General features: G+C 37.0%; 1 protein-coding gene across 4 annotated transcripts; it reads right to left on the bottom strand.

Moving 5' to 3' along the window:
• Window positions 1–11,127: 11,127 nt before the first annotated feature.
• On the bottom strand, window positions 11,128–97,787 carry ACVR1C (activin A receptor type 1C). Of its 4 annotated transcripts, none has more exons than XM_043894638.1 (9): window positions 97,480–97,787; window positions 68,768–68,998; window positions 45,218–45,457; window positions 39,511–39,741; window positions 36,766–36,933; window positions 35,298–35,454; window positions 33,309–33,433; window positions 28,837–28,967; window positions 11,128–18,473 (listed from the first exon to the last, which is right to left on the bottom strand). In XM_043894638.1, exons 1-9 carry the CDS (start codon window positions 97,550–97,552, stop codon window positions 18,348–18,350), a joined length of 1,482 nt encoding a protein of 493 aa, XP_043750573.1. In that variant the 5' UTR covers window positions 97,553–97,787; the 3' UTR covers window positions 11,128–18,347. The 4 variants fall into 4 exon arrangements, with proteins under 4 accessions (XP_043750573.1, XP_043750574.1, XP_043750575.1 ...); XM_043894639.1 differs by lacking the exon at window positions 97,480–97,787 and adding an exon at window positions 93,971–94,562; XM_043894640.1 differs by lacking the exon at window positions 36,766–36,933 and having other exon boundaries at window positions 97,480–97,703.
• Window positions 97,788–126,626: the final 28,839 nt, after the last annotated feature.

Genomic DNA, 126,626 nt, shown 5'->3' with positions numbered 1-126,626 from the left:
CTGTAGCCTATCAGGATCCTCAGTCCATGGGATTTTCCAGGCAAGAATACTGGAGTGGGTTGCCATTTCCTTCTCCAACTTAAACAAAATGAAAACTCAAAATAACAAATCCTAAAGGAATGTAACGAAATGGAAAACTTTACATTGACTAGAAATGAAGCCAGAAATTTAGATGAAGGCTGATCAGTACTGTTTAGGACAACATTTTTTTCTTATATCTTTACTAAATTATAAAGAATTTTAAGTTTTGTTTTATGTATTTTGGGGATTATGAATTAATAAAAATATGTATGATACAATACAAGCTGTATCTACTCTTATTCCTTTTCTTCATCTCCCTCATTGACCTGAGCTGTAAAAAAGTCTCTCTTGCATATTTCCTAAAGAATGAACCAAATACCTGTTCCTAAAACCTTCTAGTTATACATTTAATTCTCGGTAATTTCTACCTCATGACCTCTGCAGGACAGCACAGCACAGAGTAGTTCGTGCTTTACGCTCAAACAAAATGGAGTGAAGTCACCCTTCCAGAGTTATAAGAACAAGGAAAAAATCCCTTTCTCCCACCCCCTCCCTCTCTAATAGAATTCAAATAATTGAATATTTGAATATTTTTTAAGAAAACAAAGTTTGGCTGATCCAGACAGTAAATACACAAGCAAGCAGTGGAATAAAATGAGAGCTACATCAAGCACTTCACGGTGGTCGATAAATGGTATCTTCCTCCACCAACCAACTCCACCCACTATGAGAGGAGAGCGAGAGGTAGAAGAGAAACTGCTGTAATTCTAAAATAAAGTTCATTCGTGTTCTTGCTGGCAACCTCAGTTCTCTCCTCAGGCAACAAATTCATTTCTCTTGGGCCCTCTTGGGATATAGAGTGTTTTACCAAAGGAGTGCAGAGAGGTTATAAAGTAACATTCAGGAGTATTTTCTGCTTATTGTGGGAGGAAAGAGAGAGCAGGCAAAGACCTCTGGGAACAATCTTCTCTCTCCCACTAATTCTACCAGTTAGAGATTCATAGTGGTTAATGAGCTGTTCTTTTAAAGTGCAAAGTTCTTATACGGTTAAGCCTCACTTGCACCTGAATGTCATCAAACAAATATTCTATTTTAGCTAAAATTCAAGGCAGAAAAGCTTATGGTAGAGGAAGGAGACATGAAGAAACCCTTCTTTATGAGGATTAGGGGTAGTGGCAGACTTCTGATAGCTAAAGACTCAAAGAGCAACGAGTATCTGAAACTAAGGGAAGAAATGGCAGGATCTCTAAAGTGAAAGGGGCAATGGGAAGTTCAGTGTTGACATTTTGATCAAAGGTCAAAGAGCAATGGATGTGTGCCACTCATATTCCAGCAGGACTTTCAGATGACTACAGTAATATAGACAGATAATAATAGTTTCTCTAATTTTTATACAAAAAAATATATAATTCTTACAACAATTTTATGACAGGTATTATATCATCATTTCCTCATTGAGAAAACTTGCACACAGACATGATATAGCGTGCTCAAGTTTTACACTAAAACTCATTAATGTAAGGACAGAATTTGACTATCCTTTTTTTTTTTTCTTACAAAATGTACCTTGTCTTCAGGGAAGGCCTCTGCATTTGGCAGACTATAAATCTCATGTTCCTTCTGCTGGCCTCAGTCTTCTCAGTCTAGAGCTTCATGGACTTGTCTAGTTCAACTCAATGCCTATCTGGTCAACCTATGCCCTTTTAAAGAAGGGTGTCAAAGAGTGGAAAGAATTCAAACTGTGGATTAACTCTGGGACTGCATCTCAGCTCTGCCATTTATGTGTTATGTGCTGTCAGCGTAGCTCTTTGTCTGTAAAATCCATGATCATTCCTCTTAGAGTATTCTTGGTGGTTATTTGAGTTATCTATTGCTGCATAACAAAACACATCACAATTTAGTGGTTTAAAAAACTGATATTTATTGGGCCTTCTCATGTGGCTCAGTGGTAAAGAATCTGCCTGCAATGCAGAAAATGAGGGTTCAATCTCTAGGTCAAGAAGATGGCCTGGAAGAAATGACAACCCACTCTAGTATTCTTGCCTGGAAAACCCCATGGACAGGGGAACCTGGCAGACTACAGTCCATGGGGTTGCAAAGAGTCAGAAGTGACTGAGCACACATTTTGCTAATAATTCTGCGATCTGATCAAAGTCTGGTAGGGACAGGTCATATCTTCTCTACTTAGCATCAGCAGGGGCAACTTGAAGACTAGGGCAAGCATCATGTAAAGCAGGGTTCTCCAACCTTCAGGATCTAATGATGATCTGAGTTGGAGCTGATGTAATCATAATAGTAGAAATAAAGTGCAAAATAAATGTACTTGAATTACATTTACAATTCAACTGAATTACAAAACTTTCCTTTCAGTCCATGTAAAGATTGACTTCGATGAAACTAGTTCCTAGTGCCAAAAAGATTGGGGACTACTGATGTAAATGCTTAGTTACTCACAAGTCTGGCTACCAATTCTGGCTGTAGTCTGATCCCTTCACTGGTGCTGTCAGTCAGAACATCTACATCTCCCTATAGCTTGGGCTTCCTTGCAGAATGGGGTTCCAGAATTATTCAATCCAAAAGAAAGAGCTGTTAGGTGGAGGTTCTATTTCTTTTTATGCTCTAGTCTCAGAAGCCACATAACACCACTTTTTATAGAATGCTATTCTTTGAGGTAGCCACTAAGGTTTGCCAGGTTTTAGGGAATGGGACATATATTCCATTAATGGAGGGGGGTGTGACAATGTTCTGGAAGATCACTGGGAACCAAAAGTAGTGTAGAGGCTGCTCTTGGAAACTAAAATCTGTTAGGATTAACTTTCAGTCATACCAATTCATATCTCTTCCACAAGCAAAATGAACTCACTCTTCCCAAGACCTCTCTTCCAAGCTCATCAGGCTTAGACTTGAGGTTTGGGATCTTGTCATCTAAATCTGATGAAGTTCTTTGGGTGTGACTCCTTGGGTAAGCACCACGAGTACCATTTCTCTTGATTTGCAGATCTGTGAACTGTAGAAATGATTCATCTATTCCACATATACCTGAGATACAATAATGTATTAGATGGGAGAAAACCATTAAATGTATTCATATTAAAAAAATGTAAAACACAGCAGTCACTGGTTCATAACAGTTCTTAAATACAGCCAGATACATGTTATTACCAGTTCCCTGATTAGTGCTCAGTTCTACTACCAGAAATTCTCCATGAGTCTTTGCTTTTGGGGCTCTTTCCAACCACTAACATATGTTTTCTATTCTATAAAATGTAGGTTACCTTCGTAGTTTTGTGTGTTTTTAGTCTGCTTTCTGTCCACAGATTTTAAGGGGTCCAAAGTGCAAAAGGGTAAGTCACTCAGTCATGTCAGACTCTTTGCAACCCCATGGTCTCTAGCCCTCTAGGATTCTCTGCCCATGGGGTTTTCCAGGCAAGAATATTGGAGTGGGTAGCCTTCCTTTCTCCAGGGGATCTTCCTGACCCGGGGATGGAACATGAATATCCCACATTGCAGGCAGATTCTTTATCATCTTAATATATCTTTCAAAGTTATACTATCTCTATCTTTCTCAGTAGAAGGAGATAAAATTCCTTTAAACACTTTGTGGGTTTCTTATGAATCAATTTACAATTCACCCCATTAGACAATAGAAATATGTCCAGATCTCACTGGGATAAACTTTTTTCTGACTTCAGGTCTCCTTAAGGCCATTTCCTTTAAGATTCTTAGAAAGCTTATTATTTTTATAGAATGAATCTGTAAGGCACCTAGCGAGATCCCTAGAGGGCCTTCGTCTGTTTGAAATGGTCTATAAGGTACTATCTAAAAACTTCATGAGGCTTTAACAAAAGATTTTATATTTAGACCACATTTTCCTGACAGCACCCTGGATTTGATCTCTGCTCAGAAGCCACATCTTAATTTTAGAATCATTTGCCATCTGGAGAGGCTGGGAATGAGAAACAGTTTTCTTTTCCAACCCAGCAAGTCCTAGAGAATTTATATATAACATTTCTTTCTTTAGCTCATCTTTCTTCCTTGCATTTTACTACAGGAAGCTAAAAGCAGACAAGAGGCAAATCACATTCAACCCTCTTTCAGCAATTCTTCTTAGCTAGAAAATAGGTGTATTTCTTATTTTCCACCTTATTGCAGGAGACATTGTTGCTAAACTTTCTTTTACTATGTAACAAGATTACCTTTTCCTCCAGCTTCCGATATTTTCCTCTTTCCTTTAAATTTTCACCAAAAGTTGTTTTAAGGTCCGTAAAGCTTTCTCATTTCCTCTATCCCTTTCAGATCTAACACTATCCTAAAGATGCTTCCCATTTCTGCCTGCTTCCAAGTCCTAGAGCCACTTCCTTATATGTTTGGTCTAGTTGTGGCTGAATGTTGCTTCCTGAGACCAAAATGTGTTCCAGCTGTTTACTCCTGCCTATAAAACCACCTTAAAACTCAATGACCTAAAAGAATGACATTTATCTTGCTCAGAAATCTTCAATTAGAGGAAAACTCTGTTCGACTCAGCCTTAGCAGGGGCAGCTTAAAAGCTGATGACTGAATTCCTATTTTGTCTCTGCTCCATGATGTTTGGGATGTCAGCAGGTGAATGATTTCTAGGCTGGGGACTGGACGTGAAGACTTGTTAACTCAAAATTGATATTGGCTGTTGGCTGAAATCTTTTGGGGCTGTTGGACAGAACAACTACACGTAATCTTTCCATGTGTTCTGAGCTTTCCTACAACAGGTGGCTGGATTGCAAGAGTTAACATTTTGAGAGAAATAGTGAGCCAGAAGAAGTTGTATTACCTTCTATGATTTACCCTTAGAAGTCGTGGATGTCACCTGTGTTGCATTCTTCTCATTTAAATAGTCACACAGGCCTTGTAAGTTCAAGTGGAAGAGAAATGGTTTCCCCAGAAAGGACAGTGGCAAAGTTCTGGAACAGTATGTGAAACCAAAATATATTATTGTCATTTTTGGAAAATATGCTCTGCCTCAAAAGGGAAAAATGAAATAATTTACATTTTAAAACATATGTCAGTTCACTGTCTCAAGTAAAACAAATTCCTCTTCTATCTTCACCCAAAATACAACCAAAATAACATGGGGTATATTCATGGTCTTTAAAGACACCTTGGATTGAAGGTACAATCTTATGAGTGTATATGTGTGTATAATTTTTTTATGTGGGAAGAACACATCACATTCTTAAAATATCATTGACAAGAATCTATTACTAAGAACTGTTGCTATGATCTATATTACAGAGTGGGCGTCCCTGTTAGCTTAGATGGTAAAGAATCTGCCTGCAATGCAGGAGAGCTGGGTTCGACCCCTGGGTTGGAAAGATCCCCTGGAGAAGGGAATGGCAACCCACTCTAGTATGCTTGTTGGGAGAATTCCGTGGGCAGAGGAGCCTGGTGGGCTACAGTCCATGGGGTTGCAAAGAGCCAGACATGATTGAGAGCGACTAACCACCACATATTATAGAGTACAATGTTTTAAAACTGTATTTCCTATTCCAGTAATAGGACCTATTTCCAGTAATGCAGAAGGTCAGTTTTACAGATGTTTCCCTCAGAAAAATTAACAGAAGGAAAAAGGAGCATCATTATAGAAAGTTATATTTCCTATCATTTTTATAATCTAATTGGTATGTATTAGATGGTCTTAAGCAAACACATATTGTCTCTTTGCTCCATTCTGCCCTTAAATAAACTCTCTCAACTGAAACCACAATCAATTTGCAGTAATTCAGCATTCCTGTTTCTTTAGCTGCTGCTGCTAAGTCGCTTCAGTAGTGTCCAACTCTGTGCGACCCCATAGAGAGAGTGGGCATCAAAGGGGGTATATTATGATAGTACTGAAAGCCATCAGGGACTGTGTCAACCTGCCCCTAGAGTTGTTCTCAAATTTCAATAACAAGCTCTAGTTTCATAAATCTAGCCTCAAAAGATGTTAAGTCACATTCATGTGGGTCACAACTCAAAAGTGACCAAGCCATGTGAAGAAGGAAGTAATAAAGCAAAATTCTTTCCCCTTCTAAGCCAATCCTCACCACTATAATTCCCATTATCTACTGCTTCTTGAGTCACTAGAGTGGGAAATGGAAGAACACATAATCAGACAGGAAAAGAAGAAAAAGTGGTAGTAAGAATGAGGAATGTAAGTATTCCATTAGGAGGTGTGTCAGGCACTTGCCTCTCCAATCTCCAGTTCCAGACAAGAAAAACTTGTTATCATCAGAAATAAGATAGAACTGTCAAAAGTATATATTATTACTTATATTCATTTAGAATATGAATCAATGGTTTTGTTTCTAGTGTTCTATAAAAATTGCAAATTGATAGGGATCTAGAGCTAAATATCCAAGTAACATAATCATGCTAGAAAATATTATTTTCAAGTTACTTCTACACTGACATTGAACATTGCAGAGACAATTTTGAAAATACTTACAAGTAGTCTGTACCTCAGAAGTCAGTACTCACCAGCCCCCACCATCTGTCTATACTAACTCCTCAATATGAACAAATGACTGTGGTCTTTCTCTCTCTCATTGCCTGGTCCTACCTCCTTTAATGAATTGGACCTGTCCAAAATTTTGTTGCAGTTACTCTACCTGATTCAGTTTCAAAAGACCTAGTCCATTGAATAGACGAACTTATTGATAAGTAATTAGGAAAATACATATAATACATTAAAAACTTAAAAGTAAAAATAGATCCTTCTGCTTTCATCCATGACAGACTATCTGGTGCAGTAATTGGTTCTCTGCCATCGAACAACATGAATGATTCCCAAATATATTATGCTAAGCAAATGAAGTCAAATACCAAAAAAAGGACATTTTAACATTTGAGTCGTTAGTAACTGTAGCACATCAGAGCGGATACATCAGGAAGCAACTAAAAATCAGGACTGCATCTTAGAAGAGAAGTTTGGACTATAAGCATGTAGGTTTGTTAAAGACAAAAGAGCAGATGAGATCACGAAAAGAGAATTTTTAGGTTGCAAAGAGCCAAAGCCAGAATATTAGCATTTAAGGAATACACGGAGAAAGGAAACTATGTGAAGAATGCTGAGAAAGAGAAAAAGAGGTAGGAAAAGAAGAACCAGGAGAAGAGATCTTTCAGAAAATAAGGAAAAGTATCTGGGAGAGGACATTCTGTGTCAAAGACCCGAGAAGGACTAAGAAAGAGAAGGGTAATGTGGTTTTTGCACTAGGCTATGGACGGTCATTCCTGAGCATAGAGAAGGTAATTTTATAGTGATGAGAACAAAAGTTCTATTACAGTGGATTGAGGAGTGGATGAGAGGGGGAGATGGGGACAGAGAATATATCCCACTTCTGTAAAAGTTTGTTTCAGAAAGTGAAGAAGAAATCAAGAAATAGCCAAGTCTATGTATCTCTATGAATATTTCTATGAATGTAATCTTCCTACCTGATTGTAAATTTAGGCTATTTTAATAAGCACTTTTCAGCAAATGGATTCTCAGTAAGAGGTTCAGGATATCACCCATGCATATCTGATAAAGGAAAACGGGCTTAGAGAAAAGCATATCTTATGAACTATACTTCACATATAGAAAATCACATTTTATGAACCATAGTTCACATGTTATATGAAAGCAAAGATCCAGATCGTGGTATAGAATTGAAATGAAAGCCTTGTTTTTGTTCTGTGCAGAAAACTAGGCTGCACTTCCTCGTTCTGGTTCACTGGTATCTCATGCGATTGTGTCACCTTGTATTTCTCCTTTTGAAAAGAAAAGGCAAGCTCAGCAGTTCTTTTTCCCTAAACTGCTTCAGTAACCAGCCGTTGCCACATTAAAAGCTTTAGCTGGAAGATTATAAAAATAGTCTAATGCTTCCTAGCAGGTAACTACTTGCGAACCAATTCTCTTTTCAGGGACGTAGTGAAGTTAAATCAAATGGCCTAGGAAAGACAGCCTATGAGAGAGAAGAGAGAGCTGGTAGACATTTAAATGGCAAAAGTGCATTGTGTTTGGAATGTTTTGTGTAAATGTTAAACAGAACCCACATTTTAACCACCTGCTTCTTGTTTGGAAGGGTTCAAATGAACAATTTCAAGCACAACTGAGTAACACTCAAAAGAAAATCAAGTGTAATTTCCTAAGTTGCTGAAGCAAGGGTTCTTCTATGAAATCACCACTAGTATTTCTAAACTGAATTTGATTATATTTGAAATTTACTACACACAGTTTGGTGGCACCTGGAAACTTCTTCATGCAGAGATAAAATTATAAGAAAGACTTTTTTAAATGATTGTTTCTGTGTGTGTGTGTTTTAAAATATCTTGGATCATATTTAAGATAAAACCAAATTATAAAAGATGCAATCTTTAATAATTTTTAATTTTTCTCTTTCTTGTGAAAAAAAAATTGTTTTTAAGACATATTAAAAAGTAAGGGGAAAAGTACCATATGAAAACACCTACATGACACCAACCATACAGCTTGTCTTAAAATTCTTTACCTGTCTGCTGTCTCTCAATTTTGGCGGGGGCGGGGGGGTGGGGGCGGGTGGGGGGGGGAGGAATGCTGACGGTAGAATTTTCAGGTTTCTTAGATAAATCTACTAAGATAACTCTTTTAATACCTTTGTTAAATACCAACTTCACATTGTCATTGCTGCTTTAAAACCTTCAGCCTCCCTCAAAGACAGAACCAAGTTTAAATGCTATAATCTGAATCCCATCAGACCCTCAATTCTAATTCTATAGTTATTCACCAACTACCAAGGACTTCTCGGTCTATTGTACAAATCTTTCCTATCTTACAGCACCAACTCATTAATTTTCATGATGCTTTCAACTTAACTCATACTTCATTTCCATATCTTTATTATCATTTAATATATGTACCCATACTCAGCCTTAATAATTTTCTTCCTATGACATCTCTGTATTACTAACTTCTAAGGTTGGATAGCAATTCATGTACATGATTTGTCCTACTAAATAGATTCTCTTCTTAAGTACAGGAGCTTACTGTTTCCTTAGCACCACCTACAGTGACTGTTAAGATACTATGCATTTAACAACAATATTTGACAAAGATTTGTTGACTAATATATGCTGCTGCTGCTGCTAAGTCACTTCAGTCGTGTCCGACTCTATGCGACCCCATAGATCGCAATCCACCAGGCTCCTCCGTCCCTGGGATTCTCCGGGCAAGAACACTGGAGTGGGTTGCCATTTCCTTCTCTGACTAATAAATGAGAGGAAAATAATTTAACTTATTTTAGAAGTGACTGTAATTACAACTTTGTTAGATATAGCGTTAGCAAAAATTAGAGAAAAATGCTTCTCACCAAATAATTTTGAAGAAACTATTCAAATAAAAGTTTTAACAATGCTCCTTAACTGAATGTACACTCATTTCCTCTAAAAGTCATAAGGCTTCTCTTTAAAATCTCACTTCTAGAACAACCCATAAAACAGCCTGGATTTAATCATTCTCTGATGTTCAGGAATCCATCCTAAGAGAAAAAAGGTAACTCTTCAATTTTAAGTTCATCCATTAGGTAAATTATTTCATCAGCTTATTCAACTTTTAAACACATTAGTGTAAAAACAATCTAATGCTGGGGGAAGAAGGGGGTGGGACAAATTGAGGAATAGCATTGACACATACGCACTACAATGAGTAATAGCACGGGGAGCTCAGCTCGATGTTCTGTGATGACCGATAAGGGTGGGATGGAAGGGTGGAACAGAGGTTCAAAAGAAAGAATATATGTATACTTACGCTGATTCACGTTTATGTACAGCAGAAACTACCACATTGTAAAGTAATTACATTCCAATGAAAAATAAATAAAAATCAAGTTAAAAAGTTATTACAAAATTAGAACTGAAGATAAAACACAACCACTAGTGCTACTGAAATTAAACCACTAGTTTTATTTATTGTGTAGGTTTCACATAGATTGGTGTAAAATATTTTGTCTTTCTCCTCAAATTCAAGAAGTTAATGATGAAGCTTGATTTAATGATTATTGAACAAGAATATTTGGCTTGTGAATCTGGTTAGTACTCACTTAATGCAAGATAATGAGGACACAACAAAACTGCCCCCCAAATGGAAAAAAAAATGAAGAAGCTACACCAAAAACAAAACCAATGCAGAGTTCTGTTTCTCTATGCTAAGTCCTAGAAAAATCTTTGTAGGGTTAAAACTATAAACCAACCTAATTTTCTCCTAATGTCAGTCTGGAATAGCCACTATGAATTTGGCTAAACTATTCTTGATTGGGTTTTATAAGAGACATTTGTTGGGGAGTAGGGGAGGGATGTTAATGCATTCCATACAGTATTTCTGACTGTGCAAAATAATATGTTAGTTTCTTAGTGATTAAAAATTACATCTTCAAATTTGACTGAAATTATCCTTAATTCTAGTGCTCAAGTACTTACTCATCATGATTCTATATACTACAGGATACATGGTATAATATAATGTCAGTTAACACACAATGCCATAAAGAAAATAAAACAGACTGAGTGGATAGTGAATGACAAACAGCACTGCTCTAGAAGAGGTGGCCAAAAAAAAGGCCTGTTTGCTGTGACAGTTTTCAAACAGAAACTTAAGCCACATAGATATCTAGAGAGGGAACATTACAGGCAGAGGAAACAAAGCAAATCCCTTGGACAGGTATGTGCAGGGCAGGTTCAAGGAGCAGCAAGCTGGAGAACAACTAGGGGTGGAGGTAATGGGATATGGGAAATAAAGGCAGGGAAGTTTTCAGGGTTCGTGTCCCTAAGGCATTTGTAGACCTCTTGAGTATTTTAGGCTTTTAAGTGTGAAGGAAGCTATCTTAGGCTTGAGGACAGGCCAGTAGTCTTTCAATAAACACTCAAATATTTTTCCTGTTACTCAACAGGAAAAATAAAACAAAGACTATAGTCCTAAGTCTCATGTAGAAAAATAGCTGTTAAAAAAGCAAATGTCTCTTCCAGGAAGGAAGGAAAGAAAATTCCAGTGCCCAAGGAGCCAGCATTTAAATTTCCAAAGCCCCCTTCATAAACTGCATGCAAATATAAATACGATTTTAAAATGATAGAACAATTGTACGGAAACTGGAATATGACAGCTTTTATTTAAAATAGAGCTCTATATGCTTCACAGAAACAAGTGCAAGGAGTGCTTAAGTTATTATCTTTGCCACTTACAAAACAATACATTTTTGGAAAATGCATACATAAAAATATAACATTTAGGCAAATATCTATTTACATCTGGAGACAGCTGAAAGCTAATTGCATAAACTATTGTTATGCAATAATATTTTTAAAAGCTTTAAAATAAATACTTTGATGATTTGCTGTTGGTTAAGTTAAACATTTTGGTATGAAGGCTATCACTGAGTTCTTACTAAACACTAAAATACTCTTATTTTTAAACAAAACAAGTATACATGTATTACTATAAAATGCATATTTCCACAGATTAGAAATTGATGAAACTTTCAAATATCATTCATTTCACTTTGGAATTTGGAATTCTCTTCAGCTTCAGTGATTCAACTGCAACTACTAAAATCTCCATCTGGATATTTTTCATGTAATTTATTGTCTAATGCTCATTTTAAAACCTATTTTATTTCTTTATACTTCATATATACATTCATTTGTGCCTGTCTGTTGAAAGGTAATATCTTTTTACATTCTTAAGAATTTCAGCTAGTTTATAATAAGCCTTTACAACAGCGATTCTTTTCACAGTAGTTCAAGAGTTCAAGGCATGTTTTGCAATGTCAAAAAGCAATGGTTTTGACATTTGTAATATGTTCTTAGGTATAAGAAAAGTCACACTACCAAAAGAAAAGTATAATTAGTATTAGTACTTTGAAAGTCAATCCAAAATTCCTTTTTTTGAGATCTGAATCTAATTTTCTGTTTTTAGGACAACTTAAAACCTGAAACACAGATTAAGTTTGAATAATTTTCTCCAGCATAGGATGAGAAGAGTATAAGAACTTAACACTAATCACTGTGGAAATGAACTAGAGTTTAATGTTTCATCTAAATTAATCTTACTTTATATAAGAGAAAAAATTATTGGATTTTTAAAAATATTTAGCTGCTTATATTTAGCCTATTGGAAGAAATGGAGATATAGGTAAGTCACACTCTAATCCTGCACTAGTTAGAATTTAGGCAAGTAATTCCCTTTTTAAAGGCAAAATGAATGAATAGGTTTGGGCATGGAATAAAAACTCAGTGGAGATATAAAAATCAGGGTCCCTGTGTCTTGCTGCCTATTTTCTGGGTTGAAAAATTAAGTCAAAAGGATAAACATGCAATCTCTTTTGCTCTCTTGGGGATGTAGCATGAAAATTTAAAGTATTATTTTTTCCAGGTTCTCTGTTCAATTTACAGATGTAAGAAACCATTTTGAAATTTTGGTTTTCATTTTGTGAAGATGTATAAGCAGGCCCATTTCTGAAAATATATAAGCTAATACGGTATGTTTCTGCAAAATATAAAAATATTTATGAGTTGAAGAGCCAATTGCAGGTTGGAGTTCAACTCCTACCTACCCCTCAAATAAGACGATTCATGCAAAGTATATGCCCAGCTGGATTTTGCAGACACTCAATGTGGGCCTAATTTCCTTAATGCAATCAGATTCTTAGTGGCTATGCTAATACTCAGGTTGCTCTACTCTGGGTAAAAATCTATTAGTTAAAACAATTAGATATGGAGAGAAAAACTTCTTGTAAAATAACACTGACCAATGATAAGAAAATATAATCATATTTTTAAATATTAAAATCTAGGATGAGATAGAGCTCATACTCTCCCAATTGTATTAATCTATGACTGAATTAAAAAGTATCTTGGAAGTTATATTAAGAGGGATTTTTCAATGGGGATTACTACTTAATTTCAAAATAATATTATATTCCAAACCATATGGCATAATGGCTTAATTTTAAGAGATGGTCAAAGCAAAACAAAGCAATAGTATGAAGTATAGCAGAAAGAAATTTAGCAATCACATCATGGGACATATATTTCACATTCTCTGTCCACACCACCATCTCTTAAGTGGAATTTATCATTAAGGCAAAAGTAGACATTTCTTGCATATTAACTAAAAGCTAAAATTTAACTAGACTGCTAGTCTTTTTAAAATTTAAAAGAAAGTCTTCTCTGCCATTAACAAATACATTCTTCACAATGCCAAATGAAAAATTGCCAGAGAAGGCCTGAGATGAAAGTTCTCATATTTGGATATGGGAAATTAAAGTCTTGTTAGGAGGTTTAGTGTGTAGCGATCTGGACAGGAGCTAGAATACTAAATGAACAGTGATTGGAATTGATGAAATCCAGCAAAGATATTTTTTTAATGCACTGAAAGAATGAGGATGAGCTAATGAGAAACTAAGAAAAGAAAGAAGATAATGTGCTACTAGACATGGTCCCACATTTAACAAATCATTTTTCACTCCTGCTCCAATGTATGCAGAGAAAAAACAATCACTATAGAAAGGAGACAAGAAGAGCCATGAAGCATCTCCTATCACTACTTGCAAGAAGAAATTCTATATTCTCACAATTCCTAAATTTTACTCAGCACTCCAGTGGCTACCTACCTAGCTTGACAACTATTTTACATTTCTTCCTTAGCCTACTTTGGTTTTTCTCACTAATCTCATCATAAGTGAGCAAATTGTTTTAGCAGAAATCAAGAGAAGTAAGATTTGATCATTTCCATGTTCATTAGTTTACGTTCAAGGTAGGTGCAGATGGATGCTAATTATTTTTTAGTTAGTAAATGTTGGATATGGCAGGGCACTGTGGTAGGTATCACCACTGGGTTCTCATATTAGTTCTGCTAATAACTAGCAGTTGTTTAATCTCTGATCTTTGTTTTCTTCATCTACAAAATATGGGAATTGAATTATAAAATCTCTTATATTCTTTGCAATTCCCAAATACTGGGTTTCAATTTTGTCTGACACCTCTAAAATAATTTAGACCACTAAGGGATTCTCCCTTCATTAGAAGGCTAAATAGTAGCATGATTAAGTTACATAGTAACTAGTCTTTTTTTTTAATTAGGGAGTAAAGATAATTTGGGGAGACAGTGAGGGAGAATATTTTAAAAGGAGGTGAAAAATAATGAAATAAAAAAGAAAAGCTAGAGGGAGAAAAGAAAGTCAAATAACTAAAAATCTGCATTAAAACACTGAAAATTTTCTATACTACAGAAATTCTATTTAACATTGCAATGAAATTTTTGTATTCCAAATGACATTTTTTTCTGTCTAGAAGTTAACTCTCAGGAACAAAGGAATTACTGTCTTTACTAAATAACACATCAAGTCCATGTAGTAGCTTGTGGAGGGAATTAACACAAAATATTATCAAATATAGAAGTAGTATGTTTCACTAAAGAAAAAATATTTATAAACTCTTTGAAAACCACAATGACACCATCTTAAGATACTAATTCTTAAACACTTCCAAATAACTTAAAATGCTGCAGTTGTAAATTCATCTAAAAGAACAATTATTGAAAACATCAACTGACATTAACTTCACTCATTTGCTATTGTTTCCTTCTTGATTTCCTTATGGGAAATAAAATATCCATACTTTAAATTTATTTAAATTAATTATATTTCCAAATTTATTTTAAATAATTAACCAGAAACTATTCCCTGCTAAGTGTTTTCAAGTTGAACTTTGCATAATGGCAAACGTGGATTTCCTGCCTTCAGATGATTTGCTAGTAGTTTCCCTGGAGCTCTAGTGCCAGTGCGTGTGGGTCGCTCAGTCATGTCCGACTCTGCAACCCCATGGACTGTAGCCCACCAGGCTCCTCTGTCCATGGACTTCTCCAGTACTTTTGCATAAATTCTAAGATAGCCCTGAGTTTTCTCTGCCCCAGTAAGTCAAATGGTGGCAAAATTCCAGGATAGTAGAAGTAGTTTTGTTTTATTTAATAATCCTACTAAGGTCAAAGTATTACAAATAATAAGTGTTTACGGGACATCTAACCTAGTGAATCTATTGTAGATTGCCATTTTAAAATCAAAGCTGATTTTGAAGTCTTCAGACACTAGAATCAGGTTACTATTTTCATATAATCATGGAAATTTAAAATGCAAAGTTAATTGAAAGTATAAAGATGAGAAGCAAGTGCTATACCTAAAATAGTGCCCGACACAGTCATGTTTCACTTAACTTTCAAGTCAGAATATGAATTAAGAATTCTAGATGTGACATGCCAAATATTTTAGACAGAATAAAGCACACAACAGAAACTGTACCAATTACATCCTTAAATGCTTAACTTATAAGGCAACAAGTTCATGCTGAAATATTGACAACAAATGATGTTTCCCTTAGTTTAAGGAAGTGATGCTGCATATAAATTCCATCACCACTTTATACAGTACTGAAATTTCATAAATAGCATTTTCCCAAGCTTCACATTACACCCAAAGCCAAAATATTTGAAAGGAGAAAAGAACACTGACACTCTGAGTCTAAGAAGAATATTTTTTTGCTTATAACAAAATTCAAAAGAAATAAATATTACACAGTAAGACTCTATCAAAAAGAAGTAATATAAAGTTTAACAGCATAGGTTATATACAATAAATTTGTCTAATGCTCTAAGCTATATCCTATTTTGTAAGCATTTCCTATTTATAATCATTCTGAGAGTTAAGGTCCTTATCATTTTTGTTAACCTACCCCTTTTCTTTAAAAATATGTTTTGGAAATTGAAATATAAGACTATTCAGTTAGGAGGTACAGTTAACCAACACAAAAACAAGAAAAATATCTCAAAATGTACAGATTTCTCTAGAGTGAAAGTTGAATCAATAAAATTATGGAATTATGGACACTTTCAAATAGAATATAAAACATAATGTCAAGGAAAATGGGGATTTTAAATCATCTCTTAAAATTAAGTAAGTATATTCACCCAACATACATGAATAAAAGAGAAAATATTATTCTTGTTTGAAAGTAACACAATCATAGTACATAAATAATTTCATTCTCATATATGCAGAAACAATCTATGAGAAATTAAAGTAACAAGTACAAGCAAGATTACCCCTTCACATAAGCTCTTTTTAGAATCCCTTCCCATATGTACTTTTAAAAATTGATTACATAATTTAGATTGTCTGGAATAACTAAATAAAGATACTTTCTAAATGCGCTGCAAATTGGGATTTGTTTTTGAAAACCACCATCACACAGAATTTGAGACACCCTAATTTGTATCGTATTTATTTGCCAATTTACTTCCCCCAAACACCCACACCCCTGTTCCTATTCCCAAATTAGACTTCAAAATCCCTGAGAACAGAACCTATCCATCTTTTAATTTCCTTATTGGACCCAAAGTTGTGGCAAGGAAGATATTCTTTAATGAATGGATAACTGCATGAATGAGAGTGAAAGTATATGCAAACCAGAGCTGTCAGATTCTTGCCTTTGATATCTCATCCTAGTCAAATGAAGATGGGCTCAGTAACATATTTTCATAGTAGAATGAAGTGTAATTACTAGACTGTGCTCTACATAGGTGTATCCTTTAGAACACTGTTACCCAAGCCATGCTTTGTAGAAACTAAAATGTAGGCTAATAAAAGGTTTCCCCTGTTTTACATAAAAAGAGTGCCATTGGTCAAATAATTTGGGAAATCCAGTTTAAAGAAATTCAAGTAACATTTTTTACTGCTAGACTCCACAAAGCACATAATATGCTAATATGCAGTATCACTTTCTAAGGTCTATCAAAGAATACTTTTGGTCTTTGATCATCTCAGAAGAGCATTCTAAGGAACAGAGTTTAGGAAACAATGTTTTAGAAGAATAAAAACACTCTGAACAATGTTTTAGAAGATTTAACATTGCACCATGTTAAATCTTCCTTTGCCAAAGCAGAATTATAGATTTGAAAAAAATATTTAATGTTCCATGTACTATTCAGAATGTTTCACTTCTGTCTCTACAGGAAGTAGAAGCAAAATTATCATGAGCATTCTTCCACACTCATTGCTCATTTTGAAAGGACAAGAGAATATCCTTTATAGTTACTGATAATCCTTAGTTGGGTTTGGTTATTACACTTCATTTAAGAGTTTTCTTAATTTTTCCTCAAAATATCTCCTAGTAACCTCTTCCTCTCTTGTCCTCTTTCTAAATGTATATGTACAAAGGTGGTAGGGACCTCTGAAATGCCTTAAAAACATCTCTGACAATGGATTTTTATGACTGATTAATCTCTGGAAGTATTCAGAAAACATTAAAACTATTTAACAAATAGGTTGACTATGGAATTTCCATGAGGAAAATGTCAGTGGATATTGTCCTGAGAGTTCATCCAGGTCCATTACGATTCTGCAAAATAATTTGCCTTCTGTTTGACTAAACCACAAATATCATGAAAGATGTTGTTTCTCCACAGGGAGAAGAAATGCTATAGGAATTAAAGGAAAAGTAGGAAGCTAGCTAAACCTACCATGTGGATTATCACAAGATTTGGATCTAACGCCGGCTCTATCACTAGCTGTGTCACTTTGGGACATTTCTCAATGATTCAAAATGTCAGGGCTCTCATGTGAAAATAAGAGAAAGTAACAATCTCAGTGACTTTCAGATTGTTTGTCTCAGGGGCTGCTGTGGTTGTGCATTATGAAGAGTAGGAGGACAGGGAAGGAGAAACCAAGTAAGTGATCTGATCTCACTTCCATCTTCCGATCAAGCAGTTCTAGTTTTACGTATTTTGTATCCTAAACTTCAGAGCACTGTTTAATTTTTTAAAGGCCCTATTCATTTTTTTAAAAAAATAGAGAAAAACATAGATTATATAATTAACGTTTTGTTTAGATATAATATGTTCCAGTTCACATTTTTAATGAAAAGTTTTCATCTTGGGGGAAAAAAAAAATGGGCTTTTATATCTTTTTCTATTCATTCATGTGATCCTGATTCAAGTAAAATAAAACCTTAATAACTTTTATTACTTTATATAGCTTATTTTACACATTTGTAATATGTTCCTTAAATAAAAAGATGAGCTGATGTGTTGCTTTTCAAAATAAAATTAAAGACAACATGGGGAGTAGATGACATCAACTCCAGCCCACACTTACTTTAGTTATTTTTTCATGGTGCCTTTGGGCACTTAAATACTGCGCTGCATTATCTTTGAGGTAGAACAAAACAAGGACGAAACAAAGGCAAAAAATTCACATAAAAAGGGAAAATGAGAAAGAGAGTTGTGAGATTATTTCTTTTTAACATGATTTTCATCATCAGGCTTTGCAGTCTTCTTTGACACAAAGTTGAGATATAGTCTTCTTAATCCGAAGAGCAGTTAGTCGTGCTGCCCCATTGGCATACCAACATTCGCGCATTATTCTCCCCATGACTCGGAGTGCCTTAAGAGAAAAAAAAATCAAAATCTTTAGCACAAACAATAGTACAAGAGAAGAAAAATCACAAACACAGGAATTGATGCTAAGCTCTGATATAAAAATAGTAAGTTTAAATCAACAGGAGAAGGAAATCAGGGTCAAATCACCTCAAAAATCCTGTCCAGGGTGTCTCCCCTCAGACAGACACCAGGGTGTCTCTGTTCAAAAGCAGACTGGGTCATCTCCACTCAGACAGAGATCAGAGTCTCCTCTGAGACAAGGATCACGTGGTAACCAGAAGAGAGGACCAGTCTTCTCTCAAACAAGATTCAAGGTACCTCCCCTTAGAAAAATATTAGAGCATCTCCTCTCAGACAGAAACCAGGGTGATTTCTTTCAGAAAAAAGACCAGGGCAACTCCCTTCAGAAAGGCATCAGAGTGTCTCCCCTCAGAAAAGAACTAGGGCTTCCCTGCTGGTCTAGTGGTTAAGAAGCTGCCTGCTAATGCAGGAGTCATGGGTTTGATCCCTGGTCCGGGAAGATCCCAGATGCTGGAGGAACTAAGCCTGGGTACCACACTACTGAGCCTGCTCTAGAGCCCTCAAGCTGCAACGACTGAAGCCTGTGACCTACAGCTGGTGCTCTGCAACAAGAGAAGATGTCACCACAATGAGAAGCCCACGTACTGCAACAAAGAGTAGCCCCTGCTCATGGCAACTAGAGAAAGCCCAAGCACAGCAATGAAGACCCCGTGCTGACAATAATAAACAAATAAATCTGAAACAAAACAAAAACCAGAAACTAGAGCATTTCCCCAGAGACAGAGACCAGGGTCCTCCTCTCATAAAAAGATCAGAGTGTCTCCCCTTGACAGAGACCAGAGGGATTTCATTTAGAAAAAGACCAGAGCTCTACCTTCAGACAGAGACCAAAGTGTCTCCCCTCAGACAAGGACCATGGCTTCTCCTTTCAGGCAGAGACCAGGACAACTTTTCTCAGAAAAAGACCAGGGTGTCCCTCCTCAGAAAGGCACCAGAGCATTTTTCCATACAGACAGCAAGGTGTCCATTCTCAGGGATCAGGGAGTCTCCTCTCAGACAAGGAAAAAGGCAGCTATCCTCAAACAGAGAGCAGGACGTCTCCCCTCTGAAATGAACCAGGGCATGTGACCTTGAACAGAGACGGGCATCTGCTCTCAGAGGGACCAGAGCATCTCCTCACCAAAAGAGATCAAGGTAACTCACAAAAAGACTAGGGCATTTCCCCTCCAAGAAAAAGGTTTCTCCCCTCAGACAGAGACCTGTGTGTCCCCTCTCAGAAAGGGACCAGAGTGTCTGCCCTCAGATAAGGACCAGGGCATCTCCCCTCAGAAAGGGGCCCCAGCAACTTCTCTCACAGACTAGGGCTTTCCCTTCAGACAGAGACCAGAGCATCTCCCCCTAGATAAGGACCATGGCATCCCAGACAGAGAATGACCAGGAAAATTTCTTTCAGAGAAAGTTCAAGATGCTTCCCCTCAGCCAGAGACCTGCGTGCCCCCCTCAGCCAGTGTTCAGGGTGTCTCCCCTGTGACAGAGATCAGGGTGTCTCTTCTCAGAAAGGGACCAGGGTGTCTCCTCTCAGAAAGGGACTAGAGTGTCTCCCCTCAGACAGACACCAGGGAGACTTCTATCATATAAAGACTGGGGCTCTCCCCTAGACAGAGGGAGGGCCTCTCTTCAGACAGAGACCTGGGGGTCTCCCCTATGACAGAGACCAGGTCATGTCCCCTCAGAAAGAGACCTGTCATCCTTCCTCAGACAGTATCCACAGTGTCTCCCCTGTGACAAGAACCGTGTGACTTCTCTCAGAAAAAGACCAGGGTATCTCCTCTCATAAAGGGGCCAGGAGGTCTGCTCTGCACTCAGGCAGAGTGCATGGCCCATTGCTTGCTAGATGGTTTGCAGCTATCATCTGTGGACCTTGAAGGTAGCTATAGGAGATGATAGGGAGCCTTTGCTCAATGGCATTTTGGTTTATGGAATTACACTATTATATTTAAGGGCATGTTTGATTAGCATAAGGTGAAATGAAGATCAGTTTCATTTGTTTAATCTTTTCTGTAGAGATTAGTGTTTATTTGGCTTCCACATACTATGTTAAACATAATTTTAGGAAAGAGAATATGGTCACCTTATACTACATCCTTTTAGAGTAAGTGAAATCAATTGAATATTCTTTATCTTCTTGAGAATATCAATAATCATTGAAATGCAATTAGTTAATATTTTCATGCATTTTATGAAAATTTTCCTCTTCCTTCAAGGTGCATAAAAATAATATGCTTTCAATTAAGAAATTATATACATTATATATAAAATAGCTAACAATTTCTACCCTTGGACTTTCAGAGCATATAAGCTTTCTTTAAAACCTTTGTAGTGAAATTAATACCATGACCTGACAGCCCCACCCATCAACAGAAAATTGAATTAAAGATTTACTGAGCATGGCCCTGCCCATCAGAACAAGACCCAGTTTCCCCCTCAGTCAGTCTCTGTCATCAGGAAGCTTCCATAAGCCTCTTATCCTTCTCCATCAGAGGGCAGACAGACAGAAAACCACAGTCACAGAAAACTAACCAATCTGATCACATGGACCACAGTCTTGTCTAACTCAATGAAACTATGAGCCATGCCATGTAGGGTCATGGGGGAGAGTTCTGACAAAACGTGGTCCACTGGAGAAGGGAATGGCAAACCACTTCAGTATTCTTGCTTTGAGAATCCCATAAACAGTATGAAAAGGCAAAAAGATAGGACATTGAAAGATGAACTCCACAGGTCAGTAGGTGCCCAAAATGCTACTGAAAATCAGAGGGGAAATAACTCCAGAAATAATGAAAAGACAGAAGCAAAGCAAAAATAACACCCATTTGTGGGTGTGACTGGTGATGGAAATAAAGTCTGGTGCTGTAAAAAGCAATATTGCATAGGAACCTGGAATGTTAGGCCCATGAATCAAGGCAAATTGGAAATGGTCATGCAGGGGATGGCAAGAGTGAACATCGACATTTTAGGAATCAGCGAACTAAAATGGACTGGAGTGGGTGAATTTAACTCAGTTGACCATTATACCTACTCCTACTACTGTGGGCAAGAATCCCTTAGAAAAAATAGAGTAGCCATCATAGTCAAAAAAGAGTCCGAAAGGCAGGACCTAGATGCAATCTCAAAAATGACAGAATGATCTCTGTTTGTTTCCAAGGCAAACCTTCAATATCACAGTAATCCAAGTCTATGCTCCGACCAGTAATGCTGAAGAAGCTGAAGTTGAACGGTTCTAGGTAGACCTACAAGACCTTCTAAAACTAATACCCAAAAAACATATCCTTTTCATTATAGGGGACTGGAAAGCAAAGGTAGGAAGTCAAGAGATACCTGGAGTAACAGGCAAATTTGGCGTATAGAATGAAGCAGGGCAAAGGTTAACAGAGTTTTGCCAAGAGAACACACTGGTCATAGCAAACACCCTCTTCCAGCAACACAAGAGAAGATTCTACACATGGACATCACCAGATGGTTAATACCGAAATCAGATTGATTATAACTTTGCAGCCAAAGATGGAGAAGCTCTATACAGTCAGCAAAAACAAGATCAGGAGCTGACTGTGGCTTAGATCATTAATCCCTTATTGCAAAATTCAGACTTAAATTGAAGAAAGTAGGAAAAACCACTAGACCATTCAGGTATGACCTAAATCTGTTGCTGCTGTTAAGTCACGTGGGTCATGTCCAACTCTGTGAGACCCATAGACGGCAGCCCATCAGGCTCCCATCCCTGGGATTCTCCAGGCAAGAATACTGGAGTGGGTTGCCATTTCCGTCTCCAGTGCATGAAAGTGAAAAGTGAAAGTGAAGTCGCTCAGTTGTGTCTGACTCTTCATGACCCCATGGACTGTAGCCTACCAGGATCCTCTGTCCATGGGATTTCCCAGGCAAGAGTACTGGAGTGGGTTGCCATTGCCTTCTCCATGACCTAAATCTAATCCCTTATGATTATACAGTGGAAGTGACAAAGAGATTCAAGGGATTAGATCTGATAGACAGAGTGCCTGAAGAACTATGGACAGAGGTTCCTGACATGGGTGCAGGAGGCAGGGATCAAGACCCATCCCCAAGAAAAAGAAATGCAAAAAGGCAAAATGGCTGTCTGAGGAGGCCTTAAAAATAGCTGTGTAAATAAGAAAAGTAAAAGGCAAAGGATAAAAGGGAAGATATACGTATTTGAATGAAGAATTCCAAAGAATAGCAAGGAGAGATAAGAAAGCCTTCCTCAGTGATCAATGCAAAGAAATAGAGGAAAACTATAGAATGGGAAAGACTAGAGATCTCTTCAAGTAAATTACAGATACCAAGGAAACATTTCGTGCAAAGGTGGGTACAATAAAGGGCAGAAATTGTATGGACCTAACAGGAGCATAGTTTGGGTAAACTCTGGGAATTGGTGATGGACAGGGAGGCCTGGCATGATGTGGTTCATGGGGTCGCAGAGTCAGACACAACTGAGCGACTGAACTGAACAGAAGCAGAAGACATTAAAAAGCGATGGCAAGAATACACAGAAGAACTACACAAAAAAGACCTTCATAACCCAGATAACAATGGTGAGATCACTCACCTAGAGCCAGACATCCTGGAATGTGAAGTCAAGTGGGCCTTAGGAAGCATTGCTAGGAACAAAGCTAATGGAGGTGATGGAATTCCAGTTGAGTCATTTCAAATCTTAAAAGATGATGCTGTGAAAGTGCTGCACTCAATATGCCAGCAAATTTGGAAAACTCAGCAGTGGCCACAGGACTGGAAAACGTCAGTTTTCATTCCAATCCCAAAGAAAGGCAATGTCAAAGAATGCTCAAACAACTGCACTGCACAATTGTACTCATCTCACACGCTAGCAAAGTAATGCTCAAAATGCTCCAAGCCAGGCTTCAACAGTATGTTAACTGTGAACTTTCAGATGTTCAAGCTGGATTTAGAAAAGGGAGAGGAACCAGAGGACAAATTGCCAACATGCATTGGATCATTGAAAAAGCAAGAGAGTTGCAGAAAATCATCTACATCTGCTTAATTGACAATGCTAAAGCCTTTGACTATGTGGATCACAACAAACTGTGGAAAATTCTTCAAGAGATGGGAATACCAGACCACCTGACCTGCCTCTTGATAAATAGGTACTCAGGTCAGGTGGTCTGGTATTCAGAATCTGTATACAGAAATCTGTATGTAACACTTAGAACTGGACATGGAACAACAGACTGGTTCCAATAGGATAAGGAGTACGTCAAGGCTGTATATTATCACCCTGCTTATTTAACTCATATGCAGAGTACATTATGAGAAATGCTGGGCTGGAGGAAGCACAAGCTTGGATCAAGATTTCCAGGAGAAATATCAGTAACCTCAGATATGTAGATAACATCATCCTTATGGCAGAAAGTGAAGAAGAACTAAAGAGTCTCTTGATGAAAGCGAAAGAAGAGAGTGAAAAAGTTGGCTTAAAACTCAACATTCAGAAAACTAAGATCATGGCATCCAGTCCCATCACTTCATGGCAAATAGATAGGGAAACAATGGAAACAGTGATAGACTTTAATTTGGGGGGGCTCCAAAATCACTGCAGATGGTGACTGCAGCCATGAAATTAAAAGACAATTGCTCCTTGGAAGGAAAATTATGACCAACCTAGACAGCATACTAAAAAGCAGAGACATTACTTCGCCAACAAAGGTCCATCTAGTCAAAGCTATTCCTTTTCCAGTAGTCATATATGGATGTGAGAGTTAGACCATAAAGAAACCTGAGCACCAAAGAATTGATGCTTTTGAACTGTGGTATTGGAGAAGACTTTTGAAAGTCCCTTGGACTGCAAGGAGATCCAACCAGTCCATTGTAAAGGAAATCAGTCCTGAATATTCATTGGAAGGACTGATGTTGAAGCTGAAACTCCAATACTTGGCCACCTGATGTGAAGAACCGACTCATTGGAGAAGACCCTGATGCTGGGAAAGACTGAAAGTGGGAGGAGAAGGGAACAAAGAGGATGAGATGGTTGGAAGGCATCACCAACTCAATGGACATGAGTTTGAGTAAACTCCGGGAGTTGGTGATAGACAGGGAGGCCTGATGTGCTGCAGTCCATGGGGTCGCAAAGAGTCAAACAGACTGAGCGATTGAACTGAACAGTGAAATTAAGATATTTTTTAAAATTTTGTAAAAACACAGATATTAACACTATAGAGGATATACATTTTCCTTTAAATGAAAATTAAAAATTAATTTAATTATGGGAATATGACAGAATAACTATTGTACAAAATATTCTAAGAAAGGACATGAAGGACAAAAATGGATATGGGATGGGCTGGAAATTCCCTGTGTTGATCTTGATGGTAAGTATACATGTATACTTTTTTTTTTAAGTCATCAAGCTGTACACTAAAATTTATGCATTTTATTATATGCAAATTATACCACAATAAAATAATGATAAAAATCAGTATAAGTGAACTGGTAAATAAATAGGATAAATAACAGAGGGGAAAACAATGAGAAGGCATGAATCCAGAGTGGTAAAAGAAATCACTGTAGCAAGGAGCTGCTCTGGGGGCATCTTTGGATCTTATAGTCTAGAATTTCAGAACTGACGGACTACATGAGAAAGACAGGAAACATAGTCTAAAGCACACAAAAAAATGTCAGATGAAGATGTTTACAAATTCTAGACTGTAAGGATGAATTGGCCTTAGAAGGAACTTTGTAAAGAAAATTGCCTAGATCTTGACTCTTGGGAAAGAAGAAAAATCAAACCTTAGCCTTATGATGTTGCAGTAAACCTGAGTTCATAACGAAAATTCACAAGCAGACGAGGAAACAAACCATCTTTAACAAGAGGCAGTTAAAACAAAAAAATAGGAAAATCAAACCTATCAAAACACTAGATGTTAGAGTTAAATGATATGAAAAATAAAATAAGTAAAAAGCAAAGAGAAAAGTCTAAACATTAGCATAAAAAAGTGTATTTATAAAAGAAAAAGTACTTTTCATGTCAGTAAAACTTGACATGAAAAATATAACTATTATAATAAAAAACCTAAATGGATGAGTTAAATGACAGACTGTGCTGTGCTGTGCTAAGTCGCTTCATTTGTATCTGACTCTTCGTGACCGTATGGACTGCAGCCCACCAGGCTCCTCTATCCACGAGATTCTCCAGGTAAGAATATTGGAGTGGGTTGCCATGCCTTTCTCCAGGGGACCTTCCCAACCCAGGGATGGTAGAATTCGCATCTTTTGCAGCTCCCTCTTTGGCAGGTGGGTTCTTCACTACTAGTGCCACCTGGGAAGCCCAAATGGCAGATTAGACACATGTAAATATAGAATTGGTGAACTAGAAGATAAATATGAGAGACTATTCATAAATACAGGAATATGAACAGTAGGAAAGAATAAGAGACAAGCAAAGTAAAATGAAAGGTCTAACATGCATACAGTGAGTTCTGTAAAAATGGGCAATAAAAAATGCAAAGATGAACTATTTGAAGAGATAATGGCTCAGAATTTTCCACAACTGAGGATAGTCACAAATCTTAAGAATCAGAAAGTCCAAAACATCCAGACAAAATTGATCAAGAGATATCCATACCAAATACATCATAGAGAAACTCAGAATGCAAAAGACATAAAGAAGTTCTTAAAGAGGTCTGGAAGAAAAGATAAATTAACTAAAAATAATCTAAAATTAGCTGACTTCTCAACAACAATAATGGAAGTCAGAAGCTAGTGGAATAACATCTTTAAAGTACTTAGAGAAAATAACTGCAAACCTAAATCCTAATGCCCAGATAAACTATTTGTTCAGAATTGAGGACAAAATAAAGATGTTTTCAGACACCCAAACACTGAAAGAACTTACAACTTTTAGATCCTCACTAAAAAGCAATTCAAATAAAATACATTTAAAAGATGCACATGAAGAAATCAGAAAATTACCTTAAAATGAAGCTCTGAGAGCCAAGAAGGAATGTTGAACAAAGAAAATGATAAACATATTCATAACTCCAGAAAAAAAAACGATGATGGTATAAAAATCTCACAAACATCTAATATGTGGGATTAATACAAAACAAAAGAGAACTAAAATATTGGGCAAAAATGAACAAATTCATTGCATAAAATGTAGAAAATTCATTGTATAAAAATGACATTGTTAGGCTTATTCTAGGAATGCATGATTGGTTTAACAGTGGAAAATCCACAAATGCAATCTATCACAATAAAACCCTAAAGCAGAAATGACATAGCACCTCAGAGATAGTAAGAAAGCTTTTATCAAACCAAAGTCAGTTTTTATGAGCAAAACCCACAGCAAATATGACATTCAAAGGTGAGACATGCAAGTTTTTAAGGAGCAAAACTATCGTCCCTTTCAGGCAACATTATACTGGAAGTCCTAGAAACTGTAATAACAAAGCTATGAGGATTGGTTCTAGAACTCTCATTATTTGGAGGTAATGATCATCTATGTGGACACTCCAAAAGAATCTACAGTTTTATACCCTAAAGAAATAATTTGTATAGACATATACACTTCCCTGGTGGCTCAGACGGTAAAGCGTCTCCCTACAATAAGGGAGACCCGGGTTCGATCCCTGGGTGGGGAAGATCCTCTGGAGAAGGCAATGGCAACCCACTCCAGTACTCTTGCCTGGAAGATCCCATGGGAGAAGCCTGGTAGGCTACAGTCCATGGGGTGGCAAAGAGTTGGGCACGACTGAGCGACTTCACTTCACTTCACTTCACATACACACAGAGCAGCATTGTTCTAAAAGAAGCTAAAAATCACACATATGACAATCAACAGCTATATCCATACAATAGAATACTATACAGATATGCAAATAAACCAATAATAGCTGTACTATATATGGTAAAGTTAAAAAAAAAAAACTAACAAGAATATCCATAGTATCAATAATACATTTCACAAATAAACAAAAGTTAGCCATAGATATATAGCTAAATTCTAAAGAAAAGAAAAGTAATAATAAAATGATTAGTTACAATAGCAGCCTCTCAGAGGGATGAAGAATGTTCAAAGGTATTAGAAGTGTTCTATTTTTTAAACTTGGAATTCTAATATTATCCTTTAAATTTATATATGTGTTAATATTCTTTCATTTATGCATGAAATGGTTAATGTTAGAAAAAGTTTTAATTTCAATTTTGTTATAAATGCCTCAAATTCTGCTTCTAAAATAAGTATATTTTACCTATATAGAATACTTTACCTGTATTCTAAACAAAATGGAAATATCAGGACATAAATCTTGCCTTGAATAGAAAATGAGTTGAGTGAAACATGAAGGAGAGGAAAAATGAGGGGAAAAATAACTGTTTAAGACATGACACATGACAGAGACAAAACTAAAAGATGTCACCTAAAAAAACACCTCAAGCATTATACTTAAACATGGCAGAAGATAAACAGTCATAATTGGGATAGGGAGATTAAAGCATTAAAATAGTTTTGGAATTTGTTAGATGCTTTATAGTCTTTCCCCTACCTTCCCTTCTACTTTCTGTGGGAGTTAGAAAAGTCTTTCTCTTCACATAGGCAAAACAAGCATTGCAATATGTCTGCTCTATGATGGTTACTACGTGTGTGGTTCAGAATAAGGAGATAAACAACAATGATCCCTGCCACGGAGAAGTTTTCTGATGAAAGAAAGCCATACATTAGGGATTAAGAATAACTTGTTGAATATAAGGATGACTAAAATTGTAATAATCGTGTAGCACAAACATTGACTACCCTCTGAATATGCCTGTGTTTCTGACATCCCCAGTCCCCCTCAGATGGGACTGTGTAACTGGTTCTGGTCTATGAACCACGAGTGGAAGTGCTGTGTGTCACTTGGGGCAAAGCATTAGAGAGCTGGTGTCTGACCGTCTAGCTTCTCCCTTCCCCTGACCTATGCCTCTGGAACTATGTGTTGAAATAGCAGCATCCCAAGTCAAAGTCACCTGGATTACTGAGTCGCCAAATATAGCACAGATGCTGATGAAAGTTGTCTAACCTGTAAGGGACTTGGCATAGCAAGAAATAAAGTCTTATGTAAAGTCACTGGGATGTCAAGGTAGTTCCTGTCACATAATTTAGCATTATGATACCAACAGCTAAAGGGAATAAAATCCTTCTGAAGCTTATACAAACACATATACCCACGTATGTGAAATGAATTGGAGGCCTAAATTAAGAGAAAGGAACTACATGGTGTCTGAAAATCCTCTCTGATACTTGCCTCAAACTTATAGTGGGAAAGATATAAATAAGAACATAGCCTTACTTCACAGCTTTGCCACTGGTTTGGAATACTTGGTCGTAACTTCTGGTCACAAACAACCTTCCTCATTTCTTCTACTGAGGGATCTGAAGGCACCACGTCATAATAAGGCAACTGGTACTCCTCAACAATTCCTACAAAAAATTTACATAATAAATTCCCTGGTGTGAATAAAAAACAAAGATGTTTATTTGAAAATAATACCAATTAAGTTTTCTAGGCACAAGTGGCATGCTGGAAAACTGGAAAATCAGGTTTATTCAAATTATGTATCACTGTAATACCAAACCTACAAGATGAAAGCTCTCAGTTGAGTAGTTATATGTTTATAAAATTATTATGAAAATTTATATAATTTTGATTATCATTTATATGATATAAAACAAAAATATATAATTATTATATAAAATATACTGTTTTATATTATATATTACATTTAATTTTATATAAAAACATTATTACATTTATAGAACTTTTAATAATTATAAAAATACTGGTCACAGCAAACACCCTCTTTCAACAACACAAGAGAAGACTCTACACATGGACATCACCAGATGGTCAACACTGAAATCAGATTGATTATACTCTTTGCAGCCAAAGATGGAGAAGCTCTATACAGTCAGCAAAAACAAGACCAGGAGCTGACTGTGGCTCAGATCGTGAACTTCTTATTGCCAAATTCAGACTGAAATTGAAGAAAGCAGGGAAAACCACTAGACCATTCAGGTATGACCTAAATCAAATCCCTTATGACTATACAGTGGAAGTGAGAAATAGATTTAAGGGACGAGATCTCAAAGACAGAGTGCCTGATGAACTATGGACGGAGGTTTGTGATATTGTACAGGAGATAGGAATCAAGATCGTCCCCAAGAAAAAGAAATGCAAAAAAGCAAAATGGCTGTCTGAGGAGGCCTTAAAAATAGCTGTGAAAAGAAAAGATGCGAAAAGCAAAGGAGAAAAGGCAAGATATACCCATTTGAATGCAGAGTTCCAAAGAATAGCAAGGAGAGATAAGAAAGCCTTCCTCAGTGATCAATGCAAAGAAATAGAGGAAATCAATACAATGGGAAGGACTAGAGATCTCCTCAAGAAAATTAGAGATATCAAGGGAACATTTCATACAATGATGGGCTCAATAAAGGACAGAAACTGTATGGACCTAACAGAAGCAGAAGATATTAAGAAGAGGAGGCAAGAATACACAGAAGAACTGTACAAAAAAGATCTTCACGACCCAGGCAATCACGATGGTGTGATCACTCACCTAGAGCCAGACATCTTGGAATGTGAAGTCAAGTGAGCCTTAGGAAGTATTACTACAAACAAAGCTAGTGGAGGTGATGGAATTCCAGTTGAGCTATTTCAAATTCTAAAAGATGATGCTGTGAAAGTGCTGCACTCAATATGTCAGCAAATTTGGAAATCTCAGCAGTCATCACAGGACTGGAAAAGGTTAGTTTTCATTCCAATCCCAAAGAAAGGCAATGCCAAAGAATGCTAAACTACCACACAATTGCACTCATCTCACACACTAGTAAAGTAATGCTCAAAATTCTCCAAGCCAGGCTTCAGCAATATGTGAACCATGAACTTCCAGATGTTCAAGCTGGTTTTAGAAAAGGCAGAGGAACCAGAGAACAAATTGCCAACATTCGCTGGATCATTGAAACAGCAAGAGAGTTCCAGAAAACCATCTATTTCTGCTTTATTGACTATGCCAAAGCCTTTGACTGTGTGGATCACAATAAACTGTGGAAAATTCTGAAAGAGATGGGAATACCAGACCACTTGACCTGCCTCTTGAGAAACCAGTATGCAGGTCAGGAAGCAACAGTTAGAACTGGACATGGAACAGCAGACTGGTTCCAAATAGGAAAAGGAATATGTCAAGGCTGTATATTGTCACTGTGCTTATTTAACTTATATGCAGAGTACATCATGAGAAACACTGGGCTGGAGGAAGCACAAGCTGGAATCAAGACTGCCGGGAGAAATATCAATAACCTCAGATATGCAGATGACACCACCCTTATGGCAGAAAGTGAAGAAGAACTAAAGAGTCTCTTGATGAAAGTGAAAGAGGAGCGTGACAAAGTTGGCTTAAAGCTCAACATTCAGAAAACTAAGATCATGACATCCAGTCCCATCACTTCATGGCAAATAGATGGGGAAACAGTGGCTGACTTTACTTTTCTGGGCTCCAAAATTACTGCAGATGGTGATTGCAGCCATGAAATCAAAAGATGCTTACTCCTTGAAAGAGAAGCTATGTTCAACCTAGACAGAATTTTAAAAACCAGAGACATTGCTTTATAAACAAAAGTCCATCTGGTCAAAGCTGTGGTTTTTCCAGTAGTCATGTATGGATGTGAGAGTTGGACTATAAAGACAGCTGAGTGCAGCAGAATTCATGCTTTTGAACTGTGGCACTGAAGAAGACTCCTGAGAGTCCCTTGGGTTGCAAGGAGATCCAATCAGTCCATCCTAAAGGAGATCAGTTCTGGGTGTTCATTGGAAGGACTGATGTTGAAGCTGAAACTCCAATATTTTGGCCACCTAATGTGAAGAGCTAACTCATTTGAAAAGACCCTGATGTTGGGAAAGATTGAAGGCAGGAGAAGGAGTCAACAGAGGATGAGATGGTTAGATGGCATCACCAACTCAATGGACATGAGATTGGGTAGACTTCAGGAGTTGGTGATGGACAGGGAGGCCTGGCGTGCTCCGATTCATGGGGTCGCAGAGTCGGACACAAATGAGCGACTGAATTGAACCGATAAAATTACATAAATTTGGATTTCCACAAAATGCCATCGTGCAATTCAAAAGTAATACATAATTGCAAAATTTACAGCAGAGCCTCATTGATCTGTGAATGATGTATATTTCTCCATGAATAAAGTATGTTTATCCTTTTCAAAACAAAATGGCTTTCTTCTTTTTGAAAATTGTTAGGTAACCTTTCAAAGGTGAGTTTTTTACATTTGGATTTTAGAAGTGTTACACCTGAAAATGTTTCAGAGAAATGGCCAAAAGTATTTGAAGATGATCTTAATTATCAAAATGATACTTAAATTTAAGAATTTTCTTACAAAATCAGTCTAATTAACTATCAATTTTTTAAAAATTTAAGTATCTAAGAAGTGCCATAATTTAGAAAGTGAAATTCAAATCATGTTACTAAATTAGTATATCAACTATGGAAGAAATTTTAAAGATAAAAATCTAAAAAAAATCTAGGCAAATATCAGTACAAAATTTGAAAAAATAATAACAAATATGTTTGAATCTTGCTATTTACTGAGTATCTTTCTAAGCCCTTTACATGTTTTAACTAATTATTCCTCAAAACCAGTGACTAAAGAAAATACCAGATTATCCTGTGTTTACAGAATCAGGAAACTGAGTCACAAAGTGTGGTGAATTTGTTCAAGGTTATGTCACTACTGAGTGGCAGATCTGGAACTCAGTCCCAAGTTTGGGGATTCCAGTGTCCATGTTCTGTTTCTGCACCACTCTATTGCTTCCATAAATAGTTTCATCTTCCTGAATATTTTACTATCTAACCTAGGAATAAAAGGGGAAAAGCATGTTTTCTCATTCAAATATAATTTTAACCTTGTAAGCTTTTCATTTTTTATTGAATAAGATTGATGTAAGGCAAAATGACATCAATACAAAATGCAATAACTGACCATGGTTTAATCTTGACAGTTATTGTTTACAGAGTAGGCCCTGTACTAAAAGCTTTACATGAGTTAATTGAATTAGTCCATTAAATCCTTAAAACCCAAGAGGTCAGTTTTATTATCTTCATTTTACAGACAAGTGAAGTGAGACCACATACCTCACCTATAGTCAGATATTCAGAAAGTTGCTAAACCAAAGCTTAGGCCTAACTCTGTCTCACTTGAAACTGAAAACTCTAAATCATTTTCTATCAGGATTTAACTTTTCTCCACTGATGCAACAATTTCCTCAGCCTGTGTTTACAGGGTTTCATCCTCCCAAATTCTTCCTCTCATTAATCTCTAAACTGCTGGGAGCAGAATCAGGAAGTTAGTCTTTGCTCACCTCTGCCCTCCACTTTAATTCTCACATATTCATCATCACCGGAAAGAAAAGAACAAGAAAAGCCTGAGAACCAGAACACTTGAATTTAAATCCTGTAGCCTTGGCAAGGCATTTAGCTTCTTTGGGTTTCATTTTTGATAAAAAATAGGAAAACAGCTTAAACAAAAAAAAGTTCAAGGGCTTTGCAAAATATTATTATGGAAACCAGCATTATCAGGAGAACTAAGCAGTAATTACAACTTAAAATCTCCATTCTGTTCAAGATGCTCCATTTTTACCACTGGAAAGATATCAACAAAAGATAACCTTTTAAATGTTTAGAAATAATTTGATATAGTGCATTGGATTCAAGCACCAAGGAAAGGCAGACACAAAGAGTATTTCCAAAATCTTACCTCCAACTGAACACCTCCGGGCTATTTCCCAGTAAACCAGACCAACAGAATAGATGTCAGCTCGTTTGAAGGACTCGAAGATATTCACATTTATTGTATCATCAAGCATTTCAGGGGCCATATACCTTCAAAAACATGCATATTTCAGATTCCGTCTATGATTTTATAGCAGTATGGTAAAACACAATCTTAATTCATCCTGATATATAAGTTAAGGCAGTTTACATCAAATTTACAGGGGGATCTGAGCCACTATAATAGAATAGAGTTAAATAATACAGTTATCAAAAGATAAGTTTAAAAACTTTAAAAATAGAACCAGAGGTCATCCTAGTGTTAAAGCATGTGGGTCAGGAGCCAAATACTTGGAAAGCACCCAACAGAAAAGATGGAACTCAAGTTTCACCAGCAGTTTGTAGCCAAGAAAGCTCTTTGAGGGCAAGGAGTATATTTTATTCATCATTGTGGGCCTGGTACACAGTGCTCAGAATTATTCCACAAATACTTGCTCTGAATAAACAACTTTATTATATTGGCTTGGCCAATGAACTTTTTGGCCAACTGAATACACTGGCTTCAAAACATATATTCATATTGCTTATTGGCACCAAGATAATTCAGGCTGCTTGAATAGAATTAAATCAAATTCTACAATCCATGGGACCTGACTGAGCCAAGCTGTCCTAGGGAGATTTCGAGGATTTCTCAGAATAGTGACGTGAGGACACAACACTCTTCCCAGTCTTTTAAGTTTTAGATTCTCTGAAGGAATCCAGTATCCAAGTCTTCCCTGAAGTACAGGTTAAAGCTTGCTTTTTAAAGGGAAAAGAGAAGGGCTTAGGGCTTAGGGCTTAGGGTTTAGGGCTTAGGGCTTGCCCAGTCGGAATAAAACATCCTGAAGTGTTTCTGGGGCCCACTAAAGTCTCCCACGAAACCAAGTGAAGGACTCAGCCTGGAATCTCAAATATGGCTTGGACACTAACTATACCAGCTTAGAAATTCTCTACTCTCAAGGGCCTTAACAACTCCAGGAAAGTGTTTTGGTTGTTTCTGATTTCAAGGTCAATAAACCTGGAATTATGCCAAATAGCACAGATCCTTAAATTCAAATGAAAGGAAATGGAAGTATGCTGGCCATATGGCTACAGTCTGGCTATAATAGGAAAACACCAGAAATTCCATTACTAATGGGCCTGTCTTGACATATGTGTGGTATGCTTTATTTATATTATGTTTGTTCTTAACTTTCAGAGATTCTGTTCCTTGAAAGTGGGAACTGTGTCCAAACTCATAGTATCTTAATACACATCAACTTGGGAGACTTCCGGATAAGTACAACCATAGGATAAGTATAACCATATATTATATAATATTTTTAAGTATTGAAAGGATATAATAGCACATATATACATTCACTGTAAGAGTCCCTTACTTATCTGTATATTGATTCTATATCAATTGTTTAGAGTCGGAATATACACAACTAGCCTTGAATTTCAGATCATTTATAAAATATAGAGGCTTTGAAAAAGCTATACATTGCTGATGGTTTTGTTTTTTTTTCTCTCTGTAAGAAAATGTATTCTCAGATGTGACAAACTAAAAGTAATATACCACCATCAATTCCATCATTCCTCTGTACTGATTCCCCACCCAAATAGCTACTTTCTGTAAGATTCAATGCCAAACTCTCCTTGCTTTATAACCATTGTGCCACTGATTTCTCAGTGAACCAGAGAAGAATTCTTGCTTTCTTAGGCCTAATGATGTTGGATATGCTGCCGTCCTCTCTAAACACATATCCCAGGCATTCATGTTTATGGGGCAGTCATAAGTCTTTGGAGTAAGAAATGGCAACCTATTCCAGTGTTCTTGCCTGGAAAATGCCATGGACAAAGGAGCCTAGTGGGCTACAGTGCGTGGGGTAGCAAAGAATCAAACACGACTTAGCAACTAAACAACATATGCTACCAAAGTATGTTATCTTACCTTTTGGTTCCTACTTTAGGGTTCTGAGGTATGTCAATAGTGTTCAGTATTGAATCATGCTTCACAGCCAACCCCAAGTCTGCTATGGCACAAGTTTCACATTTTTTCACTAAGATATTCTTTGATTTTATATCTCGATGAGCAATAGCAGGTTTACCTATGAAGCATAAGATAAATGTATGCACTTTTTCCATTACTGAAGATTGAATCTCTCCAAGAGGATTCATTTTGAAAGACTTGGTTCAGATGTTACCTTCTAAGAAAGGTCTTTCCTGACCCCTAATCAACATCCCAATTCACCATCATCAGACTACCCCCATTTTGCCTTCTTCATAGCTTTTACCGCTATCTGAGTTATCTTATTTATTTGTAGGCATTATTTGTCATTCCCAAGTAGACTGTAGGCTACATAAGACAGTGGTTAAGTCTTACTCATCACCATCCCTCCTTGCTTAGAATACTAGGTGACATTTAGTAACCACTAATAAATATTTGTTGAATAAGTAGGGAAAGTATTAGCATTGTTACATCCACATAAGAACATAGCAAATATTCTCCTAAAAAACAAGTTTCAAACGTTTATTATCCTAGACCAGAAGTCCTCAAATTTGGTCCAAAGATCCCTGGGGGCCCTTGAAGCTCTTTTCCAATGACATATCTGTGTGATGTCACCTTTTCTTTACACACTTTAACCAATAACAACATACTGGGGCAGACTAAATGAAGAACAGGTGTGAAAATCCAGACATTAAGGAGATTTGCAAATGTGTAAAACAAAACCATTATTTTAGCTAGATTGGGTTTTATACTATAAAAATTATGTTTTTAAAACTGTTATTTATTTTCATATTTAATTATTAATTATTATACTTTAAGTAAATTAATAAATATTTTAAAATCTATTTTCGTTTCTAATATAGTAAATATTAACAGATATAACCCACATCCACAAACTTTTGGGTCCTCAATAATTTTTAAGCATTTAAAGGGATCAAGAATCCAAATCTGAGAAGTACTACAGTGACAAGACCAACTTTCTAGAGCCAATTCTCTATTAACTCAATAAATAGACAAGACAGTGTGTATTATTTGGCTTTCAAGTACATGATATAGAAGTATTTTTAAGATCACCTTACCCTTTCCAATTTTTTAAAAACAGTTCAATTATTTGTAACTTCTGAGAATGGAGCATTTGCTACCAAAGCAAGATCTCTCAGATACATATGCTAAACAGTGACAATAGAGCCACTAGGAATAAAAATATTATTATGGCTAGTATACAAAATGATGAGTATGTAGGTAAGAGTTGGCTATATCATGCCAAAACCTTCAGCTTTATAAAGTACTTTTAGTGTTTCTTTACATTTGAAAACTTTTTCTAATAAACTAAAACCCAGCTGAACACTAAAATACAACTTAGTGCTTCTATCCTCATATTCAAGGAGAAAAAAAATTAGAAAATACATACCTTGTGTACCAACAATCTCCATATGAAGGTGGGCCAGACCACTAGCTATTGATAGTGCCAGCCTGATCATTCCAGCCACTGTCACTGTGTTTCTATTCAAATAGTCATATAAGGAACCCTGTTCATGATATTCAGAGACAAGCCAAAGCTGAGTCCAAGTTCCATTATCTAACAGAAAAATTATTTTGTTGCTGTAAGTTTATGTTAAGAAAGAAGACAAAAGCTTTTAACAAATGTCAGCATTTAAAGTACATCTGTATCGTTAACAAAGCAAAGTTAATTCCGCCAATGATAATACAGTCCGAGTTAGTAGAATGAAAATTTTCAGTGAATTCCTATTGATAGAGCAGAACCTATTACATGTACCCACCATCACCATAGGAAACTGTAAGGCAGTGATTCCAACAACTGAACTACTCCTTTCTTATTCCCTCTATATCAATACCTGCTGGTAATAGCAACCACATTATAGGAGAAACTACTGAGAGATGCATTTAGGCTCAGCATTGTGTTATAAATTATTCTTGAGCTTTTAAGAAAGATTGTACCAATAGGAAACAGAAATACAGCAAATTTACACAAAGTATTATTACTATCATAAAAGCTCTACTATTCCAACCATGTTCATCTTATTCAGCTTTCAAAATAGGAAGTTTACAATTCCTTTCAAAGCTTATATTAGTACCAATCACAATTACTAGGCCTTTTCAAATAATTTGCCTTATTTAACCAAAAGCTAATCCAGTTTATAAAAGATTTTTAGCAGAAGAGAAATTAGCCTAAAAATTATCTACATGTTAGAGTCCCTAGACTTCGCTTTAGCTTTCAGAATAAAATGCCTACAATAGCCCTGGGAAGTCCTGACCAGTTTTATTCTCAGTGAAAGGAAACTATAATTAATGAACATTTGGTAAGGAATTTTTCCACCTAGTGCTTTACATACAAGAGCTCCTATTTACCCAAATATTTCATTTCCAAATCCAGGTAGTGATAAAATTTCTGAAGAATTCAAAGATCAACATAACATGATAAATTCTGCTAATAAAGAAACAGCCTACATATATTAATAAAACTAATCCTTACTCACACCTCTCTCCCTGCTCAACAGCAGCGGTTATCTTTGCCCTCTCGTATCAATGTCTTAGTCAGACAGTTGACTAAAAGTGAAATTGTAAATGTTGCAAAAGACATAGAAATGCATGAAGATGAAAGTGATGTTAGAGACCATTTGGGATCAAAGCCACAGACAAGGAGGCCATCAACAAAGGTAAACCAGTTAAACTGAATAAGAAACAATCAAGGGTTATCTTTCCTGTGCACATTATTTTATAATCCAATAAATGTAATGATTAAATTAGGTCCATCAGGATAAACCACATAACTACAGTCATTACTACTTTCATAACATTGCAAATTAAGCTAATTAGTAGATAGATTCGCTCAATGTTATACAGAAAAAGTATAAGTTCTTAACAACTTAATCAGAAATGCTTCCTTTTCAATAGTATAGTTAAGAATTTGGAAAGAATCTTCTTTTTTAAGCTCAGTTTCTCCCTGGCTTTACTTGGTTTTACTCACTTTCTCCCTGGCAAATCAGAAAAGACAAGGCATCAACAAATGTAACTATGGGCAAAATGTATAACAACAATAAGATTCTCTTTGGCTATCTAATTAATCACAAATACTTTCATGACCAAGCTTATATTAAATAGAAGTAACCATAGATTTTTAAATTTCATAGGTAATGGTAGGTTTCTAATAGCCACAGATAATTTGGTTTTTTAGAAAAAGGTTACAATCAATACCTTTCCAAGGTTCTTAATGAGTATTACTGATTCAAATAATAAAATAATTGACTGGATCAAGTTTTGCTCACTTTTGTTCTCTGTTTCTCTTTAAGGCAACTATTTCATAGCCAAATGAGTAAAAGCTATGCAAAAAGAAGAAAGACAGCATAGGTAATACACAGGCTTTATATTCAGTCCCTGATTACTGGGCATGTGACTACTGAATTATATACCAAAAAAGTGATGATCTGTCTTGTTCCACAAATCTCAGAATGTTGTGTTATTTGGGGTTGTTAATGTTAAACCTCAAGATATAAACCATACCCAAAGTACATTAATTTCACTAAAATTACCTTGCTTGCTACCATTCTAATAATGTTCATAGAAAACTTGAGTCCTGGAGTTGAATTGTGATGTGCAGAGGAAAGTATAGTCCTAACAAAGATGAATAGTCAGCCATCGTTCACTGGTATTTTTGTATCAATTATCAAAATATTGAAACATTTCTGTCCTGTTTAATTAACAGCTGCTATTCAAAACCTCCAATGATAATCCTTTGCCCTAGACACCAAAGGCAACTCTGGAACCCTCAAGATGCCTCCGGATCTTTTTATGACTCAGCAACTAAAGGGATAAAACCTAGCCTGGCAGGGTTCTCCCAGAACTCTGTTACAGTTGAAGTTTCTGTTCTGATTGGTTAGTTCCTGTGCCATACCAGTCATCAAATATTTTAAATATCAAACTGGCTATAGTGTCATCATGACTATATATCACTCATCTGCCCTGCTTTCTTGTACATTTATTGCACATTTACTTGTGGACAAGAGGAAAGCATCTTCTTTTCTCAAAAATGAGATCAGACTTTCATGGAGATTTTATTAAAACAAAGAGATTATTTATTCTCCTTTGATAATAAACATAAAATTTTATTTGCTGAACTCAATTAGGTTGAAAATACCTTTGTTGTCAGCAGCAATGAAACCAAGGATGTTTTCATGTCTCAGCATAACTGTCTGATAAATTTCTGCCTCTCGAAACCACGATCTTTCATCTCTGGAGGAGAATATTTTCACAGCCACATCTTCTCCACACCATCTTCCATGCCAGACCTCACCAAATCTACCTTTTCCTACTATTTCCTGAAGTACAATCGTCCTTGCAATTGTTCTTTGAACCAACAGAGGTAGACCTAACCAAAGAAAACATGAAATTGATTATTAAAAACAAGTAATTGCCGGAAAACAATTGTCATGATGACCATTATTTTCACATAAAAGGCAAACATTTAAGCACTTTAATAATTTTACTGATTTTGAAGAAATAAGCACCAAGATACCAAACTTAAATGTCAAAGCATGCTCAAAAAACACTATAGGTTCTTTCTATGAATTTCTCTATTCATATTCACAAATAAAAATTTCATGAACATAGGCTGCCATGGCAGATATCTAAGTTTCCAAAATTATTGGAAATTTCTTTGATTTGCACATTAAAAGCAGTCAGTTTACTAAATATACAAAGGTTAAGAACTATATGCTATTATAAGCCTCTTAAATAAAATATATGGTTCCTAGTACAACTGAGAATGCAGAATTATTTATAAATTATTTTTAAAAAACAAATTAAAATTGGAAAATGAAGAATCGGATTCAATAATGAAGTGAAGCAATCATGTTACATTGAAAGCAAGGTACAGTCATGGAACATATCAAATGGATATTTTCTGTGGAATAAAAGAAAGTCAAAGAAAATATATTCTGAGTGTATTAAAATGTTTAGATTCTTTTGAACCAATAGCTTTATACCTCTAGAATTCTAAAGATGTAACATAAAATGCAGAAGAATTTGTCAAAATATTTAATATATTATTACTTAGAGAAAAAGTAGGGGAAAATGTCTGATAATAGAAAAAATTTTAAATACAGTGCAGAGATTAAGACCACAGATAAGAAAGATGGGTTTCAATTTTAGCTGAACCAATGGTAATCATGAACAAGTTATTGAACTTCTCTAAGCTTCAGCTTCCGTGCCTGCAAAACTGCAATAATATTACCTCTCTCAAAGGAACACTGTGAGAATTCATCAGCATGTTAAGCACCCAGCATGGTATTTGGCATATTACATGCTCCATAATGGCTTGCCCTTAATATTAAGTCTAAGGAGGGGTTGTTGTTTAGTCACTAAGTCACACCCAAGTCTTTTGTGACCCCATGGACTATAGCTCACCAGGCTTCTCTGTCCAGGCAAGAATACTGTTTCTCAGGCAAGAATACTGGAGTGGATTGCCATTTCCTTCTCCAGGGGATCTTCCTGACTCAGAGATCAAACCTGCATCTCCTGCATTAGCAGGCAGATTCTTTACCGCTGAGCTACCAGTGAAGTCCAAGGAAGGATTACTTAGAGCCAAAAATAATGATGTTGTTTATAGAGATATTTCTTAATGACATAGGAAAATACTTTTGCTATAATAAAAACAATACTTTGTTAAATGAAAAAAATACTTTTGCTAAAGAAAAGCAGCAAATTTTATCCATCTAAATAAGTGTATCTAGCTATTCAAAATATGTCTAGGAAAAAAACTAAAAAGAATATATGCTAGATGCTATGATGGGTATTTCTATTTAGTGGGAATTGGGTGAAAAATTGTGAAATTCTTCTTTCTAATGTTGTACATTTTCTTGATTTCCACAACATTCCACAGATATTTATTACTTTTGTAATTAGAAAATAGCTTGAAGAGATCACAGTATAATTTATTCAGAAGAGTGATGTTTAGTGATCACTGTACTCTGATGTCTGGGAAACTCTGATAGCATCAATCCTGTAAGCTCCTGTAGGCTTCACCTCTACTCCTGAAATGAGCCACAATTTGTTCAAATGTTCTCTTCTTCATGGGAACCACCCACTATGACTAAATAAGCACAGACTATAAGTCTGCTATTATAGGTCTCAACAATTAGTCACAAAGCCCCACAGCCAGAAATTTCTTGAGATCACCTGGTTCAATGTTATCATTTTAGAGATGAGAAAATTGGGCCTGCAGGGTAATAAAAAACTTGCCCAGGAATAACTGGAAGACAGACCTACAACTAAAACACTGGCTTTCAATCCAAATTCTTGCTCTCTCACCATCTCAATGGATACGACTACAGTCCTTGCCTGTTGGAAACATTTTTAGCAGCAAACTTTCCAGGCTATTTTTGTAAGCTATAGTCAGTTTTACTACCTGACACATAATGAAAGTTGTACGAACAATTATTAAGCCAAATTACAATTTCAATATCTCTCCTCCCTCCCCTCATTTTGCATGCACAAATTCAAAAAAGCATAACCATGACCAATCACTACCTATGAAAACACAACAATGACAACCGGCTAGAAAACTACATAAGTCAATATTTTCAAATTGCAAACTTATTAGGCACATGATCAATACTGCAAACCAGGGACAAAGTAGGATATCATCTAAAGTAATCAGCATAGCAATTAAGTTGAGAGAGTAAAATTCAATGAAAGTTGCTTCAGGATCTTTGAAAGCAACCACCAAAAATAATCTGAGTAACTATTACACTCTTAGAGATTTCCTTTGCAGACACAGGGACTTTGGTTTTCCCTGTAAATCGAAGATCCCCTGGAGGAGGGCATGGCAACCCACTCCAGTATTCACACCTAGAGAATCCCAAGGACAGAGAAGCCTGATGGGCTACAGTCCATGGGGTCCAAAGAGTCGGACATAACTGAAGAGACTTAGCATGCAGCACGTAGAAACTGAGGCCTCTCTGGTAGAAACATCATCATTTATCAGGAGTGTGACATCACAACAGAAACCAGCAACCTACCCAGCCCCTTTGAAGCCACCTGAGACACCATCATCTCTCAGAGACAGTCCAGTCAAACATCAGTCGGTTCTCCTCTCTTGTAGGCATTGTATTGCTTTGAAATTTGTCCCTGACCAGGTTGGGATATGCTTCACAATTTTCATCTCTCAACACCTCACAAAGTTGCTTCTTGTTTAAAGTCACCGGCCAGGGAAGAGAAGCAGAGGGGAAGGAAAATGCCCAATTCCCCTCCGATCGGTGAGCTTTTGTGACAGAAGCCTTGCTACACATGGACATATTCTTCCTGGTGATCCAAGGCAATATAGCCATCCATTCCTGTTATCCAGTGGTTACCGCCAAACATATGCCACTTGCTTTGGAGAAAAATGCCTGGAATGCTTTTAGGTTGATCATTAAAAAAATCATCCATGTTTGGGTACATTTACAGCTTTCTTTTAAGAAGGAACTTAGAATAATCTAAAGAGAGGGTCCAGCAATTAGTTAAGTCTAGATTTAGGTTTCAAGATGAACAAAAATACCAAAAAACTTAATTTCTGATTTTATGCCCTGGCTCATGAATATTTTCTTAAACTAAATATTCAGCTTCCAGTTATAAAGTCTCCATTACTTTTATTAGAAAGGGAAATCCTTGATGATCTTAAACATACTCAAGAAGTAGTTCCAGGGTTTCCCTGTTGGCTCACTGGCAAAGGATCTGCCTGCCAATGCAAGAGACACAGGTTCAATTCCTGTGTGGGAAGATCCCACTTGCTGAAGAGAAACTAAGTATATGAGCCACAACTATTGAGCCTATGCTCTAGAGCCCAGAAGCTGCAACTACTGAACCTACATGTTGCAACTACATGTGCACCCTAGAGGCTGCGCTCTGCCAGAAGAGAAGCTACTGCAATGAGGAGCCCACATCACAACTAGAGAAAAGCCCTCACAGCAACAAAGACCCACTACAGCCAAATATAGGAAAATAAACAAATTATTTTTAAAAACAGGAGTACCTCCAAAACATATATTTCTGCTTTACATCTTCATATGAACTGAAATGTTTTGGTGGGGATGAAATAGATGGTTATTTAATCACTTAAACATTTCAGAAATTATGCAAGATTTCAAGGAAGTTGGCACAAATCAGAGCTTTCTGAGCCTAGAACATCACCAAGGCTCAAGAAATTAAGGCCCAGTGGCCCCCAGAATATAATACTCAAGGAAGAAAGAGTATTAAATCCTAATAGATTTTACTTTTTTAAAAAAAAGGGCCATCTTTCTATCCAACAATGTAATTTGGACTTCAGTTTTACAAGTTTCGCAGTTTGGAGATATTCTTTTCAATATTCCTCCTTTGAAAACATGCCTCCTGATTTGTGCAGTGGTGTAAACACTGAGGCTTTGGTCAGTCAGCAAGCGATCATGCCCCCAGAGGCAGGAAACTACTTGGGCTTTCTGGATGATGTAATTAGGTCTCTTTTCTGATAAATACTTCTGAGTCCAAAGCTGCTATGTGCTAAATATGGTTGCCCGTGCAGAAGCCACCCACTCCTCTATCATCTGCCCTTGTTAATTGTGCCTGCCTGGATGCTCCTAAAGGCCATGGGCAAGGGAGGTCTTCAACATCTGTTTGGGGTAATCATCCTTAATGATCTTTCCAAAGCAGGAATGACCGAAATGGTTCATTCACTGAGGCTCACCCTAGTTCATGTTTCTGCAGCTCCGTGTGCTGAAATATACACGATAGCTGGGAGTCCTCTGCCATCTTAGGGAGTTTGTAATTACTGGGGAGAAGCTGCTCTGTCCCCGGAAACCCAAAAAGCCCTCAGATGCTTTGTGCTACGAGAAAGGCTCGTCTAAGCCATAACACAGCCTGGTGTTTTGAACTGCTTCATCAGGGGTTCTGAAGTTCCATTAAAGAGGGAAAGAGTTATCATGTAACCACAGCAGCTGCAGCAGCCAACACCGGAAGGCTGTACCCTTCCCTTTTGTCTTCTGTTTCTAAGCTTTAAGAACATAGTCTTGATTTGAATTTCAGGTCAGCTCCCTACTAACGTCACACACACACACACACACACACACACACACATACCCCAGGGGCTGACTACAGATTCCAAAGACCTTCATAATCATAAGCAAAGAACACTACTTTGCATAACTAATATCTTTTCCCCAGAATTCAATGCTTAAGCCCTGTTACACTTTTGTGCCCCTGAAACATGACCAAGACAGCAACAACTATTATTACTAGCCAGAATGTGGCAGAGAGCTGAGAAAAGAAACTCCTGGCTTCAGAAATAAATTCTGAAGGCATGTGAAAATGAGAATCTGAATACCTAAAGGCACAAAAAGCAATTGAGAAGATTTAATTCTTTAGGCCAGGACAGTTTTCACTCTTCATCAAATCCTAAAAGAAGTTTCTATGCCAGAATTTACCATGTACCATATCAAATATTTTAAACAATGCAATTAATAATATTTGGGCCCCTTTTTTGTTAAAAAGCGAGGTACCTAGAAGACTCAGTCATAGAGCCAGAAAGTACATAGGTAGATGGCAGAGGCTGGCGGGTAGGGGGAGAAATGGGCGAGGGGATGGAGAGTTAGCATTTAATGGAGACACAGCTTCAGCTCAGGAAGATGAAAAATTCAGAAGATGAAAGATAGTGAGAGTCGCACAACAATGTGAATGTCGTTAGCGTCACTGAACTCTACACTTAAATATAGTTAAAATAGTGTGTTTTATATTATGTGACTTTTACCACAATAAAAAAAAATTTCAGAAAAAAAATGGGATTTATTTTTAAATAAGAGTTTTTCTTACGGAAAAAATGAACAACAGGCACATACCAGAGCCAGATCCAGAGGCAGTCACATCGTAAATCAGATCTTTTAGAGTTTTCCCAGCATTTACCAGATTGCATTCAGAGAGGGGCTCCTCCACGTTCGATCTCTTTTTCTTTCTGTAGGTGCACTGTCGACCTTGGCATGCCCATACAGTCAGCACTGAAGCCATGGACAGGAGGAAAACTGGCACAGTAATAACAATGGTCAGCTCCATGGGGCCAAGCTTTGGGGCATTTGGTGATGCTTTAATTAAGAAAAGAAAGAACATGACCATAAGTCAATCCATGTTAAGTATTTTAGAACTGGAAATGCAGTCACCAAAAATTCACATCTATAATGGGCAGCTACACAATATTCACTCATGCTAGCTGCTAAAGACTTTCTGTGGTAAAAAGCGAAGGCGGGGAAAGAGAGTTGAGGTTAGGATGCAACTGAGGTTAGGTTCCGCCAAGTGACAGTGGGAGACAGAAGCAGGATCATGGAAAGCACTAGCTCCTGGGATCCTTTTTAAAGCCTCCAGACCATTTAACATTTTATGACTATTTTCTCCCCACTTTTCAGTCATCCCTTCTTAAGGCATGTTCATTCCTTTTTGCCACAGATAATCACTGAGCTCTTACAACACGTTGCCACTATTCCAGGTGCCGAGATAGAGCAGCGAGTGAGGGAGCCCAGATGCTTGCTCTGTGGTGCTTGATGGTCTCACATACCCACGGACGGAAGTGTGATACAAAAGCAAAAGATCATAAGTTGAAGAAAATAAAGTTGAGCAAAGAGACAGACTGATGGTGGGATGATACTTGTAGACAGACTGGTCACGGAAGGCCACTCCGGGGAGGTATCAGGGAGCAATAAGGGAAGTAGCTCCAGGAAGCCCGTTCTCAGCAGAAGGAAATCAAACGTAACAAGGGGCCCTGAGGCAGAGACCTACTGGGCATGTTCAGGAACAATCTTCGCCTGGAGCGCAGTAAACTAGGAGAAAGGTGAAAGGAAATGGGGTCAGTGAGGCCAAAGAGAGAAGGATCATGTGGGCTCTTGCAGGCTAAAAGGACTCTGAATTTTATTCCAAGTAGAAGCTGTCGCAGGGTTTTGAACAGACAAAAGATAGTATCTAACTTATATTCTGCGTGGCTGCTATATGAACAGACGCCAGGGGCATGAAAGTAAAAGCTAAGAAATCAATTACAATGTGTCTGGTATTTTCAGTGTAAGCATTTTTGCCGCAAATATTTTTGCTGAATAACTATTTGGCCATAAGGCAATTTTGCTGTAAAAGATAAAATCAAAAATAAAAGAGTGACATTAAAAAAGGAAACAATGAGGGACTTCCCTGGTCATCCAGTGGTTAAAACTCCGTGCTTCCAATGTATGACTGCTGCTGCTGCTAAGTCGACCCCAGAGATGGCAGCCCACCAGGCTCCCCCGTCCCTGGGATTCTCCAGGCAAGAACACTGGAGTGGGCTGCCATTTCCTTCTCCAATGCATGCAAGTGAAAAGTGAAAGTGAAGACGCTCAGTCGTGTCCGACTCTTAGCGACCCCATGGACTGCAGCCCACCAGGCTCCTCTGTCCATGGGATTGTCCAGGCAAGAGCACTGGAGTGGGGTGCCACTGCCTTCTCCTCCAATGTATGGAGCACGGGTTTAATCCCTGGCTGGAGAACTAAGATCCCATATGCTGTTTGGCATGGCCAAAAAATAAATAAATAAACATTTTAAAAAAAAAAGGAAACAATGAAATGTGAAAATGAATAACAAAATTTTAAATATTTTATAGTGAATATGAAATACTTGAATATATTTTTAAATGTGTAAAGATTCATGGTGATACTGCATAAATAACTAATTTTATTTAGTGAGTTGTACCTAAGAACTTGTCTTCCAAGTCTTTTGTTCATAGTATCATATATATATATATACACACACACACACACACACAGAGGCTTGTTAATTCATCTCCTCGTTTAGTGTAACACCTTTTTGATAAAATGTAATCCTTCCTTAAGAGAGGTACCAGGGCTTCCCTGATAGTCCAATGGTTGAGTCTGCCTTGCAATGCAAGGAACACCGGTTCAGTCCCTGATCCAGGAAGATCCCACATTCGCGGAGCAACTAAGCCCCTGTGCCACAACTACTGAGCCAGCCCTCTAGAGCCTGGAAACCACAACTACTGATCCCATGTGCTGCAACTACTGAAGCCCGCGCACCCTAGAGCCTGAACTCTGCAACAAGAGAAACCACCACAATGGGAAGCCCATGCCCCACAACTAGAGAATTGCCCCTGCTCGTGGCAACTAAGAGAAAGCCCATATGCAGCAACAAAGACCCACTACAGCCAAAAAATAATAAGAAATTTAGAAAAGAAGAAAAACGTATCAGTTTCCAAATACTCAGGTGTATATTTGTAACTGAGTTCATATTGCTTTGTGAAAGCCTCTATGCTGTTGTTTGTTCTCAGCAAACTGTCACATGTTGATAGATATGTCACATGTTATTAGTCCATGTCCACTGACAGACATTCCAAAGTGGCATGGAAAATGTGGGTTCAACTCTGCACCTTCAAGTTACAGAAGGATTTGAAAACCAACGTTATCATTTTCTAGTATCATATACAGTTTGGCCTTACCTTCTCTTATTTCACATGTCAGTAATTGCTATCATCCAATATTTTAAGATCACCAACATCTACTCATCATTCTATAGATCATTATGACAGCTAACATTCATGTAATATAAAAATGGGGGCACTCCATCAATGGAGAAATGAAACCAAACTATCAAACCAAAGTATCAACCAGTTATTTCATCTTCTACAGCAAAATTGCCTTAAGGCCAATTAGTTATACGACAAAAACTATTTGCTGCAAAAATGTTTGCTGTAAAGATGCTTACCTGGAAAATACAAACAGCTCAATTAGAAACCTGATGCAATAATTGAGGCAGGAGATGATGGTTTTGGCTGACAACTCCATCTAAAATAGTATCTCCTCATTTCTTGTTTATTCTCTACACCTTTTTCCTGTTTTACTTAACTTCCTGAATCTTATCACTACCTGGAATATCATATATTTATTTACTTATTATCCCATTCCTTCCAAAGCACATACGCTAGTTCTTCATGAGAGGAAGAACTAAGTCATTTCTCAGACTTCCTTCTCTGCAATGACAATCCAAGAGAGCTTATTATATTAAATGTACTTGAATTTCACTTACAACATGTTAATCAGAATATGAGAACATAATTTGAAAATAAATATTATTTAATTCTAAAGGAAAAATAATCAAATTCCTCAAAAATGTGTTCACAGAAGTTTCACTATAATCCTATAAATAGTATTCTATCTACTATTAACAAATAAAAAATTTAAAACTGTTAAGTGAGCTTTGGAAACATATTTCATGCTCTTCTATTTACTTTGCCAGGTGAATTTTGGCAGATCAGACTGTTCTGAGTGTCACAGGGTTCCTCTGAAATCATTAGAAGTTGTACAGGTGCATAGAAGGACAGCTTGGCCTACAGTGTTCTTAGGACAAGGTGCTAAAAGAGTTCTCAGACTTGACTTTGATTAAGAAACCATCAACCATGGAAGCTGCAACTTCAAAAGTTTGCTGTTATGAAAAAGTTTTATTGTCCACTTCAAAATAGTCTTTCGAATCTACATTTCAAGTTGCATCCATATTTTTACATCCTCACAAAAGTATTCCAAGAATTCTAAGAAAGCCACAGAATGCACTTAATAATTTTCAATTTACATAAACATGTACTGACACACGGAGAAGGCAATGGCACCCCACTCCAGTACTGTTGCCTGGACAATCCCATGGACGGAGGAGCCTGGTGGGCTGCAGTCCATGGGGTCTCGAAGAGTCGGACATGGCTGAGCAACTTCACTTTCTCTTTTCACTTTTATGCATTGGAGAAGGAAATGGCAGCCCACTCCAGTGTTCTTGCCTGGAGAATCCCAGGGATGGGATCGCACAGAGTCGGACACGACTGAAGTGAATTAGCAGCAGCAGTACTGATACATGATTTTAAAAAGTAAAATTCCACTATTGGATACATTTATATGGATAAATTTTATTTTGATACGTGTTACTAGGAACTATCAATATAAACATTATAGTTAAAAAGCTTATTGATTGCTTTCATGTTAGTAAAGCTCTATTAAGCAGAGCTCAGATCATCACTATAGCAACCAATAAAGAGGCGAAAGGTCAGCAAGCCTGAAAACAGCACAATATCTATAAAAGTGCTCTTCTCTGGTGATGGTTACTGCACTCAGGGGTGTTTATTACAGATGGGCAATGTTTCTACTTTTGTAAACAAATTTACAGATATGAGTTAGTAAGAAAAAAAGATGACTCAGCTAGAAAAAGGCTAGCAACACCATCCAGAAAGCTCCCTAAGCACTGAGCAATTTTTAAGGCAAACATTTGTAAAACTATCTTCTAAACCAAATGCTGATTGTAATCTCTACAAGGGACAAATGAAGAAAACTGTAGTCTACACCCAATGAGTCATGATAGAAAAAGACAGTAGTGCAGTTAAGAATACATTTTAGTAAGTTATCTTGGATGAGCCTATTAATTTTTCTAGCAGGTTTTACAGTCTTGATCATAGGAGAACTCCTATTTGACAATTTCTAATTTCTCAGACCACGTCAACTGAGATGATTTCTCCACGGAATAAACAGCTCCATGGTGGGGTATACATTAATCCCAAAAGTGAGTTCTAGGAGTGCTGCATTGCTAATTCTAGTTATTTCACTCCCTAGTAAATTAAATAGAAGATGGGAGAATAGAGACAGGTACTAGCCCAGATGGATGAGTGCTTAGCTTACAAAAGTCTCCGCTATGTAAGTTCTGCAATACATTAAACCAAGACAGAGCAGGGGAAGGAAGTACAAATAGGGCAGGAAGAAGGGCATGTATGAGGTGTGAGATTCTGCACAGCTCGAGGGAATCATGCGGAAGTCAAAAGATTGTAAGAAGGTGCATTCGTGCGTGCGCAGTCAATTCAATCATGTCCAACTCTTTGTGACCCTGTGGACTGTGGCCCTCCAGGCTCCTCTGTCCATGGGATTCTCCAGGTAAGAATACTGGAGTACCTACTCCATGCCATGCCCTCCTTCAGGGGATTTTCCTGGACACCAGGAATCAAACTGGTGTCTCCGATGTCCCTTGCATTGCAGGCAGATTCTTTGCCCACTAAGCCACCTAGGAAGCCCCTGTAAGAAGGTAAGTAATACCAAAAATGGAGAAGGAAATGGTAACTGACCCCAGTATTCTCATCTGGAAAACTCCATGGACAGAGGAGCCAGCAGGCTACAGTCCACGGGGTTGCAAAGAGTCGAATATGACTTAGCAACTAAAGAACAACAACAAAGACCAAGGGGAAAAAAATAAAGAAGAGGAAAAAAGAAGAAAGGAAGGAAGGAGGGAGGGAGGAAGGAAAGAGGAAAGAAAGGAGAAATTTTTCAATCTTTGTGAATTTACAACTTTCCCTAGAGGAAAAAAGAGTGAAAACTGGTGATGGTGAATGCAGAGGTGGTTACCAATGCTAAAATAAAGTTCAGAACCAGTTTAGATACCTCAGCTTCTCCCAGGACAGTTTTCATGACCTCCTCGCCATTTCCTATTTCTGGCTTTAGGGAAACAAACTCCTCAAGATTAAAAGAAAAAGATGACAAAATGTGAGGATGGTCCCCATGTTTCCTCCCCTGCTGACGTTTTCTGTTTGTTTATTAAAAATATGAAAAATTATTGATGTGTATGAGATTTATGTGACCTTCACATCAATTAATTTGCATTTCCTTAGTACATTCTATGAGGAGGAGACGCCTTAGAACTAGGCAGAGATGTGGACTTGATCAATTGCTTCAAATAACTCGTATTGACCATGGGCACAAAAGTCTGTAGTATATTTATGTTCAACTTAAAGGTATATTTCTTCATTGTATGTGAATGACATTCAACTGAATAGAAACTAAGATACTACAATGGAGAGATGTATAGAAAATGAACATATATCTTTCTGGCTTACTTCACTCTGTATAAGGGGCTCCAGTTTCATCCATCTCATTAGGACTGGTTCAAATGAATTCTTTTTAACGGCTGAGTAATATTCCATGGTGTATATGTACCACAGCTTCCTTATCCATTCATCTGCTGATGGGCATCTAGGTTGCTTCCATGTCCTGGCTATTATAAACAGTGCTGCAATGAACATTGGGGTGCATGTGTCTCTTTCAGATCTGGTTTCCTCAGTGTGTATGCCCAGAAGTGGGATTGCTGGGTCATATGGCAGTTCTATTTCCAGTTTTTTAAGAAATCTCCACACTGTTCTCCATAGCGGCTGTACTAGCTTGCATTCCCACCAACAGTGTAAGAGGGTTCCCTTTTCTCCACACCCTCTCCAGCATTTATTGCTTGTAGACTTTTGGATAGCAGCCATCCTGACTGGCGTGTAATGGTACCTCATTGTGGTTTTGATTTGCATTTCTCTAATAATGAGTGATGTTGAGCATCTTTTCATGTGTTTGTTAGCCATCTGTATGTCTTCTTTGGAGAATATACTATCTATGGTGAAACAGATCCCCAGCCCAGGTGGGATGCATGAGACAAGTGCTCGGGCCTGGTGCACTGGGAAGACCCAGAGGAATCGGGTGGAGAGGGAGGTGGGAGGGGGGATCGGGATGGGGAATACGTGTAAATCTATGGCTGATTCATATCAATGTATGACAAAACCCACTGAAATGTTGTGAAGTAATTAGCCTCCAACTAATAAAAAATTAAAAAAAAAGAAAAGAAAAGAAAATGAACATATAGTGACTGAAGAGATGTGTACAGACTGGACAGCTGTCTAAAAACACATTCGTGCAAAGAAAACAGAGGCCTTCATCCAGACAACGTGAATTTTTATGAACCATTTCAAGGTTAGTGCTTCCTTCCCAAAAGTTGCTATAGCAAGCAGCTACATAAATTTAAAAGGGTCCAAAACATCCCTAAAGAAACCACAGAGTAATTTATCATTAAAACTGCTCCCCTTCCTTTCATTAAATTTTTCCTCAAGTGAAAAGATGCTATTATTGCAAGGTTGAATCCATGAATGTATTAATATAAATATCAAACCTTCAACTGCCTCCTTACTACCACCAACTCCCCCACAAAAGAGAAGCATTTCTTTCTCCAAGCTTGTGGCTTTGAATAGTTCTCAGAATAAATAACCAAAAAGACAGTGTTGCTGGGGATGCCTTCTGATGGGTCTGTTTCTATCCTGGCACCAGAAGAAATGCCACCAGGAACATATAAATGACATGGTGATGTACTGTCCGTCTATCTACCTTATAAACTTCTATGACCTCTGACTTCAATTAAAGAGCTTTTTGTTTACTTCACACATTTCTGGGGGGGAAAGTGTGGAAATAATTGCAGCTGAAACAGAAAAAAGAAATACATTACCTTTAAGATATTAAAAGCTACCTTGTTAATTAGCTCAACAGCAATCATTTCTTTGGTCAAAAACAGAATGACATGTTAAGAAATGAGAAATCTCTCAAATCTTCATGATTAACCTACTTTACCTGCCATTGCAATGTTACTTTAATATGGGTAGCATTATTTCAAACATTTGCTTGATTGTAATGAAAGTACATATCTAATCTAGTTGCTTTACTACATGGGTTCAAAACCTGGAACCAAAAGGATGGGTGTGTTCTGTATAATAATCCTCTGAGAACAACTCTGGGGTTGGAGGCAGGAAGTTGGGCAGACTCCACATCTTTGTGTAGTTTAAAATCTATTAAGGATACATGACCCATCTAGGGTGCAATTCCAAAACAACTTTGTTGTTGTTCAGTCACCAAGTTGTGTCCGACTTTTCGTGACCCTATGGACTGCAGCAGGGCAGGCCAGGTTTGCAGGCAAAAGTATGGAGAAAACTTTATAGGAGCAAGGGATATGGGAGATAAAAAGATCATAATGAAGAGTTCCTTTCAAGATGAATCAGTCTAATATAAAGAATATGTAACTAAACTTATATGTGTGAAGTACACACATGGGAAGTAGAATGGGTTGAAGGAATTACATCACAAACACTAGTTTTATTTGTATGACACGTCAATGTAATTCTTTACTCCCGATTACAGGGACCCTCCACCACCACCATCACTTACCAAAGCTTGTCCTAGCCTCCTACTTCTTCACAGTGACCCTTATAAATGTTATCAGGAAAACTCCAGTTAGAAGTTAATTTGGTTATCCCTCCAAAATATGCTCCACTATAGGGGGCATTATATGGTCCCTCTTCTTCACAGAGAGAATAATCATGTCAAACAGGTTGTTTCTGATAAATGTGAACCTCAAGCAGGTGAACAATGGCAGAATATTTTCTGCTCTAGAGATTCAACCGAACTCTGACAGTGACAGAAATAATAAGAGAATTATTTCTGCCTTTTGACCAAATCAGATGAGGTATCGACGGGCGTTCCACCGTTCGGTGCTCAATCTGTAAATGGCTATCTGCATACACGTTCTACATGTATGGTCTGATTTCATGAGGGTGGAACAGACAGGGAACTCCACACATTAAAATATTTCCTGGCTAATTCTCCTTGTCCTCCTGGTTTCTGGGAGGAACACTGAGAAGCTTCAAATCTTCTTTTGTCCACCAGCACCTGAATTTAAGAATAATAATTACTTTATATTTTAAGGAAATAGGAATATTAGATTGAAGAATATAATCTTTGGCATAAGGGGTAGGAAGAACTTTGACTCAAGCAGAGTTGAGACTCAAACAATGTAGAATTTAAATTGGTTTTTCACAGTTTTTCTTCATTTCAGGGCATGTACAAGGGTTAGTTTCTTAATCTGTCATCAAAACACATATTCTTTTATTTATTCATTTTATATTAGAATATATTTGATTTACAAAGTTTTGTTAGTTTCAGGTGTAGAGAAAAGTAATTCAGTTATATATTCATATATCCATCCTTTTTTCAGATTATTTTTCTATTATAGGTTATCACAGAGTATTGAGTAGAGCTCCCTGTGTTATATAGTAGGTCCTTATTGATTATCTATTTTATATATAGCAGTGTATTTATATATATATATATATATATATAAAATAGTGTATTTTCTACTATTCTATTCTATTCTAGTCAAAGCTATGGTTTTTCCAGTAGTCATGTATGGATGTGAGAGACTATAAAGAAAGTTGGGCTATAAAGAAAGCTGAGTGTAGAAGAATTGATGCTGTTGAACTGTGGTGTTGCAGAAGACTCTTGAGGATCCCTTGGACTGCAAGCAGATCAGTCAACCCTAAAGGAAACAAGTCTTGAATATTCATTGGAAGGACTGATGCTGAAGCTGAAACTCCAATACTTTGGCCACCTGATGCAAAGAACTGACTCAATGGAAAAGACCCTGATGCTGGGAAAGATTGAAGGCAGGAGGAGATGGGGATGACAGAGGATGAGATGGTTGGATGGCATCACTGACTCGATGGACATGAGTTTGGGCAAGCTCTGGGAGTTGGTGATGGACAGGGAAGCCTGGCATGCTGCAGTCCATGGAGTCTCAAAGAGTCGGACACAACTGAGCGACTGAACTTAACTGAGTGTTCTTAAATGAGGCTTCCCTGGTGGCTCAGGCGGTAAAGAACCTGTCTGCAATGAATGAGACTGAGTTTGATCCCTGGGTCAGGAAGATCCCCTGTAGAAGGAAATGGCCACCCACTCCAGTGTTCTTGCCTGGAGAATTCCATGGACAGAGGAACCTGGCAGGCGTTCATGGGGTCATAAAGAGTCAGACACAACTGGGCAACTAACACTTTCACTTTTACTTTCATTTTCATTCTTCAATGATACATTTCTATAAAGAAATTAGATAGTAATTACTCAAGGAATATGTTTTTTTTTTCTTTTAAAAGTCAATCTTTTCCTTAAGAAAAAATGAAATTTCCTTGGAAACAGCACCCAATCTCATAGCAGACAGCATTGTTCAGAGAAAGCACTTAAAATATTGATGGTGAAGGAAAAGTTACACTTCTCTGTCTTAAAGTTCCAGCTAATATAATTACTCCTACAGATAACACGAGGGCAGGAGGAGAAGGGGACGACAGATGATGAGATGGTTAGATGGCATCACCGACTCAATGGACATGAGTTTGGGTAAACTCCGGGAGTTGGTGATGGACCGGAAGGCCTGGCGTGCTGCGGTTCATGGGGTCACAAAGAGCCGGACACGACTGAGCGACTGAACTGAACTGAACAGATAACACATTCACACAGAGCAGCTTGTTCACTTGAAAGGGCTGACATTGAGATAATGATATTTTAAGTCAGTTCAATGTCTGTATATTATAATGACCTCCAAAAGCATTTGAATAAACAGGTAATAGTATTTACATGATTGAGAAGAGTATGGCTTATATAGTGTAAAATCCTCAATTTAGGATTGCTTATAAATTTCACTTTCAATTTCCTATTATATCCCTATGAAGAAAATTTCATAATTAAAATCAGTGTACTTGTTCCTTGAGACAAGAAATGCTTCCTATATTAATCTCTTAGAGCAAAAGTTTGACTTTTGTATGCTTACATTTCACATGCTTTCCAAAATGCAAAAATTATAGCATCTTTCAGTTTATGGGGAAAAAAATATGCCTGTCTGGCACACCTGTCAGGTGTGGGTGAGTCCTCAGAGAATGAGCTACAAATGGATTTGTTGATGTGATGGCAGAACAATTCCACAAGGGGTCCCATGAGTATTTCTCAGCATGCCCTGTCACCTTACACTGCCTAGAGCTATGAATTTATGTTTAAAATAGAAAACCATAAAAGTTAAGAGACATCAATGGGTTTCTTTAAAGGAATTAAGATAAGGAGACTTTTCAACTCCCCAAAGAATAATACTTGGTATCTGAGTCTGCAAAATTTTATAATTATAACATGCTTTAAACTTATTAATTTTTGATAAATTCAATTCTAATGTTTTGGCACTTTATCTTCCTTTAAACGTAATCCTTCAGTTTGGTTTCAATAAGTCTAATTTAGACATGCACCTAATCAATATGCATTGTTCATCCACCCTAGGTTATATAAATAACAAATTGTTCTTTTTTCTTTACACAACTGAGAATAGGAAGGTGAAAACTGTACTGAGGTTAAGAAAGTACCCACATTTTACAGTTATGCACAAATTTTCTGTATTGAAACTAATTATTTAAATTAGTCAAAAATACAATAGTATTAAAATAGTGTACTGAAATCCAAAAGGAAAAATCAGAAATTCTTATTACATTTACCCTTTAAAGCACTGTATGTTTTGGTAGCAAAATAGGAACAAAGACACTCAGAACTTGAATGCTTTGCTGAATAGTCTATTTCCATATGAAGTTTGGTAATTAGTGCACGCATAAACTAAATAGCAAGTCTTATAAAAATTAACCCTATAAATAACAGGTTTCTCTAGCCCAGGTTTCCTGACCTTATCCTGGATGAATTTTCATGACAGTTTTAGTGTGCTCTTGATGCCATTTGACATCACCACTATTTCTCTGAGCATCTTTCTGATGTCACCTACAGTCACCAAAAATCATTTCTGCTACAAATCACAATGCAACACAGCTATGAAAGAAACAAGCAACAAAATATGATTCCTTCATGTAGGAAAAGACATGTTTTAATAACAAGAAAAGAAAATCAGACATAAAATTGTGTTAAACAGAATAACTCGACTATATTAAAATAGAAAATATACTAAACTACTGAAAGTAGGAACTCTGAAAGTGAATGTTGCTCAGTCTCCTCTGACTCTTTGTAACCCCATGGACTGTAGCCCTCCAGGCTCCTCTGTCCATGGGGATTCTCCAGGCAAGAATACTGGAGTGGATTGCCATGCCCTCCTCCAGGGAATCTTCCCAACCCTGGGATCGAACCAATGTCTCCCTCATTGCTGGCAGATTCTTTACCATCTGAGCCACCAGCGAAGCCCAAGGTTACCAGAATATAAGCTCAGTAAGTACTGAATGAGTGAATGAATTAACAAGGAAAGCTCATGCCCAAAAAGGAAGTCAGTCACTTCTGTTTCAGCCATCTGATACCAAGAGGGAGACTTCAAGGATGCCAGATCTTCTGATTTTTAGTCTATGGAATTTTCTAGGCCAGAATACTGGAGTGGGTAACCTCCCCCTTCTCCAGGGGATCTTCCCAACCAGGGATCGTACCCAGGTCTCATGCATTGTGGGCAGATTCTTTACCAGCTGAGCCACAAGGAAAGCCCAAGAATACTGGAGTGGGTAGCTTATCCCTTCTCCAGCAGATCTTCCTGAACCAGGAATTGAACCAGGGTCTCCTGCATTGCAGGTGGATTCTTTACCAACTGAGCTATCAGGGAAGCCCCAAGATAAGCCAGATATCTATATTTTTATATTACGACTCAATGTTTAACATTGTAAAGAAATTCACTTTTTTCCTAGAAATTATATACATCAAATGAAAGCTGTCTTTTCAGATACAACCCATAAGTAGGTAGAACTCTGGATGACTTGTTTTGCTGTTTCTATATTCATTAAAACTGGGTTTAGCTAGTAACGACAGAGGAAGCTATGCAGAAATTTCCTTTTCTCTTTCATGTAAAAGAAATTTGAAGATAGGCAGTTCAATGTTTGGGCCCCCCTGGTGGCTCATCAGTAAACCAACCCACCTGCAAGGCAGGAGACACAGGTTCAATTCCTGGGTGGGAAGATCCCCTGGAGAAGGAAATGGCTACCCACTCCAGTATTCTTGCCTGGAGAATGCCATGGACTGGGGAGCATGGCAGGCTACAGTTCTTGGGGTCACAAAAGAGTCAGACATGACTTAGAGACTAAACAACAAGAGTCCAGTGTTAGCAGGTTGGCTCCATGAAGTTTTGGTCATGCTCCTATTATCTCCCCTATTTCCATCCCTGTGGTGTAGTCATTATCCTCATGGTACAAGCAAGCTGCTATATTTCACCCTTTATCTTCAGGCAACATGATGGCATAATAAGGTGCTAGTTGTGTTTTAAATGAGTCTTTTCAGAAGTTCTAAAACACTGCCAGAACTTAGTCATATGGCCACACTTACCATTAAGACTAGCTCAAAATACTGTCAGTTAGGTAGACAGCCACACACCCATCTAAGTCTAGGTTCTGCTACTAAATGGGTATTGGAGGAAACTAGATGTCTTTGAAACATAGCCTTTGTAAACTTTGAGCCGTTAGATTTTTTCCATTAAAAAAGAACACATGTGCAGCAAAACAGACAGCATAAAAATTTATAAGGAAAGAACTGAATAATGTCCTTAGCCTGGTAGCTCTCCAATATCAACTCCACATGTTAAGAAAATGTGTAAGTTTTGTAAATTCACCCATTGTCAAAAGTTACTTTGAAACTTGATGTTTTGCTCTTCTTTTGTTGTAAAATATAATAAATACACAGAAAAGTGCATATAATATATACATACAGCATATAATTATAAATCCCCATACATCTCTGACCCCCGTATCCCTTCCCTGTTTCCCACTCAAGAGATAACTCACATGATCAGATCCTTTCCCATCCCCCAGGGTATCATCCTGATTTGGGGAATAATCATTTCTCTGTCCTTGTACTGTTTTTCCCAGAATCCCTTTTCCTATATTGTTCCAGGTTAAAGTTGGGATATTTGCATGTGTTGCGCTTTGCTTAGTTGCTCAGTCCTGTCTGACTCTTTGAGACCCCATGGACTATAGCACACCAGCCTCCTCTGTCTGTGGGGATTCTCCAGCAAGAATACTGGTGTGGGTTGCCATGCCATCCCCCAGGGAATCTTCCCAACCCAGGGATCGAACCCAGGTCTCCCACATTGCAGGTGGATTCTTTACTGTTTGAGACACCAGGGAAGCCTGGGATATTTGCGTACAATGTTCATAGATGAGAATGACTTGCTATTTCTTTTTTCATACTGTCTTTTTGGGTTTTGATATCAAAGTTATGCACAGAATGGGTTAAGGAGTGTTTCCTATTTGTGCATGGTTTGGAGGAGTTTGTGTAATAATTACACAATTATCTATTCCTGGAAATTTAGTAGAATTTTGTGGTAGAACCTCTTGGGCTTTGAAATGTTCCTTACAGATATGTCATAAGACAATTATAATTTATGTTATAATTTTCTAAAAGTTAGGTTGTTCATAAATCATGTTGTTTCAGCCTCATGTAGTCTTACCGCTTTTTTCTAAATCTATTCTATTACCAAGACAATGGTATATTAAAATCTCCTTCTGAGATCATGAACTTCTCTATTTTTCCTTATACATCTGTAAATATTTTCTCTATTTCTGAGACCATATTCTTAAGTACACAGAAATTTTAATTTATTAAGAATCCCTTGTAACTTGAAACTTTAATCATTAAAAAGTGATCTTTTTTAACTCTAGTAATATTTTTTGCATTGAAGTTAATTTTATCTTCGACTAATAGAAATGTCAACATTTTTATGTAATATATGCATTGTATATTAAAGCACATATATCACATATATGTATATCAAAGCACATATCAACTTTCTTATACTTTCCTCTAATTATCATCCTCTCTTCCATATTTTCCATTATATATTCTCTATATTACTACATACAAAATAGTTTCTTCTGACCCATATTTCAGGTCCCTAATTCTCTCTTCAGTTGTTGTTATACCAATTGTTGTTAAACCTATACATTAAGTTTCTAATTTTTGTTACTGTATTTTTAATTTTAAAAAGTTTTCTTCTTTTATTGTTCAAATCTACTAGTCCATTTTTTTTTTTACAATTTCCTATTCTCTAAGAAATGTTTTAAATTTTCCTTTTGCTTCTTTAAACGTAGAATAGGTGCTCTATAATCATTGTCTGATAGCTCCTACATATGAAACCTTGTGCTCTGTTACGCTGGCTCATGCTCATGTCATTTTGAAACCCTGTGAGCTCGGAGTGCTGGTTCTTCATTATGTACTTCTCATGTCCTTGCAAAAGTGTTTGTGTGTGTCTCTCTGAGACCTAATATTAAAGTACCTTTCTCCAGAGAGTCTGAACTTTCTTCTGGCAGGCCACTGGAGACACTATTAATCTGGGTCTTTTTTTTTTTTTTTTTTTTTTAAGTTTTTCTTCTGGAGAGTATCACTCGAGGAATGGAAACTCAGGTGTAAAATCTATGTGATGGCTAGGCTATGTCCACACCTTCCCAAGAATAAGGTTTGGGGTTTGTTTTAAAGTTGTTGTTTATCTTTGTTTTTCTTTTCCCCCTGTTCTGCTTACTAATAAATCCAAGCCTCCTCCCTGGGGTTAGAAGGAGATGAATTTACATCCATTCTAAACTGGCAGTAAGGAAAGAGAGAGACCTTTGATATTTCTGCTAAACATGGCAGTTTCTATTAGACGACCCAAATTGAGCCAACCAGGCTTTTTCACTTTTCTCTGAATCTTGAGATTGCTAGTAGCAAAACCCAACATTTCCCTTGCTAGAAAAAGCAGATATGCAGGAGGAAAAAATGTTCCAAATAAGAGTTATCAGAAAGTTAGATAATGATACGTTAAGCAACAATGATGTTCACTGATTCTCATGAAAAGAAAACTGAAAGAAGGCTGTTGACATTGTTGAGTCTGTATGTTAACAAATCAAAGAAAGAACCTATTTCCAGATTTCTTATCATGTTGAGGCTGTGAACTCCTTCATTGGTTAAGATATTATCTAAGTATTTGAAACTTTTAGTTGAAAACATCCTCCTTTAACTTTTACCAATCCAATGAGTGGGAAAAAATGGTATGTTACTTCAGTTTGCATCTCCCCAACATTTATTTTTTCAGTACTTGATCATCTTTTCAGTACTTGACCACTTTGAATATTTTCTTCTATAAAATTTCTGTAAAATGTGTTTTTTGCCCATTTTTTTTCATTTAGCTCTCTCTTTCCTCCCTCTTTTCACTCTTTCTCTTGCCATGCACGTGGATACACACACAAACACACACACACAGAGGCTCATTATTTTTCAAATAGTTACCTTTTTTTCTAGTCATATATAATACAAATATTTCTATCCCATATTTCATTTATCTTTGGTTTCACTTATGTTGTCTTTTATTATTCATTTTTATTTTAGTTCCCATGTAGTCAATTATGTCTTTTCCTTTTATAACAGTTGGATTTCCTGTCTTATTTAAAACAGCTTCCATACTGTAAAGTCATAAAAATCTTTTTTTTCCTAAATTTTCCTCTGACATTTAAATTGTTTTATGTTTCACAATTAGATATTTAATCAAGCTGTAATTTATTTTTGTATATGGTATGACACTGTGGTACAGCCCTGTCTTCTTCCAGATGGATAGATAATTACGCCAGCATCATTTCAAAAATAAACCACCATGGAATTTCCACTTCTGCCAAGTTACACTTTAGATGTCCACAGAAGCCCTTCTTAGTACATCATACACAAAAATGCTGAATAAAATACAAATGAAAACCTTTTTTCTATTATATGATTAACCTGGTAGGGAAATAAATTCATTACTCAGCAACCAAAAATAAAATTCAGATCCAAAGAGATATCTGAACACTAGGATGGCCATTTACCCTGGAGGCATCTGCCAATCCTTGGTAGTAAAGTGCTTGGCTTATCAGACTATATCACAAGATCAGGAGATAAAACATGGTTCCTGAAATCACAAAAGGTCAGATCAGAGATCCTAGTATAAATCAGTCAAATATGAACGGTATTACATTGAAAATAAAACAAAATAGAAAATGTTCTGCAGAGAGGCCCTGGGTCTATATTCATCTATTTGTTTGTCTCAATCTTCACTTTCAGTAGAGCAGGGAAAAAAAAAGCTCCTCACCATAAGTGTGCATCTATATAGGCATACTTAGAGCCAGAATTCATGCTATATGTTGGCAAAAAAAAAAAAAAAAAACTAATCAAAATACTGAATAGATTTCAGTTGGTAGCACCTCCAGATACCTGGCAGAAGCTAATATAAATTTCCTCTGGAGGAATATATTTAAAAATAGGCCTCAAAAGTTTCCTCCAGATATGATTCTCAAAATATGAGCTCACAATCAAAAAATTACAAAACACACAAGGAAAGTGGCCAACCAAGAATAGAAATCAGCAGATTCAAATTCATAGAAGCTGTAATTATTAAAATGATCAGAGACTCCAATATTAGAAAATATAGGGAAAAGAGTTTAAGAAGCTTGAAGAATAAAAACAAAAGGCCCAACTTAAACTAAATCAGTGAAGAAACTGTGAAATTTATTAGAGAGCTCACAGACAGAACCCATTATAGAGACACACACCCAAAATATCTCTTGGAACTTTTACAAAAAAATGGAACTTTTTCACTTATTATTTGTTTTTTCACCCTATAAACAACCTCCCTCCCCCATCCTCCACCCAAAAAGTACATGTTTGGGTATGTCCTTTTTTTTTATTGAAAGGGAAATATTCTTTAAGAGTTAAGAATACATCATTTACTTTTGAAGCTGAATTTTTCCTGCCAAAGTGAATTCTCTCTTAATTTCAAAAGAAGTTGTGAATGGACAATCTGCATGAGTTACAGTGAAAGAAATTTAATAAAGCCTGAGAAGTACTAAATCTAAAGTCACTGGAGTCAGGGCAAGACAAGCAGCATCTGGAAAGGTGGGTAGATATTTCTGGAGTTTAAGAGTTATTTTTATCTGGTCTAAAAATAAACAGTAATGAGAAATTAGGTTACACTACATAAAATATGTTTCTCTTGCTTAATTGATTTGCATTGCCTGTATTTAATTGTAATTTTTAAATATATTTGGTATGCTGCCTAATGAAAATAATAACATATTTGTTATTAGTAGAGACATGAACTCCAAGCATTAGTCAAAACACAACTGTTTTTGGAAATGGTTGTTGGCTTTCAAGTTTACATAAGAAAAAAACCCTCTAAATATTTGTGATAATAGTTGAACTTGAAGGTCACTCCGGTGACATCAAATATATCTAACAGAATAAGCTCCAGGGAAACAAGCAATTTTTTCTAATGTTATATGTCTACCAAACTATAAAATTACTTCTATCAAAAAACTTAACTCCTAAAGATTAAACCCGCATGCAATGTCAAACAAAGAAGTACTTTTTTAAGGGCAAGTGATTGAATTTTATGTGATCTAAATCACATCTTGGTTATAATGATCCAAATTAATTTGACTTTAATCCAATTTAGTATTAAAAATGAATGTGTAAGGTCTTAAAGGCCATTTAAGAAAAAAAACATTGTAAATTAAAATAGTAACTAGATTCTTAATACCAACAGATTGTTGAACTAGTAAATTAAAATAACAAATGTCCTCACTGCATTTAAAATTACTACATTTTAAATATCAACTAAGCAGTGTTTCTTAAACTGTAAACATGTAAACAACTTGTGGGATATGATTAGAATTTTTACTTAATGAAAGTTCATGGAGTACTTTGCACATTTTACAAGTAAGAATATTTTGTAAAATTCTTATTTCAGATATGTGTGCATATGGGGGAAATTATACAAAATGTGTTTCTGTGTGTCACAATGGAAACCTGTACGAAAGCTACTAGTCTAAGAAGAATTAGAATCAAACACTTAAAAGGATTTTAGGAGGGCAAGAGTTTGTGGCTACAGATTTCCAGGTGCTGAGTTATAAGGACACCATCAGGAAGAGGAAATGGGGAGAAAAAAGTCACAAGATGTATTCAGGGTAGGAATTTTGTCACAAAGAAATATAGCAAGAGCTCAATCATCATAAGCAGGACTCAAGGACAGAAAAGAGACAGCTGAAACATGACAAGAGTAGTCACTATGTCTACACCAAGTCAGCTATCCAGAAATGGCCCCACAGTCTGGGGTGATGGCTGAAAGAGCCAAGAGGCAAGGACCCACTTGGTTTTCAGCTGCAACTGAAAAGAGAAGTCCCAGATTTTCTTCAACCTGTTCTGGTCACCTCTCAACGTTTTCTTCTACTATTTTACTCATGAATGTGATGCAGTGTATTAAGTACTGTAGAAATGTCACACTATCTGCTTTTCAGAGCACGTTTATATATTTCATATATATGTGATCACATTTGAAATTGATAAATCCTCTTTAGGCAAAGCAGGGGATATCAACCACACTTACTGATGACACAAAAGCAGCAAAGTTACTGGCGCTGGCTGTGTCCCTGCTCAGTCTGAGCGTTCCCAACTCCTCTCCAACACTGCTGTTCCAAACACAGCTAATAACCATTCAGCACTACCTCACAGAGAGAACAATCCAATCCAAGAGGACTGCACATGCAGTCCTACTCATCTGAATGTCAATTTACCATACCAAGTCACTAAAAGAAACAAATTCTTAGTTTATGAAAAGAAATTTGATATCATTAAATGTCACAAAGCACTTCTTTGTAGACAAATTAATTACTAGCATGCATACCTTCCCAGTTATAAGTAGTCTTTGAAAATTAATCAAGGTAATCCATATCAGTAAAGAAGTCATGTTATAATCTCAATAAATCCATGAAAATACTTGAAAATATTAATATTCACCCATGATTTTTAAAAAGACTTTCCCCAAACTAGGAATAAAAGCAAATTTCCTCAGTTGATAGCAATTGTCTACCAAAAAACAAAAACAAAAAAACCTTTCATACTTGATGGTAAAAGAGTGAGGGCATTCCTCCTAGAACCAGGAAAAAGACAAGGATATTTACTTTAACCACTCTTACTCATCATCATATTGGTGATCCTAGCCAAGGCAAAAAAAAAGCAAGAAAAGAAATAAAATGCATAGAGATCAGAAAGGATTGGCTGTACTCACAGACAAAATTATTCTGTATGTAGAAAATGTCAAAGAATTTTTTTAAAAGCTACTAGAATATGTTATTCTCATAAGTGTATAGGATATAAGGTCAATATATAAAATTAATTTTATTTTCATATACTGGTAGTTAACATTTAGAAATTGAGATGTCAAAAATACCATTTATGATAGCATCTAAAAGCATGCAATATCTAGAGAAGAATCCAAGCAAAATATGTATAAGATGTGTTTTCTAATAACTACAAACTCTAAGAGTAACTGAAGTAAAACTAAATAAATGGAAAAACATACTATGTTCATGGATCAAAAAAGTTAATATCGTTACCTGACTATTTTCTCCAACTAATCCATACTCAACTCAATCTAATAAAAATTTCAGCATTGTATTTTTATGAAAGTTTTCAAAATGATTCTAAAATTTATTTTTTCCACTTTTTCTTTTTTTTGGCTGTGCAACGGTATGCCAGAGTTCCCTGACCAGGGATCGATCCTGTGCACTCAGCAGTGGGAGTGTAGTCTTGACCACTGGACTTCCAGGGAAGTACCAATTCTAAAATGGAAATGCAAATAACTTAGGCTAGCAAATCAACTTGAAAATGAACAAAGTTGAGAGGGTCATATTATCTGATTTTAATACTTCCTATAAAGCTATAATAATCAAGAAAGTTTCATAGTGGCATAACTATAGACATTTGGAGGCCAGAAATATACCCATATACATATGGTCACTTTATTTTCAATCAAAAGATCAAAGAAATTGAAAGGATGGATTTTGCAATAAATGATGCTGAGAACAACTTCAAATACACATGGAAAAAATAAATATTCCACCTGACCTCACAAAATAAAAAAAAATTACATTTAAACTAAACATAGACTTAAATGTAAAAGCTGAAATGTTAAAATTCCTAGAAGAAGCCATAAAAGAAAATATTTATGACCTTTGGATAGATAAACATTTCTTAGGATATGAAATATATGAACTATTAATAATTTTTAAAAAATAAAATGCATTTCATCAAATTTTGATCTTCTACTCTCCAAAAGACACCTTCAAGGAAACAAAATGTCAAAATCCATAGAATGTGAGAAAATCATCATAATACACTTATCAGATAAAGGACTTGTATTCAGAATATATAAAGAACTCTTAAAGTCATCCATAAGAAGATAAATGAATTCTAATATGCAAAAGATTTGACACTTTATAACGAAAGAAACATAAATGTCTAATATGCACAAGAAAAAAAAATAATTTAACATGATTAACCATTAAGGCAATGCAAATGAAAACCACAATGAAATACCACTACACAATCACTTGAATGTCCACAATTAAAAAGACTGATTATACTAAGTGCTGGGAAAATATGGACCAACTGGAACTATCAGACATTTCTACTGGGGATATAAAGTGGTACAAGCAATTTGAAAACTATTTGAGAGATTAGATTTAAAAATTAAACATACAGTTATCATATGATCCTTCAATTCTACCCTTAGATATTTTCTCAAGAGAAGGTGACATATATCCAAAGACTTGTACTCAGTTATTCAGCAGCTTTGTTAACAACAGCCCCAAAATCGAAACAACCTGAATACCCATTGTGGATGGGTGTTTAAAAAGAACAAAGCAAAACCTACAAAGGGATATTACCCAACAGTTAAAAGGTAACAAGCTGCATGAATAAATCTCAAAAACAGGATGAATGAAAGAAGCCAAGTGCAAAATAATCTCCTCCATAGGACTCCTCTGATGTGAAACTCCAGGAAAAATAAATCTAATCTACAGGGATTAGAAAATCAGTTTCCTGGCTTTGGTGAAATTGGAGACTGACCGGGAACATTTTGAGGTAATAGAAATGTTGTGGCAGTTACATAAATGTATGTGTCAAAACACATCGAACCATACACTTAAGATGTGTGCATTTCATTATATCTAATTATACCTCAATAAAATTGCTTGTTTGTTGCATCTTTTTTCTAAGAAAGGCTGGTTACCAACTGGACTTGAAGGTAGAATACAGGCATCTGGGTAGTTAGGCAGAACTTAGAGCTGAACTGGGAAGGATTCACATCCTGACTGCACTCACTACCTTTAATTTGCCCAATTGCATGTGAAATATTTTGTCTTCCTAGACATTTTGTTGCACAGTGTTATCTTGTACCCCTACTGACTGGCAGAACATGTTCTTACGGATAATTATTTCTTGAGAAGACACATTAAAGAGGTCATTGCCACAGACTAATATGGAGACTTTCCTTCCCCTCAGTCTTTTTGATCTTGGTCATGGGAAGAACAGCATCAAATATAGGGGATCTTCATGTCTCTGGTCTACCAAAACCAGGGAAGAAAGTATAAGGAAAATAAATCCTGGTATCACAATAGGTATCAGATGACTACCAAACCAAGGAAGTCTATGGAATCTGAGACAGAATAATTGTGGTGTAAAATCTAAGATTCCTAGTAGCTTTCAAGGATGAAATATTCCAAGTATGACTTCTGAGGTTGTAACATATAGGATAATGCTTTAGAATAATGTTTCCCAAAGAATGAGACAAGTATCAAAGGTGGTATATGAAATGCTTTTATTGAAGTGGTAAACCAATATGATACTAAATAACATTAAATCACACAAGATTTTCTTCTCTGGTTCTCTTAGTTTTTCTGATTATGTATCAAAGTGTCTCATTTCATGTCAGTATGTTTTTAACATGACTATCTTCTCTTAAAAAGAAAATGTAAAATAGCTACCAGAAATACAGTCAGTACATGTGTTTGTTTATTTACTTATCTTCTATTTATGCCAAATAAACTTGTTTTTTGCATAAAGTAAATGTTCTCCAGTAAAAAAAAAAATAAAAGGAGCAGTTAATTTATTAATAATAATAATAATAAGTTAAAAATACTATAGTAGAATATGGTGATATATGAATATCTGAGACTGGATAACAGTACTTTCAAATGTTCATTTGTGAAGAAGAATATCTATCTTTGTATAGATACTAACATATTAAAGAAAATTTACTATCAAGACATTTTCATGTTATAAATTAGTTTTTAATTTGAATTCCTTACCTCTTTAATAGTCCCCCAAATTTCAGATTCCAGAAAAAAGGCCAGATTAACATTTTTGTATCTTATAAATTAGGATGAAACTCCACGAAATTGTGGGAAAGGCAGCAATATATTCACACAATAATAGAGGGTCAAATTCTACTCTGTTTTTCTGCTAACAAGTGCTCTCACTTGAGTGTGGGCAGACAAAGAAGATATGCAGAAGGCACCCATGAAAAAAAGATTCTGTTTCCATGAAAGTTGGCAATCTACTATTTTTAGTTTTGCTCTTTTTTCTCTTCTTTTTTCTTGGTATACATTTAAATTTCTTTCCTTTAAAAGGATGCATAAAAGTTTATGTTTTATTCTAGGTTCATTAATCACTTCAAAAAATACAATTCATGTGGACAGATTTCTTCAAAATTGTTATGCTGTTGTCAGTGTTTCAACAGTCTTGTACAATTTTTAAAAAATCAACCTCAGCTAGGCTCTAGAGAATTTTAGCAAAAAAAAAAAAAAAAAAATAGAAAGAACTGTAAAACAGATTTTCTTATTTAAAGAAACATAAGACAGTTTGATTTCTATCATGCTTATAATTTCCCAAGAGTAAAATGAAATTTGGAATGAACAAAGATAAACCTTTTACCTGTTGGAAGGTGCAGTGTTATGTTGTTGCAAAAATCTGTGAAGCAGCATTCCGTTTTGGTAACATTGTTGGAACTATGACAGAAGACTTGTGCATTTAATTCGGGGAGAGAGACACAGGACTGGATCACCTGTTCCCTTCCATTGGTTAACATAACAGAAGCCCAGCATGCGCCTTCTGTTTGGCAGGTAAAGTTTGAAGAGTCACACAAAAGACAAACGCACTTCAAACCTGGAAAAGATAAGGCAAGACGCTTTAAGATGCGAAAGTTATCATGCAAAGAAATTCAGTCTTAATGAAAACTGAGACAGTTTAATAGCACTGGATAAAACATACGTGCTAAAGCTGGTCCTCTCTCTCAGTCATGTGTTTTATCAAAAGCGTTGCCCAGTCATCACTTATTGTTGCTTATATTTTTACAAGCAATCTTTTCAGTTGACACTACATTTTTAAACAATTTTCTCATCCTTGGTGTAAATCCCTCCTTTTTAAACTCAACCAGCTCATTCCTAAATCAATGGTTCCTATGAAATGCTAGGATACAGTAACACAGCAACCTAGAAGTGCAGTCCAGCATCATTTGTAGAACATTTAAGCATTGTTTAAGGAGCTCACTATCCAAACAATCCAGTGTATTCTGTTCATTTACAATTTCTCCTTTAAAGTCAATGTGCTAAAAACACAAAGCTAACCGCAGATAGTCACAGCTTTAAAAAATTGTGAGACTTTACATTTATATTCTATGATATTTTAACAGTATTGTATTGTCACAGGACTTTTAAGGCATTGATGAGCCATTATATGTCCCCCTTTTCACTAAAGAATACATCTTAGAATGAGACTCATTTGAATATAGACCATGACCTTCAGGCGAGTTTCTTTAATGAACACATCTATTCAATAGAGCAAACACACATCAATTGTAGAATGCAATAAATCTACATCAATAAAAATTAGACTTTGTTAATCTGTTCCCTTCACAAGTTTCCACAACATTCCCCACTTAATAAACACACACACACACCCCACATAAACTCACATGATCAAAGTGGTAGAGTACTTCTGTTCTGATATAAAATGTCTATTATCATGAAAAATCCAGTGGTTGTGAGTAACTTATTCAAATTTCATTTGAATTACTTTAAAATAGAACAGTGCTGAATAAGCCTTTGTATCATTACTTAATGAAGATTTTGTTAAATCACAACACCCCCCTGCAATATAGTTTTTCTATCCAACCATTTTTACTCAAATTAGTCTTGAAATTGCTAATTACTCAAACTGGAGCTGATTTTATACCTGTAAAATATGTGATATATTAATGGCTATTTTTATACTCAACTTCAAATGTCAATGTAAGCAATACAGATAATATTTCTATATAATTGCATGTGTAAGAAAGAAAAACCACATATTGATCAATAGAAATTCTCTCTTCTTTTGATAATTTTTCTTGACCAGTAAAATACTATCTCTATAACCATTTTTATTATTACATACTAAGGGACTTAAAATCATGAAATAAAATACCATTTTGTTATCAACACTGGATCAAGTATAACAGCTTACTCTTCTATTTATACCACTGGTTATCAATATAAATAAATATAATCTTCTGTTGATATTTATGTGCTATGGTAGAACCTTATAATGTAGACTGATTGGGATTCAGTAGAACTAGATATATAAAATGTAGATGATTTGAAAATGTTTTAAGTCACTCTTCCTGCATAAAACAGAGCTCATATAATAAAGATCCATCTACCCAGGGATCTTCTGACAGTAGAATCTCTCTCTCTAGCATCTTCTGATTCAAATTTGACAGAGGCCTTCATATTTGGCTATTGCTTGCCTCCTCTGTGCCTCCATTTCCTTATATGAAAGATAAGGGATTCCTCCTCATGGTGCTGTTATGGAAAATAAAATAATCTATGTGAAGCCCTTAGAATAATGCCTAATACCTAGAAAGCACTATGTAAGTTAACAACTACTAATTACTATGCAATTAGTGATGATGTCTCATTTTACTGGAGGAGTTAGAGCTAGTTGTTCTATGAAACAATCAAAATACATTTGTAATTCATATAGGAATGAGTGAATGAACTAGGTACACAGACCATTGGAAAAACGTCACAAAGAAATGCATCTCCTTTCATACTGCCGAGTGAGTTGAACGTTCTCATTCTTTTAATGGCCCAGACTAGATCCCAGATGATGACACAGCAGGATGATCTGGTGATGGTATAGATAAAGAATTCAGGAAAAGTTGAAGGTTCCAGTCATAGCTCTATCACGCCCTTGCTGATTGACTTTGAAGAAGGTCTTTAACCTTACAGGGTTTCAGTGGCTTCCTCTGAAAATGGGAAATGAACCAGGGGAGGGGCAGTAGGTCCAGAAATCCTGAAGTTTCACTGAGTATTATTTATCTCACGATTCTATTAAATTACAACTTATGGAAATTTACAATCACAAAATATGGAAAATTCTTTCAAAGTTAAAAAAACCTTCCCTACTGTGGTTATTCTTCAGTCTCATATTTTAAGCGTTTGAAGTTGGGAAGAATAAATCTCCCAACACATAGTCTCAAACCATTTGTTACTACAAATGGTGGTAACATCAGGGTCTCCTTGAATTTTTTATTTCCAGGAGAAGTATAACCTGGAAATCAAGACACGTAACTTAGGGATATGGGTCCACTGAGTGAACACAACCAGAAGGTACTCAGCAGCTAAACATATGCTAGTCTCATGCATGCTCATCATTGCGTATAATTCCCAGTGCAACCATAGGAATTAGTTGTCACTCTCTCCATTTTACAGATAATGAAATGAGGCTCAAAAAGATCAAGTGACTGAATTTATGTGGCAGTTATTAGGCTACTTAAACAATGTTGTTTCTATCCTACCAAAGCTGATATTATTTTAAAAACAAGATGAGTACAAAAACCATCTTCCCACATCACCAGTTTCTATCGATGGTAAATAAAATATAACTTCTTATAACATTTATATTTTATATATAAGAAATAATATTTTACTTTTAGAATAAAATATAATTCTAATATAGCAAAAACAAATTAAAATTACTTAACAATGGACAGTTGAGATTTTGATCTTTATATTCAAATAATCTTTTTAAGCAAATTCTACCTACTTTTTGAGAGACAGGTGGTCAGATATCCTGTGCCATACATCTAGTATAAATAACCTTACCTTTCAGTTGGTTTAAGTGTTTTAAGTGTAAGCTTCTAAGTATACCTAATCTAATACTTTCTCTTGGAAGCATCACTAGCTCCTTATAGAAATGATTATGTAATAGTTCTTATCAAGGAATAATGTAGATACTCACTGAATGTTTAATAGGCTATAAAAATATCCTCAGTTTAAAGTAAAAGGTACCAATCAGAAGAATAATACAGACCGAAGTGATACAGTTAAGTCATAGTAACTGACATGCTTACTTTAAATCCTGCACAATGGAAAACATTGACAAAATTGAGAACTTATTGATGATAATGGCTTCAAACAATTGCTAAATGTCTTCATTTACTCCAAGTCAATTAGCTCTACTATATGTCACTCACAGAGAACAAACAGCAAACTAAAAAGAACCTAAGATGTGTATCTAATACACAATCTACAACATAGTTAATCTTGCACATAGTGAATAAGTGGGAAATAAAAAATGCAAGACTCAACATAGAATTCTAGTGTTACCAGTTAAAACATAGGTTGCCATTAGAGACAACACACATTCATATTTTGTTTTTTAAAAAATTGACGTTAATTGAGTCAATTGCACTAGAATATTCTACGACAGGATAATCTGTTAGCAGATAACAGGTCAGACTTAACATTTCTTTATTTTATACTTTCTCATTATACTGTACTTGAGTCATACGGAAAGTGATAGCAAATGAAGTTGAAGAAGAAGGTAATTACCCGTAATAAGGAGGCCTATTAGACTTTTCCCCACAAGGAAGATTGCACTTTTCTTGTGTCTCCTCCCACCCTTTTAATTATCCTCTTCTTCCCCCTTTTTGCCAATTAGTCTATAAAAGCCAAGACATCTGTTACCCACAAGACATCTGTTACCCACATGAAACCAAAGGATGTGAACATTCCTAATCAACCAGAAAATAAATGTTCATCCATATTTACACGTGAGGGCAAGCATACCCTGGCGTCTGGAAATGCAAAAACCATCAGATTACATAAAAGAACCAAGTGTATCACTTGTATTTGTGTGCTATTCTTACTAATAATATTCGGTGGGGAAATATTAGTTGTTTTGAAATAGATACTATTTTCAATAAACTGATTTCCTACATTTGGTGGCTATATGCTAACACATCTATTGGCCAGTGCCTTACCTAAATTTTTGATACATGCCCTTTCTTCTTTTCCAGAAATTAGTTGATTCAATGTCCCTAATTTGTGAGTTTGATATTAAACAAAATATTTTTTTAATTTAGAAAACTGTCTCAAGTTTGACCTGATGCCATTCATCATTTGCAAGCTTCTAAGTTAACAAAAGATTAATTTAAGCTCATCAGTGTGCTGAATATGAAAAGTATAGCAACAAGAAAGTAGCCAGGACAACCAGAACTGCTGTCTGCAAAATAAAGCTAGACAGGGTCAAAGGAAACCAGGCAGGGATCTGTCTTCCTTTTTCATTTCTTTTCAAATTTTAATTTTCTTGTCATGTGGTCATTTCAAAGTATTTGCTTTTCTTAATGGCAAGAAAGAATAGAGAAAGAAAGTAGCTTTAATAAAATATTAGTTTAGTTCAGTACTAAGTCACTTCAGTCATGTCCAATTATGTGCAACCCCATGGACTATAGCCCGCAAGGCTCCTCTGTCCATGAAACTCTCCAGGCAAGAATACTGGAGTGGGTTGCCATGTCCTCCTCCAGGGGATCTTCCCAACCCAGGGATCGAACCCACGTCTCTTATGTCTACTGCTTTGGCAGGCGGGTTCTTTACCACTAGTGCCATCTGAGAAGTCCCAAATGCAAACTTTTTGGCCAAATGACCTTTCAGCCAAAATTCAACTTCTAGAATTCTATTTGCCCAGATATATCCAAAGAAATTCAGAACTCCTAAACTATTGTATACCAAACACAAAGGAATATTATTCCTTTGTGCAAGTGGCTATTGTGTTCTCTGTTTAAGAAGGTCTCACTCTCCTAACTGAGAAGGAATGGAACTACCCTAACAGGAGAGATTCTACCCAGGACAACTGCTTTCACCTCCAGTTGCAGGGTTCAATTTAAGAAGAGTCCAGTACATCTTGAATTCTAGTACTTGCCACTCAGAATATCCTTAGCCCAAAATCAGCACTAAATGAAACCTGAGGTTTCAGCCCACCTCTACCATAAACCACCTAACTCTTCAGACAAATTTTTCAACCTCTCCACATCCTAGACTCCTCATCTGAAATATCATAAGGTCAGGAAGTAGATTAGAAGATTTTTAGGTGGCTCAGACTAAAGAATCCACCAGCAATGCAAGAATCCTGGGTTCAATCCCTGGATCAGGAAGATCCCATGGAGGAAGGCATGGCAACCCACTCCAGTATTCTTGCCTGGAGCATTCCATAGACAGAGGAACCTGGAGGGCTCCCTACAGTCCATGTGGTCGCAAAGTCAGACACCTCTAAGCAACTAACACACACAGAGACGCCTCCAGATTTACAGCCCTCTGTTACTCTGAGCTCGTTCTCAACTTAAGTAACTTTAGGGTTACCATATCCATGACAGACAGAGAGCTGTCTGTCAGAAACATGAGCACCCGGTGAAGGACAGGTTTGCATTCCCATATTCACACACTGATATTTCAGTGGGTGAGCTGATCCTACCAGTTTATAATCCAACAAAACTTCTCCAGTCAATATTAAAGGTTATTTTGCCCTATATTTATCATATGAGAATCCATTGTTTTTTCCAATGTCAACATGATATTTGGGAGAAGTAGAGGAAAGTTCAAAGCCTTTCTGAATTGGTGTAGACATCAAGACTCGATTAATCTCTAAAATCACAATATATACACAATTACAACTTTAGACTTTGACTATAAGTGGCTGGATGGCATCACCAACTCGATGGACAAGAGTCTGAGTAAACTCCGGGAGTTGGTGATGGACAGGGTGGCCTGGCATACTGCGATTCATGGGGTCGCAAAGAGTTGGACACAACTGAGCGACTGAACTGAAATGAACTGATAATCATGTAATGAAGAAAAGGACCGACTCTATCTGGGGTCTCCCATAGCAAAGCATGTCAAAGAAAAGGTTATTCCTAATCACAGGACACGTTTCTTCTGCTGACATCCCATATAATTCTGACTTAAGTTAAGAAGCTCTTTTTTTACTTTGGCAGCCTAAGTGGCTCTTTATCAAATTTTTATTTCAAGTCCTAAGATCTGTACTGTGTTCTTAGGAGAAGAGTAACTCTCAATGGATTTCAATTACAATCCAATTACATTGAATAAAACAAAACCTACAATTGTTATTATAACCTAATAGGCTAGAAAGTCTGAATTCTTCCAAATCTTTGAACGTCATTTCTTATAACTAAGCCTCCTAGACCCACTTGTCTCCATTTTATAGCTCTAAATAACAAGTTTCTTTCCCACATCATGACCTTGCCACTATGGAGTCAAAGTTCCTCCAAAAAATTTTAAGCAGAACTATCATGTGTGCGTGCTCTGTGCTAAGTCACTTCAGTTGTGTCTGACTCTTTGCAACCTGATAGACTATCGCCCACCAGGCTCCTCTGTCCATGGGATTCTCCAGGCAAGAATACTGGAGTGGATTGCCATGCCCTCCTCCAGGGTGTCTTCCTGATCTAGGGATGGAACCTGTGTCTCATTATGTCTCCTGCACTGGCAAGCAGGTTCTTTACCCCTAGAGCCACCTGGGAAGCCCAGAACTATCATATGATTAAGCAATTCCACTTCTGCATATTTACCCAAAGAAAACAAAAATACAAACATGAAAAGATATGTGTACCCCGTGTTCACTACAATGTTATTTACAATTGCCAAAATAGGGAAAGAACCTAAGTGTCCATAAACAGATGAATGGATAAAGAAAATACAGTATACACACACAATCACACACTCTCACACACATTGAAATATTATTCAGCCATAATAAGAAATGAAGTCTTGCCATTTGTGACAAGGATGGACCTTAAACATTATGCTAAGTGAAAAAGGCAGACAGAGAAAGACAAATATATGATTTCATCTATATGTAGAACCTGAAAAAAAAGTTTTATTATAATATATGGTGATAAATGTAAACTAGATTTTTCTAAAGGGATATTGTATTAGGGTTTTCCAGAGATACAGAACCAGTAGAACATATATACACACACACATGTATACATATATCCATAGATATAAACATCTATATCTACAAACAGAGAGAGAGATTTAGTTTAAGAAACTGGCTCACTAGATTATGGAGGCTGACAATTCCAAATGTTCAGGTTAGGCCAGCAGGAAGGAGACCCAGGGAAGAGTGGATGTTGCACCTCAAGTCTGAAGATGGTTTGAAGGCGTAATTCTTTCTTCTGGAGACCTCAGTTTGTTTTCCTCATAGGCCTTTAACTGATTTGATGAGGCCCACCCAGTAAAGGAGAAGAATCTGCTTTACTCAGAGACTATTGATTTAAATGTTAATCTAATCCTAAAAATAACTTTACAGCAACATCCAGACTGGTGGTTGACCAAAAATCTGGGTACCATGGTCTAGTCTAGTTGAATCGTAAAATTAACCATCACAAATATTTACTATGTATCAAACACCATGGTAACAAAGGAGGTAGGGAGAAGAGCAAAAAGGCCATTCTCTAAATGAATGACAGTGTTAAAGGACATTACTACAGTGTGCTAAATGAAGCCAGAGGTGGTATACAGTATATTAGGACACAGCGGCTGAATGTTACTTAATTCAGCAGGGGAGGGGGCAGGATAGATAGGGGAGGCTTCTTTGAGATGAGTCTTGAGGAGCACAATTATTCTTCACCATCCCCAGTCTCCCCAAGACCCCCATCGCCATCACCCCACCCCCATTCCCCCCACACACCCCCACCCCCGCCATTCAGAGTACCAGTCCCACCCCACCCTCTCAGCAGTCCTCAAATTAGCTTCCAGTCAGTCCCACCAGCCTGGGGAAACCACGGGCAGTCCTCACCCACTGGACAGTGGGGAAATAGCTCTTCTTGTGGGGTGAAATACATGGACACTAACTTGCCTCCACTTTACCAATACGTTCCTGTAACACCCACTCCGCAGATGGAACTCCATTCCCAGTCCAAGCATCTTGGCGTCCCGAGCACCACGCTCCCAGGGCCCTCTGGACTGTACTACTATCTGGGAAAGATGGGCCACCTTCCCCAGAGTAGCAGTTTGGGGGTCGGAGCCCTCCCCCAGCGCAGGGCCCGGGAACTTCCACCTCCTGTTCGCCTGGGGGGTTTGCAGGTCCTCCCCGGGGTCGCCAGGACCCGAAGGATGGTCAGCCGGGCCTTGGCGTGAGTGAATTCCGGACTGTGTCCGCTCAGCCTGGCTTCTCCCCCTGCCTGCCCAGAGAGTCTCAGTCCAGAGATGCCTTCCCGGGGATCCCGGGTGCCACCTGGCGGCAGCAGAGAGAAGACGCCGGCTACTTTTTACAGGAACCATTCCGAAGAGCGTTTCTCAAGCCTCGTTAATCTGCCACCCTTCGTTTTCTGTTATTTGACATTTGAAATAGAAAGTACGGGCGTCTCAGGTGACGCTAGTGGTAAGGAAAGTGAAAGTCGCTCAGTCGTGTCCGACTCTTTGCAACCCCATGGACTGGTCCATGGAATTCTCTAGACCAGAATACTGGAGTTGGGTTGCCGTTTCCTTCTCCAGGGGATCTTCCCAACCCAGGGATCGAACCCAGATCTACCGCATTGCAGGCGGGTTCTTTACCAGCTGAGCCACAAGGGGTAAGGAACCCGCCTGCAATGCAGGAGATGCGGGTTCTGAGGAGGAAGTGGCAACCCATTCCAGTCTCCTTGCCTGGAGAAGACCGTGGACAGAGGAGCCCAGCGGGCTACAGTCCAAGGGTTCGCAGCGTGGAGCACGACGGAGGGCCGAACACACAGACACATAGGGAGTACAGCTTGTCTAGAAACAAATCAAGGCCGTGGTGACTTGAATGTGCTTCTCCGTTGGAAAAGTGGCCTTCTGCTCTCCAATTCCCTTGACTGTCACACCCCTAGCCCAGGGGAAGGGCTTTGAAAGCTGCTGCTTGCTAGATCAGAAGTATTAAAAGAAATCTCTTGCTTGCCCCCACAAGATCCCAGCTATCCAAATACTGCTAGCAAAGTTTTTCCAAATTGTAAGAAAAGAAAAATTGATAATTAAGCCTTCAAGTCTTATTGGCATATTCAGTAAGATCCCACTGAGCAGTTATGTTGATGTTCATATAAAATCATACTTGACAATACCGATTACTAGATTTGGGGGTATCACCGCCTATAAAATCTCAAAAATAATTCTAGGATTTAATCAAAGATTGAACTAATTGCTTTCCCCAGGGAGAACATTGAAAAAAAAAAAAAAGCAATCTCTATTACCATCATTTTCAAAAAGAAAAGGAATACCAACCAAGTAAGTAAGGATATAAATCACAGATCTAAGGACAGGGCTTAAAAGATCAAGGATATCTTTTAAATTTTTCAACTGTTGAAAAACAATTGCTATTATCATGTCACATTTCTTTGTCTTTCTCTGATACAAACTGTTAATCTGGGGGTGGACTGTGCATCAAAAAGTGGAACTCAGAGTGTTCAACCTGTTCCTGCACTGTTTTGTTGATGATTAATGGCCACAATCCACACAGGAATTTTCTCTTAAATGGAAGAGGCAACCATCCATAGTGCTGTTTTTATTCAGTATGAAATGTTCCAAAAAAAAAAAACTGAATAAAGCTGAATAATAAAAGCCATGCATCCCAAGCTACAAAGAAAGCTAATAGTAGGAGACCAGTGTTTTGACTGTTTTCTTTGCTCAGAAAACAGATTGCTGGGCCTTCTGGGCTCAACTCAATGAGCTCACCCTAGGCAAATGCTCATCTACCAGTGATTCACTGTGTAAATGCTTCCACCATTATAGGGGCACAGATATTAGTACTGTATTTGATCAGTCTGCACTTTTAAGTCTATTTTATTGGACAATGGTATTTTTTGAATTATTACAGACCTGTGTTCAATATACTGCTTCTCAAATCTATGATGAAGTCTTGATCAGAACACATCACATAATTTTAATATTGTTTCCATGAGAATATTACCAATTATAACCAACTCCTGAAGAATATGATTTCCAGCAACATCTTGTAGTGATAAGCACAGATTGCTATTCTGTTACATGGAGAAATGAACCTATGTAAAGAAAAGAATAGCCCAGGAGTCCTGATTCAGCCCAGTGTATTTAGGAAATGGGGTGTTAATCCTAGCTCTAGTAACATTAACTTTGAGGCTTCTATGACCTCAACTGTTCCACCCAAGAAAAAATGGTGGCTCAGACGGTAAAGAATCTGCCTGCAATGCAGGAGAATCAGGTTCGATCCCTAGGTCAGGAATATCCCTTGGAGAACAGAATGGCTACCCATTCCAGTATTCTTGCCTAGAGAATTCCATCGCCAGAGGAGCCTGCTGGGCTCCAGTCCATGAGAGTCACAAAAAATGAGACAAGACTAAGCAACTAATACACACACACACACACACACACACACTGTCCTTCTCAGTTCTAAAGTTCTATGACTTTATGGTGAATGCATTGATGGCCACCAGGCAGTATGAGACAGAACAATGTCAATGAATGCATATCCAGGGAACAAAGAAGTTATATTAGAATCTTAGTTCTCAAAGAAACCTATTCAGAAGAATGTTACATTATTCTGATAAAGTCTGAATTGTGTAATCAGAGTTTATACTTTGGAATTCCACTGAGTCATAGAAGCCTAGTTTTGTGTTTTCAATCTCACTGAAGTTGAGAAGATAGAAATCATGTAGGAGAGGATCACAGGGAATTTGGTGATGAAAGGAAAACAGAAGACATATTTCATCTATTTGTGAAAAATAGAATAAAACACAGAAAGTTGACACAAATGTAAAGTTTTAAAAGCTAAAGAAGCTCTAGTTTATTTAAAGGAGGCAATTAAAAATAATCAATCAAGAAAAGAGTAACTAATAATCACCAGTCAAACTACAGGACTAAAAGAATATACAGATAGAAAAAGAGACAAAACAGCCTCACATTTGGAATGCAAGTAGCAAATAAAATTGAAAAGTTAGTCTTCAGAGTTCTCAAGGGCTCACTTGTCAGAAATTTTTATCACAATCCACATTTCTTCATTTCTATGATCAGATATGGTAAAGAATAGATAATTCTCAATCTAGAAATAAAAGGAAACTATACAAAGTAAGAAGCTGCTCTAACTAAAAATAGAGTGACAAGTGAAGAGTTGAAAGGGGAAAAGGAGGGCAAGTGATTTAAAAGGAAGTTTTCTCTAGGGCTGATCCCAACTTTTCCACACTGACCCCAAAACTCAAAAGTTTATTTAGCTTGGATACTATGAAGAAAACTTACACTGTAGAAGCAGAAAAGGGGCAGCATGATCTGATCCTCTATTTTAAAAAGTTGAGTAGGAGTGGAAGCTGATGAATGGGAGATGAAATTTTTAAATTCATGATTTTTAAAACATATGTAATTCTCAGACTTTGCAGGATTATCACAGCTGCTATAAAAGGTGGGTTACAAGGCTTTCCCTGGAATTATGTTTTCTTTCTGGGCTTTCCTAGTGGCTCAGAGGGTAAAGAATCTGCCTGCAATACAGGAGACCTGGGGTCAATTCCTAGGTCAGGAAGATTCCCTGGAGAAGGGAATGGCAACCCACTCCAGTATTCTTGCCTGGAGAGTCCCATGGACAGAGGAGCCTGGCGGGCTACAGTCCATGGGGTCACAGAGTCAGACATGACTGAGCGACTAACATTTTTTTTTATCAAAGCATTATTAAACAAAATAACTCCTTGCTTTTTTTCCAGCTATGCAAATATATTTCAAGACATAAAAGTGAAGAACTACAAGAAATTAGAGGACCTTGGAAGGCTCAACTCATATTAAGCCAAAAAGCAGAGAAAGTCTAAGACAGGTTGTCCTGAGTTTTGCTGCTATTGTCACAATAAGCCAGTACAAAACAAAACAAAACAGAAAACTATAGCAAAAGAATAAAAACAACCCTTATCTTTGTGGCTCTCTTCATTTGAATTTAACATTGTGGGAATTCAGCAAGGTGTAGGGAGAGGATCCTCCGCCTCAGAAGACTCCACATCTGTATTTGAAATCCTGAGTCACTCGCCTGGCCAGCTGTGTAGCCTAGGAAGTCTCTCCACCTCTCTAAACATGACTATGCACTGGGGAAACAGGGACCATAATTCTAATCTCACAAGGTTTGGTGATTAAGAAAGCTGTTTTATATAAGACATGTGACACACAGATGTTAAAAACCTAAAAATTAAGTTCCTGCTATTATAAGTTATTGACTATTAGCTGTTCCGAGATCATCATTCAAAGCCCAAAACTCACTCCTTGACTATAACTGTGACTATTTAACTCTTTATGGCTTTGATTAACGTTTTCTTTGGTAGTGAAACTGCAGCACTAACATGATAAAATCAGCAGCTTCAACTCCAAATAGACTTTCTTTGTCTTAAAAACAAAAACAAAAAATTTTGGCATCTAGGCATGATCAAAGAGTAGAAGGATCTAGAATCTTAATTCTCATATTGATTGTTATACTAAAATTTTTCTAAAATTTTATATAAAATTATACTAACTATAACTATAATTATAATACTATAATTAACTATACTAAAACTTTTCACAAAAATGATTCTACTATCAAGTAGAATCAATGACTTCTTCAGTTTGACAAAATATATTTGAAAAGCCATTAAAAAGAATTCATCTGAATCAGTTCTAATGAGATGGATGAAACTGGAGCCCATTATACAGAGTGAAGTAAGCCAGAAAGATAAACAGCAATACAGTATACTAACGCATATATATGGAATTGAAAAAGATGGTAACAATAACCCTATACGCAAAACAGAAAAAGAGACACAGATGTACAGAACAGACTTTTAGACTCTGTGGGAGAAGGCGAGGGTGGGATGTTCAGAAAGAACAGCATTGAAACAAGTATACTATCAAAGGTGAAACAGATCACCAGCCCAGGTTGGATGCATGAGACAAGTGCTCAGGGCTGGTGCACTGGGAAGACCCAGAGGGATGGGATGGGGAGGGAGGCGGGAGGGGGGAACAGGATGGGGAACACATGTAAATCCATGGCTGATTCATGTCAATGTATGGCAAAAACCACTACAATATTGTAAAGTAATTAGCCTCCAACTAATAAAAATAAATGGAAAAAATAAATAAATAAAATAGAAAAAAAAAGACAAGTATGTCGGTAGAGAAATGAAGTAGATGAACAGAGAAAGAAAAACTGTCAATAAACATAAAAAGATTTGATCTCATTAATAATCAAAACAGAAAATTAATACAACAAAGATATAATTTTTATTCAATATTATTTTGTAAGTTATAACACCCAGAAATGACAAGAGGGGATCAATTAAATTTCATCTTTATACACAGATGGAGTTTCATTTACAAACTTTAGGGAGTACAATTTGACATATTTGCCTCAAGAGTCCTAAAAAGGTTTATCATCTTTGCAGTTGTATTCCCACTTCCTCTATATGAAATAATCAGAAAAACAAAATTTTATTTAACATTTCTACTGCAAAAAAAATAAAATAAAATTTCTACTGCAGAATTATTATTCACAAAAGTAAAAAATGGAAATAACCTACATATCTCCAAATCAAAATGTTTAAATAAATTTTGATAATACATATGATGGCATAATATTCTGTATTTAATAATATTCAACTAGAGCACCGTGCTCAGTCATTTCAGTTGAGTCCACCTCTTTGCAACCGCATAGACTGTATCCCACCAGGCTCTTCTATCCGTGGGATTTTTCAGGCAAGAACACAGGAGTGGGTCGTCATGCCCTCCTCCAGGGGACCTTCCCGACCCAGGGATCAAACCCAAGTCTCCTGCGGTTCCTGCTTTGCAGGCAGATTCTTGTCCACTGAGCCACAGCGGAAGCCCATTTAATTAGAGTGGCTCACTACTCTATCAAATGAAAAGTAGAATCATAAAATCAAATGAAAAGTAGACTCATAAAACATATAGGATATGATCTTAATTTACATACATATGCATAGAAATAAGGATTAGGAGGAAATATATCAAAACATTAATAGTGCTTATCTCTGAGGTATCAAACTAAATGATGATTTTCACATTTTTCAACACTTTTTCCGAATCTCCTATAATGAACACATATTAATGCTGCAATCAGAAACAACAAGATTTTAACATCACTTTTCCCTCTGTTAAAGTACTTAGCTCATCGACAGTCACTGAGGATATCATAGGGATATCTTCAGCCAACTCTTCTGCATGTGCCTTTAAAAAAACACTGATGGTAGAGTCTGGTGTTCACCCACATGTGCACTACCATGTTACCCCATTGCTTATAGCAACTCTACTTTTGAGTTCAAAAATTTTAATTTCTGCCCTGAAAGTAGGCTAGCATATTTGAAAATAAGGCATTCCCTGAAAATTCAGATATATGAGTATCACATAATGACCCCTGCTCTACACTGGAAGCTTACCTGATCTCGAGGACGTAAACCAACAAACTAGCCTAGCTTGATGATCTTTCTACAACATTTCCTCTCATCTTTTGTCTTAGAAGAGGGTCAAAATCAGCATGGTGACTTTCCCCGAGTGTGTAGAAGACAATCAAGAAAATGCTGACTGCCCACTGGGTGCATGACACTGTATTAAGCAAGGGGTACCTCTAACCTGACTCAGCAAAATAAGGTTTGTTAATGCATTAATGGCTCTTTGTATAGACTGCAGCTGTAAGCAAAATTCTCCATAAGCAAGCTTAATGCTATAGTAAACAAACAAAAAGAGCCCAAGCAGCCCATAAGTGCTCTCTTGAAGATGACAAATGACCTTTCAAGTTGAACCAAATACGTTAACCTAAAAGAGCAGGTAAGCAATACCATTTTTACAATGGACTTTATCTGTGTATGGATAATGACCCTCAGTTGCAATTGCCTAAGAGAAGAAAAAAATCCCTACTCCATGCTAATGAATGAGACATAGACTTATTTATCCTAATTTGATTTCATTTCTCTCTATGCCATTTTACAGACTGAAGATGATATACACAAAAACATTTTAATATGTACAGAAACCCCTTTCTTATATAACAGAAGTTAACAAAAGTAAATCAATTATTTGTAATCAATTTTTTTTTGTTTTGTGTTATAAATGCAAGTGGTTAAAATTTTTTTAAAAAAGTAGGTTAGGAAAAATTGAAATGAAAAGGATCTGTCCAGTCTCACATTCCAGAGGCACCTACTCAATTATTTTTGTATTAGGGTATTATCTTATCTTAGGGCATTAATCTAAAAATACAGTGCTGTTCTTGATTAACCAATTTGAATAGCTATCTGCTGACTTTACATGCCCTCCAATTTGAGAAGTAGGTCAAGTTTATTGAGATATAATTTACATACTGTAACATTCCTCCTTTTTAGTATACAGATTTTAGTTTTGACAACTTCAGCTCAGTCATGCCTCCCCCAAATTTCCTCTTACACCTTTTAGAAAACTTCTCCTTCCACCCCAACCCATGGCAAATGATGTTTTCTGTTCTTATACATTTGCCTTCTCTAGAATGTTGAATAAATGTAGCTTTTTGGTTCTGGCTTCTGCCATTCAACTTTAGGCATCTAAGATTCATTCATGTTGTTGCATACAACAAGTCATTCAATGAGGATGAACCTAGAGATTATAATACTAAGTGAAGTAAGTCAAGCAAAGACAAATATCATATAATATCATTTATAAGTAGAATCTAAAAAAAGATACAAATGAATTGTTTACAAAACAGAAATAGAACATTTTTAAAATTTTTAATTAAAGAAAGTTCATTGAATGAAGGTTCAACAATTTGTTGATTCATTCACAAGTTAAAGGACATATTCCCCCAGTTTTTGCTGATTAGGAACAACTCTGTAAGAAATATTAATATACAGATTTTTATATGAAATAAGTTTCATCTCTCTTCTCTAAATATCTAGGAGTGAGATTACCACATTTTATAAAAAGTGTATTTTAAATTTATAGAAAGTTACCAGTGTTTTTCAAAGTAGCATTTTATATTCCTAACAGTAGTATTTAAGAGTTCCAGGTACTTAGCAGTCCTGCCAGCACTTGGTATTGTCATCTTGCTATTTGTTTGTTCATTGTTTTGTTTTTTAGCCATTGAAAGAGGTATGTGGTGGCATGTCATTGTGGTTATAATAAGCATTTCCTCATTTTTCTGGTGTGCTTATTTCTATTCAGGTATCTTCCTGTTCAGGTCTTTTGCTCACTTCTTGCTGGGTTCTTTGTTTCCTTGTTATTGAGTCCTGAGAATCCTTCATGTATTCTGAATTAAGTGTTTTACAAAATATGTGTCTTGCAAATATTGTCTCCCGGCTTTCAGCTTGTTTTTTCATTCTCTTATTAGCACCTTTGAAGGAATAGAAGTTTTAAATTTTGATAAAGTCCTATTTATCAATATTTTCTTTTATGGATCATGTTTTTGGTGCTTGCATCTAAGAAATGCTGCCTAACCCAAGAGTAGAAGCTTTTCTTCTAAGTTTTTATAGTTTTAGATTTTATTTTTACACTCATGACCCATTCTGACTTAACAATTATAACCATGCCAGGCATGTTTTGAGGTTCTTTTCTGACTCTCTCTTTTTTTTTTTTTTTTTTTGCCTATTTTTCCAGCAACATGTGTTGAAAAGAATGTCCTTTCTCTATTGAATTGCCTTTACACCTTTGTAAAAAAATCAATTGATCATTAATGTGTGGACCTATTTCTGGTTTCTCTATTCTATTCCATTAATCAATGTTCCTCTCTTCTTTTGCCAACAACACACTATCTTAATTACTCCAGATTTATAAGCCTTGGATCAGGCACTTGAAGATTTCACTTTTCTTCTTCTTTTTCCAAATTGATTTGGTTTTCATTTCCCTTTACATGTAATTCCTACCTGCCAATGCAGGAGAGATAAGAGATGCAGGTTCAATCCCTGGGCCTGGAAGATCCCCTGGAAGAGGGCATGGCAACCCACACCAGTATTCTTGCCTGGAGAACCCCATGGACAGAGGAGCCTGGCATGCTAGTCTATAGCGTCACCAAGAGTCAGACACGACTGAAGTGACTTAGCACATAATTTTTTAAAGCTTGGTGAATTCTGCAAAAATCCCTGCTTGGATTTTTATTGTGATTACATTGAGTCTATAGACCTATTTGAAAATAACTCACATATTAGCAACACAGAAACTTCAGTTCAGAGAATATAGTATATCATTCCATTTATTTAGGTCTTTGAATTCTTTCAACTGTGTTTCATGTTTTCCAAAATAGAGATTTTCCACATATTGTGTTAGATTGACACCTAAGTATTACATGAATTTTTTGATGCCACTGTACATGGTTCCTTTCTCCAATTTTTAAATTTCCATTGCTATTATATAAAGATACAATTGATTTTTTTATATTAAGTGTATCATGCAACCTTGAACTTCAACAAGAACTTATTGGTGCTAAAACTTTTTTTGGAGATTCTTTAATATTTTCTATCTATAAAATCAAATTATCTGTGAATAGACAAATTTGCATGTATTCCTATGTAATCCATATGCTTTATATACATTTTTCTTATCTTAATGCATTGGCTAGGACTTTCCATTTGATACTGATTAGAAGTAGTAAGAACAGACATCTTTGCCTTGTCCTCACTCTTAGTGAGAAGCATCCAGTCTTTCACAGATAAGTACAATGTTAGCTATAAGTTTTCTGAAAAAGCTCTTTCTCATGTTAAGAAGTTCACTTCCATTCTTAGTTTGGTGAGAGTTTGTATTACAGATGTTGAGTATTGTCATTTGGTTTTTGTGAACCTATTGATATTGCCATATTTTTTCTTTACTGAAATGGGGAATTGTAATATTAGATTTCCTAACATTGAAAAGTCTTGCATACCCAGGACAAACCCTGCTTGATCATCATGTATTACCCTGTTATTATATTGCTGAATTCAACTTGATATTTTGTTGAAGATTTTTGCGTCTCTATGAGAGATATGGGTCTGTAAGCTTTTCAGATGAAAAACAATTTGGTTTTATTGATTTTCTTTGTTTTATTTTTCCTTCAATCATTTTCTATTCTTATCACTATTTCATTCCTCTACCTACTTTGAACTTAATTTATTCCTTTTTAGTCTATCTTTTTAAGTTGGTACCTTAGATCAAAAGTTGACAGACTTTTTCTTAAAGGGTCTGCTGCTATTACTGCTAAGTCACTTCAGTCGTGTCCAACCCTGCGCGACCCAATAGACGGCAGCCCACCAGGCTCCTCTGTCCACAGGATTCTCTAGGCAAGAATACTGGAGTGGATTGCCATTTCCTTCTCCACTTAAAGGTTCAGATAGTACATATTTTAGTTTCATGGGCCCTACAGTCTCTGTTGCAGCTACTTAATTCTGCCATTGTAGTATAAAAGCAAGCATAGACGATACATAAATAGGTGTTGCTGTGTTTCAATAAAACTTTATTTACAAGTTGGACAGCCAGTGGGTCATAGTCTGCTGACCCTTTCTTAAGTCATCACTTAAGACGTTTCTTTTTTTCTGCTATAAGCATTTATAGCTCTAAACTTCCTTCCCAGCAACTGCTTCAGCTCATCCATAAATTGTGCTATACTGTGTTTTTGTTTTCATTGAGTTTAGAATATTTTCTATATTTTGTGATGTTCTGGGACCTGTGGGCTATTTAGATATGTGTTGATTAAATTCCAAATATTTTGGGAATTTCCAGATTGTTTTGTTACTGACTTCTAATTTAAATCATTGGGGATGAAAGGGCATCATCTGCATGATTTTAGTTATTTTTAATTTCATTTTTATTTATTTCAAAGTCTAATGTGCATCTGACCTGCGGAATGTACCATGTGCACTTGAAAACAACATGTATTCCATTGTCAGGTGAAGTGTTCTATAAATGTTATTCAGGTAAGTTGCTTAATGTTGTTATTCAAATCATCTTTATCTTCACTGATTTTCTGTCTTCTTGTTTTATCAACCACTGAGAGAGGATTGTTAATACTTTCAATTTATATTTGAATTGGGCTATTCTTCTTTTTAGTTTTTGAAATTTTTGCTGCATATATTTGAAAAGTTTGTTAATGGGTACATGCACATTAAGATTATTATGTCCTCTTAATGTATATTTATTATTAGGAAATCTCTTGCTTTATCCCTGGTAATACTTATTATTATGACATGTCTTTCTTTATCACTGGTGATATTCTTTGCTATAAAATCTACTCTCTCAATATTAATACAGATATCCCAGCTATGCTTAATATTTGTATTGTTTATCTCTCTTTTCATTTGGTTACTATTAATATAGTAACCATTCAGTTTTTTGGTGCTGAATGTCTGCATATTAGAGATTTCCCATCTTCATATTCTTAACTTTATGTGTACATATGTACACCTGCAAACATACATGCATGCATGTGAAGTCACTTCAGTCATGACCAACTCTTTGTTACCCTATGGTAACAGCCAAGCTCCTCTGTCCATGGGATTCTCCAAGCAAGAATACTGGAATGGGTTCCTGCAGGAGGCCATGGCCTCCTGCAGGGGATCTTCCTGACCCAGGGATCAAACCCACATCTCTTAGGTCCCCTGCATTGGTGAGTGGGTTCTTTACCACTAGCACCACCTGGGAAGCCCACATACATACCTGCTGCTGCTGCTGTTGCTAAGTCGCTTCAGTGGTGTCTGATTCTGTGCAACCCCATAGACGGCAGCCCACCAGGCTCCTCTGTCCCTGGGATTCTCCAGGCAAGAGCACTGCAGTGGGTTGCCATTTCCTTCTCCAATGCATGCATGCATGCTAAGTCACTTCAGTCGTGTCCAACTCTTTGCAATCCTGTGGACAGCAGCCCATCAGGCTCCTTAGTCCACAAGATTCTCTAGGCTAGAATACTGGAGTAGGTTGCCATTTCCTTCTCCGACATACATACCTATGTGTGTATAAATGGTTTTCTTGAAGAGAACATATGGTTGGGTATTGTTTTACATCTAGTCTTCCATACTTATCTTTTAACTGGAGTGTTTAGAGCATATACACTTAATGTATGTATCAATGTGGTTATGTTTAAATGTTATCTTTTTATTTTTATATCTCTCCTTTTTTCCTCAATTTTTGCCTTCATTTGGTTTAATTGACTGTTAGTAATCTATATTATTTCTAATATTAGTTTATAAGCTACATCTCTGCTTCCTTTTTAGTTATTACTACAAGATTAAAATATGCACCTTTAAATTATCATAGTTTAATCTAAGAACCTTATTATCATATTCTTCTATTTCTCTCTTCTTGTCTTTTGTGCTATTAACCTCATGTTTTACATGTTTGAAAGAAATCAATAAAATTAATAAATCTCCAGCTAGACTGATCAAGGTAAAAAGAAAGAAAATTCAAATGCTCAATGTCAAGAATAAAAGAAGGGATAGCACTACAAATACTATAGGTATTAAAAAGTAATAAGGAAATACTATGAAAATCTTTATGATAATGATAATATCCAAAGGAGAGTTCAAGTCCAGCTGTTTTAACAAAGTCAACTTTCTTCTACATGCAAAAAAGCAACACTTTTTAACATAATAGAGCTAATATTTATAGAGAACAGCTATAGGAGAGAAAGATTTTAAAAGGGAGAGAAGTTCATTCAACTATGCATTTATTACTCTTTAAGGAATCTTCTGCTAATCATATAATTATTTCTTATTCAGTATTTCAAATTTAGAGTGTATGGGCTATTTCCTGGAAATACACATTTCCAGGAATTTGGAATTTGAGTGGAATTTGAGTGCCAATGCAGGAGATGCGGGTTCGATCCCTGGGTCAGGAAGATCTCCTAGAGGAATGGCAACCCACTCTAGTATTTTTGCCTGGAAAATCCCATGGACGGAGGAGCCCGATGGGGTACAGTCCCTGGGTTCACACAGAGCTGGACATGACTGAGTGACTAACACACACGCAGTCTTTCTATGGTTTTAGAGAGGTAAAGCTTCACAATGCAGATCTTTACCCTTGAAGAGCAATAAAGAAAATAGAAAGGGGAAAAAAAACACACATTTCTAGAGGATCAGGCCAGGAAAATGTCATGGGATGAAGCTATGAGATGTGATGAATTAATATTCTTTAATATACTTTGGCTCTGTTTTAAAACAATCTGGTTCCTGAAAACTGTTAATATGGATTACCGCCCTCTGAGTTAACATCTCTAAACTAAGCATGCATTTATGAAACTAGACATTTTGCATTAAAATGATCATTGTCCAGATCCTAATGGATTAGATTTTTTTTCTAATCTGGTTTTTGACCAGAGTATTAATTCAATCATGACACTGAATGAAAAATGTACAGGGAGCTTAATCAACATACAGAGATGTGGCATCTATCTTTGTCATTTTACCCTAGCATGAGACAAAAATGATAAAACAAATTAGAAGAAAATATATGTGTTTTACTTGCAAAATTAGAGCAACTAATCATTTTCTCCATGTGAAAAGTTTAATGAAAAAGTAGATTGATCTAAATTGGGATGCTTAAGTCACTGACACATTTAAATTGTTTTAAAAAAATAATAAGCCAAGCTCTTGAGTCATACTGAATGATTCACCCATGAATTCTTGAGGGGATTAATTTAAAACAATTCCAAAGAAACAGTATCTTCGCATACCTACTCTAAATAAGAAGAAGAAAACAATGGAAGAGGGAAATTATTCTAGAGGAGAAAAAGGGAAGCATCAGGACAGAACAGAACCTTGTTGGTCAATCAGAGCAGGTGAATTCAAGAGCCACGTGATAAGGCAAAAGAGTGAAAAATAATGGAGGGTTGGCTTCTGTGGAAATAAAAGTCTTCCTCGTCTCTTTCACACTCCTACTCACCTCCTCTGTGTTACTTTTTGCTAGATTCCTAAATGCAAAGGAGTAGTGATCATTATTGTTCAGGTTCCAGGGAACCAAAAGGCCCACATGCTTCAAGGATCCAGTTTTCAAAGAACATGAAAGGCACAGGGCTCTTGGTCACGGCCCTGTCTCCTACTTCTTTGCACAGCAAGAATGGGAAGGGCAGCATCCACTTCATCATAGAACACAACCAGCCACCCTTCTCCACAGACTCTGCCTTTCTCCTACTTAGCAGTCAACCCTGAGATTATGGCCTGGAACTGTCAGAGCTGCCATGAAGGCTGGAGCACCATGAGCTACTGAAGATAGAGGGCCCCCACTTTGTCACTCCGGCTTCATCCAAGAATTGCAAGACCTTTTGATGATATCGTAGTGTCAGGATCTAGGATTCTGACTTATCACAAACCCCCTTTCTTTATCCTAGGTTATTTAACTTTTTAAAGTTTAGAAAAAGGGAGGATATTAGAGTTCTACCAAACAATTTGAGGCCAAAGTACCAGGTGACAAAGAAAGTTACTCTGATTTATTTTCCCTTTGTTTTCTACATGTCCCCCTTAGTAACTCCCCTTAGACTGGAGGAGACCCACAGCTGAACCGAGACAGTATTCAGGTATTCCTAAGTCTGTTAGCAAAAGTGGAATTTATTTTTATTATTACTATTAAAACTACTTTTTAACAGCTTTGTTGAAATAAAATAATATTCCATACAATTTGCCAATCTAAAGTATATAATTTGATGGCTTTAGTATATTCATATACTTGTGCATTCATCTGGAATTTCTATATCACTTATGAACATATTCCAATATTATCCCAATTTCTTAAACAACATAAAGATAAACCTTGAGATTTTTTCCTATTAGCTGTGAAATTTTTTTAATATGAAGTCATAAGTAATCGGAGAAGGCAATGGCAACCCACTCCAGTCCTTTTGCCTGGACAATCCCATGGATGCAGGAGCCTGGTGGGCTGCAGTCCATGGGGTCGCTAAGAGTCGGGCAGGACTGAGCGAATTCACTTTCACTTTTCACTTTCATGCATAGGAGAAGGAAATGGCAACTCACTCCAGTGTTCTTGCCTGGAGAATCCCACAGACAGAGGAGCTTAGTGGGCTGCCCTCTATGGGGTCGCACAGAGTTGGACATGACTGAAGTGACTTAGCAGCAGAAGCAGCAGAAGCAATCAAAAAATCCAAAAAAAAGCCACACAGATATAAATGTTAAAGAATGATAGATAATACACACTCTATTCTTAAACCTTTTCCTTTTTCTCCTGTTTAGTTCTGTTTTCTATTTATATTTGAAAATTAATCCTGTTGTTTGATTATTTATTAAAATAAACTATTTATATACATACGAACATATCTGTTTGAGCTAATTAATGGTTCATGCCCACAGTTGATCATTTATAGGATACTTTTCCCCTACATATTTCAAAATGAAGCCAACACTAATTATTTGGTAGCAGGTCAAGACTTAGCTAGAACAGGAACTACACAGCCTCTGGATGACATTTATGTATCCCTGACCCTCTCCTGAAGGACTTGAAATCACTCTCTTAGGAATATGTTCTGGAACCTCAAACTGTGTCAGGTTATTAAGTCGTATGTGACTCTATTCATTCTCCTCTCTCCTTAACTTTTTCTTGTTTACAATAAGAGATGCAGGTTCTGCCAAGAAAAATACAACAAGCTTGATCTCAGCTACTGCCTAGAGTTCTTTCAAAAGGAGAATACAGTTGGCCTCCTTATCCATAGGTTCCACATTTGTGGATGCAACCAACCACCTCCAGAAAGTTCCAAAAAGCAAAAACCAAATTTGCCATGTGTTGGTGGGCTTCTTAGATGGCGCTAATGGTAAAGAACCTGCTTACCAATGCAGGAGACATGAGACGCAGGTTCAGTCCCTGAGTTGGGAAGATCCCCTGGAGGAGGACATGGCAACCCACTCCAGTATTCTTTCCTGGAAAATCCCCATGAATAGAGAAGCCTGGCAGGCTACAGCCCATAGAGTTGCTAAGAGATGGACAGGACTAAAGCAATTCAGCATGCAAGCACAGCAACTCTTTACATAGTTTTTACATTGTACTTACAACTATTTACACAGTGTTTACATTGTATTAGTTCATATAACTAATCTAGAGATGATTTAAAGTATATGGGAGGATGTACATAGATTATATGCAAATACTACAGAGTTGTATGTAAGGGACTTGAACATCCTCAAATCTCTGTATCCCAGGGTAGAACCAGTCCCCCTGTACTCTAAAAATGGATTTGAAAGTAACAATCACATTAAAAAAAAAAAAAAAACATAACCTTGGGAAAACCCAACTGCTTTCACATAATAATAATCATTCACAGACTCTAGAGAGTACTTCTTTTTCACACATCCTTTCATGTTAAGGTACTCCTTCCTGTAAGTTAGTAAAGTCTGGGTATCCCTCACTGTTGACTAAGCCATGGAGACATCCAGTTCAAAGGCTTGGAAGTCACCTATTCAGAGATACATATGGAGATGGCAGCAGAACAAGAACAGAAGTTTTAAGAGACAAGGACAGGAAAACAGGTTCATTTTCTAATGCAAAAGCTTGGAATTCATATAGTTGAAGCAGTTCATCTCACTACAATACTTTTTTTTTAGTGTTAGATTGTCAGATAAAAGTACAGAATGCCGAGCTAAATTGATATTAGACAGCAATTAATTTTTAATATATGTATGTCCCATGTTATATTTGCAACATACTAAAAAATTATTTGTTGTTTATCTGAAATTCAGTTCAACTGGACATGCTATGATTTGCTAAGCATATGACTATTTAATGTGGCTTTTAAAATTATCTGTAAATGCCTTTGGCTCTAGATTTTTAAGCTTCAGGTTAGTCTTACCCACAAAACTCCAGACTCAATACAACCAACTGCTCACTTGACACCTCCACTCAGTGCTTAACAGACATTTAAAGCTCAACATACCCAACACCAAGCTCCAACTCTCTGCCTCCATGCCTCAGTCCTCCTCAGACTGCTCCTGCAGTTAGCCTCACCCCTCTTAACGATCTCTTCTATTACTTAGGTCAAAACTGGGTGTTATCCTTTGCTCCTCTCATACTCTCACACCTCAAATACTTCGTTTTTGCATCCTCGTAGTAAAACGGAGGAATTCTCAATGGGTGCAGGCAGTAGAGACGATGAACAAATATGCCCCCAAGTACTCCCGCAGAGTTGCTTCTAGTCCAAAGAAGTCTCTTTTTCAGAAGCACAGAGCCTCTTGCTACATTTGTGTCAGTCAACCAATAAATGACTGTCCTTAAAGAAAGGCAAAGGTGACATCTTTTGCATGATAAACTCAGTCAGTCCAAAGCTTTCACTTTCAGCGCAGCTTAAAATGTAGAGTAGGAACTGCTAACTGCTGTTAAGTGGGAAAACAAGACAAAACTTATTACCTGAAAGCCCCACTCCCACTCGAGTTATTAAATGAAAGTTATCTTTTCACTTTTAGAGTAACAGCGCCTAGACTTCTAGAGGCCCAATAATCCTTTCCAACTAGAAGACAAAGGACTTTCATAAAATAAGTAGAGGATATACAATGTGTAAATCTGTATAACACCCAAGTCCAGCTTCAAATTTGAGAACTCCAGGACATTTTCTGACAATTTTTTGTTTAGTACACATGATAAATGTTGTGAGGGCATGTCAGGTCTTCCTTATCAAACACCAAGGAACACAGAAACTAGATAATTAGAGCAACTCAGAGCAACCTAATTTTTTTAGCCAGTCCAGACCAATAAACATTTTCTCTAAGTTTCTACCAGATCAGCAGTTACCCTCTGAGATTCTCAACAAGGAGCAATGATTTCTACTCTGCTGTCAAGGCTTAACATGCCTAAGGTGCTAGAGATGCTGGAGGAGAACAGCCAAAGCAAAAAGGGTTTATTGGTTCATCAATATTTTCAGATATTTCAGGTCCTAGGCCTGGTGCTCAGCAGAGTCAAATTGGAAAGTGGTGTTTTCTGTCATGCAATTTTGCTATGTCACTGTGTCAATAGCAACTTTTCATATAACATGTCAATCACTGCATGTATGTTTTCAAAAGATGGTAAATGTAATTAACAATGCAGTTTGTAAGTGACTAGGTCAAAACGAATGAAGGTAACTACATGAGAAAAACAATTTAAAAGATGAAATAAATTACCTTGAATCCCCTATCAAATAATCAAAGATTTTTATAAATACAAGAATCAAAAATGCAATGCACAATCTACATTTTTTCTGTGGGACACAAAGAGAAGTAAAGCTTCTTAAAGAGATTAGAAAATGATTTCATTCCACATAGAAAAGTTCACTGTAAAAGTTCGATTTTGATAAGTACTTTTCTACTATATTGCCACATTATCTCCATATCAGGCATTTTCCATAGCCTTTGCCCAATAGCTCAGTTGGTAAAGAATCCGCAATTCAGGAGACCCCAGTTCAATTCCTGGGTTGGGAAGATCCCCTGGAGAAGGGATAGGCTACCCACTCCAGTATTCTTGAGCTTTCTTGGTGGCTCAGCTGGTAAAGAATCTGCCTGCAATGTGGGAGACCTGGGTTCAATCCCTGGATTGGGAAGATCCCCTGGAATAAGGGAACAGCTACCCACTTTCTTGCCCAGAGAATTCCATGGACTGTTTAGTCCATGGGGTTACAATGAGTTGGACACGACTAAGCAAGCAACTTTCACTTCTTTTTTTCAAATTTTCAGGAAATAAGCAAATTTGAAGGGACGATCTAATTTTCTTTGTTTTTTGCACATTTTAACTTCAAAAGTTTCCATGCCTTTTTGAGAACATAGCAGGGCATATTTTCCTATGTTGCTATGCCTAGTGTTTCTAAACACTGAAACTTTCTAAAGATTTTGTCACATAATAAAATAAACCTTTCAAGCTAGATTAAAAAATAATTGCATCTACTGTTTAAATGTCTGCAACAAAACTATTAGTTCCCTGAAACAAAAAAGGGTGTACAGATAGCCTTCAGAGGCAACTTCAGAGGTGCCCAGTCAGAACTGTGATCTCCAGCAGACTGTGTATGCATGTGTGTAAGTGTGTAAATTCAATTAAATCATCAAGAGCACTTCGAATACTCCAAGTTAGTGGAGTTTCTGCCCATTTCTTATAAAGACTTTCCATAGCCATTTTTCTTCCCATTGATGAATTTACTGACTCTGAACACAAATGTTTCCCTTTATCACATCATCTTCCTGCTAAGTCTCTGGGTAACCGCTCTCCTAAAAGGCTGGCCTTTTCAAAGATAACTGAAATGTTTTAATCCTCATATTGCATCAACTGATCACTTCCAACAATTAAATTCTCATTTAAATACAACTTTCGGTAAGTCTCTCAGACCATCTGAAACGCTGACTCTGCATGTGACAGCAATCATACTATTCAAAACATTCTCCCCAATATGTCGCTAAGAGGAAAACTGCCCGCCCTGTAGTATAGCTATTAATGTCAAACAGATTGTCATCTAAGAAAATAAAAATGCCTCAAAATCATCTTTGGACAAAGTACAGCCCAACGGAAAAACACCGTAGTTTTTATGTGCAAATAACTTAAATGTCTTTTTGGAATGTTTAAAGAATGAGTTAGCAAGGAATCTGCTCCTGGTCCTTCTCCATAACCCAGAATAACGTTATAATGAAACGAGTTTTAGAGTTAAAGGGTTTTTCCTCATAGCACACTATAATTTTACTAAAAGATGCATTTGCCCCAGTTCTAGTAAACATTATAAAGAAATGTTTAATTTCTAGCTTGGGCCGAGGGTTCTATTTAGCCTATCAAAGCACAGACCTGTTATAAACGCTGGGATTCTTGCCAGAACATTTTTCCCCTGCAACTCTTAGTAAAGATCATACCTCGAAAGCACTGTGCCTTGCAAACCACGCAGATGTAAGCTCCCACTCCCACCTACGGAGCTTGGCACCAGCGGCTTTTGAGGTAACCCTCATCTCTTAAAACTCAGACTGAATTGCCACCACCACTGCCTACCCTCCCACCACCGTCTCCTCATCCTTGCTCAGCTCTCCGGAGCTCAGCACGGAGCGTCCCTAAAGCCCCAGCAGAGTGAACTCAGGGTGTCACCCAACTGCCAGCTCTGAGCACACCCACAAACACTCTCCTACTCCCTCCGCTGCAAACTGCCCCCCAATCTGTCACTCAGCTCCCCTCAGCTCCCCCCTAACACCATACCCCCACGTCCCTGTAGCTTTTTCCCTCCTCCTAGTGGCTTCATCCACGACACACCTGTCTTCCCTGCTAGCAGACGTCAGGTGCCCACGCTGCGCCCTGTCCCACGCCCCTCTCAATCCAACTGGCGCTACCCACCCCTCCCCGAGGAAGGTCATTTCGCTCGGAGCACATTCTTCCCCCATCCCTCGCCCACCCGCAAACAGCCCCCGACTTCCACCCTCGCGGGCTCGGAGAAAAGAAAGCCTGTGGTACCTGCCGAGAGTGCGGCGGCGGCGGCGAGCAGCAGAAGAGCCTGGCGGAGCGCGGCGCGGAGCGCTCGGGTCATGGCCACAGGGCGCCGCGCCCGGGCTGCGAGGCCCGGGAGAGGAGCGGCCGGGGCAGCGCGGGCCGCTTTGAAGTTCCCGGGGCGCGGAAAGGAAGCGCAGCCCGGCACCCTTTTGAAGTGTGCGGTTGGCTCTATTCAGCGCCGGCGTCCCCCTCCCCGGCCTCCCCCATCCCCCGCCCCCCGCGGCTGGCTGTGCGCGGGGCTCCAGCCACTGGCCCCGCAGCGGGGCTGGCAGGGGCGGGGGTGGGGGGCGACAGAGCCCGCCCCTGCCGCGCCTCCGCCCCTGGGCTCTCCGGCTGCTGCCGGGGGCCTGGCGCTGCCCAGCAGGCGGGCAAAGGCGGCTCGTGGGAGAGGCGGTGAGATCGCCCAGAGGCGGGGCGGGGATGGGTAGGGAGCGGAATAAGAAAGATGGTGGGGTGGCGCGGAGTCCCCAAGACGGGGTACGCTGAGAAGCGGGTCGGGACAGGAGGGAAAGCTCTACTGAGACTTTCGGAAAACTTAAACCCTGCAGCAGCTGCTTCCTGGTGGCTCCGCTCTGTAGTCTCCTACTGTCGATCCACGCGTCCAGGTCTCTTGACACTCACTTATCGTCAGCGCCCTCAAGGTTTTCCAACGTGAGTGAACCCTGAAACACCCAGGCTCCACACTCTGCCACGTCCTGGCTGTGCGCGCCTCTGTGGAAGGGCGCCCTCTGTGTCCAACTCTGGAAATAATCAGTTGCCCCCCCTGCCTGGGTTCCCTGTAGAAATTTCTTCTCTGATCTGGTGCCTTCAAGCAACCCTTCCCTCTAGCAACCCATCCTTCTATGAATGGCGACCGAAGGCAGACTACCTGCGCCAGCCTATGTGGTCGTCCGCAGTGCGTAACCCAGGTTTGGAAGGAAGTAGAGGACCAGTCCTACGGAAGATATTTTAGCAACTGCAGTTTTAGTAATTGAAACACTGAGGGGGCAGAGTGGAATCAGACACAGGGTTTAAGGAGAGGTGAAGAATTATATAAAGTAATATTTTAGAAACTTGTTTTAGTATTGTTTAAATCCCTGGGGCTTATCAAATGAGTGTGTTTCCCATGTGGATTGTGTTTGCAAGTATAAGGGCAGTCTTACCAACTAATAATTAGCCTAAATTCAATTCACATATTTAGCCTGTATATTAAAGTAAGATTTTTTTCAAATTTTTATTGGATTATAGTTGATTTATAATGTTATGTTAGTTTCAGGTGTACAACAAAGTAAATCAATTATATATATATATATATACACACACATATATCCACTGTTTGAAACTTTTTTCCCATATAGGCCTTAAGAGACTATTGAGTAGCATTCCTTGTGCTATATAGTAGGTCCTTCTTGTTGTTATTCAGTCGCTCAGTCGTGTCTGACTCTTTGCGACCCCATGGACTGCAGCACTGCCAGGCTTCCCTGTCCATCACCAACTCCTGGAACATGCTCAAATTTACGTCCATCAAGTCCGTGATGCCATCCAACCATCTCATCCTCTGTCATCCCCTTCTCTTCCTTCCTTCAATCGTTCCGAGTATCAGGCTCTTTTCTAACAAGTTGGCTCTTTGCATCAGGTGGCCAAGGTATTAGAGATTCAGCTTCAGCATCAATCCTTATTAGTTATCTCTTTTATGTATAGTAGTGTATATATGTCAGACTGAATGGAATTATTTTAAACTGAAAAACACAGAAAGCCAAGAATCCAGTACTGGTATTATTGCTGCTGTTAGGTGGCTCTTTGAAGAATGGTTGTCATATAGATTAATTGCTTTAGAGTAAGAGATATTACTTGCTTCTTCATCTAGTTTAGCACTAAATAATGCATGTTCTTTCTGAAGTCTGTGAAAGACTTCATAGATGAAGTCTTCATAGATGAAGGTGAAATGATGTATACAACTGACTTAATCGAAGAAACCACAGTATTGGGGATGGGATGTTTGTCAGATTTGCATGATAATGACAGTCTTGAGGATCTTACAGAGCCCAAACACCACCACCACTTTGCATGAATCAAAACATCCATAAGCATAAAATGACTTTGTTCTCCTTTCACTCTGGATCCAAGTAAACAAATTTTTTAAAAAAATGGAGATGTGGGACAAGCCTGAGCCCTTCCAGACACCCACAAAACAGATGCTTTTTTGAGAGAAGACAAGAAAATGCTAGGACACATTATATTTTGACTGACTTGGCTTGCTCGTTATTTGTTAAGTATACCCTAGATTGGAATCTACCATTGGATCATGAGACTTGGAGCCTAAAGATTGGGGCCTGTTTCCTCAAAAGTAAATGGAACTTCTTTCCTCCCTATTTCTCAGAACTACAAGATTAATAAGGGTAGTGAATGTGAACATACTGTCAAACCTTAAGGCATTACAGTAATGTCAGATCTTTACCTTGCATATATTTAGTCTCGTAAATACAGTAAGAAATGTCCCTGCAAGTTGGAAAGCTCTCATCTTCTAAGAAAACAAGGTTAGTATCCTAAGAAGTCTGATACTGAATAACATCAATATTCTAAACAAACTCATCATTTTCCTCTTAGCCTAATGGTGCATTGTCCACTGTGGTATCTGCCAGCCACATGTGAATAGTGAGCACTTGAACAAGTGCTGTAAGTATAAAATGCATGCTGGATTTCAAAGACTTGCTATTAAATAAGAATATAAAATGTATCAGTAATAATTTTTATATTATTTACATTTTGAAATGATAAAATTTTTGCTACATTGGGTTAAATAAAATATATTACTAAAATTAATTTCACCTATTGCTTATTACTTTTTAATATAGCTATTAGAAAATTTTAAATTACATATGTGACTCACATTCTGTCTCTATTGGACAGTGCTGGTCTAATGAATCCTCTTCAAATGGCAAAAGATCATCATATTTGTTTTGACTTAAGCACAGTATACAAAAGCCGAGACTCATTAGATACCTTGCCAGTCAACATGTGGCCAGCCAATGAAGGAAGCAGGAACTCTTGAGTTCTTGGTGCAAACTTCTATGATACAGAAAAAAAAAAATTAATATTTCAAAATCTAAGTACCTTAGTTTACAGGATTATTTTACACTACATCTTCAAATCCCATTGTCCTCTGTCCTAAGTGCATATTCTTCTTCCAACATTAGTACTATGGCAGATTTTAAGTAAAGTGTTAACCACTCTCCAAATATTGAATTCCAGTGACTGGCAAAGTAAATATTTAGTCAACTGTAAAAATATCAGGCAACTGTAAATATTTTTTATATGCTTTAAGAGAAGAGTTTCATGCTTATAATGTGTCACAGTTTTTACTTAAAAGAATATACTTTATCTGTATATGCACATAAACACACCTATGGAAATTAATCCCGTTTTAATGTAGTATCTTTTAAAATGAGCTATTATTCAAAGAGTATTATTAAGAAAATACTCTTTGGAGTGACTCTTGCTATTTAATATAAGCAGCACAAATGCGTTGTTCAAGATGTGATATAACATAGTACATCTTTCACATTTTTGTATGTAACAGAAAAAAATTTACATGGGAGACTCTTTTTTAATTTCATTGGAAAAAAATTTACATGCAAATATGTTTCTCAAGATTTAACCTTCTCCACACCCTTAATCATCTATTTGTACATATTCATTACCATAGCAACATTATATCATGACTCCTGGATTCTCATCATCGAAGGAAAACAAAAACAACAAATAATTGAGAAGTTCATAACCCGTCAGCAAAACAGACTTTGGGTGAGTAAATCTTATATAACCAATGGAAGCAAGTATAACTTGTAAAGATTTGATACATTTGCAGAATAACGTTCCGAATCAATAAGGCAAGTAAATGTGTAATAACAGAACTTTGAAAATGACTACTGGTTGAATGTAGTTGTTTAGGTTTCTTTTTTATCATACAGGTTTCTTTCATTATTATCCTTTCCAGAATCATGAATGCCATGCATCTTAATTTCTCATTTCATCTTGGAACATGAACTTGTCATTGAACAAGCATATGGTGAGGAGGCTTGCTATGATAATTTGTTATATACTGTCAAGGTCTAATCTTTTCTCATTTTTACTGCATTTTTCCTTCCCTAAACTCACATTCTCTCTAAAAAAGTGCATGAGACACTCGTCTCCACTCATCTCATCTCTTGATCCCAAAAATCTTTCCATTGGGGAATCCTGATTTCATTTCAGTTCTTCTTCTTCTCCTTCATCTGTTGTTGATTCTATTCCGTGAAAATAGTCATGTGTTTTAGGACCTTTGTTGAAATTCTACAATATGTACCTTCCAAGTGTATACCTCATGAGATAGCTCGGGTCTCATAAAAAAGAAAAATAATGACTCCCCTCTGTGGACATGGATAATAGGGGAATATCAAACAGTTTCTTAGCTCAACTGCCACTAATAAAAGCTTAAAGTCTTTTTTAAGATTCACGCTATGTGTTTTCATCACCTTCCCAAATGGCTGTACCCCTTCATTGATTTTCACATGCTTTTAATACTATTAATAAATAAGGTCTTTCCACAAACTCAAACTTTGTTTTCTCTTCTGCTGACTAATGTCAATGTGCTGAGATGATTAGCTGCATTCAATACAGGCTCTATCTGTAAAAGGCAGGTCAGAGATTCAGTTCCAAGTAAGCAAGCCACCACTATTTGTATCATTTCCTTAGAGTGGGCCTATAATTATACTCTACCAGAGTGAGGTCACAAGGAAATAGGAGAGTTAGATGACTCAGTACAAATCTACCCTTTCCTAAGTAAATGACTCAAAGAGGACAGATATTTTTAACCCCAGACAAATAACCTGTTTTTTCCCCCTTATCACTTTCCTGTATCATCTTTTATATTCAATTAATCAGCAGTTTCTATGGATTCTAACTTTTATAAAAAATCTCTCATATTTTTTTTCACTTCTTTCCATCTCACTGCGACCATCTGACCTCAGATAATCATCTCCTTTAGCTTGCAATGTCAAAAATGCCTCCTCACTGGTTTGCCTTCCTTGAGGTTCACTCCTCTGCAATCTATTCTCGTGGACCCATCAGTTAGAGGGATCTTTTTATAGCACAAATGTGATCATATAACTGGGCTTCCCTAGTAGCTCAGTTGGTAAAGAATCTGCGATCATGTAACTGAGCGCTACCTAAGACATATTGCTAGTTCTAATGCTGGTAGTTCTGACATTGGCAGCAGAACTTAACTTGGCACATAACGAGCACTGAATAAATACTTATTGAAAGAATAAGTAAATGACATTTAAGACCCTCAACCGTATTGCCCCAAACCTGCTTTTCCAAGTGTATGTCCATTTTTCTCCCTGCTCCCTACACACTAGCACTGTATTTGTTAAATGAATGACTTAGCTCAATGACAGCAGTGTTTTCATAGCTAAAAATCTGCCCCTTGGTATTCACATTGCAAAACCAGAGACTGTAGCTTGGGTAAGTACCAATAATAAGAATGAATACTAAAACTGAGCAAGTAAACCTTAAAAGGGACCAAAGAATGTTCACTGCCTGACTTGGAGGCAGAGTCATTCCAGTAAAAGAAATTTGAGCTCTATATCAGGCAAGGTTTTAGTTGCAAATAAACCTACCTTAATAAGTTTAAGCAGCTCATAACTTCTCTAGAAAAGCCCATGAACTAAGCTTGGAAGTTATACAGACAGGGATAGTATGCCAGCCCTGCTATCCTACTGGCCTTTGAGGTGCTCTGCCTTGAGTCCCAATGGACACAGACAGTGTGTCTGGCACCATCAACACCCTGAGGCTGGACAGAGGGTGATTCTGCTAGGATCACTCCTGCTGCTACATCTGAACACTAACTGTGGTTTTCCTCACTCTAACTGTAGCTTCAAGGAAGGCTTGGGAACCAAGCATCCAGTTTTTATAGTGAGGGATAAGGATGCATAAGGTAGAGAATTCCCTCCAAATAAGATGAATGTTCAGAGGTAGTCCAAAAGGAATGGCGAGCTGGGAATCAGAAGCCTGGGTTTCTAATCACACTTCCAGAATTCAGACAAGTTATTAAATCTTTGCAAAGTTAGAACCAGAAATTAATGTTTCAGACCTTATGTAAACCCTCTTTGGCCACAACTTTACCACATTTTATATTCTTCATCTATAAAATGGGGAAATATATCTCCAAGGTTTATTTTGTGAATGGAATACTTTAGATTATTATGCAAATATGTGTTAATAGTTCTATTGTCACAAACTGGGAATAATATTTTCCCAAGCAAAAAATCTTTCATAATGAAATAAAAATTATGTAAAAGTCTTTTTGAATTTTTTAAAAAGTTGGACAAATACAAGCAATAGAATTTTAATCACTTATGTGAGAAGGAAATAAATACTTAAATATAATTAAAATTACAAGGATTTAATATTGTTGGCGGTGAAATTCTTTAGAAAATACTGGATGTTTGCTTTCCTTTTATTGTTATGATAATAAAGTTTATGTACAAATATTGGTCGCCATGCTTCCAAATGAAAGGGCCCACATATGATTGTGTTTGTTCCTTTCTATTTGTCTGTTTATCTGTCTGGCAGGGCCTTGCTTCTCCATGTTTTTCAAAACAAAATGTAAAACATAAAATGCACAAGATAAAAAAGATTGCAAATGACAAAAGTCCTAAAAATAGTTATCAAAATATTCGCTTTCTCTCCCCTAAAAGTAGGATTCTTATTCCTAAACTCAAAAGTCAGGGGTTCTTCTAAAACCTAAAAGGACAAGAAACCAAAAAGAACAATGATAGAAAGCATTACTGCCCAAAGCTCCAGAGGAACAAATTTGAGAGTGATGTGAAGGATGTTGAGAGATACCCCCCAGATTTCAAACTCAGTTACTTCCTATTGTATTATCTGTGATGCAAAGCTTTTACTATCCAGATGCCAAGTGGGGTACTTGTCTTATGATTGGGGCCCCACATGTGTTCTGCTCTTAGAAGTTCATAATGTCATTATCAAACCACTCATTTCCTTCGAGGTGACTCCTACATTAGGATTATCAACTATATAGTAAATCATGACATGTTGGAAGATGGGTACATTATTTTCTTGGTATGCCCCTTCTCCTTATCTATTGTAAGAGATGTAACATATGCTGATACTTCTATTTATGGATTCTCTGGGGATCAAATACTTAAGAAACTGTTGTGGTTGAAGAAAAATCACCCAGTACTTGATCCATCACTGAAAACCAAGTTGGCTTATTATCACTTCCCACTCTTGCAAAAGGACTCATATCCAGTTGAAAGTAAATTAGCCTCACTTCAAGAAAAGAGGCCAAGTAAGCCCAGCTTGTCTTTGATATTTCTATCCTCTCTTATTCCCTACCCTTTTGGCCCCTGTCCTCTACGAAGGGCTCCTAATCTCCTACCCATTCTTCCCATTCAAACAAGAAAGGTTCTGAAATTGTACTGTTATTGGTCAATAAATTATATTTCAGAATGAACAAAATTCTATCAGTCTAGTACAATAGCTCAATATTCGTATATTGTGCCTTCATGGGTATTTTTTTTTAAGAAATAAACTTTTTTTTCTTACATGACTTTCAGAAAACAGCAATGATTATGGGGAAAATCTGAGGACTTATGGAGAAACTTACTAGAAAAAGACTCTAAAGATATCCTTCAATTAAAAAATAAATTAATTAAAATAAATAAACAAAATTTAAAAATAAATAAAGAGTCCAGAATCTTGCTCAATAACTCAAGTCTAATACCTTCTGAGGTTTCAATATAGAGAATATTGTCCTGTGGTGAAGAGGTAGATGGATAAACAACTTAATAAACAACTCTGCTACCACCACATGGGCCCAGAGAATGGGGACATGGGGACCTAAATAGAAGAACATGTTCACCTGTAATAAACCAGCTTAATGTGGAACACGACTGTTCTCTAAATTCCTAGTACTAGAGTTGATCCAGGGATGCAAGAGAGAATCAAACTCCACTTTAAGCTCTGATATAATAAAAAAGGGAAACCAAACCAGAAAGGAGGATACAGCCAGGCAACATAGTTAATAAAACATTGGTTATTCATGTTTTATCTCCTGCTCTCCTGGAGAGCCACTTCCCACCCCAGCTCCAGATTGATTTCCCTGTGGCCTGTCCCACAGAGCCCACCTTATTTAAGGGGAGGCTGACTCCAGAGAGCAACAGACATTCCCTCTTTCTAAAGCCTTTCTAAAGCCCACCTTCTAAATGTTCCTTCTTTTCTGAGAATGCTCTTCTTCACCACATCATCAACTCCAGGACTGTCCAACTCTTTAAAGTGAGTTGGATACAGCTACACAGATGAGGCCTTACCGATTCACAGAAGAACCATATCAGAATGCAAAGCACCAAAAGAGACACACACTTAGATGCACACACACACACACACACATACAGAGTAGTAAGGGACCCAATTTAGTACAGCAACAGACGTATCTGTGGATGACTGATAGGTCTGAAATCAAAAGCATCAAATATGAGTTTTGCTGAAGAGGGTGGCCTTCCCATTCATTACCCTGAAGCAGCGATCTCTTAAGAGACCAAGCCCAGAGGGAGGCAATGACGTGCACAACCAGTTGTCATCTGTTTCTTCAAGGTCTGGGAAGACATATTAGCAAGTTTTTATGTCCTTAAAGTGAAAGTAGCTCGTGTCCGACTCTTCGCGACCCCATGGACTATACAGTCATGGAATTCTCCAGGCCAGAATACTGGAATAGGTAGCCTTTGCCTTCTCCAGGGGATCTTCCCAACCCACGGATCGAACCCAGGTCTCCCACATTGCAGGCAGATTCTTTACCAGCTGAGCCACAAGGGAAGATAAACAGAATAGAGAACAGGATTTTTCATACTCTCGTAAATCTCAAAGGTCAAAGTATCTGATAGCACATGGCATGGAAACAGATGGAAAATTTGCTATGTTTTATCATGACTTAATTAAGATGGCTCCCAGAAAGCTGTAAACTTTCACTTTAGTTTTAAGTTTTATGGGAAATTAATACATCTTCAGTGTGCATATCAAAGCACTACTTCTAAGAGCCTTTCTTCATTCCATAAATGGAGTGACCATAATGTGATGCAAATGGTTTCTTGACACTTGAGTCAAATAGACCGAGATCCCAGTGTCTTTTTTTTTTAACAAAAGTCTAAATAAGTTGACATAATTGTTCATAAATATTTATTGAATGCATACAACATAAAAGATATTATCCATAGTAAGAAGATAAATTTGGTCCTATTATTTCCAAAATATGAACTTACTTTGCTGAGACCTTTGAATTATTGCCATCTCTGTCATTTGATAACCCTGTAACAATGGTCAACTTATCCTTGGGGTCTCCATTCCTGTCTCAGAATTCTCACTGGCAGTTGTGAGAATTACTCTAGAATTAATATCACTTGATGATCTAAAGCCCTTCTACACTATAAGCATTCAGTTACATGGAAATGCCCATCCTCTTCTTTCTTAGTTTTTACTATAAATTTTGTTTAAATTTGACTTATTTGCAAAGGAAATAGAAATAGCAATATTAAAGTTTAATAATTTCTGAAAGGTAAAAATCATATAACTATTTAGAGTGGCTTTTTGCCCTAACTTACACAGGTGGTTCATCAATTCTTTCTTAATTCACCCAATACCTATTTTATGCAAAGCACTGTTTCAGACACTGGTATATAGTGTGGAAAAAAAAAAAAAAGAAATGTCAACTACTTCTTTGAAATTTATGTCAAACAAAAGGAAAAAAATCTTAAAAACTAGTTACATAACTAATTAAAGTGTGATAAGTATTAGAAAGGGCAAATATAGGGTACTATAAAAATTACAATGGGGTGAATCTGTCAGAAGTAGCAAGGAAAGTTTCTGTTAGGAAGTGAGTTTCTGTTAGGAAGTGTGTCTTGAAACTAGAATAGAAATTAGTCAGAGGTTGAGTGCTTGCTTGTATGCATGTGCATGTATGTTTATGTACATGTGTATGAAAGACTGAAAGCAAGTAGGCACTTGGTTTTAGAGAAATATGAGTGCTGGAGTTGAGTCTGAAGAAGTATTCAGATCACGTGGGTACCTTTTAGCCACATTAAGGATTTGTATCCTGATTTTTTAAAGTAATAGGAAGTCACTGAAATTTTTCAATAAAGGGAATGACATGATCAGACTGAAATGTTAAACTATCACTCCAGCTTCTAATGTGGAGAATGGGCTGTGCCTAGGCAAGAGTGAAATCTAGGTCACTAGCTGGGAGGATTTCTCAGTCATTTAGATGAAAAAAGACTTTTGGCAGAAACCAATTTTGGCAGAGGAAATAGAAAAAAGAGCAGTTTGTTGAAAGAGGAGGGGGAGACAGGAAAGGGAAGAATGATTCAAAGTATCCATTGGGGCTCTGATGCCTGCCCTGGGTGGACCATTCCACTCAGAGAGGAAACACCGAGGAGAGTCAGGTTGGGATTAGCATATACACACTACTATATATAAAACAGATCGCCAACAAGAATCTACTATATAGCACAGGGACTATACTCAATATTTTGTAATAACCTATAAGGAAAAAGAATCTGAAAAAGCATATATATATGTATGATTCAATTATATATATATAATAAAGTGATTCAATTATATATATATATATATATATATATATATATATATCTCACTTTGAGTGCTGGAGATGAGTCTGAAAAAGTATTCAGATCACGTGGGTCTTTGTCTTCCACCTGAAATTAACACAATATTGTAAATCAACTATACTTCAGAAAAAAACAGTCAGGTTGGAAGTATATGAATTCCATTTCAGATACTGAGTTCAAAATGATGAGACATTCATTAGAGCTGTGGAGCTGGTAGTGATATATGTAAGTATAGGGTTTATAAGACTGATCTTGGCAAGAAGCAAAAATTTGAGAGTTCTCTTGATATACAGGAAGTAATTAAAACCAAGGCTATGGATAAGATTTTCTATATACATTTTTTTTCAGACATTCACTAAAGCTGTCTTATGGTTTTTCCTGACTTTTTACAGTCTCCCAGTAGAGTTCCTAATTGGTCCAATCTGATTTAAAATGTTTTCAAGAATCATGTTTTATGGTACCAACATTTAGACTCTTAACCAATTACTTATTGTAACTCATTAAGAAAATCCAAAGTTCTTTCCTGATAAAATGTTCACTCTATGCATAAATACCAGCATACTAGCTAACTCCTATGCTGATATGTTGATCTTTTGATTGGCTAGACTTCACCTTCAGATACTCAAGTATACATAGCTGGGAGAGAACTTTGCCCTTTCAAATCTGGGTTTAAACCATATGGTTTTTGTTAGAGTCACAACACAAAATAGCTACAGTACAGCTGCTTCTCAGAAAATCCAATCATGAATGAAAGAAATCCATGTTGCCTGAGAAAATATTTGTGGGGTAGGAGGGAAGCAAGATACAGTCCTCTAAGTTAATCAGTAAGAAAAACATTTGTCATTGAAGGCTTTTATATTATTTTAATCGACTATATTGCCCTAACTGGGGATCATTTCCTTGACATGATCTTTGAGGGTTAAGAAATTAAGAAACAAATATTTTCAAGGTCTTAAAGCTCTGCCTTTCTTTAAACTTTCTGGTTTCTTTAGGGCTTCCCTGGTGGCTCAGAGTGTAAAGCGTCTGCCTGCAATGTGGGAGACCTGGGTTCAATCCCTGGGTCAGGAAGATCCCCTGGAGAAGGAAATGGCAACCCACTACAGCATTCTTGCCTGGAAAATCCCATGGACAGAGGAGCCTGGTAGGCTACAGTGCACAGGGTCACAAAGAGTTGGGCACGACTAAGCAACTTCACTTTCTTCTTACTTTTCTTTAAGCCTGAAGTGACAGAAAAGAAAGGAGGAAAAGTTAAATTTTAAATTTATAGTCCTCTGTGTTCTATAAAGAATTTGAGATGCTTTAGAAGAATTTATGGAATTTAGACACTGCTTTCTGAAAGAGGACTTGTGTTCATCTTACTTGCTACAAATAATACATCCTTCCTTCTCCCCACCCCCAAAAAATTCATGGAATGAAACATAAATATTTGTTTATACATACACACACACACACACAAAAAAAAAAAGGAAAAATACACAAAGCAGATGAGTATGACTAGGGTGAGGTAAGATGTAAGTATATAGGCCAAAGATCCCTCCAGAGGTACTAGAGTTGGATTGTAGGTATGAGCCTGACATTTTGGCTTTTGGGTAAAGGGATGCATCATTATTTTCTTTGTGATACATAAGGAAGGTAAATTCTCTCTTCTAAAAGTAATTTATTCCTTGGAGTTTTGTTTAGAAGACATTGAAAGATATATTTTAAAATATTCTAAAGTAAATGCATTAGTAGTAGTAGATTTTATACAGCTATTTCTGGCAGTATTCTTCAAGACTAGGACATTGTTCCAAAAACAACTCAGTGACAGCAATTCTATGAGGTGACAGAAGTAGAGGGAAGATGGTCCATGTGGCTATGTGATGGCCTAACTCAATCCACAGCTAAAATCTGACAGATACAGATGACTGACTCTTTACTATCTCAGATGAGGTATCCTAAGGGAATCTGCTTAAAGCTAAGGATCTCCAGAAAAACACACATTGCATGCACAAACACATACAATGTAGCATATAAATTCAGAAGGTTCACTAATCTTTTAGTCTTTTAGAATCCAGGTTATAATATCAGGGATCTTAAGTGCCTATAAAAAAATTCTATAAAAAGTTAGAGGTACTATGAAGGAGTACTTGAGATTATATGCACTGCCATCAGACATATCTCAGTTTGATTCCAGGTTCTGCCACTTGCTGGCTGTAGAGCTTCAAGCAAGCTATTTAAGTTACATTAACCTCAGTTTTCTGATCTATAAAATGGGGTCCATGATAATCTTTAATTCATAGCGTCAAGTTGAAGATTAAATGAAGTAATGCATACAAAGGGCTTGGCACCATGTCTGTACCATGGTAAGGTCTTAATTAATAGTAGCTATTAGTTATTAATAGGGCTTCCCCAGTGGCTCAGTTGGTAAAGAATCTGCCTGCAATGCAGGAGACTCAGGTTCGATCCCTGGGTGGGGAAGATCCACTGGCGAAGGAAATAAGAGTTTAATTAATAACTGAAACTATTACTGCTAGTTACATTGTTTCTATTTCCCTAGATGACCAAGAACATTAGAGAATTGGTAATCAATCCAAACTATGCTTATATGTAAATGTAAATTGTTTCTCTAGGAAGGGTATATGTAAGCTTTTGTCAAATTTTCAGTGGGGTCCACAAGTGAAAAATATAAAGACCATGGCAAAAAGGCAAACACAAGTTGACTCTGTTCTCTATGAAAGCACTGATCCACAGCCACAGTTCCCCACTCAAAATTTTGAGAGGACATTCACCAGCTCAGGGCAAATATTTACCTTATATGTTTTCTCTCTGAGAGACAGTAGTGGCCTCATGGGTCACTAAATGTTACTAAATGTTAAAAGTGATCTATTTCTGGACACACCATCATTGACCTTAACTTGCCTGACCCACTTCTTAGATCCTTGGATGGGTCAAAGACACATTAACATAAGAAATGATAGAAAACCTCCCAAATAGGTTACTGAGTTATGAAAATTACCTTAAAATCTCTTTCAAAAGGCAAGCAGTAATCATTGCTTCCCTGTTTTAAGCTGCTCACTCCTTTTCTATTTCCTTGCTTATTTCACCCAATGCCTCCACTGTCCTTTTTTTTTTTTTTTTTTTGGCCTACCCCAAACCCCACCCATTTTTATCCTTTTCAAAACTAACATTTTCAATAAGAATGTTTTTTTTTGTTGGCCAAACAATCAGGGTACATCTCTAAATCTTAACTCTTCTTCGGTGTTTATTGCATCATGCTCAGAGATTTGTTTTTCTTGTTGCTAGACAGAAAATATGATTTACTTTATCTTTTTTTCAATTCTGAACCCTTCTAAACAATTGGTCTCCTTTCACACAAGCAAGAATTCACTATATTGACATGAAAATTTTAAAGCTTTAGAAATTGGAAACCTTCCAAAAGCCTTGCAAAATGACGGTTAAAGATGAAACCTGTGGATCTGGAGGTCTGTGAGCTTTGTTTTCTGAAGCTCTGCCTTGGTCATGTGTTTGTGACTCAAATGAGTTTGAGTCATGTGACTCAAATAAAAGACATCTCCAGCTCTTGCGTTTGCTATTTTATTTTTATTTTAGTATAACAGTTTGATATTACCAACTTAATTTAAAAATTAAATTGTTGTGAATTTCTTAGCTCAAGAAATTAATATTAGGACAATATCCTCACTGTAAACAAACTGGGCCCCTTATAAGTACATACAATAAATAAAAGACGCATATAGTGCTTACTCTATGCAAGATGCATGCTCTTGTGCTGTCATACATTATCCTATTTTATTTTCATCACACTCTTGTGAGGACTGCTACCCTCCCCATTTTATAGGTGAAATGGACTAAGACTCACCGAGTTTAAATGACTTAAGCTTATTGAATGTAAAGTTTGGCTTTTTAACTTGTTTGTCCCTTGTTTCTCTGACTTATCAAGAGGGATCCAATTAAATTCATCAGAAACAACAACAGAACTTTATGAAATTATATATTTTTGAGCCCCTGAAGCTTCTAATTCATTAGGTCTAGGTAGAACCTGGAAAACTGGTAAGGACTTGATCAATTGTATCTGTTGTTAGTTATTAGTTATGCTGCTTCAATTTCTCTAATAAGACCAAGAACATTAGAGAAGGGGGTATTAATATTCAAAGCATTGTGTGAATATGCAAATGTGCATCTCTCTGGGAAGCCTTCCATAACCTTGTTCAGATTCTCAATGAGGCCCTTGAATCAAGAAAGTTAAGAACCACTGGATAGAGGCAAACACAAGCGGATTTGTCCCATTTTTTTTTAAATGAAGGTTTCTATTCACACCTGAGTACACTTGATTTGCCCTTTAAGAATACCAGTGTGCTCAGGGCAGGTGTCTTTATTTTATATAGTGTTACACTATAGGTCACAAAGTATCTCAAAGCTTTTTTTATTGTTCAAATTACAAATACCTTGGACCAGCCCACTTTTCTTACTCTTCATCCATCCCACAGCCTCTTCGAATTTCTAAAGTCCATGTGATTCAGATTCACAGCCAGGTTTGGGAACAACTAGTGTTTACTGAACCTCTTGGTGTAATACTAATTCTATTTATTAACTAAAATCTCTTTATTAACCACTACCAGTTTGCTGGCCTGAAATAATAAAAGTTTCCCTCAATACATACCACATTTGCATAGATACCAGAGCAGTTTTTAAACAGTATATATCTTATTACCACAGCTAAATTCACAATAGTTGTTACTTTTGCACACCTTTATCCTCCAAGCTGTTTGTGGACATGAATGCCCAATCTTTAGGAATGCCATCTTGGTGTGAGATAACATCCTCCTGGCACTGGAATCTATTCTTTAAATTGATTTCTAAAGGTGATACAGCACACACCTCTGGTTGCTGCTCCATCCCTTATCATCCTCTTCCACCTGATTTGTTGGTGGCAATGCGTCCAACTCTGTGGAATCAATTACCACTGGTTTAAGTCACTCCCCTTTGTCTAGTGGGGCTTCCCTGGTGGCTCAGATGGTAAAGAATCTGCCTGCAATGCAGGAGAGCCAGGTTCATTCCCTGGGTGGGGAAGATCCCCTGGAGAAGCAAATGGCAATCTACTCCAGTATTCTTGCCTGGAGAATCCCATGGACAGAGAAGCTTGGCAGCTGGCTACATTCCACGGAGTCACAAAGCTTCGGACACAACTGAGCAACTAGCACACACACAGGCATATGACACTATTTAACAAAAAAACTGGAGGTGGGTAGTCTCAGCACTGGCTTGATAGATCACATTGTCATAAAGAAGCAAGTGTTCCACGCCAGCCTCAACTCTGCACAGACTACATACACAGTTTTTTCAAAAGAATTTAGGTTCCTACCATCAGTTCAGTTCAGTCGCTCAGTCAGGACCGACTCTTTGCAACCCCATGAACTGCAGCACGCCAGGCCTCCCTGTCCATCACAAACTGCCGGAGTCCACCCAAACCCATGTCCATCGAGTCAGTGATGCCATCCAACCATCTCATCCTCTGTCGTCCCCTTCTCCTCCTGCCCTCAATCTTTCCCAGCATCAGGGTCTTTTCCAACAAGTCAGCTCTTCGCATCAGGTGGCCAAAGTATTGGAGTTTCAGCTTCAACATCAGTCCTTCGAATGAACACCCAGGACTGATTTCCTTTAGGATGGACTGGTTGGATCTCCTTGCAGTCCAAGGAACATATTTGATGATAACTATTAAAAGATTAATTTTAATAACATTAAAATATCTATTAAAAACTGATTAATTTGATATATGATCACACTAATCAATTTCCAGTGAGCATGGCTAACATTAAATAATGTCTTGAAGCTTGTTAGATGATAATGTAGGCAAGGCATGAAAGGGATGCAGGATATTTTATTGAACAGAACATTATATGCAAAGCTGAGTTGATAAGCAATTAGTTGCCCCACTTCAATGGTAAGATATTTCTTTGGTTTCTTCAGATTAGTGAGAATCCTGAAGAATTGATTTAGAAACAAGAACTTCAACATGATGCAATGCTACAATGTTTAAAAGAATAATTGATTCATACTATTCACAATGATATGGTTCAAATAGTTGTCATGATTTCAGCATGGATTCACAAATGCTCACCATTATACAAGCATGTTGTCGTTGAGAGGACACAGCCAGACATATCTCCCTTCAATTCACCTTGGGTGACTTTTTTAAACCACTGGAAGCAAACTTGACTTGAAAGGTACTCAGTGGCTTATATAAATGCTTTACATAATATATTCCATGTGAGGAAAAGAATTTGTCTGTTCATCTCGTCCAAATTTTTATCATTGTTCTCATTTTGTTTTGTTTTTGCTTAAGAATCTTTTATCTTTACCTTGCACTTATTTTTAAAGGCTACAACAAAAAGCTCTCATTGCTCAACCCTATTACTTAAGTATTAGGTGTTCAGAGGGCAAGGTCAGTGCCAAAAATAGGGAACAACTAATCTGCCATTCAGTTCAGTTCAGTCACTCAGTTGTGTACGACTCCTTGCGACCCCATGAACTGCAGCACGCCAGGCCTCCCTTTCCATCACCAACTCCCGGAGTCCACCAAAACCCATGTCCATCGAGTCGATGATGCCATCCAACCATCTCATCCTCTGTTGTCCCCTTCTCCTCCTGCCCTCAATCTTTCCCAGCATTAGGGTGTTTTCAAATGAGTCAGCTCTTCGCGTGAGGTGGCCAAAGTATTGGAGTTTCAGCTTCAGCATCAGTCCTTCCAATGAACACCCAGGACTAATCTCCTTTAGGATGGACTGGTTGGATATCCTTGCAGTCCAAGGGACTCTCAAGAGTCTTCTCCAACACCACAGTTCAAAAGCATCAATTCTTCAGTGCTCAGCTTTCTTTATAGTCCAACTCTCACATCCATACATGATTACTGGAAAAACCATAGCCTTGACTAGATGGCTAACAGATGAAATAGCATGAAAAGGCAAAAAGATAGGACACTGAAAGATGAATTCCCCAGGTCAGTAGGTGCCCAATATGCTACCGGTGATCAGTGGAGAAATACTTCCAGAAAGAATGAAGGGATGCAGCCAAAGCAAAAACAGCACCCAGTTGTGGATGGGACTGGTGATAGAAGCAAGGTTCGATGCTGTAAAGAGCAATTTTGCATAGGAACCAGGAACGTTAGGCCTGTGAATCAAGGCAAATTGGAAGTGGTCAAACAGGAGATGGCAAGAGTGAACATCGACCTTCTAGGAATCATTGAACTAAGATGGACTGGAATGGGTGAAATAACTCAGATGACCATTATATCTACTACTGTGGGCAAGAATCCCTTAGAAGAAATAGAGTAGCCATCATGGTCAACAAAAGAGTCCGAAATGCAGTACTTGGATGCAATCTCAAAAATGGCAGAATGATCTCTGTTCATTTCCAAGGCAAACCATTCAATATCATGGTAATCCAAGTCTATGCCCCAACCAGTAACACTGAAGAACCTGAAGTTGAACATTTCTATCAAGACCTACAAGACCTTCTACAATTAACACCCAAAAAAGATGTCCTTCTTTTAGAGGAGACTGGAACACAAAAGTAGAAAGTCAAGAAACACCTGTAATAACAGGCAAATTTGGCCTTGGAGTACAGGATGAAACAGGACAAAGGCTAAAAGAGTTCTGCCAAGAGAATGCACTGGTCATAGCAAACACCCTCTTCCAACACACAAGAGAAGACTCTACATAGGGACATCACCATATGGTCAACACCAAAATCAGATTGATTATATTCTTTGCAGCCAAAGATGGAGAAGCTCTATACAGTCAGCAAAAACAAGACCAGGAGCTGACTGTGGCTCAGATCATGAACTCCTTATTGCCAAATTCAGGCTTAAATTGAAGAAAGTAGGGAAAACCACTAGACAACTCAGGTATGACCTAAATCAAATCCCTTACGATTATACAGTGGAAGTGAGAAATAGATTCAAGGGACATGGGACTAGATCTGATAGACAGAGCGCCTGAAGAACTATGGATGGAGGTTCATAACATTGTACAGGAGACAGGAATCAAGACCATCCCCAAGAAAAAGAAATTCAAAAAAGCAAAATGGCTGTCTGAGGAGGCCTTACAAATAGCTATGAAAAGAAGGGAAGTGAAAAGCAAAGGAGAAAAGGCAAGATATACCCATTTGAATGCAGAGTTCCAAAGAATGGCAAGGAGAGATAAGAAAGCCTTCCTCAGTGATTAATGCAAAGAAATAGAGGAAAACAATAGAATGGGAAAGACCAGAGATCTCTTCAAGAAAATTAGAGATACCAAGGGAACATTCCATGCAAAGATGGGCTCAATAAAGGACAGAAATGGTAGGGACCTAACAGAAGCAGAAGATATTAAGAAGAGGTGGCAAGAATACACAGAAGAACTGTACAAAAAAGATCTTCACAACCCAGACAATCACGATGGTGTGATCACTCACCTAGAGCCAGACATCCTGGAATGAGAAGTCAAGTGGGCCTTAGGAAGCATCACTACGAACAAAGCTAGTGGAGGTGATGGAATTCCAGTTGAGCTATTTCAAATCCTGGAAGATGCTGCTGCGAAAGTGCTGCACTCAATAAGCCAGCAAATTTGGAAAACTCAGCAGTGGCCACAGGACTGGAAAAGGTCAGTTTTCATTCCAGTCTCTAAGAAAGGCAATGTCAAAGAATGCTCGAACTACTGCACAATTGCACTCATCTCACACGCTAGTAAAGTAATGCTCAAAATTCTCCAAGCCAGGCTACAGCAATATGTGAACCGTGAACTTCCATACGTTCAAGCTGGTTTTAGAAAAGGCAGAGGAACCAGAGATCAAATTGCCAACATCCGCTGGATCATCAAAAAAGCAAGAGAGTTCCAGAAAAACATCTATTTCTGCTTTATTGACTATGCCAAAGCCTTTAACTGTGTGGATCACAATAAACTGGCGAAAATTCTTCAAAAGATGGGAATACCAGACCACCTGACCTGCCTCTTGAGAAATCTGTATGCAGGTCAGGAAGCAACAGTCAGAACTGGACATGGAACAACAGAGTGGTTCCAAATAGGAAAAGGAGTACATCAGGGCTGTATATTGTCACCCTGCTTATTTAACTTATATGCAGAGTACATCATGAGAAACTCTGGGCTGGAGGAAGCACAAGCTGGAATCAAGATTGCTGGGAGAAATATCAATAACCTCGGATATGCAGATGATACCACCCTTATGGCAGAAAGTGAAGAAGAACTAAAGAGCTTCTTGATGGAAGTGAAAGAGGAGAGTGAAAAAGTTGGCTTAAAGCTCAACATTCAGAAAACTAAGATCATGACATCCAATCCCATCACTTCATGGCAAATAGATGGGGAAACAGTGGCTGACTTTATTTTTCTTGGCTCCAAAATCACTGCAGATGGTGATTGCAGCCATGAAATGAAAAGACACTTACTCCTGGGAAGGAAAGTTATGACAAACGTAAACAGCATATTAAAAAGCAGAGACATTACTTTGTCAACAAAGGTCCGTCTAGTCAGTTCTGTTCAGTTCAGTCGCTCAGTTGTGTTATTGATATTTCTCCCCGCTATCTTGATTCCAGCTTGTGCTTCCTCCAGCCCAGCATTTCTCATGATGTACTCTGCTTTTAAGTTAAATAAGCAGGGTGACAATAAACAGCCCTGATGTACTCCTTTCTATTTGGAACCACTCTGTTCCGTGTCCAGTTCTAACTGTTGCTTCCTGACCTACATACAGAGGATCAATTAAACTTGTTAAGGTAGCTGGAATGAAAGTCAGAAAATTTGTGTTCTCTTTCTGGTTCTTCCACTACTACTATGTATTTTAGGAGTAAACCAATATTTAATTAGTTTTCACAACATGTTAGGAATTTTACCAAGCATGAAAAAGGGGTTTTCTCATTGAAACAACATATTATCCCTCTGAAGGACTTAATATTATTTCCTCATCCTCTCAAAAGAAAACTGAAGCTTAGAATTTACAGCTTAGTTCACATGACTAGGAAGTGGTAAAGCCAGGAGTTGAACCCTGATACTATGATTCCAGAAACTTAGCTCAACTACACAGATAGTCTTCCTGCCTCTCCTAACCTCATTTTCCTCTTGGATCTAATAACAAGAGAAATAAATCAATAAAATAATTTCTAAGGCCCTTCCATGCTTCAACATTTTTTTAACATTTATGATTCCAGGTATCTTGCCTTACAAGGTATAATTCAGCAAGAAAGATAAGTCTCCACTATAAATATATACATAATACAAGGTTATCCCTTGTAAAAATGGCAAAGTTCAATTTAATAATCATCAATTCAGTACTGCAAATGTAGTTTAGTTATGTAATTGATAGTACATTGTGTATTTATACATATATTAATAAAATATTCAAGATGGGAAAGCTTCCAGTTGTGACTTGAAGCTTTGGGGAGGAAATGGCAAGTGTAAGCTGATCATTTTAATAATATGAATCAAATTCCATGATGGAGATATTTTTAGGAAGCACTTAATTTATCCTGAAATGAAGGGGGAGGGAGAAGAAGTGAGAAAAATCTTCCTCTGAAAGAAGATGTCCATGCTGAGCCACAGTCAGGGAGTAGAGCTGGCCAGAAAGGGAGGGGGTGAGAGATGGAAAGAGCAGGAGCAAATTCACAGAGCTTTGCAATAGAACGACACATCTGGGACGCAGCAAATACTTTCTTGATCCTGGAGCTTCACATATGAGGCAGGATATAGTGGATGATGAGACTAGAGAAGAAGGTGTGGCCGCATCATGGAATGATTTAAATGCTATTTTAAAAAGTGTAGATCCTAACCAATTGATCATGGTTAGCAAAGAAACAGCACATGTACCACCTTCCTCCCTGTCTATTCCCAAGGTAGACATCATTAACAGTCATTGAGCTTCCCACTATACCTGGACATACATAGTCCTCCTCAAATTAGTGCACCAGGCAACTACCATAAATGGATTGCAATTTGCATTCAAGACGGATTTCATCTTCCATTTCAATTTGTAGCTGATAAGGAGCTATCCAGAAGCTCTTGTTGGGCTGGCTGTATACAGTCAATAGAGGAACTTGTTAAAAACATAGTTGCAAATTTAGTACACTGAATGGGGCCTTGTAATCTGAATTTTTAATAGTTTTTACAGATCATCCTTTTGCACTGCCATGTTTGCAGACCTATGTTGCAGAGCATTCAGGACAAGAGTGACATGAAACCAAAGTTGCAAAGTGATCCACAAGCTAAATTTGTTTCCGTATGTTGTACAGGGCTGGCTAAGTGATTTTTATATATTATATTTTGCATATATATTTTATATTTCCCAATATTTAAGAATCACATAAGCTCAGAATTTTTTTTCTCCTGGAAAATTAGAAAATCTGCAACACTGGTCTTCCAGAATGATAACAACCAGCTGCAACTAAACAATGCTGCCTCTGGATGGAGCATGCACTTCCTGTTTTGTCACAGTCTTCTTCATTCCCTGCTTACTGTGGTGAACATCACTGCTGTTTACCATTGTATTTTCACTCTTGCTTTGCTAATGCAAATAGTGTTTACAGACAAGAGGAACGTGAAATATTTTTTGGTCCCTTGTCTGTGTCAAAAAGCAGGAAAACAGATGACAGACCTCAAAGGCCGTTCTTAGAAGCAAAAAATTCATGAATATTAGGGCATCGAGCCCTTTGTCATGAAATTTCAAGAAAGATTAACGATGTTCTTGTGCAACAGCTTTGCCAAACAACTGTAATTCAGTTTCACAATTTTAATGATACTAGGGAAGTTTCATTCTGCCCCTGTTTTTCTTATATGTTAAAGAGCAAAAGTTCAGTAGGATTGCAGCAGAGAAAGAAGCCTGTTCCAGAACGTGACACTACTTGCTGCAGTGAAGACTTTAGTCTGATGTGGCTGGATGCAGTTTGTCAGCAAAATCATCTCATTATAACCTGGCACCAGTTCTAATGAAGACCTCGGCATTGTCTTAAAACGCGTACTGCTATGAAGCCAGTCCTAAATTCAGTGGTTTATTAACAATCCTGTTACACACCCTGATTATTTGTGACCTCATAAATGGTTTTCCAACTATATTCTGAAAATATAAATTATCTTAGGTGAGATTTTAGAAGTAACTATTCCATTAAGGGCTGCCCTGGCAGCGCTAGCGGTGAAGAACCAGTCTGCCAATGCAGGAGATGTAACAGATGCAGGTTCAATCCCTGGGTCAGGAAGATTCCCCTGGAGGAGGCCATGGCAACCCACTACAGTATTCTTGCCTGGAGAATCCCATGGACAAAGGAGCCTGACAGGCCACAGTCCATCGGGTTGCAAAGAGTATGACACAACTGAAGTGATTGAGCATGCACTCACATTCCATTCAACTTTGCAGCGAGCAGTACTGTGTAAGGACAACCATGATGTGTTCGTGTTTTAGATACACAAGTACTTGATACAGTCAGTCATCAACCTTTAAACTACAAAGAGATACAGAGGATACAAAGTGAAAATCCCCCATATTCTCTCTCCTACCCCCCACCTTCCTTCCTTCAAAGGATCCCACTTTCCTTATCAGAAGCACTCTAAACTGTTGGGTTGGCCAAAACACTCATTCGGCTTTCTTCTGTAACATTTCACTGTAAGAGCTTACAGAGAAAATGGAACGAACACTTTGGCCAACCCAAGGTACGACTTTTCCAGACACTCTTCAATGTAGTTATATACATGATATATACTTCTGTCCAGCGGATTTCTTATCACTCTGTAATCACACTATACATTTTGTTCTGCAACTTGCACTTTCATATAATGGCATGTTTGTGAAACATTTCCTTGTCAGAATTTACATGATTTTTTAACCACTATACAGCATTCCATATTAACCATTGTTCTATTGATGGATATTTAGGTTGTTTGTATATTTTCTTCATGATGTGGCAATTAATTCTCTTAATCATATATCTTAGTACACACATGTGTAGAAAAGATGTCTCGAAGTGGCATTTTCCAGTTCAGAGTGAATGTATAATTTTTTAGGTATTCCCAAACTGTGTTCCTGGCTATCGTAAATATTTTAAATGTCTATCTAAGGACAAAAATATATCTCTGTTTGAATTTGCATTTGAGTATTTTCCACATGTTTATTAACCATATGTAATTTCTCAAATTTCTATTAGGTTGATTTTCTTATTAATTGACATGAAATCTTTAGATATTAAGGCTAATATCATTTTATGTACATAAATTGCAAAAATTTTTTGTAAGGTTGGCAATTGTCTTTTGACTTTGCTTTTGATATCTGTTGCATAGAAATTCTGAACTTTTAAATATTAAAATCATTTGATGTTTTCCTTTATAATTATAGAGTTTATTCTGTAATTATATATCATTAATTTTAAATGAATAATTATAAATTATTAAATTTCCTGAATTTATTCAGGAAAGTTTTATCTCTTTCAGAGTTATAAATATACTCTTATTCTCTATTTTCTATACTAGTTACTCACCAGACCTACTGGCCTGGACTTGAAGCTCATAATTAGATGAACATGGGTCTGCATGCATGCATGCCAAGTTGCTTCAGTCATGTCTGACTCCTTGAGACCCTGTGGATTGTAGCCCACCAGGCTTCTCTGTCCATGGGATTCTCCAGGCAGGAATACTGGAGTGGGTTGCCACGCCCTTCTCCACGGGATCTTCCCAAACCAGAGATTGAACCTGCATCTCTTATGCTTCCTGCATTGGCAAGTGAGTTCTTTACCACAAGTGCCATCTGGGAAGCCCTATTTTCTATACCAGTTACTCACCAGGCCTACTGGCCTGTACTTGAAGCTCATAATTAGATGAAAATGGGTCTACAGCATTCTTAAAAGCTTGGTGGGCAAGCCAGGCTCTTCAGGGGTCCTATAATAATGTCCAGTGACCAATAGGGAACCTACTTTTCTGTATAATCCAGCTCTAAAATCACATGGCTCTGGGACTGTGGCATGTCTATAGACTGTAAGTTAGACAATGACATTCCCATTATATGTACATTTAGCATCATTCAGGCTCTCTCTAGATTGGCAGAGGAATCTCTCAACTGGGACTCTATGCAGCAAACTGACTTTAATAAAAATAGCAATAATAATGCTGTTATTAATTATTAATAATCACATTAACAGTGATGATAATAATCTCGCCACACATTGCCAGTTAGGTGAATCAGAATGACATGTATCACCTCATCAAATTTTCTCAGTAATCTTGTGATATAGGCCTTATTACTGCTATGACCTTCAGCAACTTCTCACATTGCCACAGCTAGTAAACAGCACAAGTAGATTTTAAATCAAAATTCAGAAGCTATAATTATATCCAAGAAGTTATCCTGCCTCATATCAGATGGGTTATGAAAAACCCCTTTGGGAGTAACCAAAAAAACAAAAAAACTTAAGGACACCAACAAAATGGGTGAGGTCCTCGAATCTAGTTAAGTAGGGTTTTGTGCCATGTTAGTCGAGCACTAAATTAGTATGAGTAAATTAAAAACTTGATATGGGTTTCCAGATGGACATAAGACCTAAACATGGAAAAGTATTAATCCATAGAAGTGCTAAAAAGATCATGATTTTTTTAAACAACTTTGAAACACATGTGAACTTTCTAATTATCAAACAAAACTCAAAACCAATAAAGTTAGGTGATAAATTCTACTATGTAAAAATAAAAACTGTCCTCATTGCAAAAGTGACCAAAAGCCATTTTGTGACCAAAGTGACAGTGACCAAAATGACAACTTTGTGGAGGAGGGTGGGAATTTGCAACCAACACCACTAACAGATGATTAATTAATAGAAATTAATAGAAAGGATAATACAAGGGTTATTAAATATATGAATTATTGTTTAGCCTCACTGATACTTTTTAAAAACAGGAGGCAAAATCATAGTGGAGTTACATTTTCATCTACCAGTTTGGCAAGAAAAAGAGAAAAACTAGGTTGGACAGAGTTGAAGGGAAAATACATTTTGCAAAATGAATTATGAAAATATATATTTCTTATACACTGTCAGTTGAAAAGTATATTGATCCAGCCTGTCTACAAAGGAAGCTTGCAATTTTAAATTTTTCAAAATAAAATTGCTCATACTCTTTGATCCAACAATTTCCCATTTAAGCATGATGCTACAGAAATGTGAAAATGGTATGCATATAAAGATATTCACTTTATTGTAATAGCAAAGATAGGAAACAACTTAATAAGGGACTACTTAATATTTAATAAGATAAATAAATATCACTAATCCATCCAAAGGAATACTTAGAGACAATAAAAAGAAATAAGTAGCTTAAACAAACCAATCTATTATGAAGTTCAAAAATAAGGTATAGAGGAGTGCATAGATAATGGCAGCATATATGGGGGAAAAATTTGTACACACACACATACACACAGAAAATCTCTGAAGGATTCACAAGAAAAAGAAGGAAATAGAGTAATTGGAAAATAGGAGTAGGAGAGACATTGATTTTTCATCATATACTCATTTGTACCTTTTGAATTTTCAATTAAGTAGAAATTTTACTTATTAAAATTATAGTGATAAATATTATTGGGAAATATACAAGGATATCTTCAACAGGAAGCCTTATTTATAGAAAAAAAAGTTGAAGGCAACCTCAATATCTATCAACAAACAAATAATTTTTTAAAAGGTGATACATGGAATGACAATACTGCTGTTAAACTAATCCTTATACATGATCATTCACTTTTAAAACTAAAAAACATGTTACCATTCAATAAGTTCCAGTGATTATAAAACAAAGACTATATAGGTATGTGTATATGCACATATCTAAGCATGTCTGTGAAAAGAGGGCCTGAATTTTATACTCTATGGATACCTGAAAAGCAGGCTAGAGGTAGGTAATCACTCTCATGTTTTATTCACCTCGGTGTTGTTTGAATTGTACAAGGTCATGTGTTCATTTATCAAAAATATATACACTTTTACATGTAGATAACTAAACAATTATCCATATAATTAAAGTCATTGAGACCTTGTTTATGTTTGGAAAATAGAGAAGTAAGTGACCTTGTGGTTAAATATCTTATTATTTTAGAATATATATTATTATTTTATTATTAATTTATTATTTTTCTCTGGGTCTCCCAGACATGCATATTTTCTTTTTAGTGTTAATTTTTTATTTTTAGGTAATTTTAAAGTGACATGCATTTTTTTTTTTTACTAAATATATGCAATATACTCAAACCTTAGGAAATGTATGTAAAGTAAATGAGAAATACTTACTTGCTTACCAAATGTTAAAGTTTATATTCTGAAATTAAACCTGAAATTAGTCAACATTTAGACCTTAGTGCAAAGAAAAAGCACTTGATTAGGTTAAAAACAACAACTGGGATTTCATATTAAGTTAAGAAACAGCCTCAATTCTAACTCTGAATTTTTTACTATGTATTTATTCTTTGAAGCTCTGTGTCAGGCCAATTTACAGATGGTTTGGTGAGCGATAGGAAAATAACTCCACTTAGCTCATGAATCATAAAGACTTACTGCAAATAGTTATTAATGCAGCCTCTCAAGGCATCTGCTTTACCCCAAGAGAATATTTTACCCATAAGTTTGAATCGTGCTCAAAAGCAAAATAGGTAGATTGCCACCCTGCTTATAAGTGAAGCTGCTTTATAATGAAGTCCTTTGGGTACTTCATAATCTAAATTCCTCACCACAAAGGATTAAAATTAATTTGATTTCATACAGAAATTCTGCTCTGTAATTAGTAGAGTTTATAAGAAGAATCATGTTCTATGGTTTCACAATTAAATACAATTGTTCAGTTCAGTTCAATCACTCAGTCATGTCCGACTCTTTGTGACCCCATGAACCGCAGCACGCCGGGCCTCCCTATCCATCACAAACTCCCGGAGTCCACCCAAACACATGTCCATCGAGTCGATGATGCCATCCAACCGTCTCATCCTCTGTCGTCCCCTTCTCCTCCTGCCCTCAATCTTTCCCAGCATCAGGGTCCTTTCCAATGAGTCAGCTCTTCGCATCAGGTGGCCAAAGTATTGGAGTTTCACCTTCAACATCAGTCCTTCCAATGAACACCCAGGACCGAGTACCCCAAAATAATAGAATTCCTTCACTTTCAAATTTTTTGGAATGCCAGCTGCTAACAGACAGAAAGTGTTTCCACATGTTCTTTAATGTACTTGAATCTTTAGTTGTATTTAACATATATCAACGAACAATGAGTTTTGCATTTTGAAAAGAACTCACTTATCTTGCATATGCCTATAGAACTTAGTCCTGGATAGTTATGGAGTCCTCCAAGGACTTAAGAAGCCAAATCAAGTTCTATTCACACTTATTGAAGTACTGTTCAACCTTATTCTAGGGATGTGGTTATTTAATTTCATTGTTTTAGGTATGAGAAATATATTATATACTACAAGTTCCTACAATATAATTCAGTGTGGCTTATTTGTCAATGATATTACAGAGAATGAGTATAAGATCACTGGATTTACAACCCTTCATAATATACATGTTAGTGATAAAATAACTTCCCTAAAATGCTGAAGATGGCTGATATGTTATGCCGTCCATGAAATATCCAGGTTAACAGAGCTTCACAGGTAGCAATGAATATAAAAGTATTCCCAGAACCCTATTTTAACAATAGGCTGTCTCCATTCCTACCAAACATGTTATTTATGGAAGAGCAAAGTGTTTTCATTTCTACATTTTCCCCCTATGAAATGGATATTCTGGCAAAGATTGTACTATCTAGAAGATAAGAGCAAATTGTAGTATTGAAAAGATCACTGTACTGGAAATCAGAAAATGTGAGTTCTAATCAAAGCTCTGCTAAGAATTGGCCAAAGAAAAGTCAATACACAGTGGTCCTTAGCTTCTCATTTTGCAAAATAAAGGGCTAAAATTAAAATTTCCTTAAAGTCTCACTAGGCCTAAAGCAATACAGATTGATGTTTAAAAGAGTATCCTCAATGGTGTATAAATTTGGGCCAATAACTAACTTTTTGTGCCTTAGTTTCCTCTTCAGAAAAATCAAGATAATAATAACATCTACTTTAATGGATTATTGGGAGTTACCAAAGAGTTAATATGTGTCAAGAGCTTAATATATTCTCAATAATAATGATGGCAATGATGAAGATGATGATGATGGTGGTGGTGGTGGCGGCGATGGCTATGGTTTTATGCACTGAGCATTATGAAAGAAAATGGAAGGTAAAAATATTTGGATCATCTACAAACTATAAAATTCTAGAAAATATAAAATGTGATTATATACAGTGGCCAAAGAGAATTAAAGTTGAGAAAATTTGCAATGTAAGTCTCATCAATGTTTATCATTTTTAAGGTAAGTGACCTTAAGGTAACTGCCTTAGACACTTAATCATTAGATAAATAAATCC

Source organism: Cervus elaphus, chromosome 33, assembly GCF_910594005.1.
Source record: "Cervus elaphus chromosome 33, mCerEla1.1, whole genome shotgun sequence".
NCBI lineage: Eukaryota > Metazoa > Chordata > Mammalia > Artiodactyla > Cervidae > Cervus > Cervus elaphus.
Note: the sequence above shows the minus strand (reverse complement) of the source record. Positions and strands in the feature narration are given on the sequence as shown.

Bases quoted from the DNA above. Each gene is read 5' to 3' on its own strand.
- ACVR1C (XM_043894638.1), bottom strand. From the start codon at position 97,552: ATGACCCGAGCGCTCCGCGCCGCGCTCCGCCAGGCTCTTCTGCTGCTC. The intron at 33,434-35,297 runs GTAAGATAACAT...ATGTTTTTGAAG, and splicing joins CCTAAAGTAGGAACCAAAAG to GTATATGGCCCCTGAAATGC. The intron at 28,968-33,308 runs GTAAGATTTTGG...AATTTTTTGTAG, and splicing joins CCGGAGGTGTTCAGTTGGAG to GAATTGTTGAGGAGTACCAG.